The following is a 144,179-nucleotide window of genomic DNA, read 5'->3' on the forward strand; positions in this document are numbered from 1 at the left end:
CCTGTGGCATGAAAGAAATGCAATTTGAGTATAAAACTACAAATGTAGATTGTATGTGCTGTAACCACAATAAAGTGCCACATTATTGTTTCAAGGAGAATGAAATCCAAATATACTGTACAATGTTCATGTACATGTGAATTGGAGGGAATGCAGCAATATTAGCAATACTTAGCAGCAAAGTTTGAGGAAAATTGGACAATCTGTTCAAAGAGTTTTGAATCTTTAAAGTTTTGGTGCAGTCATCACTGGATGAGAAGACTATAACACTCCGTGACACCATGCATGGACAACAATATAACTTACATGTAAAGAAAATTCAACATATTTTTACTTTTCCAGCATTAGGACAGAACACTTGAATTACCTCTTTAAAAAAGAAGGGAGAATAATATTACCCTAACATATGCCAGTAATCAAGTCAAGGGAATGTGTACCTTTCATGGAAAACAACATTTTGTGAAATTCTCTTTTATATATTTTCTTTATACATTGATTTCCATATGTGGCATACGTTTATAACAGATCGAAGTGGTCTTGGCATCCAGTGATGGCTGTACCAAAACTCTAAAAAGTCAAACTTTTCAATGTATCATCCAATTTTCTTCAACCTCTGATGTTTTCTACAAATAGGCACAGCATTCACTTAAAGGCATAGTTTACCATTTGCAGATGAAACAAAAACCCAGCATTATTGCTTCAAAATAGTTCTAAAATGTGATTTAGGGGTAGAAACAACCACTGTAAAAATTTGAATCCGTATAATTGATGTCAAGTGTTGTTAAATACACAAAATGTGAATAATAGTTATAATAAAAATGTTTATAGATTAAACCGTCTACAGTTACGGTTTATTGAGAAAAACACTGATTTCTCCTTATATTTTAGGCTTTATTGCAAAAATTTTATATGGTAGGATGTTTTATGATACAACAGACCTACACATATGCATCAAATGTGATATCTTGAAAACTTTTGAAATCACTGCTCCCAAAGGTAAACTGGACCTTTAACTGATGTGTACACTTGGGTTTAATTCCCTTTTTTTTTATAACTCCTGCAAGATATTTGAATTACATGAATATGTATTGTTTGACTGAATAGATGCACAGAGCTCTGCAAACACCTCCATTGCCACTGAATTGTTATATTTCGGAAACTTGAACCAAAAATACATAAGGGCTGCATACTAAATATGCATTCACTGTAAACTAGTTGTTGAGCACACAATTGGAATGGAATCAGGCACTGCCAGAAAAATACTACAATAGTTGCAGATGGTAGCGCATAAAACCAGACAGACAAAGTGGCAATCAGAGTGATGCTTCAGCGTCTCGTTCTTCTGGTATATAATACATGGATGGTGTATGACGTGATGGCAACAATAGTTTGTACTGATCACAGGATGAGTTCCCCTAAGCTTCAACCATTTCCCTCTTGATCATGTTTTGATTATTGCCACCCTAATGTATGTGTTTTGCTGTGTTTTGCTGATCATAAACTATATTGTATAATGACAATGCATACTCGGTGCACACAAAACATCCATTGAAGTCTACCTCTTGATCCCCATTCATACACCCATATCACATACATTATATGTGCAAACTTGGAGACTGTTCATTCTGAATACAATTACGGGTATACAGTGGGCCTGAACAAATACAAATCCTCACAGCAAACACAGAACCAAGCACTGGTTCTTCCCTGCTCAAGTCCTAATACAAACAAAGCTTTATAAGCTCATTTCTAATTCTCTGTCCTAAACAGCCTACAAATTTTTCTGGTTCCAGTCATGGTTTGGGGAGCATCATATCCATGCTTTATCATTTGCTGACTGCAGTGAAATTCAGCAACTAGGATATAATTATTTTGTTTTCCTGTTCCAGGTTGGCAATGTTATCTTTCTTACTCAAATTCTGTTTCCAGTATTACCTTGGGCATATCTAGTTCTCTAGTACCCCTTTTATACTGGGAGTTAGCTCACTTCAGGTGCGGACCTGAAGCAAGCTATTAACTCTCAGTATAAAAGGTCAAAAAATAGTTAGTCCGAGCTAAAGTTAGTCCCCTCTAGGGGGGTGGATCAGGTCAGCTTCAGAAGCAAGCTTACTTCAGTATAAAAGGTTTGCGAGTTTAGCCACAGCTAAATTCACTGACCCGTGACCGGAGAGTGTGTACGGTCCTTCCGGGTTGCCAATATGTACGTTTACTGCTCTACTGTTGCCACCGGTGCACTGTGTATTACGCAGCGCATAGGTGTGTTCGCTATTGGGTATAACTCTCAATGCAATGAACTCTTTGAACTAGCAAACGACATGTTTAAATCGTAAGGAAAAACAAAATAGACCAGCTCAGTACGTATGATACACTATACACACACACACACACACACATATATATATAATATATATATATATATATATATATATATATATATATAGACGATGAAGACAAACAAGTTGACATAATATGCATTAGAATCCAACTTCATTTATTTGTAAACCAAATTTTCAACCCTTGCACGGATCTTCCTCAGGGTAACAGTGATATTTGTATTTGAAGCTCAGCACAGAAAAATAATAATAATAACAAAGAAATGCGCCTGGTTGTCAGCTTAGAGTTTGAGCTAGCAACCAACACGCACGGTTGTTAGCTCAAAATTTGCGTCGTAATTGAGTGTAAGGATTTTGCACTCATGAAGATAGCGCAAATTTTGAGCTAACAACCGTGCGTGTTGGTATGTATTTTGCACGGCTGATAAACGATCAGTTTGACTTGAAAATGTCTATGTCTTACTTCTTATGCATTTTATAAAACATTGTTACATCATAATTGAATTTAAGGATTTTGCGCTCATGAAGATAGCACAAATTTTGAGCTAACAACTCTGCGTGTTGGTTGCTAGCTCAAACTCTAAGCTGACAACCAGGCGCGTTTCTTTGTTATTATTATTATTTTTCTGTGCTGAGCTTCAAATACAAATATCACTGTTACCCTGAGGAAGATCCGTGCAAGGGTCAAAAATTTGGTTTACAAATAAATGAAGTTGGATTCTAATGCATTATGTCAACTTGTTTGTCTTCATCGTCTTCATGCTCTTATTCCAACACGCAGATAATAATACCATTATATGTATATATTATATGCCAATGACTGGTTGAATTTCGTGAGTAACGTACCGTATAACAACGGAACTGAATTCGTACTCGTAAGCAAGCATAAAAACTGTCACCGAATTTTCGCGCTCGTTGGAAGGACAGCAGGATAATGGGGGGGGGGGGGGTGATAGGTCTGATCTCGCATGTAACCTTGGGTGGTCGAGAATGGCAGTATAAAACGACTTGGTCCGAGCTAAAGTTAGCTCGCTTCTGAAGCGAGCTAAAAGTCGTGCCCAGTATAAAAGGGGTATAGGTGACATAGATTGCCAGATATATGCAGCTGTAGGTTGATATTTTGCACAAAAAAAAACAAACAGTAAAGTAACAAGTACTGTAAAAGTGGACATTTTTAAGCAACTAATTTTTTCGTGCTCAGCCAGGTAAGAAGAGTTTCACATGTTTTTAATTAGGTGTAATCAAGACATCAACTACTGGAACATATAGCAAGCAAAAATGTTCGCATGCTTTTAATTTTGGGCTAGTTTCTCACAGCGCGAAATGCGTGAAAATTTCAACGACGCAAAAATTTCCACTTTTACTGTACAAATAGTAGTTCACTGCCTCAGCTGTATTAAAATGATATTGTGCTGTACTTAGAGAATGCTTTTGCATAGCCGTTATATTTTCCTTCATTGTGATAAGATACATTTCTTGATGATCACACATGAACCCATACTGTACATTGTAATTGCAGAAGTTCCGCATGCATGCAATACATCAGGGGCCCCATTTCATAAAACTTGTCATCAGTGACAAGTTGTCATAGATGTGACAAGCTAGTGAAATCCTTGCATCTGATTGGCTGAGAGCAAATTTGTTATAGAAATGTGGCAGTTGTCACTGATAACAAGTTTTATGAAACGGGCCCCTGCATGGACGTGTGATTGCAACCAATACTACTGATCTTTACAAATTATACATTGCTTTTAAATCCCACAAATTTGTACATAAAAGTATTGAAAATTAATGTTTCATGTCATTATTTTATAACAAAATGATCTCTCCTTAAGGATCACCATTGTAGATGTGTGTTTCAACTTACCTAACTTATCTATACTCTACATAGGCCTACTGTATGTACCTTGCTACAGTGTGTACAAGTACGTGTAAGTCAGGTAAATAAGTTCGTTTTATTTCATTTGAGGAATGAAAAAAAGCATGTGCATCTGTGCGGGTCATTGGGAGCTTTGAGTGGTACTCAAGTACCTGTAATGGTATCACCACATAGAAAATGCAGATTTTCACCTTAATAGTACCGGTACACACACAAACACACACACACGTACACCAAACTTATCAAAAGCTGACCAGCTAGTTCATTCAATAATTGTTATGTTTCACTCCATCATCCATACATCTCATGACCTGTACACAGTGTACTCCACTTTGTAGGGACATGCCTCTCCTCTTTGATGAATGACATTCACTTGTATTCATGACTTCATCAACACTTTGGTTGATTTTCCTCCCCCCCCCCCCTTTTTTTTCAACTATAATCAAACATAGACATAGTGAGATTATTTCTTTATTGTTCATTTATCTCAAATGTAACGGATTTCGAATACAGCTCAGGTGGCATCCAATCCAAGGACCAAGCCCAAGGTGCACAACGAACATTATAACCCTAAACCAAACACTTTCATCATCTAGTTTTGCCTTGTCTTGTGTGCAGTACATTGTACATTCATGTGGCTACCCTGCTGTCTGGCACTCTGCTCCGCTCTGCTCTACCACAGCCAGCGGACGTGGCCCGTGGGTGGGCTTGCGCAAGTTGATGAAAAGAAGCACTATCAATTTGTACGTGTGTTCTTTGATTACTCAGGGAGGTGATTACTCACCTATTGAACAATGTATGTACGCGAGTTGTATGCCCCGCATCATCACAACGACGGCAAACTCTCAATATTTCTCCTCCAAGACGATAAACGGTACGCTGAAATCGACCTCGACCTCAAGCTCTTGTCGATGGGATCACGTGAATGACTCTAATAGTGAAATTGGGAAGGAAGCACACCGTCAAAATATCGGTAAACGTTGCCCAGCAGTTCCTTCCATGAACGACTTTTCACTTGATGCATCGCCCGCACTCACCCGTACCGTACCCGTGTGTTGTTGGCAGCTAGCTCAGCGCGCAGGCAAGGCATGCATGCATGCAGCGCAGGCGTGTGGTCGTACAACGTGTGCACATACCGCACGGTTTTTTCGCTTGCCACATCAACAAGCCAAAACGAAGTCCGGTCAGTGCCTAGGCTTAAAAACTAGCGCAGATGTGCACTGGTTACCCGAGTCTTTCAATTTTATACACGGACTATGTGAAATAATGGCCCGTAACAATTAAGACAATATATGTAATTATGACTCACTGTAAGACTTCCCTCTAACCATTTATCTAACACATCTACTGAAACTTTACTCGACCCCATATTCATAATGTGTCTGAGAAATAAAGACTATACAAAGATCAATTTGAATGAAAGTTTGTATTTGTCGGCCCCACCCTTATGAAAGAGTAAACCCTGAAGGGATTTATACTAGCTTCGTACTCTATTAACTACAGTAAACACTCTAATATAAGCTCTTATAAGTGCATCCTTGACATCACTACAAAAACCAATTATCAGTGTCATGTCGTGTACACAAACGGCAATGAGCTCAAAATAAAAGAATGGGGGAAATGAAGCGAAACATTCAGTGAGGTTCATTGGCCATCTGTCCATCAGTTTAGTGCATCGAACAATTTGAGTTACAAATTTACACTGTATTAGAAAATTGTGTAAATTGTGTAAATTCTGTAAAGGGGAGGCGCATTTGCAAAATTGAAGGGGGCGCAAGTACCTTTTTTTTTTTTTCTTTTTATTTATTTTGTTTTAATTTTTTAAAAAAGAGGGGGCGCGCGCCCGGCACGCCCCCTCTGGATCCGCCACTGCAGCAGTAAACCGTGTCGCGTAAACCGGTGGGCCCCTTATATACTTCCCAGGATTAATGGAATTCATTTTGCTGATTAATTATGTGACTGGAAGCACGCTGGGTGATTGCAAAAACAGGTGAAAGGCCATTTTCAAACAGAAGTCCACAATCTCAGACAGAGCACCAACATTTCCAGTGATGCCTCACTTACTGGTTGGATATTCTTGAGGTTACGATTGAAATTATCCTACGTTTTTATCATTATAATTATTTCTCTCTTTTTTTTATAGAAATAATCGCAAATATCTAAAATAAACATGGGATTTAACTCTTCATACTATATAGACCACGTTGACATCTGACTCCTGAAGAGCTTTTTTTTTTTTCTTTTCTTTTCTTGTTTTTTAACCCATGCATCATGTCCCTGTTGACCCAGAGTGCATGAATGCAATGGGTATAGGCCTATATCTGGGAATGCTGCTATTGGGGAGAATGGTGATCCCCCCCCCCCCCCCCCCCCCGCTAGGATGATGCTAATGGCAGGGGTCCTCTAAAGAGCAGTGCTAAGACCGAAGAGACTTTATACCTGAGTATATACAATTATCATTACTGTTATTAGTAGTTGTATATATAGGATCATTATAATTACTACGAAGACTCAACAAAGAGGGGGGGGGGGGGGGGGATTATCTCCAGAGGGGACACTTCACTAAATTGCTCAAAAGCCAATTACGGAGAGTGTGTTGAATGGCGTTAGTTGGTGATCACTATAATACACTAATTACAATTTCTGACTGAATGGTATCGAGGAGCAACATGAAAATCATTAATCAAAAGCACAAAGTGGCTAAGTGGGATAAGCTTCTCACGTTTTCTTGAATTAGAAAGGTACACAATCACATGAAAAATCAGGATGGGGGATAATGACGCTATATCCTCATACATGTCTCCCATTTAGTGCAAATACACAAATAATTTACTTAACATAATATTATTATTCAGAATTCATTCAAAGAGAAAACAAAATATATTCTTCATAATTATATATCCAATAGGGTCCTCTAATTTAACAATATATACGGGATTCGTTAAAGAGATGGCCATACATGCTTTTGAAGAAAAAAAAAAGCAAAACAGTAAAATCTAACCAGCTCCTATACTAGTATTTGTACTACATGCAGATAATGTGCGCTCGAATATGATGCAAGTTTTATGGCAGTTAACTTTAAATTGTAGCAGAGCTTTTAGTAGCCTATACCTCCTTTTAAATGGGTGGATATGCAATAATAATTATACATCCCCTGATACAGTGACAATGAAGAAACAACAAACAAACAACAACCAGCTTAGAGAGAACTTTTTTTTTGAAATAACAAAAAGATTCGCACCTCTCACATCATACCGTTGTAGAGAGCGAAGCTAAGAATATTAAAGTAATAAAGTAATAATAATAAGGTCTTATTTACCCAGGGTAGCCTCTTCAGTGTTGCCACTGCTCTACCAGGGCCCTACCCTAGCGTTGCCAGGTACCCATTTATACACCTGGGTCGAGAGGGACACAGTGGGTAAAAACATCTTGTCCAAGGACGTAAGCACTGGGCGGGATTCGAACTCGGGTCCTCCGATCGGGTAGAATGCACGACACAAAAGTCCTGTGGGAAATTGTACTTTTCATTTTGATTAAAACGCTGTGCCCGTTCAAAACTTGAACATCAAAGAGGAATTGATAGTTTTAAAAAAAAAAATACCATAAATTTGCAAGTACAATGAGGATTTGACGAAAATCGCATAAAATTCGGGAAGTTATGAAATTGAGAAGTTTCGCTAAATTTTACGAAACAATTCTTGAATATTTTAGTCAATATGATTCTTCAAAATAGGAACCTATAGTGAGTTGATGATGTCATCACCTCATAACTTGTCATTTATTTGTACATGAAATCTTGAAATTTCTAGGGTTTCTTTGTTTGTTTTTTCAAACGCAATATGCCCCAGTCTCAAATGATATTCTATCTGACTAATCATAACTCAAGTTATTCAGCCAGGAATAACATTGCATTTTACAGTTTTTACAGGGGAAGAATTGATTTTTTTTTTTTTTGTGTACACCATTAATGGAAAATACTTGTGAGGTGACGGCACATCAGCTCAATCATTCGCAGATTCATATTTTATTCTTCGAGAACTGTTTGCAAAAATTAGCAAGTCAAGTTAAACTTTCCTAATTATACCGGTATCTTACTTGTTTTTATTTTGACCAAACTTTCACTTATGTCCTGGCAAATTGTTGGTCTTTCTTGTAGGCACAAGTCTTATTATTGAAAGCAGTTTGCCACCTAAAAACATACTTGAGAGAATATAAAACAATGTCTTCTAACATTACCTAATTCATTGTACAAACAGTGCGATTATGTAATGCAACGAGATACGTTAGTTACGTCAATGCTAACGACAATACGTGTGGAAAGTGATGGGGAAAGTCATTCAAAACGTATACTGGATATCTTTTTTTTTTTTTTAATATACTGGATATCTTCATGTAGCCTATTTGTGTCTGTATAAGAAGGAAGAGTTGAAGCAAAGCGTGATTAGGAGGGCAAAGTCGCTGTGAGTTAATAAGCAACGGAAACCGCCCATTACGTGTCAGGTGTTGAGCAGAGATTCGCTGTCATAAAAATAATGATTCTACAGCAAAGTGGATGGAAGTTAAATAACGCTGCCAAAAGTTCAGACACGGATCTTATCGAGAGGTAACTTCCGCTCCTTTCTGAATAGAAATGCTTGATGATGTGTGCTGCCCCGCGTGCCCTCGGTTTTTTCAATCCATGTTTCAGAGGAATGTACAAAAACACAGGATGCAGAGCTTGTACTTTCGACTTTCAGCTTTACAAAACGTGTCGAGATATTACTTCGTTTTAAGAAGAATTTTAAGAAGAGATTAGGAATCCTTGAAATCCGTGACGAATTCTGCAGTAGTTTGCTATAAAAGAATGGACACACTCTCATTCATCCCTTTGCGGATCAACAGATTAAAGGAAACCCAACCCAAAGAGCAATGTGGATTGAGTGAAAGCAGCAACATTAGATATCAGTGAAAGTTTGGAGGAAGATCGGACAATCGATGCAAAAGTTATGAATTTTTAGAGTTTTGGTGTTGAAACCACTGGATGAGAAGACTACTAGAGGTTATGATGTTGTGTGGACAACAATATTATAAAGAAAATATAAAGGGAATTTCACAAAACTTCACTTTTCTAGCATAACGAAAGAACACTTGACTAATCGCTTTCAGAAAGCAGGGGGAATAATTGCTCTTAACATTATGTCAGTATCAAGTTGATGGAACGTGTAAATTTCATAAAAAAGGAATTTTTGAGGAATTCCCTATATATTTTCTTTATATTGTTGTCCACACATACGTCATAACCTCTAGTAGTCTCCTCATCCACCGGTTCCAACACCAAAACTTTAACAATTTATAACTTTTGCATCGATTGTCCGATTTTCCTCAAACTTTCGCTGATGTGTTCTAATGTTGCCTGTTGCTGCTTTCACTCAATCCACATTGTTATGATTTTCTCTTCGCATCATAGGGTACAGTGGGCGAGAGGGAGTGGCTAGCTCTACCAGGCCTCGGGAAAAAGAAAAAAGAAAAAAGAGAGAGCTCCATCAATGCAAGACAGATGAATGGATTCAAAAGATTGTTGTACTCAGACGCGTGAATGGATGTATTTCGATTTCTTTTGTCATAATATAGTACTGTGTATGTTGTGTTCAATTAGAAGCCACCTGCGGGCGCGGAGTGCAGTGATTGGGATTCAGCTAGTGCTTCAATTCTATTCTGTCTTTATTGATGAAGCCCCTCTCCTCTCAAAGTTTCCGGTCGGATTTAAATCCCCGCTCCCGTTAGAAACTCTCTGACATGCAATCATTCATTCTTATCTGTTCCATCGGCAAAATGTTCATCGATATTCATGCAAATTACAATTAAATATCACTTTCGAATATCGCAGTTTCGATCTTATATCGTATGCTTGATGTTGGTCTTTCCGATTCTATTCTTACAGCATTTTTTTTTTAAACCCATCATGCAGCCTATGTTTCACTATTGATGTTTTCATGCAGATCAAGATCAACATTGCAAACATTATTACAGTTTATGACGTCTTAATTTGCGCGATGCAATATTGATGTACGACTTTACGCATCAAGAACTTACTTTATATACACCATTCGTTTGCCGTAGTTTAACTATACACACAGCCTTGTCGTTGCACGGCGTCTGGTCGGACTGCCACTGTTGTGGCCTAATTAATATGTGACACAACAATGGAAGTAAATTGCGTGGTTGAAGACTTACCCCGGTCGAAGAACTGAATCTCACAAGTCACAAGCTCTACATCTGGATAGAAAACAAAAACAAACAAACAAAATGTCCTCAAGTACTCCAATCTTTTATTAAACTTTTACCAAATCCCTGGAGACACGCAAAAGAAGAGGTTACATTTGCGCACAAATTTCTAGAATGTGTGAAATTTTAACTTCATGGGGAAAAATGTTATAATCAACATAATGATGATCATAATAGTGATGAACTGGTCTTTTCTGTTCAGAGTAACCACGTTACCTCTTCATTGTCAGCACTGCTCTTTCCGAAGGTTCGTTAATCCAAAAAATGATATAATGTTAGTTATTCCAAAGGTTCGTTAATCCAAAAATGAAATGAAGTTTGTTATTCCACAGGTACGTTCATCCAAAAATGAAAATAGGTTCGTCATTCCCAAGGCTCGGTAATCCAAAAACGAAATAAGGTTCGTAATTCCGAAGGTTCGCGCAGTTAAAGGGGATGGCTAGTAACTGATCAGTGGGAATTAGTGGGAATGCTGGGGATGATTGTTTCAATCCTTGTAGGATAGTAAGTTCATTTAAGAGTACATTATATATCTATTGTTGTGTGAAAATTATTTGCTTCAGAATGGTCTCATATTCAAGTAATGTGCAGTTTAATGTTTCCAAGGTTAGCATGCCTGTATACAGTGACGGGGCGATCGTTAACGGCCCGTTAACGATCGCCCCGTCACTGTACCATTCTGAAGCAAATAATTTTCGCACAACAATAGATATATAATGTACTCTTAAATGAATCCCACAAGGATTGGAACAATCATCCCCCAGCATTCCCACTGATACCCACTGATCAGTTACTAGCCATCCCCTTTAATACGCACCTTCTTTCCATTTTCGGATTAACGAGCTTTCGCGGAATAACGAACCTCATAGACTAGTTTCATCTTCGTATAAACGAACCTTTGGAGTACCGAACCTATTTCATTTTCTGATAAACGAACCTTCGAAATAACGAACCTTCGGAATAACGAACCTGCGAAATAACGAACCTTCGAAATGACGAACCTTCGGAATAACGCCACAAATTAATGTTCGGACTAACGAACCCTATTTCATTTCAGGATTAACGAAAACATCTGTGTATAGATAATTTGTGTTTCGGAACGACGAACCTTTGGGATAACGAAGGACATCACCCTTGTTTATACCTCAGCACTGTCAGGTATCAATTCTACATTTTGGTCGAAAGGAATATGATGCCTAAAAACACCCGTCCTGGTACATAAGCATATGATCGGTAGGATTCGAACCCGAGACCTCCGTTCAAATATCAAGAACATCATATCCACTAAACCACTATACCATAGTGCGCTCAAGTGATTTAAGCTCATACACACAACTGAGACTAATTTTGTCGCTAACTCGCAGGGTGGCATATTTCACATAATAGGGCCTATCGATAGATTGACAATGACTCTGCAGTTTGATCTTTGTATTATAGCTTATTATCATTCGCTAGGATCAGTTCTGTGAAGCGACGTGATCCAATCTTGGATGCAATGAAAGATTTACACATCTGAATCAAGTCCAAGGACTCGGCAGTAAAATTGTTTGTATTTTGCATTTGTATCAAATTTGAGTTCGTCGTTGATTCCTACTCAGCTATCCCCGTTTTTCATGACAAACTTTCATATCCACATAGGCCATGCCCTGGGACTTTGCCCGTTAAAGTGGTCATTGGTGTTGTTGTTGTTGTTGTTGTTGATGATGATGATGATGATGATGATGATGATGATGATGATGATGATGATGTTGATAAAAGTATTCTAATTAGAGTTGTTTGGTCACTTTGGCTCTCAGCTATTCCCAATCTCTGGCTCCAATGTACAGGGGCCATCCAATGATTGACTAATTAATACATTACTTTCCATCCCTTGTGATGCGGGACTTTGTACAGTAATGGTGTTATCCATGCAAACCTCCTGATAATCGCACAACAGCTAAAATGTCACTACTGATTGAAAACATTAGAAAAATCTAAAATTCCCTTATTTTGGTGCCTGATTTGATGAAACTTTAGCCATCAAGCTCCTCAGATATCACATCACAGTTAATGCTGCCCAAGTTTAACCCAAAGGAAAAAGAGAAAATTCTTCGGCTTATGTGGATTTTAATTTACATAACATGATTATGTTCATATCCATCTGCCTTTCACCTTGTGCAAGACTAGGTAAAATTAGCTGTATTAATTTATCAAAACCCGACTTGAACTTGCTCATTAACCAGGCTTATGATTCAATCATCATCACACTGACACAAAACAGACATATACAAACAGAATCATTGAAAGATTTATTCATTTATTGTACTGTTTCCAGGTTCAATAGAACAAACATTGATAAAAACTGTTACCACTCCCGTGCATACATCCAAAATATTTTGTTTTACTCCTCCTGTCTAAACCTGAATACCGTGTGAAACACTACTTAACCCCTTTGAGTGCTTGGAGTGCCGAATGGCACATGAAGCGCCATAGCATTGTACAAACTGTCCACTGTCCCTGGTACAGTGTACAGAAAGAGTTAGGTTTCTTTCTGTCCCAGATATGACACATCAAAATATTGACTTCGTTGTTTCATCTATGAATTTCATATACAAGCATGGTGTAGATTCTTTGTTTTCTCTCTGCAGAAATGTGTGCACACTGGTGCAGATGGCATGATGGACACACTGGTGCAGATGGCATGATGGAAACACTGATCTAACCCTTTCTGCACGAGACTGCCTCTGTACAATGAATTTTTCAAGAGTTTCCATGGTAAAGTCCATAATGCTCTCCAGATATAATTACATCCGTGCATTAGATGCACTAACAAAAGATATCACAAGGTAACACACTCGATTAAAGGCAATGTACAGGTACGTGTAGTCTTTCCTCGCAGACAGCAGTAGTGTAATGCATATAAAATCTGGGACAAAGACAAGAAGCAGTTTCTTCATCGTAATACAGATGGCAAGCACAAGGTCTGAAAAGCACAATGTAACAAAGACTACTGACAGGCTACATGATAACAAAATACATTGTACTTAAAATGTGCACATAATTGATTACAATTTCTACATATGACAGGATCAGAAGTTAAGGTGGTCACTGGTTAGGTTTGTATGTATGATCATGTGTACACACACCACATTGATTACATGAGACATTAAAAAGGATGTTTGCTACAAAATGGTTGCTACGTGGAACCTTTTCAAAACAGTGATTTCCTGTCTATAAATTAATCATTGTAAGTATGTCATACTTCTATTTAGCAGGCTTTGTAGACAGGTTTGACTGTATAAGAGTCGAGTACTTTAGTCTGGGAGCCACACACACCAGCGCAGCGTGCATAAATGATGTCCTTTGCATAATTTACCAATTCAGTGTGCAAGACTCGCCTTGATGGCACCTCTCACACTACCATACTTACAGGCTTCCCCATTCCTGAATGCTGCCATACACTGATACATCATCATCTGTGATGCTGACTGAAGAAACTCATAATCCTTATAACACAGCATATGCTGAACAGTTCCAAATTGCACACAGTGATATGTTCACCCAAACAAACAAAAGTAAAGTTTTAGGGACTGTATTTTCTATAAACAATCACATTTTCATTATTCAGTGAATATGAATACAGAATATACACACAATCTATAATTTATTAGGGCTCTAACATCTACAGTGTTTTAGAAATAAGATTTGCAAAATTGTAGAATAGAAAGAAAAATGATTCCTTTTCACATCACCTGGAACTTACAGCAACTGTCAGCACTACATAGTACAAGCACTATGAAAGAGTGAAATCAAACTGTGCATAGAATCATGAGCACAACATGAATGTAGTATCTCTCATTTATTCTGGGCACACTCAGACGACATCAGATGACAATAGAACCCCCCAAGTGAAACACACACACACACACAAAAAAAAGAAAGAAAGAAGATAAGCAGGAGCTGCTTAGCACCTCTATTTGGCCAGCAATTGTTTAAAAAACAAAAAAGCAGCACAGACCTCTACACCCCACAAACATAAATATACATATAGATACTCTACTCATTCCAACAGCTTCTGTAAGGCGTTTAAGTTCACAGGTGAAAACTTGTTGTGTTGGTAGATGGGTCAGATTTTTCATTCCACTGGATACATATGATATCGTGAAATTATTCAAAACCCTCATATAATGCATCTATGGTAGTCAAGAATTGAGAATACAATCCATTGGGTCAAGAATCTACTGTGCTTTCCTATATTTGCCACGAAGGCAAGTACAATGTAATTTGAAATTTGAAGCATCGATTTCTGTGTAGTTAGATGGCTAATTGTAGATATAATGATATATGTCTATATATCATTAGTGAACTATGCACGGGAGTTCTAAAAACACTAAAATTGATCTCGCCTATCAAGTCAACCTTGCACAAGTTGAAAAATTGGCTAAGTTAACGTGAAATTCTGCCCCTGATTGATGTAGACAAGTGTTAATTCTATTGTGTATGTCAAAATCCACCTGAGTGAAAAAGATATTTTTCTGTCTCTTTGGAGTCAACAAGGTTGCCTTCTTTGTAGAAAAAAAAAAGCTGCTGGAAACTGTTCAGCCAATGGTAGTGAGCCAGGGGAGTAAAATGGAGTCAAAAGGGGACTGAGCTGCTGCCCCTCTTGACCGTTTCATTCTTTCTCAGTTAAGTTCCACTAAGTATAATCAGTACTTTACAAGACCTCATGCACCGTGTGCTGATTTACTTCTCTTTAAAAATCAAATTTCGCGTCAATCCATGCAATGAATAAAACAAGATATACAACACACATGTTGTCAAGTCAGACCACTTATTTGTTCTTCAAACTGTGCACATGTCAACGATAACAATTTGTACTAGTAAGTGACAAGTGGTAAGTGCACCAATGATATGAAAATTGCTCAAACTAGCCGTTCAACTCATGTGACACTTAATAAGGAATATTAAAGTGCCTTTGATGTGAAAGTGTTTGTTTTTCTGCAGTCATTGTGCAAATGGTCAGAAGCCTTTCCCAGCCTCTTTGCAGTAATTCTAGAATGCAGAGAAAAAAAAAAATCTCGGTGCCTCGATGCCACTAACTAAAAAACAAAACTCTTGACAACACAATTAAACAATACTTGTTAAACAAAAAACAAATTCAAAATATACATATCCACTTCTCGTCTACACACTTTTCCTAATCTTCCAATATGTTAACCGAGCATCAACATGTCATAAGCTATGAACAACATATACTGTAAATTCCACATTGCACCAAACATATGTACACATTTCAATGTTGATGGTTTAAATTATGTGCATTGAAAACATAAACACATCTTATCATGTGTACAAATTGAGCACGTTGTGAATCGAAGCTACACTGATCCTGAAAGTGTCCAAAAAATATTTATTCTACTGTATTGGTTTCACACAAGGGCATTTTACTGATTGAGCAAGATAATTAAAGGTGAATCTACACCACAGCGAACACTTATTTGTAGCCAAATTTGAGCAAAACCAGACATTATGGGAAGGAAAAGGCTATCTAAATGTTGGTAAATCATTGAATTAGTACTTTACTCCTGATAGTACCGTCTTCTGACATAAAATGCACACACTTATGATGAACTCCTTGATTTCCACCTTCATACTGCATTATTGCCGGCACGTCATGTGCATCTAATTCTACATCCTGTAGAATTGTATCTACATCAAGTAAGAACTACACAACAATTTGCATACTACTTGTAAAATAAGTGCTTTGTCCCCATGGCAACAGATATGAATAAAGTTAGTTCTAAACTAGAGGATTCCTCTCACAATCTGATATTGATTAATATTGTATGGGTTTTTGTTCAGTTTGTTAGCTTTATTTTTGAACTCCACTTAACAACAACAGGGAGAATGACACAAGTTTCCAGTATATGCGACATAACAATGCCCATGTTCAGACATTTATGATATCTAAAAAAATGGTACTTCTGTGAAATATACAGAAAAGAAGATTAATCTATCCCTTGGTTATCTCTTCTGCTGGTGATCATAAGCAAAACAAACTGCTTGGGATGTCACAGTCAAGAATGTCTGCTGTAGTTAGGCATTCAAACTGATCTATCACATAGCCAGTCTGAAGAAGTGATTTTGTAAAACTTTCATATAAAGAAGCCTTATGTACATACATATATTACATTGTGACTGTCTGAGAAATATAGTGATAATATAAAATACCTCTTATATATCTGGCAATGTCAGTCATTGTCACCTATCTTGGTTCCCTCTTAAGTGTACACACACCAGTACTTAATGACTTCAGCATTATAGATAAACTTACATCAGATCAAAGGGGAATGTACAGAATGTGCTATAGACTACAATATTTGAAACAAATTATCATTGAGAAGATGTAAAAGATCTTGGTTTGTTGTACCCAAACACACCATACCCACGGTGTTGCAGTGTAAAGAGTACACATTACCTAAAGTTCTGGCCAAACTATGATTTATAACCAGAATGAATAGTGACATAAATCTTTAGAAATGAGACAGAAGTCTTGACAACATTGACCACAGTCACACATAATTATACCCATCGCAACAGTGCAGTTAGACCTGACTGTAAGGTCAAATCAAAGGTCTGTCCTTGAATTACCGATACACAGACCAAAATGAGACAAATATGTTATGAAAGCTTCCAGTATGCATTCAGTGGGAAGGCAGGTAATTGCACAGACTTAAGCACATCTACAGGACCAATTGCCATTGCATCATCTGTCTATTTCTTTCTACCTCCTGGGTTTTTGGGGTTTTTTGGTGTTTTTTTTTTTAGGGGGGGTGGTGGGTATTGCCATAAAGATTTATATTCAACGCTTTTACACTGATAAAACTCAATAGAGTACCAAAGTGTGATGTCATAGCCATTCATTGCCATGGAAACTGGTTCTAAACAACCTAACCTGGCCCAAATATCTGTGAACACTATTGCTGCTAACCATGCTTGCACCTGGCTCCAATTCAAGCTACAACAAAAGACTGTGACATCATCACTTTAGTACTCTATTGCCTTGACCCCTTTCAATCATTTCCCTTGATCTCCCCCAATGTGAAAGATACCTGTACATGTTCCCCTAGGAGTAATTATTCCCACAGAGTTGCTTTTCTCCTGGAGAGTCAGAAGCATTGAACTTTACCTACTGTACTGGACTAAAAAAGGGGGCGGTGAAGCTTTGACATTCGGATTTCATTCCGTCTTCTGGTGCCCCGAGGGATTCGTCTCACCGACCTCCTCGATCATCTTCCCATCCTTGTCGGCATCATTGGGGTCGTCGTCCTCTTCGTCCTCGCTGTCCCTGATGTCGGCGTCCTCGTCGATGGGCTCCGCTGTGCAGATGCTGTAGCAGATGAAGGAGATGAGGATCGTCGGCAGGGCGATGAGAAGGGTCATCAGGATGGGCTGGCCCAGCCACATCATCTGGGGAGGAGAGATGGGGAAACAAGAGTGGAAGTAACACCTGGTCAGCACCTTTAAAAAAAAAAAAAAAAAAAAAATCTTAGATTAAACACACACCTCCCAGACAAACGTGGCAGCAGCATCTGGCAGCATGTTGAAAGAAATTCTTGAATTAAACACACACCTCCTAGACATCCTGCACTGGGACACTATGCAATTTGGTACACTTCCCCAATCCCATTCCACAGCATTCCTCTATCTGCTCAGAAGCAACAACTTTTTGATTGGTCCGTTGATGAGTGATTTACCCTAGTCAAGTAGTCTGTAGAAATATTACGCTTGGCTATCAATGCCTGAAACAAATAAGTGCTGAGGAATTAAAACCTGCATAATGTGACTGTGTTTCTTAGGTGATCACACAAATTGTGCATGTTTTAACCAAATTGAAGTGAGCTGAGCTTAGAAAATTGTTGCTTGTGCAGCGTGCTGGACACCACGAGACCAATACATGCAGAGTGAGTACACACCTGGCATGTCTTGGTCTCGTTTGTCCCTGCAGAGGGCGCTCTCTACCTCCCGTCCTCTCTCCTATGCCATCGTATCTCACACAGCGTGCAACTTGAGCCTAGGTCTACCCCTCCTGCGCCCCCTCCTCTGGGATTGGGCACAGTCGTAGCAGCAGAGGGCAACAAGCCCCAGGGGGAAGCACAGCGCTATGCAAGCCACTAGTGGCAATGTTTGCCATAGTAGCTACAAGAATGAAATTGTGGAGAAAAAGGAAGAGTGGATCGACATCATCACTACAATTATACATACTATTGTGCACCACATGCATCTATAGAAATTAAAACCCCATCATAATGAGCTCGGTTACAATGAGGTGAATTCCACACTCCTAATTTTGCATCACTGTATTTAGCTGGTCTGTTCTTTAAGTATGTCTACATTAAGGTCCTGGGTATAATGAGGTAAAGTCTGAAGTCCTAGGGACCTCATTATGATAGGGGTTTGCTCGTATCTCTTTATCAAAATTACGCTCATACAAAGACCATGCTACACTGACAAAGAAACAAGTGACACTGAGTGATGGTACCTGGTTTTATTCATTCAGATTGAGCCACAATTATTCAAATTCATGAAATTCTTCCGTCGAGATGTTTTCATTGCAACTGATTGACAAATTGCCCTACATCGACGTAAATAAGCACTAAATTGTTTATCATGGCTACTACTAAAGCACTGATCAATTCAGTGCTTATTTACGTCGATGTAGGGCAATTTGTCAATCAGTTGCAATGAGCCACAATTGTTAGTTTGTTACATCCAAATCTTAGCTTGAAATTCACTATGCACGCAAAAATCTGGAGTGTGATGTATTAGGCATGCTGAAATATGGACTGTGATGTATTGGTTTGGTCAAGCAGTAGATGACAGAAACATCTGCAGTACAGCTATCAGTGTTGATATCAGGTAACTATTTTGAATTTAAATTCTCATGACTTAATATTTCTATTGGTATCAAACTCTTTATGTTACATCATTTTTAGGTGATCCGAGTATCCTCTCGGATCACCTTCTGTATCTGTACGGATTCTTTGTTCTTCTTCTTTATTTCTGGACAAAAGTTGTGTATCTACGTACTCAGAAAGTACTCAGAGTATCAACTTCAAACTCATACCATATATGTATCATGTCCCAAAGACGACAAATTTTATAAAATCATAGTGATCAGTCGACCGTGACGTCACTATGACGTCATTATATGAAAACACATTTTCACTCCTATCTCATTAATGGAATGGAATTTTTCAATGAAATTTACGTCACATATAGTTCAAGTCAAGCGCATTCTATTCATATAATCAAAATTCATATTTTCTCTTAAAACGTGCGCGTACGCGCGCGTTGAAATATTTGTATGCTCAAATCGAGCTCAAATTTTTTTTGCACACGTTTCAGACCAATCGGAGCATTTTTTGAAAAATTGAAAAAATTGGACGGACGCGTACGCGCGCGCACATATACGCACGCACAGCTCTTATGCAATAGAAATTTCCCATTTTTTCACAATTATCGGATGCCTGAAATGTCAAGGAATATTTCTACCAAGTTTCAAGTCAATCCGACTCAATATGACGTCACACGGGCCCGTCAAAGTTGAAGTTCCGTGCGCGCGTCAATGGCGATATACAGTGCAACAATGCAAAAAAACCGCCAATTTTGAATCCGATTTTACTCGTCAGGATGGACGGTGACCCCCCAATTTTTTTACATATTCTGAAAGCTGATGACTTGTACATGTCATTTCATGGGTTGGCGATGCTGGAAAAATGATGAAAAGATATCAAATTTCTTAATAAAGTAAAAAAAGTAAATTTTCAAAATGACGTCATCAAATTTTAAGTTCACTCAAGCATATCTCACTTATTCTTTTGTTGATTTTCATCCAAATTTCAATATGTTGTAGCTTATTAAATGGTCTTTCAGTCATATAATAACAACATTTTGATTGGATGACGGCATCACCTCGTAAAAAGGGATTAAAAGTAACATTGTCAAATTTGACCACTTTACGTGTTATCTCTATGGGAGTGCAGTTTTTCTGGAAATGAAAACTGACATGACTGTCTTTATCGAGCACTAGCTCACTTATGCTTCGGTGAATTTCTCCCAAATTTTAGTATGTTGTAGCTGAGACTTTGGGCTATCGTGAATGTACCCTTCGTTTTTTCATACGGAGTCGGCATCACGTCCAAAAACTTGGTTGAAATTAAAGCTTATCTTCAATGTATTGAAATATGTCTTTGTTTCTGCAACTTTCTTTGCAATAACTCAAGAGAAACATACCCTATCACCACCATATTTTGCACATGTTTAGTTCATGTCACGTACATTATTTCACAAAATAACAACTACTTGATCAGACACCATCTTGGCTATGTAAATTAGGGTCAAAGGTCATAAATGTTTTATCCTGTATCTTACTGAATACATGTCCTATCTTTACCATATTTTGCACACGTAAAGACCATGTTACAAGGATCATTTCACAAAATAACAACTTTTTGCTCAGATGCCATCTTGTCTGTGCAAAGTGGGGTCAAAGGTCATATGTACTTCTTCCTGTATCTTCGTTATGACGTGTTATCTCTATGGGAGGGAATTTTTCTAGATGTGAAAATTGACATGATTGTCTTTATCGACGACTAGCTCACTTACCCTTCGGTGAATTTCTTCCAGATTTTAGTATGTTGTAGCCAATTTAATACTCTTTAAGTTTTGTTCATCAAAGATTTAATCGGATGATGTCTTCACCTCGTGAAAATGGATATAATGTAACCTTGTCAAATTTAACCAGTTTACGTGTTATCTCTATGGGAGGGAATTTTTCTGGAAACAAAAATTGACATGACGGTCTTTATCGAGCACTAGCTCACTTACTCTTCGGTGAATTTCTCCCAGATTTTAATATGTTGTAGCTGAGACTTTGGGCTATCGTTTATAATGCTCCATCTTTTCATTCGACGCCGAGATCACGTCAAAAAACTTGGTTGAAATCAAACTTATCTTCGATGTATTGAGATATTTCTTTCTTTCTGCAACTTTCTCTGCAATAACTCAGGAAAAACAGCCCCTATCATCCCCATATTTTGCACATGTTTAGTTCATATCACGTACATTATTTCATAAAATAACAACTACTTAATCAGACACCATCTTGGGTATGTAAATTAGGGTCAAAGGTCATAAATGTTTCAACCTGTATCTTGGTGAATACATGTCCTATCTTTCCCATATTTCGCACACGCAAAGACCATGTTACAAGAATCATTTCACAAAATAACCACTTTTTGCTCAGATGCCATCTTGGCTGTGCAAAGTTGGGTCAATGGTCAAATATTCTTCATTCTGTATCTTCATTATAGTGTATACCAAATTTGGTACCAAAGATGGCAGACCTGACTCTCTTTTCTAAATGAGAATCCAAATATCACACGGCCAATGTCTCTAAACAAGGATGAAACCTATATGGTCACGCCTATTGCGATCAGGACTCGAATCATTGATTAAAAAAAAAAAATCGGATCACCTAATTTGTCAGTCTATTGACAAATTCCGAGTCTAGTTCCATCTTGAATTGATCACAACAACAAGCATTTCAAGTTTCACAAATTGTAATTAATTCAGGATTCATATGGTAACTGGACATTTGCTTCTAGTTACATTACAATTGTGGATGACATGCCATGTTCAGTCGCTTAAAGACTATGTACCTGACTGGAAATAATCTACTGTTGAACTAGAACACAGGTGCATAAGCATACACAAGCATCATGAAACTCCAAAGACTTCTATAAACTTGTTGTCAAGTCCCAGATATGACATGCCCATTGTTTGGTGCTGTATTCTGTTATAATTTTAATCATAAACATTTAATATAAATGTGAGTGCTAGTATTTCATAAGGTAGCATTAAAAAGAGAAAGTGTGGTCATCTTTAGATTGAGTTCTATTCTGGTCATTTCCGATTGTTTAATTTGGTTATAGAATTATCAAAAGCCTCTAAATTGCAACGTCTATAACCTATCCTAAAACTGGCAACACAATTCTCTCAAACTGGCAAATGTTTCTATTTTTGGGGTATGCAAATTCAATGATCTCCGCTAGTCCCACAACAGCCTTTCCCCAATATCATTTAAATGAGGACAAGACAATACTCTTTTTTTTTCTTCTTCTTCTTCTTTTTTTCTTTTTTTTTTTCCTCCAAACTTGATGGGTTATTTAGCTGAATGGATGGTGGATCTGGTGGAATGTCTTAGAATGCGCAATACTGCATCAAGTGTAAGAGCCTCTTGTTTGACTCACCACAATACTCTTGACGATTTCATAGAATACACGGTAGATCTTTCTCAGGAAACTGTTGCCTCCCTTGGCCTGGTAAAACAAAAACAGGTGAGAGTCATGTGCATTTGAGTACCTGATCGGCAATTTCATGACATCAGTACTTTAATGAAATGCACAAAAAAAACAAAACAACACTCACACAAAAATAAAAGTTATCTCTGATAGCAGGGCTACTAAGGGTAGAATATTTAGAGAAATATCTACTTACAGCACACTTACTATGGGATGAGGGGGTTATTGATGAAATATGATTAGATAATGAAGTCTTGCATCTGTTTGTCCATGAGAAGAAACAGTTCTTATGCAAACTATTTGGTGCAGGATCTTGTCTATGCATTTATTTTTCTGCAGTTCATAGACTATGTGAGTACAAAATGAACATGGAATGCATTGAATGGAAATCCAGTTGAATTAAAGTCCACCTTACTCTAATGTGCTTGAGTTAAAAAAAAAGAAATAACAAACAACAGATTAACATTTCTAGAGTCAAGGAATCATTGGTATGTTCAGGATGATTGGCTGCGATAAAGAAACTAGTAACTCTACATAATGGGTTTTCTTTTGATAAAATAAATTGATATCCAACATTTGTTCAACTTGCTTAGCAATGTTTGCTGTCATTGACTACTAAATTCTAATTTGAAAATCAACCAGAGTTTGTGATGGCTGGTCAATTACACAGCTCTTTATCGGTCAAACACACTCGTATTCCAAACAGGATGCATGCACACTGCCTTTTGCTAAGATTTCTACAATGTGCCAATTAACCCTTTTTTTTATCCTTTCCTGTATCCCTTTCACTCAATCTCTTTTTAGAAATGTGCAACTCATGTCATCCATGCATGTTTTCATGTACACCCTTCTTCGTGTGACATATGACATGCCATAATGATAATAACAATAATAGTGGCCTCCTATAAAGTGCTGAAGTGCGTAAAAAATGATGCTCAGTAAGGGCCTACGTGCTTCTAGGCAAATGTGACAGAAGTTTGGCTTTGTGAAACCAAGCTCACATGTCACTACTTTCCTTTCTTTTTTTTATACTATTTTTGCAGGATAAATGATAACCATTATTATAATATATGAACTAAAAACAGGCAGCACTGCAAAAACTTGCATAGGATGGGGTTATTTGAGTTTCTGGTCTGCAAAACGAAAAAGGAGAGGAGGAAGCGTGTCATACCTCAGCAGTGCCGTCAATGATGGAGTTGATAAAGCTGACGAGAGATTCCTCAGTCTGTTCCAGCGGGTTCTCCAGCTCGTAGTAGAGGTAGGTGACGGGATCGATGACAAAGATTCCTGGAACCTCCACCGATCTGAGAAGGTTGAGGCAGAGAAGAGACACACCTAATAGGGGACGTGGTACTTAAGGGGGTGGACAGTTTGCCTGCAGCAACCAAGGTTCTGAGTTCAATGACCTGATGATGACAACTATGCCATCTTCTCTTTTTTTTGGTTTCATCTTTTTTACAGGATTCTACCAAAACATACAGTACATGTGAATGCAGAGAATGCACGCATATTAGAACAGATCAGAGAAGTTTAAGGAGATGGGACAATCCTTTCAAAAGAAATTAATTTCGAACATTTTGGCTAAATCCATCTGCAGTCATCACTCAAAAAGAAGGCTACAATGATTCATCATATCATGGTAATGGAACAATACGAAGAAAATATAAAGAGAATTCCATAAAATGCAATTTTTTTAATGAAAACTACACAATCCCTCTAATTGTTACTGAGAATTGTTTAAGCACATAATTGGCAGAAGACAGGTGGTATCAATACTGATGTAAATTTTACACTGGGACGCTTCCGCTGCTGTGGATCTCATGACTTTCGAGAGAATATTGGAAAATGGTAACAAAACCGTAGACAAGTCATGCATGTACGACATATTGATGCACATGTTTAGCGACAAACTTTGTTGCACAGTAGACATTGCAAACCGTTTTAAATACTTCTCAATTACTCATGTGTCATAAGTGTGCATGGCATAACTCATGTTTTTACCTTGACAAAGACTTGACCACAATGGAACTTGAACTGGATATTATTGTATCTCTTTCTGTAAGAACTTTGTTTTTTGTAAATTTTCAAGACCTTCCTCTGATTGCTCACCTTAATATGATATCACTCAGAAGGTTGCTGTCTTCAATGTATCCAAACTGGACTCTCCTGGAGAAGGAAAATGGACAAATGAGATAGTTTTAATTTACCCTAAATACTGAGACTCGTGCAATGTGATTGGTCAAGGGCCAGTCACATGACCCAAGATATATTTCCACATGATCTAATTTTAGATACTCTGGAACTGCCTGTAATATTGTTACCACAGGATTGTTACTTTTGGCATGGAATGGGGGAGGGGCATTTCATAATATGAAGTGCTTTGTCAGATATTTCTTTGACAAACTGTTATAACCTTCTGAAATCCTTGCATCTGATTGGCTGAGAGCAAATTTGTCAGAGAAAATATCTGACAAACTGCTTCATTAAATGCCCCCTTGTTCTGCAGATGCAGCTCAAAAGTCTCGTGGGCCCAACAGATGCTTCTGGCATGAGAGTAGGTAATTCTTCCCATGAGGCAGCCTTTTAAATCATTCCCAGTTCGCTTTTGACCGACAGAAATTGATATATCCCTTTGCATCCTGAATATTTCTAAAATCAGCAACAGTGTTGGTCTTGTACAGCTGCTTGCCTTGACTGGATCTGAATCTAGGCTGTATAATAAAATATAAACATGCTGACAACAAAAACACTCACATACACACATCACAACCAAAATCCCCCAAAAGGAGAAACATAAGTTTATAATACATGCAGTCCTTTAAAGGGAAGATTTTTTTTTTCATCTTCTGATCAACAGACTAGTCATTGCAGCATAAACTTACTCCAAAAAATGTTCCTACGATACTTCAAGAAATGAGAAGATAAATTCTTACTTCTGAAATGTGTCTCTGTAGTCGATGGCTACATCCCTAATTTTGTCCAGCATGATGCTGTGAGGATGACTCTTGTATACGTTGGCACTTGGGTAGACCAGGCCCACGGCAATTAACTTTTCTGTCATGGGGAAGAAATCAGTGCAAAATTTTCAGATTTTCAAATTTTCAAAATTATTTGGACTTGGGTGCACAATGCATATTTAGATTTTGTTGCACCACTTTTCAAGGACACACTTGCAAATAGATCCGTAGTTGATGTGCCACTTTAAAACAAAAGTACTCCATAGCAAACCAAAAAACTTGTCTGAATCCAACTTGACAAAGTAACAATGAGTCGGTGAATGTAAACTGGATTCCAAGTAGTGCATAGCAGTGATTATGTGCAGCTAATGTGACAGCTTGTTAAGAGGTCCTTACAGGAATAATGACCATAAATTTGAATACCTTACTAAACTGGCCTATTCATATAATGCATTTTGGTGTAGTTTCCCAGAAAAAAAGCAAAGTTTTCTTTGGTTAGCATCTGTCGACTTCTATTCATCTCTTCTCTTTTATGTGAATGCCAATAATGTTGTGAACCTATAGTCAGGACACAGACATCAGCTAGAACAACAACTCCAAAAAGCAGAACTTTCTTGTGCCAGGTGAATCATAGTTTTTTTGATGCTCTGTGTAAATGGTGTATACAAGGTATCATTAACAATAAAATCAGAGAGGACAAACAACAGTAGAACTTCAACATATCATTGTTGGGGTGACAAAGACTTTTAATCTCAAATACTTCAAATGCTCAGGAGAGCAATAAAAAAAAAATCCCCCCAAAAAACATAGCAGCCAAAGCACTATCATATGACAACTGGGATTGCCTTTCCTTTGATATGCCATGGTAGCTTCATTCTTGGGGTTGGGCAGCTAGGATTTGGACAGGACATCACTTGACTAGTCTATCTGACGAATAATCCCAAAAAGTGATTTTCAACAAAAAGTGGCATACAAGCTTTCGTCAACCCACTGACAATATTCAGTGTGTGCATAAAGGCCAATACACTGGACATGAACTGGACTAATGGAAAAGATTATGCCGCTGGACACAACTCTAGTCCGAGGGTCATTGTTGCTCTCACCTGTCCTTCCAATTGGGTTGATGTTATCATTGCCAATCCTGAGAAATGCGGGGAACATCTCATTTCCAATCCAGTTTGACAGATCAGATTCTGACACACCTCCTGCTGGAACTGAAACACACATGTCAGATAAGACAAACATATACTGGAACTCACTTTGAAAATTGTTTGGCACAGAAAATAAAAGAAAGAAATAGAGGCCTTTACACATTACAAAATTACCATCACCATCAACACCACCAATGTGGCTTTTATTCCATAATAATGATAAAATGTTATCATTTGACACATATAAGCACAAGCACAACTTCTAGCATTTCCTATATCAAATCATTTGCTGTGATTTGAAAGGAACATTTAAGCCCAAGACTCTATTACCAGAAACTGAAACATCTCCAGGACCCCTGATGCAAAGGCATGGGGGAGAAGAGATGCTGTTGGAACCAAGGCACAGAATAATGTGTTGTATCTCATATGGCTCATTTTCCAGTAATTTGCTACAGTTAATTTGAATGAAAAATAAATTAGTATTCTGCAAACTCTGATGAAATGTAAAAATAGAGAACTACAGAACTGTAAAAGGCATCAAAAAGTAACTAAACATAACATACTCACAGATAGACAAGCAATTCTCACGTAGGCAGAATTTTAATACATGCAACATAAAGCAGCTATTAAATATACCTTCGTAAGTGACCTCTGTAGGATGATATATTCAGTACGATGGTCTGTATGAAAAGCCTTTTCAATAAAAATCATACCCTATCCAGAGACGAACAGATCGCCCAAATAAAGGCAGATATTCATCATCATATATACATACATTAGCATAAAGCCTCGATTTTATCCTACGATCCTATGGCTTTAAAAGCTTGACTTACAAGAGTGAGACAACAACACTTATGCCTGGGGTTGCAATATCAGTATATCATGACAACATGCCCCCAGCAGTATCAATTAGTGTCAGCAGGGAAGATATTATACGATGACGACTGAACGCCCATCAAGACAGAGAAGAGGGCAGGCTTACCCGAATACTGGTAAAATTTGTCATCTTTGAAGACAAGGAGAGCCGGTGTTTCCTCAGGCCTGAGCTTGTCAGGTAATACGTTGGGCTGTATGTGGTAGTAAAAGGCGTCTAGAATCCTTTTGTCAGCTACTTCTGAAAAAGTTTTCTTCAGAAAGGTAGGAAAGAAAAAAAAAAACACAACATAAAAGTGTGTCTCCATTATATTACTGCTGTCATAAAATGAATCAGACAGGGAAAGAGGGTTATAGAAAACATGACAAAAAGGAGAACTACATTTAATGAATGAGTGAACTTATAAGAACTATATGAATATCCAATTGTAATTATCTGTTCTTTCCTATATTAAAGGTTTCATGACCATGTCAAGCCTCCACTTTGCATCAAAATGTGATTTCCTGCAGCAAAATGTGACCAATAATAACTCCAATAAAACCTCTAAACTGTGTCTTCCCATCATTAAAAAAACAACAACAAATGACAGAGATATTTCAGGTGTGAAGCGAAAGATATGTTATCTTGCATATGGTCAATTATTCATGCATACTATACTTCTATGTCTAGCCCCCCCCCCCCACCCCCCCCCCCCCCCACTGTTTGCTTGTATCATTAACAATATATGAATTTATACAATGATGGACTGATTCTTCAACTGAGAGCTTTACACCTAAGCAACAGAGTCATTCGACTATCTTGAACAGATACTAGTCATTCTTCAGTTGCTCTTGCCTCAATCCACCTTACCTGTCGGCCTTTGTTCCACACACTGACTAGAAACATTCAATGAATTTTCAAAAAAATGTAATAACCTCACAAAGTGATTACATGTTTTACCTTATCCAGTGCATCCTCTATGCATAAAGATATTGCAAATTTTCTCTCCCCCCCCCCACATCCCCAGCTTTGCTTCATAAATATATCAGTGAGCAATAAGACTTCATAAAGCGTACTTACAGCGAATTCACTTGACATATCTTCCGCAATGAATGCAAAGAAGACATCCTTTTTGGCCCTAAACTGTTCCAGACTGCTGGCACTTGTTAGCTGCTTTACTGCTGGTCTGTGGGAGGAAATCAAAGTATAGCGGACTCACTATAATGACTCACTATAATCAATGTATAATATATGCACACGGTGAAGATCAAACCAAGGCGTAATCATGATCATGCAGTTCAACATCTGAACTAAAGTTTCCAGAAGAAACACTGCTTCTCGAGAAAACTCACAATTTCACTGGATTTCTGTATATTCACATTTAAATGGTGAAAGACATCTCATCATTTCCACACATATGATATGACCAGACTTCCCTTTTGACTGACAGTATCTTAAAGGTACTAGCCCACATTTGCAAACCCACGAAAATCAAAACTGCATAAAACAGGTCCAATATGACTTCAAGTACAGGATATAACAGTAACATACCTCACCTGTCGCTCTTTGTCTATACCATTCGATAAAAGAGAGAAAATCATCGTTTTAAAATCGATTTTCAAACCGGGTCAACCCGACCCAAAATCCAATTACGAGCACGGGCTATAGCTACGTACATTGTACATGTAACACGTACGTGGACCGGAGCTAGCGAGCGTTATACGCATGCATACGGATTACGGTGCATTTTCATTCATTTTTATGAAAGTAATGGACTAATTGGAACGAAATTTTGCACAGGTGTTACTGCAATCATACCCAAACTCCATGCTAACTATGAGACCAATTGCTGCAGGTTTACAAATGTGGGCTAATACCTTTAAGCGAGAAGAGCAGTAGAATCTAGATTTTATAATATCAAGATATTATTATGGCATAGAAGAGGAGGGTACTACCTCAGTATTCTGTCCGAGTTTAAAAAATGAAAGTAGCTATATACGTTTAATGCGGCAAGACTACGAACCGTGGAAGCATCCATCTCCTATATCCATTTGTCTTACCCGGTACTTTAGTTGTTGTTTTCCTACATTGACTAAGCCACCGATTCATAATTCATAACAAAATAAAATGCCTCCGCCAACGAAGTGGCCGGAGGCATAAAAACAACGTCTAAAGCAAGACAAGTGAATATAGGCAGTGGATGCTTTGCATGCATCTACTGTTCTTAGTCTCACCGCATCAGATGTGTAGCGCGACAGTAAAGACCATAGCTGCATCCTCTGCCTGGTTTATAGGCTTTCTACAGGTCAATACACTCTGAAAAACTACTTCACTGTTTCCATCTCATCTTGGCTGTCTCTGTTCTTTCAAGTTTATGGTCACTTTCATCATATGGAGTGGTTCTTCGACTTACCCTTGTGCTTTGAGTGCAAAATCGATGATATCTTGACTCGTCCTCCCGCCATTGTGTGTGAAGACTTTGTCACCCTCAATACTGTGGTGGAGGAAAAATGAGAGCTTGTAATGGAGGCTGACACTTATTGTTCTAATCTAAATTCTCACTTGGCCATAGCACTGAATTTTTTTGTTGAGATCGCAGCAATATCTTGAGTTCATTGACTTTAGGGACATGTGTATATGAGCAATGCATAAACCTGGGATATCCTGAACACCATTATTATCTTGGTTTCTATTTCACTAGACAATAGTCAAAATATAGACATAGTTCACACTCACCTTTTTGACATGTCCGCTTGTTTTACACATTATAGTGTGGCATATTACAAGCAAAAAAAAAATTTTTTTTAATAGAAGCTTTTATTTTCATGCCACTTTCTGGTAACATGAAAATGTCCACTTTTACAGTGTATAAGAAATAGACCTTTTACTGGTAATCTGAGAAGACTTACTATTTGATGGATGGGAAACCTCTGACATCATAAGCATCCATTACCCCTGTTGGCAAAGAAGTAATAGAAAAAAAAAGTGAATGTAAGTATATTGCAGCTGTTACTTGTAGTCCACACATTACCCATGGAAATCAAGGATCCATGGCACTAGTCGACATGAAACATCTTAAAATTGTTGCATTTTTGTATTTTCTCATGTTAATCAAGTAAGAATTTCCATTTTGCTTCTAGTGCTTAGAATGAGTCTGAAGCTAGTTTTAAAAAGTTTACTTTAGCCACAAAGCATTTGAAAAAACAAACAAACAAACAAACACAAATACTTTTCGAGAATGTCTTAGACTAGTTATACAGACAAAAATGTGGTACACACATATTTGATGGACATATATTTTCAAAGTGGCATATCCACAAACATACAAGAAAACAAATCTAAAACCTTAAATGCTCTTCAAATAAGATTACCCCCCACGAAAAAAAAAGAAAAAAAAAATCATGAAGAAATCAGGGGGCCAGATAACCCATGCGAGGAATTGATAATAGATGGTTTTTGAATTTTTCTTTTCTATATCATATCTCTCTCTCTTAAAGGGCAAATCCCTAGTTCTGCAGTCCATGAACTAAACATCCATTTCTAGTACTCAGCAAATCAGACCAGCGGTGTGCTTATTGGTTGTGCTACTCACTGGAGAACCGTGTGCCATCCAGCCTTGCTACATGAAGCCTTGGGTGTGTCTTCATGAGCTGCAGCCCAACATCAGCCCACACTGGCTTCAGCTTCTGGCAATGCCCGCACCATGGGGCATAGAACTGTTGACACAATTAATAACAGAGGTGGTTGTGTTCAGACTACGATTTGACTCTTAGCATTTCTCTTCATAAAAAAAGTTACTTCCAATTAGTGAGAAATGCATCTTTAAGCACAATTACTTTACCCCAATGAATTAAAAGTTACAAATGATGGCAAGTCATAATTAGATGGAATTTGTGTAATGTAAAAGTGGAAATGTTGGTGCCATTCATCTGTTGGCTCAGCCAGGTATGATGAAATTTGCATGTTCTAATTTTGCGAATGGTCATGACATTTGAACATGCACTTTTAGACAGTTCGTTGCTGAGTTCATAGAAGTGAAGGGCTTGGGAAGCAAACGATGGTAAGAGGTAACTGGTCTGCATTATGTCAGCACATTCACAGTTCTTGCAAACAAGACAAAAACTACAGGTGATGAATTATTAGCAAAACGGTAAGCAAAAAATTTTGACACATTTTCATTTCTGTGCTAACTTCATGTTGCATAAAATGTGCAAAAATTTCAACTACACACAAATTTCCATGTATACAGTGTCTATATCACCTAATCAGAATCTTGCATTTAAAAGAGCTACAAACATGATTGATGTTCAGGCCAGTGATCAATCTTCATCATATAAACATGAAACATAAAATACAACACAGAGTACAAAACTGTCATCTCCTTTAAAATTGAGATCCCTAATCAGATGCCTTGGTTATTGTGAGATGTTACCTTCTGTACCATGTGAAAGCGTGAAGTAACTAGCATTATCAAATGTGTTCAAAAGCATGAGGGTAAATGTTGCATCCACTGCTTGTGAGTCTGATCAGCTTGATTCTAATTTAGTAATATCAAATGTGCATATTTCAGAAGATTAAACTTATGTATCAATTGATATATTTTCTTATATCTTATAGCTTGTAATCAGCATTCTTTCCTTTCATTCAAATATAAATTCACATTCATGTCATTGTACATGATCTGTCTAGCTACTGTAAACCAAGATATTTTCGCCGCATGATAATTTGCAAATTGGAGCCAACGGCCTTTTACACGGCATTAAAGTTTTGAGAATCGCCTCTGGCATTCAATGCATATTGTGGTGATGAGAACTTTCATGTGCATTTTAATTTTGTGAATCTTGGCTCTCACAAAATTTGCAAATTAAAAAGCATATGTGAACATTCCTTGTTTTACAGAATACAAACATTGATGATGTGACTCACCTCTACCAGCCATTTCCCCTGGTTCTTTATATCCAGGAATCTGAAAGAAAAATTGCAGTGATATTCATCTTTCACTCCATACATGCATTTTAATAGAACTCTTTTATCCAATGCTGAGATATGAAATTACATCAAATTACATCAGCAGATTGTTAACATAAAAGTGATAGAACAGCCACAAACACAGTTCAAACAGTCAGAATATATTGGCCACTCAATTTGCTAGAAGACCGAAAGAAAAAACAAGTGCACAAAACTAAGATCTTTTACTATCTTTTTACAGAAGTTTTTAACTTTGAATGACCTGAAGAATCAACAAAATAATTTTGCCCACATGTCCTCATCATGACAGTATATTTGCTGTACAAGCAATTTTAACTTTTATCTTGATACAAAATATCCCTAACAAAATTTAATGTTGCTGAGGTTCACTTATAGTGCTCACAAAATTCTTTTCAAAATTCTCAAAATCAATGGCCGAGTCTCTATAATGCAAATGCAATGACTATATGAGGCCTGTATTGCAATTGTCGTAATGTACACTGTAAGCAATAATTTCACCAAGACAGCCCTTTATGGTAACTGACCCACTCAGTTTTAATAGCCAATACCACTGCAAAAAATACTACATGTGTACTTTTGTATTAAATTCTGTAAAGTATGCAAGACTTGATCATCTGCACATAGGCCACATCCACAAACAAAAATGACAAAAAAAAAAAAAAAAATGTCCCTGGAACAGTGAGTGCCAACATTAGTCTACACTGTGACTTGGCAATGTGTGTGCCTTCAACAAATGTGTACATGACTTCATACGCAGTTAATTGTACATAGCATTTGTTACTGCCCATGGTCACTGAAATCTGGCAATAATGCACTACTCAAACAAAACATTCACCATAAAGCAGGTTGATAAACCAACAATGCTAATGCAATGAAACAGATTTAGAGTACTCTGGAAGGATGTGGAAGATTTTTCAAAAGATAAATTTGCTCTCTGCTTCCTGGTTGCTCAAGATTATTTCCTGGAAGTAAGTTTGGGCAAACTCATTTCCTGGTTTGCTGGAGGTCCACGTGCCATCCCCATGTGGTGCATTTTATAATGCCGGTAACACATGTATAATTAGGTTACAGTCTAACCTACAAATACTATATTCTTAACGCACAGCTATCAGCTATACAGCCTTCATTTCCAAGTGAATACATGCAAATGTCATTATCAATAGTTTAGCTCCCTCTCAACAAAAGTGTACTGGATACACCATATTCATGAAATTTTCCTGATAGCAATAACCCCAGTACTTAAAAATGTAATTGAGTCTTTGGTCTATTTTGTACATGATTTATACATGAAAAACTTTAAATTTACAGTACATTTATTATAGACTCAATGAAAAAAAGAAAGAAAGGAAAATCCAATATTTGGTATTTGACAATTTACATTGATCACTTGATTCATCTCTATTTGATGTATCTAAGATCTCTCTTTCCCTCCCTCCTCCCCCCCCCCCCCCCCCCAATCATGAAAAGAGCCCAAAAGCAAGTTCATCCAATATTATGTAGTTGTCCTCTATTTAGACTTACCGGTAGATAGCGAGCATGGTGCATACATACAAAGTAGCTATATCCACATGGCCACTAATAGTCAGAGCTTAGTATTCTCTCAAGGAGACAACATAAAACTAACATTATTTGCCTGATTGGGCAACTGCTACCTTTCCTGCCTTCATATCACATCATCAGTAGCGTACTGCCAGGACTTGATACATATATATTCAAGTATTAAAATAATTAAGTTTTACTTACCTATCATCTAATTCAATTACATTCCCCCTCACAAAGTCAACAGGCACCAGGAATACTGATAAGGAAATAAATGAGAGTAATTCAATCAACATATGAGAATCATGTCAATTTACACACTCATTTTTCAATGTGATGCTGATTGAAGTCAACCAAATTGATTTTAACTCCTACCGGCATACATCCATTTCATCAATCTGCAAAACTGTTTTTGGTTTACAGATTTATAGTATACAGTATGTCACATGAGCCAACATGAGAATACATAGTGGGTAAAGATCTGGGTCTTTACTTGGATTTATATGATGGATTTTGTCAATACGTAACATTCACTATACCACAATGAAATTAAAGGTGTATTTAAATTGCTGCAGTGTGAACAACCAAAATTGTGTGTCTTTACCATCCAGCTACACTTGTGTGGTTGTCTCCATGGCTTTAGATTTGTAGTAGTAGCGAGTACACAGGGATACAAGCTTATTGTACAGCCCCATTTAATATGCAACTGCACACATCACATGCATCACATTATATATCGGATATCAGACACCACAATCACCAACAAAATAATGTTATTTTCTTTGATACATTCTAAAATCTAACAATTTGGTTTCCACTTCATTCTCACTGTCTTATAACATTCCCTGTCCTTTCTTGTCTTGTCAAGATTAAACATTTGTCTGTTCAAAATTATTGAGTTAGCAACACAGCTCTCACACAGCATCATTCATGTGAGGGCTTGTTGTCTGTGCTGTGATGGGACTCATTTCTGCATCTTTACAACCCAAATAGTTAGATATCGAAACGTCGGACTCTGAACATGATTATAGCTTGTTAGAAATGAATAAACCAACTAATGCAAAAACATGAGAAAACAAAAAGACATGGTTGGGCTTGTGTTGAAAGTTGTAGAATCTAGTTTGAACAGTAATCATCATACAGTTGTATTTTGTAAAACAGTAGACCTATTTCTCATATAAAATCATACCAAATGTTTGTGAGAAAAAAATGTACATCACAATAAACACATGACTCGACCTGCTTTGGTAGTAGTAAGTGTCAAAACCATATCATATGATTCGAAAACTTCTTGACCTCGATTCTAGATAATTTTGCACACTTCCCGTGACTGCAGAACACATTTCTCACTTCCGACAATACGCAATATCCATGAAATATTTTGTATTTATACAGAAGACCACCATTCACCAAAGAAATCATTTGCATCCACTCTCTGATCATATCCATGCATTTAATAATACCATAGTGATCCACTCGTTCTAGAAAACAATGCCCTATGTGGCCTTCACTATTATAACATGTATAACTTTGGCCTACATACTAGGCTCCAGTACAAGATGCTCTACATTCCAATTACCATATCGTCATTGATTTGTAGATTAAATGTCTATCGCCAGCGGGTAAAAATCACACTACAGACACACACGCAGACAAGACTTCACAAGTCCAGCCAAGCCAATTGTAAATTTACAGGTGAGCTAAGCGACACAAATTTTATCGAAAATTATATTGGAAATCAAACATCGTCGCTAAAGTAATACTTACAACCTATAACCGCTAAAACTTGAGATAACATCATGTTTTTCTGTCCAGCACTTGACAAGGCACCACCGCTTCCTCTAGACTGCAATGCAATGCTTTCTATTCAGTTTTACACGAGTAACTGTAGGCCTAGATCCAGTTTTTACACTTGCACCCACACCGAGGTTCCGGGATCCGCTTCGATACATAATACCATACACGCACGAAAGAGCAGCTGCTGCTACTGGCTCATCATGCAACTACAACTGGTAGTGCGCCATCTACTGGCGTAACCAAGCAAGGTCTTGAGCCACACAGGCGCGGTGCGGTGTGTTTGCCCTGTCACAGTGTACACACTGTGGTACCACACTATGACATCCATGCTGGTAATAAGAATATACCATTGAGATTTGTGCATTGGTATTGAGTTGTGCATCCTAGTGAGTGTGAAACTCGTGAAATAAACGCCGCACGAAAACACACTTGAAGATAGAAAATGGCACTGTCAATGAAAAAGGCACCTGGTGGGGTAAGCTTTCTATCGTATGTTCTCATGACATTTCTGTGCAGCTGTGTAGGTCCTAGGTGAAAAATAGGTTAAAAATGACGGTAAACGACGTGCCCAGCACTCTTCTCTCGGCCTCAGGAGTCCGGCCTAGGGAGGTGGCCATTTAACCATGTTAACTGTTTAACGTTTCCTACCTGACAAGGGGGTGTTTCACGAAGTCGAACTTAATTTAAGATTGAATAAAAATTTTGGTATGCCACAACACAAGTTTCCCTGCCCTGTTCAATTTCATTAGCCTAATCACCACTGCACTGCCACTTATTATTGTCATTGTTATCTATTTTTTAATGGCTAACGTTACATGAAAAAAGTCTCCAAAATCTTCATATGGGCAATTCCACGGTAACTAGGACACAGGTGCCAAAAATTCAAAATGATATTTGTTTCAAACACCATACATTTTCAGACAGTACTTGAGTTGAAGTTTTAAGAATCATTATGTTTTTCAATAAAAGCGGCCATTTTGATTTTCAAAATGGCTGCCAAAAGATGCCTATATCTCAATTGTGAAAAGAGTGTATTGTCGCATAACTTACTCTCTGTATATCCACTTTATTAGTACTCTAAACAACAATCTTTCATATGTATGCAGTTACCAGAGAAGTCTTTTACCACACAATAGAAAAAAAAGCTGGTAGCTTTAAAGAATTTGATAAAAACTGTTAATTACTTTGATAATGATGGATGTAACGTCAGTTACCAAAAACAAGGAATTTTTAAGTTTATTCATCAAAGGAAGGGAGCTGTATGATGTAACTTGGGATTTCTAATGTATGCCCATATGCCTTTATTTTAATACCAGAAATAAGGATACTTGGCATACTGGAGAGTCAAAATGAACACTACAAAATGTGTAACGTCAGTTACCGAAACATCATACACGAGTATGTAACGTCAGTTACCATGACAGTAATTAAAACTGAGGCAATTTTTTTGACTTTTGGCCATTTAAATACATCTGGGAAATCAACTTACAACAAAGAGCAGCAATCCCTTTCATAGGAAATGATGTCATTACCATGGTTTGTCCATGGATATTTTTTTTATTTTATTTTATTTCTAAATTCATTTATTCATTCATTTACCATGATTATCTTTTTTTTTTGGGGGGGGGGGGGCTTGAGCTTTCGATTTTTGATTCAGCACAAGTTTAAGGTTCAATCATCTGGAAGTTTAGTTTGCCACATGCAGTATATGCACTCAAAGTAGTACATTCCCAGTCCTGCGGGATGATAAAGCTACCAAAGTTTGTAGGCCTAATCAGTGACATGATTGCATGTTAACCACATTTTCTATAAAAAAAAAAAAAAACCAAACAAACTTCTGCACAGCTGTATACCAACAGTTTAACAATCTTCACCAATGTTTGCTTTTGCTGGCATTTTTCTTTTTTTTTTCAGGAAGCTTAGTCAAGTTTCTACCTCAAGGCAAATGCAAAAACAGATATTTCTTCTCTTGCACTTAAATGTGTGGTGTAGTTAACATGGCTCATCTTGTATTATGGTACGTAAGGCATGTACTCATCATTGTTTGAAACTTAGCACTGATGTTGCTCAAAGTGAGAGAGGATTCTATAGAGTTTAAAAAAAAATTGTTCATACAGTGTGTATTTGTTGACTACTTTATTCTATTCTTAATGCAGGGACATTTTGTAATACAACACATGATAATTATAAACAGGAAGAGCTTTTTATATTGATTTTAGTATTTCGTTGCAAAGTCCGATTTCTTGGTATCTCGAATGTATTTGCAAGCCATGATATATCAGTGAAAAGGAAAAGAAACAAATTACTTCAAGCTAGGAATAAAACAATAATGCTCTTTTGACCAAAAAAGCATTTATTTTTCTTCTTCACAGAGAAATATTAAAAGTGCGACACTTTTCATTTAAATCAATTGATGATGAAGATCATCAGGAGTAAAATAAAGAAAAGAAGGAGAAATATATCACAATAGATTTCATACATATATATGCATATTTATGAGTTGATACATGTTTTTTTTCCCCATGACCTGGAAGATATTTTGATATTTTTTTCAAGCACAAAAATATCCATGTTTTTTGTAGTACTACAAGGTATTATGGGTGGAGCACTCTATGTAGATAAAAACTTTCCTGTTCATTAAAAAAACAAACAAACAAACAAAAAAGCCCTTAGTCATGTCAATATACAGCTGTATTTATACTTGGAACTGCTTAATCTATTTTTGGCTCTGTGTAATCATAAATGTTGAATAAAAATTAAATCTTCAGACAAATGTCAAGAAATATCCTCTTGTGCATTTACATTATTTTTGCCCAACTGTGCTATGGCATGGGGGGGGGGGGTGCCCCCTGAGGGCCCACCCAATATTATTTGCGTCTTTAGATTTTGTTTTAATTCGTTGTTGTAGTTGCCTGGGATTGTCACTGGTACATTGCAGCAGTATAATAACCTGTTAAATAAATTAGTTCTCTGTAAACCCCACGGCAAAGTATGTGTAACGTCAGTTACGTAACGTCAGTTACTGACATGTTTACCTTTAAGTTTTCATAGAACACAAAGAAAATGGACTACTGTTTCATTTCATTGTGTATTTATAACTGATGAACCAAGGTATGACTCCATATCAACCAAATCATTCTGAATGGTCAGAATTATGAAATATCACATAGCTATTATCAATCATGATTTTGCATGTGTAAACCCTATGGCAAATGTAAGCGTAACGTCAGTTACGTAACGTCAGTTACCGTCATGCCTTCACTAAAATTGGCATGGTGGTAAAAGGAGACAACTAAAGTGCACATTATTTTGCACACCTGTTCCTAAGAACCTAGGTGTATTGCCATATTAAACACATAAAGGCTAAAAGTCAGGGACATGAGATATTTCCATTTACATCTACACCATAATTTCCCATGTCCTTTTTCCGTAACGTCAGTTACCGACACATTTTCACTTGCTATGTGATAAGAAATGCAGTTTGAGAGAAAAACTTTCCATATATTTCTTCACTCTCATGAACTTATTCATCAATGCTAATTACAAGCCCAAGGTGCTTTCATTCACAAAACTACAAGGTAAACAATTTAATGAAAATCCTTACGTGTAACGTCAGTTACCGTGGAATTGCCCATATGGTAAAGGCCGATAAGGGTACCCTAGTTACCATTACCACCTGTCGGCAGCAGGGTACGGTACCTTGACGTCGGCTCCCTGCGTATCATGGCTGTTTGCGTATGGTACGCGTGGGATTAAGTGCCATTAGCTATAAAAACGATAACGAAGAAATGAAAATCAAACTCATAAACAAACTAACAAAACAAACTGAACACGTTTCCATTACACATCCGCTTGGTAACGATGCATGACTGTGAAATTCATGTGTATTACCTATGGAGGGAGGGGGTGCCGATCGTGAGGTACCCTTTTAAGCCGCACGAAGAAAATGCATTGCATGCACTTAAATTGTGTTATTTTACATGTACAACGGAGATTCAGAATCAACAGGACGGTCACGAGATTCAAAACTGCAGTATTCACGGCGTAGGCCTATATGAAGAAAAACTTGGGCCAATTTGTTTTATACTTTTGGAATAAACGAGCTGCAAATCCTGAGGGTGCCGATAGGTGGTACCCTCAATCTACCATAATTTTTAGCGTAGGCCCTACAGGTGTACGAATGTCCACACCATATGATGAAATAATCATCATATGGTGATGATGAACTTTGAAGTCATCTTTTTTTTGTTTGTTTGTCTTGTGTTTGATCATTCATTTGTCTTGCTTTGCAAATGTCGAGTGAATGATATTAATAATGATAATCTGAAGTCCCTTGTGAAACAGCAACCCCTCCCCCTTCCAGTGCTCTTTCAGTCTTCATATTTGCTGTGCGGACTGGTAGGAATGACTTCCATCTTTCCCTTTAATCTTGCCATACCACTCTACACTACATACACTACCCTTGCCCTAATCCTGGGGCGCTCCTTGTACACAGTAACCCTTCGCGTTGGGGCTGGTCGCAGTTACCCTTGCCCTTACAATGTGCACACACACATTTGGCAAGTGGTGGGTTATATGGGGGGGGGGGGGGCATACAGAAGTCTTACCCAAATTTACCCTCTTTCTGTGTATACTGCAGGATGATGATGTTAATGTCACATTCGAAGATCAGCAAAAGATCAACAAGTTTGCGCGCAAGAGCAACAAGATGGCAGAACTACAGGAAGAAATCAATAAGAAAAAGGTGGGAAAATAACTTTTGTGATGAAGTTTCTTCTTCTTTTCTTTTCTTTTTTTGTTTGTTTAAAAGTGTCATTAGAAGTGTAGTTTGCTCTATATGTAAGTCTCAATGTCTTTTGCTTTTCATGTGATGCAATTATAACATAGCATGATAATTGATGTCAGGGACGTGGTTACTATAGGCACACCAACTTCCAGAGTGTAGCATAGAGGAAGCATCTAATCTGGTAAGATCAGCAATGTATATATTTTGCTTGTGGTGATGGACACCATGTTTGCCAGGTACACCTACTTCTGTAAAGACTGTAATGAAGCCTTACAACAACAACAACAACAGCGACTCTTATCTGCAAAGATTATCTGATTTCCTCTGAAAACCTTGCAATATTAATTTAAATTTACTACAATTATGTGCATTTCATGTTTGAATATTTGGAATGCAAGTAAACCTTCAAGATATGTTCTATCTACAAGACATGTATGTTCTTTTATACCTCAATAGCAATGTCTTGTCAAATCATTTATTGAGTTTTTCTCTCTTTCTTTCTTTCTTTCTCACAGAAAGACCTTCAAAACCTGGAGGATGCTAGTGAAGAGTTGATTCTTGCTGATGATGATGCTCTCATACCATATCCTTGCTAACCTTTGAAGTTCATGACAAGGTTTATTTAGAGCTTTTTGAAAACAAATACTGGTGTATTTTTTTGCAGCTGCCATGAAGTATCACTGGAGGCATTATTTTTTTTGCCTTTGTTCAGTCTGTTACTTCACAATGTACATGTTCGTGTAGTTTACACAAATTTATAGATCCTTGGATTTAATTCTGTCTAAAAACATGATGCTTACTCTATCAATTTAACATCATGTACTACGTAAATCGATGGTGCCATACGTATGTATAGAATTATGGAATTCATTGTGGTAAAGCGAATAATAGTGCACAGTCACATAAAAACAATAGTGCCATCTCCTACATGTATGTGCTATTACAGATTTGTAGCTCACCTGAGCTATTGCAATCATTCACCGTCTGGTACGTGCTCTTTGCACATCATGCGATAACATTTTGCATTTCAGTTTCTTCTTGAAAACCCTGTGACAGATTTTTGTCAAACTTGCAGGTAGCATCTTTGCAGTGATAGGATCTCGGTTAGCCCCAAAACTGAGGAATTTGTCAAGATCTTCTTGCCTTGACACCAGAAGTGATAGAGCTAAGTTAATGCTAAGGGTAAGTAGATTGGGGACTGTAGTTAGTTTCAAATTTGTTCATGGTAGATCTGGGGGTGTCCCCATTAGGGCCCTCTGGGGTGTGTACCAAATTATAGGGCCTAGTTTTCACATTTTCATCTTCTTCTTGAAAATACATGCAGATTCTTCACCAAACTTGGCAGGCATTATCTTACCGATGATAGAATACAAATTAATGCAACTAGTCACCATGCCCTTTCTCACCCTGTTTTGCTTCTTCTTCTTAGTTAATACTTTGCAAGAATGAGTGGAAGGTGAACTTGTGATACTCAGTCGAATGCTACACCTCTGGGTCTCTTGCTTTTTGCTAGGTATTGGTTTAGAGGGGAAGCAGTAATATCTCCTTAACTCCAGTCCCATCACGTATCAGATAGGAGAGGTTTTCTTCAATCAGACCCTGGAGGATGCGCAGCAGTCGGTGGAGGACGCCAAGCAGAGGATGGAGGAGGAGATCGCCGCCATCGACAGGCAGAGTGACGCCCTCAAGGATGAGCTGGGAGAGCTCAAGGCGCAGCTCTATGCAAAGTTTGGCAAGAACATCAACCTGGAGATGGATGACGATTGATGACGGCTTTCGTGGTCAAAGAAATTGGATGTCTGAGAGACTGCAAAACAGACTTTGCTTTTGAGTCATCATTTGAGAACTGGAAGAGAGTTATTGCAGTACAACTTCCTTCTGGATCATGACGGACAGAATGTTGTTGTTTTTTTCAGCTTTATATGTTACTGTATTTATATCATTGCATCTACTTGTTTTGTGAACTGATAGAACATGAGAGCGTTGCAGTTTGTTGACAAGGTTGCAGCCTCATCATACCATTAAGAGGTGGTATGTGTGTCAATCAGAAGTCACACGATGCAGAAGAGGGATTAATGCAGAGATTACTTGTAGTTTGTTCTCCTTTTCATAATAACATTCATCTCTCCCCGTATGGATGCAGCAGGCTACGGTTTTGTAGAAGCTGATGATCTTGTAGCAGTGTGTCACCCACCAGTCCCTATTTTTTTTTCATTTTTCATGTCTCCGCCCGAAGGGTGCCGGAGGCATTATGTTTTCGGGTTGTCGTCTGTCCTTCCGTCCGTACATCTGTACATATGTCCATATGTCCGTACGTCCGTCCCCATTTGTTTACGTGATAACTTGAGTAATATTGAGTGGAATTTTACCAAACTTCGTCCAAGTCCAAGTATGATGGGGCAATTACTTGGATTATATTTTGGGTGAAATCGACCAGATGCCAAAGGTCAAAGGTCAAGGTCAAATCATGAAATTCATCTGTTTATGCTATAACTCAAGACTGGATGAAGCAACTTTGACTGAACTCTATGTAAGGTATGTAAGGATGACATATGATGGGGCAATTACTTCATCAGTTTTTTAGTGAAATCTGCCAGAGGTCAATGGTCAAAGATCAAGGTCAAATCCTAAAATTTATCTGTTTATGCGATAACTCAAGACTGGATGAAGCAACTTTCACCAAACTTAGTCCAAGGATGATGTATGATGGGGTAATTAAGCAAGTAGTTTTTGAGTGAAATTGGCAATAGGTCAAAGGTCAAAAGTTCAAGGTCAAATGCTGAAAATTTTGCTACTTCCCCCAGATCTATGCAATGCCTGAAGGTATTTTCTTGAAACTTATTCTGTAATGCTTCTTACTGTCAAATGTAATAGAATGGATGTATGTTCAATTACAGTCACCTGTCCTACAATTCTCTGTATGTTGTGCAAGCACAGCGCAACACGCATACAGTTGTGTGTCTCATTGACATTCTGAGTAAACAGCAGTTTGATTTAGTCATCAGGAGTAATATACTTGAGGAATACAGGAAATTATTAAAACTGTAATTCTTTCATCTTTGATATGCTTGGATAGTTACAATAGGCCAAAGACTACAAATATACGGTACTTGTCATCCTTCTGAATTAACATGCCCTATTTGGAAATCAATGCAAGTGTATGATTTCTTTCATTTTCACTAGTCCAGTGATATCAGCGTTGATGCCACACCGATTTCACCTTTTTACAAATGATTGCAAGAATTCAGTGGCTGTTCTGTGCTCCTATTGCATATGTTGAAACCAAATGGGGCCGGCATGGTATGTGCGAAGTTAAAAAGCCCTTTGTGATCCCCATCATTGGATTGCTTGTACTCCATGGATATCACACAAGAAAGCAGTCTTGAAGTGGTGATATTATGACATACATGTGTGTACTAGTGTGTGTTTGATTTGTTCCAGAGGGGAAAATTAATCGCACAGTTGTAGATTGTTGTACAGTGTGGTGCCAGAAAAGCACAGAAGGTGAAAAACAGGGGGAGAAAAATACATGGTAGTACTGTATACGCCGAATATTTCGTGAATTTTGCGAATCAGGTGCTATTTGCAAAATTAAAGACACGCGAAAATATTGACTCTGATCCCGATGTGAATGTGACGTGCGCATGTGCGTTTCTCTGTTGCATGCAGGACTCCACGATCGCGAATTTAACCACTCACGACGAAATCATTGGGAATTCCAAATTCGCAAAAATTTAGACTCGCGAAATATATGGCGTATAGAGTAACCCGTCTTCAAATGGATGTACGTGTATTTTACAGCCAGGTGCTTATAACAAGCCTGTAGCCTACAGACATCCAAGCAAACTTCCTTCATTTGATATGCACATACATGTACCAATTCAGGCACCATACTCGGTAGTTGGTGTTTGCCATTACATTGCATTTTAATATGTAACACATTTGCTGATTTCACTTCCGACAAACTTGAGTCTGGTGTGATTGTCTTTGCATCCTGTATTAAAACCAGAGAGAGGAGGGGGGAAAATAAAATGTGTATAATAGCTTGAATGTGCAGAAAAAAAAACAAACAAATATGCTTGAAATTGTACTGTATCCATTTCTGAATGTATTTTGTTGTTATTATGCATATGTTTGTGTGTGTTTGTGTACATGTGATGTCTAAGAATGTCATGAGAATGTTCTGCATGACTAAGCCAAGGAATTATACAACATACATGTAGTTAACTAGCAGAATATGGCTTAGGATGGGAATGTAAATGGCGCATGTTTATAATCACCTTCCAATGTGTTTAGAATTAAAGTTGGCAAAACTCAATATCACGAGCAAAGACATTGAGAAATACTGAATTTGCATAAAACCTTTATTCCTTGTCGACATCAAACAAACCATACTAAACATTAAAAAAAAAAAGATCAATGAACTGCAACACTCCACTTGTACACTTGAATTGCATTAAAAAGTATGTACAAATGTACATTCGCATATAACCAGTGATCAACAAAGCATGTGCATTTCATAAAGCAGATAGTTCACAGTTCAATATTGGGAATTGTGCAGAGACAAATTGTGATACATCATATGACAACTAGAAGTGATTTTTCACACAGATAAAACCACCGATGAGAAAATGGATGATGGGTGTACATGTACTTGTACAAAAGCTTGTAAGTCAAGCACATGGCATGTTCTGTGTAGTGTATTCATAGCTTCTTACAATGGTTTTAACACACAAACTATGAAAGCATAGATAAGGTATGAAACATGTAGTGCTTTATAATCTGGTTAACAAGAAAACAAAGGAGTAGAAAAACCAAACTACATGTGAAAAAGATCTTGAAAATAACTAACATTTAACTAATTTCCCTCACAATTAAAAGTATGTGAAAAACAGATTATTTTGCAGACTTTTTAAGGATACCTTTGGTCTATTGGGACAGTAACCCCCCCCCCCCCACACACACACACACACACATACAAAAACCAACAACAAACAAACAGGAATTGTGTGTGTGTGTATGTGCTTGAGTGTTTGTGTGTTGCACTGCAGTGGAAATTGAAATGGAATATTCTGTAGTCTCTCCGTTGCATAACAATCACTACAGTGTATTAAGCAGGGATGCTTAAGAGGCTGCCTGTTTTTTTTTTTTTATTTGTTTAATGAAATATACCAGCATTCAGATTAAAAAGTATTTGACTTGAATAATTTAAAATTCCTGTTTTAAAACACGTATGTATATTTACACTGTACAACAATGAATTGCACTCATCCACTCTAATCAGAATATTGAACAATGAATCACTTATGTTCTAAAAATCTTTCCATATGAATTGACACTGAAATATTATGATACTTGCATTCCAAAAAGTGACACTTTGCTGAAGGGACTGACAGCTTAAGGTTTTTTTTTTCTTTCCATTTATGGAGTCACATTATACTGTATGAGCTGATTTTTTTTTTTTTTTTTCAAATTGTTACTTGTTGGACATTTTCGCTTGTAGTTAATTTTGCTGATGCGATGGCGTAGTAATCGTTACTTCACCTTTCACAATACACTGTACTGACTGTTTCCACTTGGTGATTCCCTGTACATAAAAACATAGCGTGTTCTGCATTCGAAGTACGTGATGTTATGCCTCAGATCTCACTATGTCATGGCTCAGACCTACAGTGGCTACTAGTTGAGCATGATCCCGTGCTGGCATGGCTTTTTTTTTTTATTTTTTTTTTCTAAGAAATACATTTTTTGCGTGTTGTCAGTTTACGCATTTCTCTATTTGTGGTCCAAAGGCGAGTTGCAACATTAGCGAAAATGAACCCACTTAAAGTATAGTACATGTACTATACTTCAGGTTTAAAATCTTTGTCTTGAAAATGGTGTAGAAAATGTAAATTCCTTCTGTATTTGAATCATTTAATATCCAAAACACAAACAATTGTGCACAACATGGTATAAAACTAGAAATGTTTTATCTCCCCACCTTGTGCTTTCTCAAAAAATGTCCCGAGGAAAACACACAGCATACCTGGTATATACAGACAGTGTATATCTTATCTCTGATAATGAAAGTTATCACATATTCCATATCTGTCACAATGGGTGAGAAAGTTGGCTGATGGTAATGGAAGTTAATCCTTCAGGTGTTGGAATTCATTGTTGGTACATTGTATCATCAAATAATCACTCATATCAACATACCACCTGTCTGTGGATGCCAATTAGCACAGCAATACATGTACCAGGACAACTTAAAATCTAAAACCCAAGCTTAGCTCCTCTGTCATTCTTATGTGAATTCTAGACACAAAGATGATTAATTGGTAATAACAGCATTCTCACAAGTTCAGAGAGAATCAGAAGTACTCAAACTACTTAAACCATGGGGACAGTCCTACATTACTGTACAAGTAATTCCAGAACTAATACACTCCTTTCAAGAATGAGGACAGGCTACTTTGGAAATTCATTTTAAATGTACATGTACTGTATAAACCATGCTTTCCAGTTAAACCATTTCTGTTGTCAGGAAGTTTGCATGTTGTTGGATATGTCCAAGACTTTAAACAACACTAAAAAATATGGCCTCCTTCAAGTGAATGCCATGTAAAGTATATCATCTCTAAGATGAAAACTGGTTGCTTCTTCAATTGGTATAACATTCTTCATTCTTTCCTTTCAGTGGCAATGACAACGGTGATTTGCTCACTCATTAAAGGCATTATTCACCATTTGCAGATGAAACAAAAACCCAGCTTTAGTGCTTCAAAATAGTTGTGAAATGTGAGTTAGAGATAGAAACAAGCAATGTTGAAATGCTAAGCAGTATTATCAATGTTAAGTATTCTTAAATATACAAAATGTTGAAAATAGTTTGAATGAAATTGTTTCCAGACTAAACCATCTACAGTTATGGTTTGAGAAAAATAGTGGTATCTCCTTATATTTTATTTAGCCTTTATTGCAAAACTTTTATATGGTAGGATGTTTTGTGATACAACTGACCTACACATATGCATCAAATGTGATAACTCACACATTTCTTTTTTAATCACTGCTGCCAATGTTAACATACATTATCTTTTGATTGTCTCAGTAGTTCCAATATACAATTTTTTTCTTTGCACACACAGAAAGATAACACTACATGGTATATTCTGTAAATCATTGGGAAAAACTACAATTAAAAAGTCTTCATAGGAATAGCAAAACCTTATATTACCCATTTTTTTTTTAATACATGTATATACAATGCTGCAAGATTTTCCAATATTTTTTTTTTGCACCCCATACTGATGAAAGCACTACATGCTTCTAATTTTCACAAACATGGCCTGCACAAGAAAAAGTTTTTAAAAGTCTGAAGGCTGCCCTCTTAAAAATGGTGCTTTGAGCAAACCTGACCTTGCTCTACCACGACGATACAGGGCCTACAAGCAGTTTCAGCCCAGATGCCGAGTTCTTCAAAAGCCCTTTCAAATTTGACTCTTGCTAAAATGTCACAATGCATTCTGTAAGAACTATACATACTGCACAGAGCATTTCAGTAATATGGCTCCTAGCTTTGCATGTGTATGCCAAGTTGGCCTAGCAGATATGTTTGGTGACATACCGTACAAATCTGGAGTCACCTTTTACGGTGAAAAAATGGATAGTCTGATCAGTAATTTCGGAGAATTTTCGCTCAGGATATGTCAGTGATGGACACGGATGAGACCTTGTCAGATTGGACTGCTATCGTAAGCACTGGACACCTGCTGAAGCTGACAATGACATCATTCTTGATAAGCTCAGTGGAAGGCCTGCATACCTCCTTAGGCTGTGGGGCTATCTTTACACCTCCCCAAGTTAAGTTATAAATGGTACAGAGCAGCATGATGAGTCAAGGATGCACTTACCGCCTAGAGAACAACATCCACGCAGCAAAACTACTGCAGTATCTTAAAAGCACACCTGTACCATAACCCAAGGTATGTACATGTACAACGTACAACATGTAAATATCTGTGTGATGAAGAAACACTGTAGCATGCTTGCGATCGAGACTTTAGTACTCAATGGAAAAACATGACAGTTGCTGCACACAGAAAATCAAGCTTTGGGCATCTCTTCTCCTTGTTACCATCGACTCTGAGGCATAAACGCTTCTTGCACTGTGAAGAGTTCAGCTGTGCATTCAACCAGCAGATCATTTGTTCCTTTAACAACAGCAAACGGGCTGCACATCCATCGATACTGAAATCTCATCTGGTTGTTATAGAGGGTCTTGTTAGCATGTGTTCACACAAGAATAGCAGGATACTTGTGTATCAAATCATGGAACACTCAGTACCACAGCAAACTTGTAGTATTTATACATTATCACTCTGTCTCGACATTCCAAGAAGCATAGAAGTAAATCTGCATATCATATACCTGCACAGATAGGCATCACACATGGTTACATACAAACAACACATAAAGACACGTTATGGCTGCAAGGAAACTTAGCAAAAGTAAAAAGTAACAAAAACAAGTCACAGTACAAAACTTTACAAAGAACTAAATGTACAAAAGTGCAGAACATAGTCGCTACATACTTGAACAGCCAAACAAATAACCTGTTATAAACATATTTACAGAACATCAAAAGTTTTTACATGCATAAGAATATTAAAATAAATAAATCTCTATATTCATAACTTGGACTGCAGGTTAATCTAAGTCAGGATAATGTGACAAAATCTTGTATGGAAAAAGTATTCTGCTTATCAAACATCGTAGTTGCCAGTTAAGTCCTATGTCATACAGGTGGCCTCGGTGGCATGCTCAGCACACTTCTTTCTTTTTATCCTGAACAATGACGTGGTGAATGAATACCCTACGTCATACAGGGGTGGCCTCGGTGGCATGCTCAGCACACTTCTTTCTTTTTATCGTGAACAATGTCGTGGTGCATGAATACCCTACAGTACATGTCTGATTTCTATTAAATCAATCTATACTCTGGAATGAATACTAATTATCATAATACATAATCCACGCTGAGAGAGAGAGAGAGAGATTTAAAGGAAGTATGCCACCATCGCAGGATCAGATCGACGTGACTTCAGCCTCAGTCTAGTAAACTGTCATCCCCCTGTAGAGTGAAAGATTCATAAAAATAGGAAGAAAATAAGAGTACGTATTAGACAAACTGTAGCTACTCATCAAATACTCGTCTATTCATCCAACATAAACAGTAACAAAAAAAGTCCTCTCTCTTTATTTCCTTGTCGAGTGTCAAATGAAACAGAAAGGCAATTACTGAGAGAGGAAACAAGATATAAGAAATATAAAGTGCTGTATGCTGTGGGAATATGTTTGCATATACTCCAGACTAACACAACACATGCTTATTTTAACATCCTCTTCAAGCTTCCTGCTTCAAGCATGTGTTATGATAGTTATTTCAGTTCACAAAAACATCTGTAGTAAAAGAGCAAAAATATGAGCATGAATAACTCCCTGAGCACAGAAAGAGTACCAGCATTAATGACAGTTACGAAGAAAGTCCTCCCCCCCCCCCCCCCGAAACACAAACACACACACACACACACAAATCACCATACTACCAAAAAAAAAAAAGAAAAAAAAGACATGTCCACAAATATCCCTTCCTAAAGAGCAATTATACTAATGTACCTAGACAAGAAATGGTTTCTTCCTGGTTAATGTGAAAAAGAAAAAGATATTTCTATTACTGAGTCATTTTCATTTAAGAGCTTGATTTGGGCACTGTTCCAATCATGTTACACATAATGAAAGTGTTTTTCATATCTTATGTGAATGATACTCCAGGAAATGTATTACTGTACATGTGCAATGTTCATGATAAGCCATGTCACTACAGTTCCAAATCACTGCCACAGCAAGCATGCGCAGCTTCTATTTGGCTGAATCACTATCACAAGTTGGGAGAGAGAAGGTTTCTAATACAGTCATATTGGTCACATGAGTGCTGCCTTGACCATTGGGTGTCGAAGTTCTGCGCTTGCTACTGTGATATTTTGCATTTGCCTTTCACTGTATACATATACAAGTGTAGTACCGATAATCTGAGGATAAGTCTGTATAACAGACAACAGGGTCAAATGCTGGGGTCTTGGAAGGACACAGATTTTGTTGATTTGATATAAAGGAGAGAAGGTTCAAAAACTATGTTTGAAAATCTAGGCGAAGTTTTGGACTTCAACCCTCACATGAGATACAACATTTAGTGAATTGGCATACAAAGTACATTTTTATCACATATTTCTGCAAAGTTCCCAATTTTAATAGTTGTGACCCAATTAAAAATTCTATTTAAAATGACCCATAGTCATATGACCTGGTTAGCACAGGTGACTTATACCCACAGTGTACTGCCCAAATTGCCATTTGGAAATCCCACCAAGTAAAAAGCTGACCTATAAATCCAGCTTAATAGTAGCCAGTCAGAGACACCCCCCCCCCCCCCCCCCCCAACTGCCTTGCCTAGGGGAACAGCTGTACATGTAACGGGTTACCGCTTCAGGGTATTATCTTTGACCCCCAATCCCCTCTGAACTCTCACACACAGGAGGCATGCACTAAACCCAATTTGCCAGGTGGAAAGGACAAGTTGTGAGCTGGTGTTAATGATCAGACCAAGTCAGGAAGTCCTTCATCTAGACGGCAGGCTACAGGCCACAGCTATTACCTAAATATAGACTGCCCTGCATGGCTTCATGTGGCTAAAAGCCTGTGCCACACATGCCATGTCTGTCACAATCACATGACATGGATAATTTAACTGACTGGACTAAGCATATGTGTAGAGAGATGTACAAAGTGTACATGTACAGTACATGGCAAGACATTATCTCAATATGTTGTAATCTCCCACTCTACAGCAGGAAGATCTCATTGTGCTGGTCACACATCAGTGAATACAACATTGTAGTAATCTGGCTATCAGTAGAACAGACAAATGATAGATGAATACATGGATGACATGGCAAATTTCATACACTTAAAATTGGCACTACTGATTCTCAACACGAATCAAATTCACTATGGGCTGACAGACTGTTAACCCCTTCTCTGATGCCCTGGCCACAATGTACACAATAGACCTACAGTCACGTACATGGCACTGACAACATCATAGTGCATGAAATATATCTTCCATTTTCACCAAATCACAGTTGTGAATGCAGTCTGAAGTTCCAGGTACATTGTGGCCAATTCTTTGTGACATATATGTATTACTATTACTCTTTACAGTGCAGAAGACACATTCAAATACATTCATATGTCTGCAGATTCTTACCTGCCACCATACACGCCGTCATCCTGGTGGAAGTAATCAACGTCTTGCTGGTCATCATCGTCATCAGCGTCCATCATGAGATCATCCTCCATGTTCATGGAAAGGTCTTGGCCGAGACCCGAATCCTGGCAAGCATCCCTCCTTCATCATCAAAGAAAAACCATGGAGGTGTTAACACATCGTCATCAATAGCATCTATGAAGGCAAACTTTGCAAACTGCAAGTGTGATTTTCACTGATGTGCAACTTCACTGTCTATTTCATAAATTCAGCATAGAAATGCAGATATTTGGTCAACAAAAATTAAGATGTGAACTGGACCACAGTTGTATATTATTATACCTCTCACAGTTGAAGTAAATCCTGCAGCATTACAGTAAAAATGTACAATTAAGTCTAGAGCACAACACATTTCTCTGAAGTACATTGTATCACTCCCACACACATCACCATCTCAATAGCTATAAACAATACGTCAAAGCAGATCACGTTCTATTTATAGGAACTGTTTTGTATAGAACTAGTGAAATTTCACAAGTTCATTAATTCCTTACGATAATTTTGTTTTTAAAAAATGTTGAGCTTAAGAAATGTACTCTTGTATATCCCCTTTAAGAGAGTTTTAACTTGGCTCCCATTTATGTAAATATGTTGCTGTGTCTGCGTGTGTATGTGTTTTACTTGATTACCATCAATACAGGCTAACCATGGCCATTCCTGATTCTAATGAATGAGTGCTGTCTATCTAATTTTGTGTGCATGATCACGCAAATTCAGTTTAAACACATTATATGGTGGGTTGGCAGTGACATAAAAGCGCAAATTAGAGCATTACCAGAACTTGATATGCACAGTTCCTTGTCAAACATCACACTATTGGCAAAAGCATTAACACTTGTATGTGTCTGTGCATACATGTTTTTGCAGGATTAAAATGCCATGACATTCTTTGCATGCATGTATAATGCACCTTGTTGCTCTGCATGTGAAGAATAGAATCCTTTTCAGTTTCTTGTTGTAGAAGAAGTAGTTGAAGGACCACAGCACCCCTTCCTCACCAAATGGGTCGGAAGACAGGTCCGGGTTGTAGCTGTAAATGCAATGGAGAAAAAAACATAAACAATGCATAACTGTCACATACACCGTGACTGTATAATGTACTGTACAGTGTACAATGTATACGCCGAATATTTCGCGAGGTTTTTATTTTCGCGAATTTCGCGAGTCAGGTGCTACAGTATTCGCAAAATTAAAGACACACAAAAATATTGACTCTGATCCCGATGTGAATGTGACATGCCTGTGTACATTTCTCTGTTCGGAACAGACTCCACGATCGCGAATTTAACCACTCGCGAAATCACCGGGAATTCCCGATTCGCGAAAATTTAGACTCACGAAATATATGGCGTATACAGTACATGAACACAGCAGATCCATATGATTCATACTGTACACAGTATATAGTACTGTACATGTACTGTACATTATATGGGCCCGATTCATACTAACTGTACTTTCAGTTCTCACAATTCTAAATCCTCGCTCAAATTCTTAAGAACTTAACGCTTTATGCTGCCTTCTGTGTGGAGCAGTTTTGCATCATGTGCATATCCACTCAATGTTCCTGTTGACTTTTAAGGGAATTAAACCCAAATACCGGTATATAGAATACCAATATGTGGATTGAGTAAATGCATTCGAATAATAGCAGAACACATCAGTGAAGTTCAAAAGTTATGAATTGTTAAAGCATGGGTACAGTCATATGTACGTTGGATATGTTACATATGGACAGTGATGTAACAGAAACAATGTAAAGAGATATCAACATATTTTCATTTTACACGTACACTGTACCTCTTACCAGAAGGCACGGAGAATAATATTAACCCCAACAATACAATACAATGTACAGTGTATGCATCAGTACCAAGGGGAAGGAATGTGTACATTTTATACAAAAATAATACTTTGTGGAATTTTCTTTATATTTTCTTTCTATTGTTGTCCTGGTTGTACAATGTAGTCTCCTTTTCCAGTGTTTGCTGTACCAAAACTTTAAAAATTCATAACTTTTGAACAGATTTTCTTATTTTCATCAAACTAAATTGATGTGTTCGTACATTTATTTCTGCACTCACTTTCATCCACATCGTATGATTATAATGTTGGATGTACACTGTATATAATGGGTAAGAATTTCAGTCCCCTTTGAACAAAATCTGGTTGAATTTAAAAAAGCAAAATCAATATAAACAGAAGAGTGAACGTGTCATAATTATATTCATTGGGTATGTGCCCGTCGGGAATATAGTTTGTTGAGGATTGATGAAAAGTGCCTGATGCTGTAAAGTCAGTCTGCCTGAAGATCACCACAGTGTGAAACCGCCGGTAGCGGACAAGACGCCATTGAAGCACAGGTACGCCAATACATGTACAGCTGTATATCAAATTGACTTTTGTTCCAAAAACAGTGCTATCAGTAGCAGTCATGGAGAGGCATACAAGTTACAAGAGGTGATGCCAAGGCTGACCTTGGGCATGTAAAAACATTGGACAATGGAGAAAGCATAACTTCTCTATGTGATGATTGTCTTCTCGACAAAAGTAAGGCTAAGGGTCTTAATATCTTAAATTGTGGAATGTTAACTTTGACACTTAATGTCTGACCTACACAATAGATCTATGGCCAAGGTTGTATTGCATTGTAGAGATGCAGAAACCTAGATGAGTTGAGATCTACAGAACCAAATTCTGAAAATTTATACTTTCATAGGGAAAAATATATTTGAATACACAGTGACACACACACACTCAAAAGGTTTATGGTTATCGCTCTACTTTGCACATGTATAATGCCTGTCACATCAAATCTGAGCTACAGCAGTCACACATGCATTCTCTCACGATACAGAATGAAATATAACTGTAGTGTACTTTTGTTTGTTGGGTAACTACATGCAGCGGATATCATACAACAGGCAGGACAATCACAATCAGCACTGCAGATTATTACCTGTATAAAATGTACATCCATTTATCTACATGTACCCATTATCCATCACCCACATTGTCCATAATGATATCAGGGTTTCAATGATGAAATATTAAAACAAACCAAGTACAGTAGTGTACAATGTAGATTGTAATTTAATGCCAATGTACCATTAGGAAGAAAATATAATTTGACTCCCAAATTGCCACTCAATCTATTTTTGTTGTGGTTTGATGTATGTTTATACACTGTATTACTTCCTTGTGTAGCATGTTTGTCATTGTGTTGAGCATCAGAACCTCACATGCACAGTCTTCATTTACCGGTAACCTTACAAGATTATGAAATCCTCACAGACCTTTTACAGGACATGTTTTGTTTCTCTGGGCAATGGATTAACTCAATTCTTGGTGGGAGTGCTATGCTCATGTACTTTTGGGCATCTACATGGTAGGGTCACTGAAATTGCTACATGTACAAATTGTGTATACAACTGTACAATGTAGGTGAATGGTGAATGAGCAGCTTATCACAGTTTACTTTTTTTTTTTTTTAAAGTACTCGGGCCGATTAAAAACCAGGATGTACATTTTTTTTTTTTGTTATCCCTTAAAGTGTCAATGCATTGAACTATAACAAATTTTACCCACTAAATCTGTTTGACACACAATCAATTTATTTATTTGTTTTATTATTTCTTTTTTAAATAGCCATCATAAAAGTTGCTTGAATTCACTCAGAGGTATGTGTGTGTGTGTGGGGGGGGGGGGTGGTAACACATTCAACAGTCTAGAGAAGGCTACTGTGACACTAAGCAGTAGGATTATTAGTACCGTACATAATCCCTATTCACTGAAAGCTACATGTACATGTACTTTGAAGACATCTGCAAGGACGGTTAAAAAGCATGCCAACAGACATAATCGACACTGGGACGAACCTGCGTCTACATACAGTGTAGGTACATAATATGTACCACGTACATCATAAATTAAGGAAACACTAATGGGAATCTACAATGTGCACCCAGATACAAGCTTCACCATTCCAGGGTTGAAAGATCGCTTTGCAAGTTTCTTAAAAGAAAAAAGGGGAACTCCAGACCAGTCAAAAGTTAGTTTGAAAACAAAAGGTAAAATTTTACAAGCACAACAGTGAAAATTTAATCAAAATTGTATAAAAATTAGGAGTCATGAAATTGTGGAGTTTGCTTTAAAAAAAAACCCCAACAACAACCCTGAACAATCAATACATTGTATTAATATGCAAATAGTGAGTTGATGATGTCATTGCCTCACAATTTGCCACTGTATAGTTTGTACAGGTACATAAAATCTTGAAATGTTCTTTTTTGTTGTTGTTCAACCATGATTAGGCCAGTCTCAAATCCAAATACTGTATCTGAACATCATTTTGAAGATATTAAACCAGGAAAAACATAATATATTATACTGTTATGGCAGAAAAAATTAATTCTCATCATTTCTTGGTACATGATTAATGGAAAATTGAGAGGTGATGACATCACTCATTTGCAGATTCATATCAACTGTTCCGAGAAATGCTTTGCAAAAATTATTGAATTGTTAAAATTTTGTTAATTCCTTACTTTTTCTCTGATTTTGACCAAATTTTCACTGTTGTGGTTGTAACATTTTACTCTTCTTCTCAGTCTAAGTTGTAACTAACCTGGAATTTCTCTTTAAATAATGACCTACAATGAACTCCTTTCATTCCTGCAAATCGAAAGCACCAAACGTCCCTGTCAACTTTTGCCTGCACAACTGATCCCACATCCGAGCATATCACACACACACACCCGAAAGAAATAATAGACAGGCTCGCTGCACACTCACCTGTAGACTTCACATTCATTTGCAGCAATTTCATCGTTGATTGCAGCCCAGAGTTTGGGCCTGATCTGGGTGGTGTAAGTTTCTCCACCTCCGGAGAGAAGAATGCTGTCGACCGCATTGACAGTCCAGTCCAGGCTGGGCTCACGGCTGAACTCGTCACTCTTGGCGTCACTACAGCAAATGAAAACAAGTTAAGAGTTTGACAAAAAGGAAGCAAAGACAACAGTCACGGACAGTACAGTAGCAACATGTATGTACATGTATCTTACACTGACCTGCTCCAATTGGTCCTTTCTACTCCAGTAAGACCATAGGGATGACAGGAACCATCATGAGTCATCCCCCCCCCCCCCCCCCATATATTTGACTTATTGTTTTGTAGACCACAGCCTTCTGGCTGTAACATTTTCAATTGACATAAGGAAAAAAAAAATCACCAAACAAAATTTTCCTTAATTCTTACAAATATTCTCTTACAAGTCATATTTTGAATAGCAAATAGCTATAAAGAATTGTATAACAAGCAGAGATAGAAATAAATATATTGATCACCAAAAAATTCCTAAGAATTAGTCAAATGACTGACATAAAACAAAATTGATAAACAATATCCCCATAAACATTGTATACACAGCTTGTAAAATAATGGCCTTTTATAGTATAACAGTCTTGTTTCACAATCCGAATGATTAATTCATGAATCACAACGTTCTCTAGTTTTGTGGAATACCAAGGTACAATGTACTGTACCTGAAGTCATAGTCTGGATGAAATGCAGCATTTAGTGTTGAGATGAGGTAGAAGATCATCTTTCTGCTACATGTGTGGCACAGTGGACCGCCCGCCTCGTCCCCACTGCTCCTGCTCACAACATTAGGGTGCTGGATGGTGAGGGTGCTCTGTGGAGGGGACAGAGCCTGCAGCTCACTGGGTGAGTGTCCGTTCTCCTGGCTCAGAAGCTTGAACAGGCGCTTGTCCTGGCCTGCCATCTTACAGGAGTAGCTCTCGACTCTGCAACATGAAACAAGTCATGGTGTACATTATACTCGGTGCTTCAGTATCAGATTAGTGACCACAATGGCAATGATGAAATGTAATTTGATGCTTCAGCATCCAATTATGGACCAAATGATGAACTTTCTATTTATGGTGATAATAATGTATACCAATACTTTTCCCTGGATTAGAGTGTTTTTTTTTTTTTCTTGATTGGCATATTGTACATGTGTAGTTGTGGACTTTTGTGAATGGCACTTGTCCATCATGTTGTGCTCTAACTACTGCATGCTACAATATATACATCAACTACATGTACGTACAATGTACAGTGTACATGTACTGTACATCTCCTATACACTGGAAGATATCCTATCCCAGGGAATAATTTTCCTGGTATCGCATTGCAATTTGCTATGCACCACTGCTACACAAACTATCTTTTGTGTAGCAGTTTTCTTCCATAGAAATGTACAGGATACCATGTGAAATATTGTTCATCAGCTGCTAATCAAATTTGAGTTGGAAAATTATTCCCTGTATCCTACAGAATGTAGCTACAGTATATTCAAATGAACATACACAAATAGGTGTACTGTACATACCAAGGTAAAAGGGAAATGCCTCATTAGTGAGTGTTTTCTTTTTCCACTGTTTTCACAGGACAGTTCAGAACAATACGGATGGTAATGCATACGGATGTGTACAGTTGTACACATACTGTATATGCAGGTGAATACATGTTATACGTGTGAGGTGAAATATCACTGGAAAGTCCCTAAAGCTACACTGTTGGTTTAAAAAGCCAAGTTTATACACCATATCTGATCACTTTTGATACCAAATCATATTTGCTAACCTTTCACACCCTAAGAGACGTTCACTTCAAACTTAACCTGTCAAATAATATCAAGTATATAACTAACAAAATTGCATACAGTGAATGATTTGATGATCCCTACATACAGTACTAGAGATTTTTGTTTAATATTTCACAACAGAGAGTGCAAGTATACAAGTGTAGAAACATATGCAGAAACATAGAAAGTTCTAAAATTGTTAAGGTTTATGTCTGAAAATTGTTTTGTGGTATATATGATAAATACTAGTATCAAATAATATCAACTTTGTTTTAATACCACATACACTTTGTACTTAGATGTGACACGAAGTTGTATCTCTACTTATCCTGTACTTTAGTATCTACATGAGATGTTCCAACAATGTACTGGGACTACAATATAACTTTACACTACTGTACATTCTCTCATAATGTTAGATAAACATTATATTCCTGTACATTCACTTTACAACAAACCCCCCCCCCCCCCAAAAAAAAAAAACAAAACTTACAGACTGTACATCTTTAGTTGCAAAGCAATGGATGAATTACGACAAGATAATGGACTCTTGAGCTCACATGATAATTACTGTACATATACTTTACATGTACATGACTTGACAAGCAAATGGGCTTCACCAAACTTTAGTGATGCTTATCAGTTACATTACTAGCAAAATGTATTCTAAAGTAATATTTGGGCTGCTTACTGACACCTGTACACATACATATACAAATGTATAATGTTTAGTAACACGTATGAAACCAGTTTTTCTCAGTGCTACAATTTCACACCCACTCAGTAAATTGATCTCAAATTACAGTCTCTTTTGATGCCTGATACGCAAAGTTATAGAAACTGGAAAAGCATTGTACTTGCAAAGGATTTAATGCCTCTTCTGAAGTTGAAGGAGTGGGGGCACTGCGCTGTGAGCAGATTTGGTTATTTTTTAGAGCCATGGATGATATACCAATATTTTATACAATTCACAAAACCTGGACACATACAGTTGGACACGATGTGGTGATGTACATGGCATGTACTGTAGCCATTGTTAGCGCAACTAGAATTCAAAGTTTAAAGGTACAATTGTACATGTTCGCATTACATCGGTCTTGTGAACTTAACCCGAACACGAAGCATTCAGGCTGATCACAGTTATTGATAGCTGCCGTAAACGTCAATATTTTTTGTGCGACTACTTTTTCGCATGGAGTGGCTCCCAGAAGTAGCAAGAAACGTGAAAATCAATGTACTGCGAGAATTTTTGCATTTACAGTATACAAGGTACTGTACATGGATATGTTTACACTTTACATGTACTAGTAGCTCTATTCTTATCATTTATACAATGTGTGTACATTGTACATGTACAGAATATCTGCACATATTAAAATCATCACAATCCCGTTCTCTATTTTTAGTCTCTACTTTAATAACATACGTAAATATAAAAAAAAAAAAGACTTCCATATTTGTATCCTCCACTAATAATAAGATTGGTAATGGGGGGATTTTTAAATTGTCCAGAGCCGGGCTATTAAAGCAAAGGGTAGGAGGGTACAGTTCATCCGAAGGAAGCATGGCCCAAAACTGTGCAATTAAAATACATTTTTGGTAATCATGTAGAAATGCACACCATGCACACCTACCATTTCCTTCCTTAATTTGTCGATGAAAACTTCTTGTGGCTATCAGAAATGTCAAGATGGACCATATCTGACGGTTTCATGAAATTTCATAGTCAATTACAGAAGAAAAGTAGCTAATTTTGACTCGAAAGTACACCGATCGACGACTGTCTCAGCGTGGCATGATGGATGATCGACTATGTGGAAGAGCGATATAACGAGAATAATCGATCGTTGTAGTCTGTAATACAGCCGCTTGTTTGGTGTTTAACCACAATAATTGCGTCGGCTCGACAGTATAATGTGGAAAAAAGAAAGTGATCTTGATGCGTCTGTTTTTTATCGTTTTAGTTCATTTTCTCCTGCATGTGACTGTATATCTGTCAACATTTTTCGCTGACTAAATGATGGACGGATAATATGTGTACAAAACAGTAAAAGATATATGAAAAAATGGGAATTATCCATCATGAATATTGCACAATAAAATGGATTTTTACTAACATGTTAGGGTATTTACCTACAAAACAAAAGCAAATACTGGGTTGCTGTTTTTGTATACATAATAAAAAAATGAAATGGAAAAATAAATACTATCATAAAAACAATTACTTTCTACTGTAAGTTGAACTTATCAATCGAAAACATATTACCATTTCAATTTCAATATTCTGTTTCTTTTTTAGGTAAAATGAGCACTTTATGAGAAGTCCAGAATATTATTACATGATTGTATAACATACACTTTTTGTAATACTATTCTCATTAATTTATTAAATTAGGCCTATGAATTATGAAAATTACTAGAAACAAATCCCTTTTGAATTCAACTTCCTTCTCATCTTCTTTTCTCTCTCCCTAATAGCCCAAACTTTTTCTTCCACTTTTCCTTCAACCACATTTTATTCCCTTCAATACTATTCGAATTGAATAATCTAATCTAAATTATAATCAACTTTTTTCATGATAAAATCAATACTTGCCACAATTTTTAAAGAAAGGATCGATGTCTTAATCCTGGTATGAATAACCGTATCAATAATTTGAATAGTGGTAATCATGATAGTGGCAATGAAAACAAAGAACTATCACAATAGCTCACTTGAGCCTTCGACCAGGGAGGTGGTCCCACGCCTCCCTGCTTCGACTCGGGTGAGGTAACAATAAGAAAAAAAAAAAAAATACGAAAAAGAAAGTAGGGCCTGGTATGGGGCTACACGTATTGCACGAGTCGAGTTCGATATTGTTAGTAAGCGGCTAATTAGAGACTACCAGAATCGATTATAATCGTTGACATCGTTCTCTGCGAAATCGGTGCACTAGTTACGTCGGAGACTATGTTCGCGACCGACGTACTTTTCAACTCCGATTTCTCATTTTTCTTACCTTTTCGGCTTTCTAATTCCATGAAAACTCTCTGATATGGTTCAATTTAGCATCTCCAATAGCTGCACAAAATTTGATTGACAAACAGCGAAGCGAACGGTAGGTGTGCATTTCTACATGATTACCACATTTTTTTGGTAACTCTGGGTCTGGAGTCCACATTACCATACTATAAACTATTTCATTTGCAAGATGCAGTCAAATTTTCATTTAATTTTGAGCCTACTGCACTTGGTCTGAAACACAAATATACAAGTGTAGGTCTGGTATTAGAATGATTACAACTGTAGCATGCTCAATTCACACTCATTGACTCAATTCAAGTTTTTCTTAACTTGACGTGCAGTTGTAATACAATTCTTGTGCTTAAATGTGCTACATTTTGAAGGACATACTTTCCGAGTATTCTGCATTCTCCAGTTTCCATGGTCAGTGCTTCACTGATTGCTTCCAGTTTGGGGTTTTCCAAGAGCTTCATGATTATAGTGGTGGTCAAACTTTGTTGCACAAATATCAGACGATTCGAATGTGGTGACTAATTATTATTCTTTTTACAGTCGACTTTCTACAAATATCAGCATTAAATAAAATACAATATTCCAACTTTCAAGTTCAATCTTCAGGAAACTGCCTTAACCAAGAGTCGAAGACTGCTTCTCCAATTTCTTCTGTTGGCAGGTGGCTAAACTTTTTGATATCCTGTTGTTAAAATTGCTTATTCTTCAGATGGATTCCTCTCGCGTGTGTGGAAATTGAGACGATACTCCAAAAACTCCCCTGTTAGTAAGCCGTTGTGGAAGGTGATAACATTTCCATTCAATGCTGATGTCTTTACTGGAGCAGGCACAAACTCACACATGAAAAACTCGGACTAAACGGGTAAATGTTAAATTTGCAGTGCTTTTCACAATGATGAAGCGGCAATTGATGACTGAGTCGGAAATCAACGGCGGAGAGATCGGCAGAAGATGAAGCCAGTAAAACACGGTCTTCCCAACAACAAGCCATTGGAGTGGGATTGCGGAAGAAACACGAAGTTAGGAGGAAAATAAACGCAACCACTGCGGCGGTGAGCAAACTGATGAAAATACCTTCGCAAAGACGTGCAAATATACAAATTATAAAATAGAATTGACAGTTTCTTGTCTCCGTCAGTAATGTACAGCAATCAACTTATCCAAGTGTGGCGAAATCCGTGGAATTATCCTTCATTCCGTTAATCTACTACAGAATAGATATTCAGGAATTATCCGGGATAGAGACTGTTTACTACTGTTTCGTAGCGCGTAGCCGAGTTGTGTGAAAAATCATTGATCGACGTCCCTGTTGTGTGGTGAGATTGATACGTACAGTGTACGTACCTACACTCACAATACGCACACACACGATACACACTGGTCGCTGGCTGTGGTACGAGTACGTCGTTTACGCATTTCATTGTAGTTTACAGCTGATGCGATATTGGGGGTTTGACATTTCCCATAATCCCTTGCAACATTTCGATGATACACAATCCATCGTACAAAACAAGGCATACACGTAACACCATGCATGGGGGGGGGGGGGGAGAGAAACCTTCCCCCCCTAGTCTGCCCCTCCCTCGTTACTAGATTGTAAACATGATCTAAAGCACGATCAAACTGAAAACAAACTAACAAATACAATGATGGCTAAATGTTTATTTGCATTGAGTCTCTCTGTATCGGGATCGGGCCTAGTTAGGCGCCATTTTCAACCGACGTGAGCAAAGTATACCGCATGACGTCATTCGTTTGCGATCACCTACGCACAAAGGTTACGGGTATCGCATGCGCAAAAAAAAAAAAAGAAAGAAAGAAAGAAAAAAAAAGAAAGAAAGAAAGAAAAAGAAAAGAAAAGAAGCAAAGACATCATATCGGCCTGTGAGTCGGTTTCTGCCCGCTATGCTCTGACCAGGGAAGTGGAAGTTCCACCTCCCTGCTCAGACTGGATAAACGTCAGATTCTACTATGTCTCTACACCAAGTTCAAATTCTATTGACCCGGGGGGGGGGGGGGCGTAGGGACAGCTGTACCCTATGGAAATATTGGGGCAATCATATTAAGTTGAACCCCCCCCCCCTCATAATTCCTGAGTAGGCCTATGTGGAAATGTTCCTTGCTTGGGTTTTATCGAAACTTGTCCAAAATTCTGAGAATGCAAAATCTCATCGCGAGTAGAAAGGGGATACCATCCTCCCTATAGTATGCCATAGATTTAGTATATGATTTTGTGATAGACAAAATCCCAAATGTATCCTCTATAAAAGTGTGCACTCGGATTCCATTTCAGTTCCAAAAATTTTAAGTTCCCTCATATAGAGGGGGATATCAAATTCCAGTCACCCCCTCTCTCCCTTTCATAGATGTAGGCCTGAATATATAGGCCTATCTATATAATACACTATCTTCAGTGATTGACAATTATTATTTCCCAAATATTCCATCAAAACTGTCTAGGGCCTATCACATCATTTCATTTCAATTCTAAAAATGCAAAAGCTTCCTCGTATCATGGGAGGGGTTGGGGATATCTCCTCTCACATGCCCCCATGAAAATGGGGAGGGGACACATTTTGCCCCCTCCCACTATTTCTTGAGATGTGGGAAATTTTCTTGCTTTTCTGATTTTCAAATTTTCCACATAAATTTCATCCAAATTGCACAAGATCGCTGAATTTCGATTTCGAACATGTAAAATCTCCCCCACACCCTCCCCCGCTCGGTTCCATAAATTTGGGAGGTGTTTTAGGGGACCATGGCTACACTTAAGGGATTGACAATTTTCTAAACATTTTACCAGAAGTGTACGGATCGTTGAATTGCAATCATCAAAATGCATTTTAAAGCTCCTTTATGTGGGAGGGAGATACCTCCTCCCACATCCTTTGGGGCCTTCCCCAGCTTGGTCTTCCTGAACAGACTTCTCTGATTGACAAATTTCCAGATATCCCACCAAAACTGTGCGCCAGATCGTTGAATTTCAATTTAAAAAAAAAATACAAAAGTTCCCTCGAATGGGAGGGGGATCCCACCCCGTCCCTCCGATTGCTTGCCACCTCCAATGACTTGATTTTTGGGCATTTACAAGTTTCTGAATATTCCACAAAAAGTGCATGTGCATCAGATCGTTTTATTCAAAATATAAAAGATGCAACAGCTCTTATAATAATATGTTGTGTGGAAGGGGTATATCCCCCTTCCACATCCTCCCCTCCTCCATTATTCGATACTTAACAGTGATGAAGCACATGGGGAACAGGAACTGAGATGTACCATTTCTCTGAATATTTATTTTTCTTTATTTTTTTATAGAAAAAATTCAAATATTTCACTAAGAGTTGTGCACCATATCGTTGAATTTCAGGTCTGACCCTCTTACCCATGCGATTGGAGGGGGATTGTATTATACCCCCTTCCAAAAGTCGCTCCGCTGGAACCACGCACGGATCTTTCAAGTTTTGCCACCCCAGCCCCCCCCCCCCCCCCCCCCTCCCCCACCATCATGAAAACGGATTGTCGCCCCTGCTGTAAATCAAGAAAAAAAGAGCTGTTAAAAAACATGTGAAACATTAAACTTAAGCTTATAAAACATTATGCAATGTTACCGACAAAATGGGGCAAAGAGCATAACATATAATACATGCATGCAAAATATGATTCGAGATAATTATATTTTGTACGAATTAGCAAATGGAAGCGACTTGAGGTGATTTCCGTCTCTTCTATAATCCAGAGTTATTCTACGTCTAATTTGTTGATACTTTATTTTGGTATGAATATAGTTTTTCTACGTGCATCCTCGGGCTGTATTTAATATTGTCATTGTGGAATTGCGCTTTCATCAGCATACTTATTATTATGATTAAATTCTTAAAGATGCGTATGATAGAAATGGGAATTCTTCTTTTTCATTAAGTCGTCGGCGTTTTCACGAACTGACGCTATTTCGATTTTGGTCAAAATTTTCAAAATCGAGATATTGGTACCAAATGAAAGTGCTTTCAAAACTCTACCGAATCCCAAAATTTTAGATCACAAAATTAATTATTCTTAATTTTATCAAAGAAAGAAAAAAACGACGGTACTCGAAATATCGAGAAATTGAGAAAAAGGAGTTTCACGAACCGACGCACGAAAGATACGCCGGTTCGTAAAACCCGAATTGCTACGGTGAAGAGCAATGCGGGTTTCACGAACTGTCGCAGTTGCGTTACTTTGAGCTTTGTTCAACTTACTGGCCTAGAATTAGGTTTTGGCCCTAATCCAGATCTCAGAGTGAGAACCAAACCTTCTGAAAGATGAATGACGGCCTAAGCCAGCCCACTGTCCACGAGTGAAGTGAATGGTAAGCTATAATCCTATTAAAATCATGCTCAAAATAACAGTTTCAGTTGGACTACCATAACCATTAATTGCGGTAGTGTGTAGTCCCATGTATTCAATCGCGTGATGCTTATGAAGCCTAGTCTGTAAACGCCATACAATTTCAAATTAGATCCCAAATCATATTATTTATTGTTTCTTTTCAACTTATGTCGTTACTTCTGAGACTACTGAGTACTGTAGTCGTAACGTCTGTGTGCAAGACATGCAGATTGCAAGATTTCAAAGTCTCGAAGACACTATTTAAAGCCTTGACTTTTGAGTTGAAAATGAAATCATGAGATTGACAAAGTAGGCGTACTAAAAAAAAAAAAAAAAAGTCTAACAGTAAAACTCAAAGGAAGAGTAAAGAATAAAGTTAGACATGTTAGACTTTTACTTTCAAGTCTAACTATTAAGTCTATAAGTTAAGACTTTACTTGTAATACCGGTACCAGTTACTAAAACTAAGATCAGCTGAAGTCTAAGACCAAGTCAAATTAACACAGTTCAGAGCCATACCGGTACACGGTAGTCTAGCTCTAGATCTACATCTAGACTAGCAGAGACTCCAACCCATAGCACCTTCTGATCTGGAGATTCTCCCGCCTGAAACCCCTAGCAAACGGGAGACTCCAAGTTGATGTGTGCGAAGCGCGAAATTTCTAGGGTTCTAGATGCCCTCTGGTGTTATCTAAGGCTTATTTTTTCAACATACAATAGCAATAAGTAAGAAATCCTTTCCAACGGGAGACACAGAGCCAGGGCGGGAGAAATTAAATCTCAAACGGGAGAACGGGAGATTTTGCAAAAATGGGTTTTCGGCGGGAGATCTCCCGTCGAAAACGGGAGAGTTGGAGTCTCTGGACTAGTGGTAATAGTAGGTAGAGTCCACCCATTTTTTCCCCCAATCTTTACTGGTCCATTCCTGAAAAAGTTACTGGTCAGTGTCCAACAGTGATTTTTCCTGGTCAGGGACCGTCAGACCAGTGCCAGTGTGCAGCGTTGGTGTAGATGTCATCTATGACAGTATGTGGTCTAGTGATACTACCTAAACACTACGAGTACTCTACAGGTTAGGTGGCTTTCCTGTACAGTGCAGTGTTAAAGTATACTTGTGAATTCAGCCCTAGTACCGTACTGTGTGTAGTGTACAGTATGTCTAACGTTAGTTCGAGTGGAGTACCTAAGCACAGCGGTGGGGCTTTTTTCCCCTAAAACTTGTGAATGTGGCCCAACCAAATGGCGTTTATATATTTACGCTTGATTGATAGTGATACAGTGGCGCTGTCGATTTCCACAGCAGCCATACATAATCTTTTGTCCTTTCTTCTTTCCTTATTTCCCTTTGTTCTTTCACACTTTTTATTCTTGGAATCGAAGGACTTCTAAGAAATGTCCCTCGACTGATTTAACCAGGACTCTTGAGTTCTGGTAAACCTAACCTAACCGAGTAACCGTTAACATTTGTTAGGCCTAACATAACAGTAACACTGACTTAGCCCTGTATTGACTTTGTCTTTGGCCGACTTACTGAGATGGCGAGTCTAACTCTTTAACGTTAGTCTATACGTAGTCGTTCGATCTGTCAGTGTCAGTGTCACCGGCTTTTGTATATGGTGCCATCTCTAACGTACGTTAACAAGTTGATGTTAGTTATCTATGTCAACTTACTGAGTCAGTAATAGTGGTACTGTCATCCTGTTGGATATCGCCGCAATATCATCCGTGACGTGTTAATTTCGTGTCACAAAGACAAAAGTTGCCAAGATCTAATAGTATTAGATGTCTAGATCTAGATGTAGTCTAGATCTATAATATAAATTTTGTGAACCACTGGTAACTTAAAAGTGAAAGGTCTAGACTTCACTTAGTCTATAATTAGACCAGACATTCATGAGGCAAAGGCCTATTTAGTAGATCTATTCTTATTCTATTTTAACGTCAATTCCTACTAACTCGCCACATGTTATTTCTAAGGCCAAGGACTTCCAGGTTAGTGATTTTTTTTTTCATAAATACCAAACAGCAGACGTGTTTCATTTGCATTCTTGTGCAGACTTCATGAAAATATGTGCAGTATCAAAGAAATATGATGCACATGACAATGCCAGTGTTTTATAGGTGAATGGTTAATACCTTTAAAAGCTGAATGATAATGTAGAGTCTAGGTCTAATTAAGATGTTACAGTCTCTGATAAGAAACAGGTTTGATTGTCATAGACTGTTTCCCAAATGCAGGTACATGTAGTAATATTCAGCTATTTCAATGCAATGCCTTGTTTACAAATACATGTAGATTTATATTCATGTGAATGATGATTCAATTTCTACATGAGACATACCAAGTGCTAAACATAATATCTTGCATCAGTAAAATGTGTAAATGAAGAGACAATTTGAATATGCATCAAATACGAACAGCAGCATTTTTTGACATTCTTTGATCCTGCATAGGCCTACCATTTTGTTTTATGTTTAATATAAATAGAGCAAAATAATTTCAACTTCAGTTTTGTTGGCTGATTTTTGTTTCTTCTCAAAATTAAAGTTGTATCTTGTGCCATGATGTTTGATTTTAATCAAAAGTTCTTAATTTCTTTCTTTTCTTTCAGATGACTGGTGCCATGTAGTAGCGAAGAACTGGACTGTCTCAGAAAAGAAAAGGAAAAGTACAGGGTCGTGTATATCACCAACGGATGTGAATACAATGGTAATGTAGAGTCTAGGTCTTATTAAGATGTTAAAGTCTCTGATAATAAACAAGTTTGATTGTCGTAGACTCTTTCCCAGATGCAATTAGTAATATTCAGCTTTTTCAAAGCAATGCCTTGTTTACAAGGACATGCAGATTTATTCATGTGAATAATAATTTAAATTCTACATGAGACTTACTAAGTGCTAGACATAAGATCTTGCATCATTAAAATATGTAAAAGGCGAGACAATTTGAATATGCATCAAAAACAGCAGTATTTTTTTGACATTCTTTGATCCTGTATACCGTTTTGTTTTATGTTTAAATAAATAGAGCAAAATAATTTCAACTACAGTTTAGTTGGCTGATTTCTTTTTCTCAAAATGAAAGTTGTATCTTGTATCATGATGTTTGATTTTAATCGAAAGTTCTTAATTTCTGTCTTTTCTTTCAGATGACTGATGCCATGCAGTAGCGAAGAGCTGGACTGTTTCAGAGAAGAAGAAAAAAGTACAGCATCGTGCTGATCATCAAGGAATGTGAATACAATGGCTTAGGAAAGAAGACAATCTACAGATAGGATAGAAGGGAGAAATTGGGATGAAGGGCGACAACATAAGGACGGTATATCTACAGTGAAATGTGATTGTAAAGTGGAAACATGAAAGGAGATCCTAAGATTGAAGGTGAAAACAATGCATTCCATTCTGTGATGTCATAATTACAATTTTGCTACACTTTAATAACACTACAGAGAGACATTTATATCAAGGAAAGCTTCATGTGGATGTGGAACGTTAGATTTTTTTAAGTGTTCATTGGTATGTATTTCATGATAATAAATCTTGAAGGTTTTGTGTGGTAATCATAACCTTGTGATAAATCTTGATAGATTTCTAAGTGCACATTGGCAATATTTAGATGATGCTGTAATCAGATTAAGTTCTATTCTCCTTTATTCTTTTATTTATTATTTTGTTGTCTTCAACCCACTTTGAATGTGTCACGTATGATTCTTATAAACATGGGAACATGCACTCCATGTAAATGATAGGACTTTTCACAAATTGACATAATTATTCAACCATCACTAGACTGTTCTGTTATAAGATGTTCTTTATCTAACTAAAATTGTAAATTATGATACGTGTATGTTCCCATGCAAACTCACAACAAAATACAGAAATTTGAGTTCTTTTAATAAAAATTCATTATGTCTCTAAATTCACGATTAAAGAAAGTGATTGCAATAAGGATGTCAAACATCGTATATTAAAATAATAGATTATTCATTTGTCTCCATCCGTAGTAACGCACACAACTGCAGTGTGCAGTTTGTAGGCTGCTGTGAAAAAAAAATCACAGGCAGCCCAAGCAGGATTCGAACCCACGACCTCTGGATTACTAGACCAGCGTCATAACCACTAGACCACCAGAGTGCCCTGGCGCTACCTTTACACATGAATAATTAAGTATAGAAGGGCTTGGGGGCGCTTCGAAGTTTACTGCTCGTATTAAATATGTACATGTCATTTGCAACTCAACTAAAGATGATTAAACACACTGAAATTCTTACTTTAAATGATATTCATAATCTGTTTTTTTTTTCTTTAATAGCTTGGGATGTACACTTTATACACTGTATCGGTCTACATTTCGCCTACAATATGGAATTCTTTACTTCGAGACGTTTGTTTTTAACAAACAAAAAATTAAGAGTCCTTGAAAGGTGCTGTAAAACAGTGGTGTTTGTTTGTTTGTTTGTTTTTTGGTGGGGGGGGGGGAGGGGAGTCAAATTAGCCTTGGCCCCTCTCCGCCGTCTTTTTTTTTTTCCTTTAGCTGCATATTTTTTAGTCATCACATGAAAATTCGTCTGCATCCACCCCGTAGTTTTGCTGATGACCTTTCTTTTTAATTATTTTAGCCACACACAATTTTGGCTGAATTTCCCCAACCCTCTTGTGAATTTGCTAGTACATGTACTAAAACACATTCTCAGAATGTGTTTATAGTACTGGTGGATTAAGGATTCACAGGGAGGGGGGGGGGGGGTCGGCCAAAATTTCTCTTTTCTCATAATACAAGCCTTCGGGGCGAAAGGCTGATATTATGGGCTTTCTACACACATTTTTAGATGCTAATTATTGGTTAACATGAGCATGATCATTTATGTTGTGATTAATTTGTTTCCTTATATATGTATGACTTCTATTAGAGACTTAATTGGCTTGGCACTCCTTACATCGACCTATTTTAGACACCCATTTCCCTCTCTCGTGCTTTTTCTCTACTGTCCTGTGAATAGTGTAACTACATGTACATGCAGTACCTCTTCTCTTTTGTATGATATACATCAAGTTTTTATCTGAGCATATGGGTGTTGCAGCACTCTCAAGCTTCATGCATATGCAGCAACATCTTTGAGTGGTCATATACATACATGTAGTTATGCTTGATATATTAATTTGAGGATGTTATTCTTTCTCTTGTATATGTTCCGTCCGCACTCTATAGATGTAAATGTACGATGTAAGATTTGGTGTGCATGTTCGAACTGTGTTCCTCTTGTTGTGAACACACAAGAACTGATATAATAATGAACTTGAATTACACATATTCTTGAATCTTGATTCCATCTCCATTTGCCATTGGATATGTATTGATTTATGGAGCTCTTCCACAATTGTTATCCTTCCCATTGTCATTACTCATCTCTGAATAATTCAAATTTGATATTCTATTGAGGACCTATGTTTCTTCGATTACATAATGTACCTCTTCAATATATTGCTGCAAAAGGCATAATAAAACATGACCATTATTATATATTTAAAATGAAGCTTGAAATTCTGATAGTGTTGATATTCATGTATTTTTAGGAGTTTATCAGTTTCGAAGAGTGCATGCAGGATGAGTTTATGTCTTTATATGATCAGGTGCAGCTATCATAGAATCTGTTGAGCAGGAAAGAGAAAGATGGAAAATGAGGAATTATGAGTGAATTCGCATGCGAGCCAAATGACAATAATGACACTGATAAAAATTGTGACAAAGTAAATGTCACAAATATGTGGAATAATAAGAAATAAAGAAATTAATATATTATTTCAGAGAAAGAAATAACAGAGTGCATGCATGAGTATGAAAGATGAGTAAATACAAGTAATTATTACTGACTGGCACGTCTTTTTCCCAAGATTTAGCGGTATCCTTCATCTTAGAACAAACATTCATAATTACAGTGTATTATGAAAGAAGTGAACCGAATTTGAATTAAAAATAATGTGAAAAAATGAAAAAGTAAGTTAATTAAGTAAAAAAAAACGGTAAAAAGTAAAAAAAATATGAAACACAGTATACCGAATACATGTATTACCATAGATGTCCAAATGCAAAAGTGTTAAATAATAATATATCCACAAAAAAAGGGGGGGGGGCAAAGAAATCTTTGGAACGATCAACCACAGCTATAATAACAATACATGCGTGTACTAAATGAAGATGAAAACAATGACAACACTCTTTTTAGAACAATTAAGAGAAACTGGCTTGTATTATCATCTTAATTATCACTAAATGTATTGTAATCATCACAACAATCATTACATGACAATTAATTTCAATTAATAAGGTTATTGTTGATAAGCAGGTATAGCCCTAATAGTATTTGTATGTAAACACATACGAAAATGAAATAGCGACGGTTCGTAGATACACGCGTATTGCACGTTACCTATTGTACAGGTCCTACAGCGCGGGTCTCACGAACCGGCGTAATACAACTTACGTCGGTTCGTGGGACCCGCGCTTAAGTACATAACCTATGGTGCGCGCAAGAAACGATGGATTTACGAACCGACGCAGTGAGTTTGAAGACAGAAATATCGTAAATTTTTTTGAATTCACACTAAAATTACACTATGGATAGGAAGAATAACTTCCACTCTCATCACCCTGTCAAAATTTTCACACACAAGACAGGAAAAGTCATTGAAAACGTTGTCTAAAACTTGTGAGATCTTTAAACGCGATTTTCTCAGAACTGCATTTTCGCTCAAAAACGAAATAGCGTCGGTTCGTGGTAATGCCGACGAAGTATATAGTCTTTTAGTAGTGCTGTACGCATGCAGCTTTTATATACCATACAGAATTGACAATAAATCATGTCAATCAAAATAAGGATGTTCTGTTTGCGTGTGTGTGGAAGTGTTGGTCAGTAGTGTATTTATAGGGGGGGGCAAGGGGGACACGTGCCCCGGACGCCACTCCTTGGGGGCGCCAAAAACGAAAAAAAAAAAACGGGGGGGGAACGAAGAAGAAGAAGAAAAAAAAAAAAAGAAAAGAAGAAGAAGAAGAAGAAGAAGAAGAAGAAGAAGAAGAAGAAAAAGAAAAAACCTCGCCCGGACCGGGGGAGGGGGGAGGGAGAATGGGGGGGGGCAGAAAATCAAAACAAACAAGATAAAAACAAAACTTGATGATGATGCAGACAAAATGACAATGTTTAATGTGTTCACACAAGAATTTCATGTTTTGTAAGCTGAAATACAAAAATTTTCGGCTAGCTCGCTGCGCTCGCTCGCCAAAATTTATATCAAAAAAAAGAAGATAAGAACAAAACGTGATGATGACGCGGACAAAATTACAATGTCTATTGTGTTCACACTTGTCATTTCATATTTAGCAGGCAAAATGGTTCACGGAGCAGCGGCTGCAATTTCATTCGTTCTGAAGCGAGCGCCGATTGGATCAAAAGAGGGCGCAAGCGGTTTCGGAACACGTGGGGGGGGGGGGGTGCGCAAAAAACCCAAATCAAACAAGATAAGAACAAAAGGTGATGATGACGCGGAAATATACAAATTTCGGCTCACTCGCTCGTACTAACCAAGAGTATTTTTTCAAGTCCTCAGTTTGTTGGTATATATCTATAGGCCGTCACTACAGTATATCTTGATTAGAATTGTAATGACAATTCCATGCCTATTTGTAAGCTGAAATACAAAAATTTTCGGTTCGCTCGCTGCACTCGCTCGCCAAAATTTATATGAAAAAAGAAGATAAGAACAAAACGTGATGATGACGCGTATATACGAAATGACAACGTCTATTGCGTTCACACATGTCAGTTTATATTTAGCAGGCAAAATGTTACACGGAGCATATGCGGCTGCAATTTCTTTCGTTCTGAAGCGATCGCCGATTGGATCAAAAGAGGGCGCCAACGGTTTCGAACATGGGGGGGGGGGCGCAAAAGACCAAATCAAACAAGATAAGAACAAAACGTTGATGATGACGCGGAAATATACAAATTTCGGCTCACTCGCTCGTACTAACTGAGAGTATTTTTTCAAGTCCTCAATTTGTTGGTATAAAATCGTTATCTATAAAAGGCCGTCACTAGGCCTATATCTTGATTAATAACCAAAAAATGACAAGAATTCCATGCATGTTTTTTAAGCTGAAATACAAAAATTTTTGGCTCACTCGCTGCGCTCGCTCGCCAAAATTTATCAAAATTTATTACATTAAATTTTAAATCACCCTCAAAAAGACCCATTTTAAGTGCTTGAAAGAGCATATCATGTGGACTTTAAAAAAAAAGGGGGTGTGTACAGTTCTGGTCAAGGTGAAGATGTAGCTTTTAATGTTTTGCGCGATATTCAGAAACCACTTTATGGGATGTCAAAGAGTATGCAATTCTAAGGGGTATCAAAAGTTTATTCGATGAAAATCAGTTTTGAAATGGCTGAGATATCCAAAAACAAGGTGAAACAAAGAGATCCTAATAAAAGGCGTGGCCTGTCGCCTTTTATCATTATCACTTTTTTGCAGCCATCTGAAAACCAATTTTCATCAAATAAACGTTGAATCCTTCTTCATGCTCTTTCATATTTCATAAGAGGTTTCTCATTATCTCATTTAGGAATGTTCAAAACATGAATTCCCACCTCAGCCAGTACTGTACAGTCCCTTTAAAGTCCATACCGGGATGGGGTTGGGGTTGAACACTAATTTTTCAGAAATTAGGGGCGCAATTATTTTCCCCCTTTTAATTGCCCCGGGCGCCGTTTTCCCTAGATACGCCACTGGATGGTGTTGGTTCTGTTGGAAGTTGCTTTGAACAGCTCAGTTTCCTGTCATTGACGAACTCTTCCGTGTCAGCTATTTCGCCCCGTGGTTATTACATTCTGTCCCCGAAATGTCTTCTTCCTCCCGTGCCTCCGGACCAACACACAAACAAACAAGAAACAATAACTAAAGAACAAAATGGATGGACCTATACTCCTGGCACATGTAGCTTCAGGATATCAAACAATGACAAACATTTTGGTTTATTTATTGGTAAACTTTAGATTCAGTTAATTATTTGTTTCAAAAAGGTATAATAAAGATTAGATGATTATTTTTTTTTAAAGACTGATATTATGCGTCAATTGTATTAGGCCTCCTGTTTTTAATCTATATAATCATGCATGTATATGTACGCATGTAATATATTGTGAGTTGATCTGGCAAGACTGTCGTGAGGTTTACTATAACACGTTCCTCTCTTTCTTACTATTTCTGTCTCTCTTTTCATTATCCCTGTTTTCCACGAGCATCATGATGGACACCCTTCTTTCATTGCATTAACGTAGGCCTATTGTATTATATCATCAGTTGCCAAAGGATTAAGCTTATAACTTTACATTAGCAACCGTTCTGTATGGTAATTTTATGCCACATATACATGTCATGTCACAGATGCATGTATTATGTGTAATGAAAATTGTTGAAATTTGAGAAACTAGCTAAAGTGAGTATCATATATGTATATGTTATGTTTGATTATATTGCTAAAAAAAATAATTGTAAATGATGCCATATATATATATATATATATATATATATATATATATATATATATATATATATCCCTAGTTGGCACCTTAGGGAGACATACTGGGGGGAAGTGTCTTCATTAGGGAGACAACTGGTCATTAAGGAGACAATTTTCGTGTCTCCATTGCGTAAACTGCCATTGAACATGTAATAATAAATTTGCATATAAAACAAATGGAAATGTCTTCCAAATGACCCATCTAGGAGTATATATATATATATATATATATATATATATATATATATATAATATACAGAGAATAAATCAAATCAAATCAAATCAAATAAATCACATGCAGTGCCGAGTCTACATTATAATTATTTCGTACTGATCTCCTCTTTTGACGACTTTCAAATACTGTAGGCCCCCTATTCCATCTTGGTCAGTGGCGGAACTATTACAGTCGAGAAGAAACAATTGATATAGGCCTAACATTTTTTTTTTCTTTTTCTCGTTGAAATTCTCGTTGAAATTTTCTCGTTGAAATTCTCGTTGAAATTTTCTCGTTGAAATTCCACGCTATGCCCGAGCTCGAGTATAGCGTTACGTCATGCACTGTCACTCAAAATAGCACGCGGGGAAGTCCCATTTTGTCCTGCAAGCGCTCCTTCTTTGTACGACTGAAGATTTGTCTAAATTGCATCATTGGAAAATCACTTTTTCGAGAATAGTATTGAAGATACACAATCTACCCATTCGGTACGTTCAATACAAGTTCTTATTCCACCATATTTTATTAGTTGTATAGATATTGAATACTGTATCGTTGCATCACCGCCTGATATTGACGTGGGCGATTGCCCAATGGCAGTAATGCTAATGCAATGAATGGTACAGCTAGCTAGAGTACAGACCACAGACTCACAGTAGGACCTACGTACACTACTGCACTGTAGAGTGAGTGTAGCCAGCTGTAGAAACCCTATGTAGTTTACAAAGTTAGTGTAGACATCTCTTATATAGTCTAATAAATGACAGTGATAGATAGGCTGACGCTACATGCAGCAAAGGCTATGTATTTTACTCCACTTCTCTCTCCAGCCAATTCCAACGCTTTTGCCTTTACTAATTCCAAGCTGAACTGTAAAGTGTGGCCGTGGCCTAGCTGTGCAGTGGGTGAACATCCGTCACTTTGTCTTTGACTTTGGGCTAGACATTACTAATTAGTACTCATAGTAGACATCTAAGTAGTAGGTTGCCTATTGAGTAATAATAGTATGGATACTTTATGGATGATTCTGAATGCAGGCTTTTTAAGCCTCACATTCCTTCAAATCTGGATTTGGTCCTTCTTAAAGTATTAAATTAAGCTGGGTCATGGCTATGGGTAGCCCGACCAGACGCTGTTAATACGCTACGCGAATACAGCGTCTGACCAGCGAGCGGGCACCTTCAAAGTGGGGAACCACAACACAACTACAAAACTTATGAAAATTTATACGTTCTTTATAAACAATGTACATGTTACCAAACGTTACTCACCTTAAGTGCATGCTTGTATTACAGAAGGTTCGTAAGTCCATTGAGAGCCCTCGTGATAAGTCCGTGGAACCAAAAAATGATACGTTCTGGCGGATTCCCTAACACCGTCGCGGTTCATCGTTGCAGAATTCAAAATGGCGCCTTGATCTCTGCGGAAATCTTTTGCATGCGTGCGATGCGCTGCTTGAGTGTTGGTGTAGCAGCACGGTCGACAGTGCGACCTTTTGAAAGGGCATTCAGATCATGTGACCTCCCGAATATTGGAAATGGCCTGGCGTGAAAGACGATGTACCGTTCGTGAACCGTTCACACATGCTGCATATAACCATCAATTTAGGTAAGTTATTGAATCTAAATTTCAATACTCATAGCATAGATATGAAGTCTCATTATCATTTTGTTCGTCAGATGAGTTTGAAGTGGCAAAAAAATGATCTAAAGTATCAAAATTCAATCCGATCGCATTCGATCGTTGGACCCTCTTCGTGTTTGGAGCTTTGTTGGTACAGCCCTGTCGCGCTACGTATGTACAGCGGCGACTGGGCTGTGTATAGTTAGGCTATGGGTTGACCGAAAGATCGGTCTGTATCTGGTCGTCGGGGAAATGTTCCACGGAGACTGCGTCTGGCTTCATGGATCCCCTCCTTATAATGTCTACGGAGGAGAGCGATAACGTCAAAAAAATAAAAGACTCCTCCGGACAGACGGATCTTTCTGTCTAGGTCATGGCCATGGCCAGGTGGGGTGGTGTCAATCATCATCATGATTATCTTCTTTTTCTTTGACTTCCTCCGGTCCTGGAGAACTGCAGTTGATTCACCGAAAAAAAGAAATGCAAACAGAGGGAAACTGTGACCAGAAATGAATTGTACCTCCGCCGAGGAAGGAGGTTACAGTAAGTGATCATCGGCATTGGTTTGTCTGTTTGCAAAATAACTCAAAAAGTTGTGTACTTATACTATTATAGATTAAAATGAAACTGACCTAAAAAGTTGATATTGACACAAAGAACACCTCATTCAGTTTTGGTAATGATCTAGGAATTTTTATGGATTTTTGAAGGATTTTTCATCTTTTGGCATCAACGAACTTGGGGTTCATGCTGCGCGTACTGGAGGTTTACTAAAAGCGCGCGCTCTGCTTGGGCAGCAAGGCGCCATGCAATGACGTAAACAAAAGGCTTTGGGAAATTGCATACGTGTATTAAGGGTAGAAATGAGTTGGCTTGGCGGAGGTCTGTGCTCTCCGAGTGATTTTCTAGTTTAATTTAGGCCCTACTAGTGGAAAAATGAGCAAAGAAAATGAGATTCCATAGGGATTTGAACCAGAGGCCTCAGGATTACTAGCCTGGTGCTTTACCAACTGAGATATAGAAAGCCCTAGTTTAGTACAGTGTTCCTCCCAGAAACCCTTAATTCTCAATGCTTGTGTGGTCAGAAGCTATAGCAGTGTGTGTGTGCATACACATGTGTGTGTGTGTGTGTGTGTGTGTGTGTGACACACACACACACTGACTGTTAAAAAACATGATATATTTACAGCATGACCAGAAATTATAGTGGGAAAATGAGCAAAGAAAATGGGATTCCATCACTTACTACCTGTAGTAGTGTATAACATTTGAAGAAACTCTGGCACATTTCAAAGTGGCCTACGGTAATCATGCAATGGTACTACCTTTTTTTACTAATATCTCTCCACTGCATATTTGATAAGTGTATAGAGATCGGGATATCACCTAGCTATCACCATGCTGGCCCAACCAGATGCCATGCAAAAGCAAGGCGTCCCACTGTGCAGCATCATGACTTCTGTACAGCAACACTCCAACAGGGCTGTGTATAGTTATCACCACACATGCTGCATTCACTGACAAAATGAACCAAAGTGAATTGAGTGGTGACGTACAAATTGTAAACCACAACAGTAACTTCAAAATCATTTACCTTCCAAATTGGATCAACTGCAGAACACTAGTTCCTCCACTATAATCATATCTGTTTAAAGGACAAGTTCACCTTCATAAACATAAGGATTGAGAGAATGCAGTGCAGTAGAACACATTAGTGAAAGTTTGAGGAAAATTGGACAGTCGATGCAAAAGTTATGAATTTTTAAAATTTTTGTGTTGGAACCGCTGGATGAGGAGACTACTAAGGCTCATGATGTCATATGAGTACAACAGTATAAAGAAAATGTAAAGAAAATTCAACATATTTTCACTTTTTTCGCATAATAAAAGAGCACTTGACTTGCCTCTTTCTAAAGGCAATGGGAATAATATTACCCATAACATATGTCAGTAAAGAGTCAAGGGAATGTGTACTTTTTTCAAAAGATGAAATTTTGTGAAATTCTCTTTATATTTTCCTTATATTGTACGTTGTACGCATGTGACATCATACACTGCAGTAGTCATCTCATCCATCGGTGACTGCACAAAAACTTCAAAAATTCATAACTTTTGAACGGATTGTCCGATTTTCCTCAAACTTTCAATGATGTGTTCTACTAATATTGCTACATTCTCTTAATCATTATGTTAATGAAGGTGAACTTTTCCTTTAAGTGCATCCTACACTACAGTCTCTATACCCAAGACCCACATTATTTTAGTACATACAGTGTACATAAAGGGGAAAATGTAATATGTACTCTTTTTGTTATACAGTATGATAGTCAGTATGAAGTCTGCAGTTGTCCATTATTACTGTATCAACTTGAATCAAAAGTGAAAAACTGAGGATACAGAAAGGTAAAAGGTAACTCGACAACAGTGATGGGAACCCTAAGCCTGAGGCTGGGTTCACATTAGAAATATACGGTATTCGCTATTCGCTATTTGCTGTTCGCTATACGGGCGTGGCAGGTCACATAAGGTAGCATGCATGTCCTACTTAAATACTCTTTTGGTGCCTATCTGAAGTTAATTTCTGTAAAAAAAAAAAAGAAAAGGAAACATTTTTTCAACATAACTTACTGATATTCAAAAATAAACTTGTTTTGGACTAACTCAAAGCAGAGAAATCACCTCTGCAAATTATTTGAACTTCTTAATACAACTTTTAATGATTTTTTAAAAATGGGGTTAGTTCAGCCAGTTGATCGAGATGGGGTTATTTGAGCCATATGATTTTACAAACTAAAAACTTTTTTTTGGGGGGGGGGGGAAGGGGGAATGTGATTGGAAATACTGTAGTTATGTTTTCAAATATTTATTTTAACATTTCAAACTTGTATCACCCTAATTGATTCTATCGGTTATTCCTATTTTTTGCTTTGATGACGTCATTTTTTTTTATGGTGGGGTAGCTTAATTCTACTGCCCCATCCCAGGTCTGCGAACTTATAGCAAAAGTGAAATAATAAAGAAATCATTTTATAAACAATATTTTCTTGAATTAAATCTATTTCCACATTATTTTCAACTTATTATAAGAATAATTAAGTAATTAATTAAATCCTATAATTTGTAACTTACCTTATTCAATCAAAGCACACATTCAGGACACCAGCTGCCACACCCGAACAGGATGGTATACGCTGCACGAAAATCGAACAAGCACGATTCCCACTATACTACATGTATACTATACGCAGTTATACAGCATTTTCGAATAGTGCCCTCTTATGTGACCCGGTATTAGGAAATCCTGTTGTTCGATTCAAGCTATTCGCGTGCCCTTGAAAACGTGCACCGTATACCCGAATAGTGTACTCCTTTGTGAACCCAGCCTAATGGTTCAGTGAGTCTTTACACTCCTGTCAATTAATCAGACTCCATGATTCAGGACATAGTTTGTTCACTGTTCAACCTGCTCTTTGCTGATTTGAGTGTACTTAGCACAATTTCTGCATATTTACAGACTCCTCTCAGTTTCACAAAGAATTTTTTTTTTTCAAATTCACACACTAATTCTTAGGCTCGCACCTGTTAAAGTAACCAGTTTGTAGTAATAATGTGATGTATTTTGATAAAACTAGGAACATGTATATTAACTTTTATTATGAAAGGAGTATCACAGTTGCAACAGACAGTTTCAATGACACAATCTTGATTTTTTTTTTTTATATTTCCAATCTTTACCCTGGGGTCAAATGTCAAAAGTTGTTACTGTACACAATTGTAGATCACTTAAGAAGGACTTGACTATTAATGAGAAAGAACTAGGCACAGTTGATAGATGGCAGGATAATTTACCTAGATGTAGTACTTGTGTGGTCTTATGGAAGTTTGGAGCTAGAGGCTTGCTGTCTCAGAGATCAGGGGGTTGTTTCATGAAGATGCACAAAAGTTAAAGTTTGCATTTAATTGATTGAAATTTAAATAGAATGCACTTCATAATATGCAAGGATGGCCATCACTGCCCATATCAAATTGGAAAATTCCCCTTGTTTATACAAATGGTACCATTTGCTAGGCACAGGCCAAACAAAGGGACATGAATGTCTGGCCACCCATATACCAAGTTAACTTTAGGTCAAACTTAATAGTCTTTGCAAAATACCCCTTGGATAGTTGAGCTGAAATAATCACCAAGTTGAGCTGAAATAATCACCAAAATTTCAGTGGTTACATACAACCTTTGCAGATGACTTCGATTGCAAGTTGGTCATATAAGTCAATCAGTTTTGATCGCTCTTAAAGGAAATGAGCAAAGGAGTGTCTGTTGACATATCATTATGTGTGAGTTCTTGTTCACATCTGATACAAAACGTCCCATAATTTTGATATTTAACCCATATCATTTATTTGTCTTTTCATAGTTCTTTTCAGATTTTGACCACGGTGACTACAACTTCCTTGTGCTGACTGTGCGTATTCAACAGAAATAGAGCTTGGTGTCCATCTACCGATTTCCACAAGACATTGATTGAAGCTGCACGGGCTGCAGTTCTGGTGGGCATAAGTTGGATTGTTTCATGCCAGAAACTCGTATGATGCAAGCAAGTCTGTCACGAGGCTACGTATCAGGAGTAACTGTTATCTTTTCTGCAAGAGGTTTCTTGAGCTCCCTGCATTCGGGACCCAGTGGCGGTCACCATGTTGGTTCTGAAGCCACTGGAGCTCCAGTGCCAGCGAAGCTTCAGTTGTTGAATCACAAGCACAGTGGCTACACAATCAAAGTAATTTCCAACAATAATACAGTAAGTACAGTTTCACTTCCTCTCTTACTATTACAGTGGACTTCCGTTACGACGAAGTCCTCCGGACCAGCAGTTTCCTTTCGTTATCTATATCAAAATTTTGTTATAACCGAACAAATAATAAAAATACATGAGCAGGTAATGTTGTTGCCTGAATTTGATTTACTTCGTTGTAACCGGAATTTCGTTATAACTGTGTTCGTTGTAACGGGATGCACTGCATCAATGAATCATATCATGCTCTCGGTATAACGAGCATGACCCCTGGCATTCTTAAATACGGATACCTAGAAACAGATATGAATGGGCTACATTCAAATAGAATACCATTAGTGGCTTTGACAAATCGGATTTGAAAGAAACAAAATAATCTTGTTCTGCCAGCAACTTGATCACATGATTCATGATGAAGAAAGTAGAGCAACATTCTCTTCTCTCGCTCAGACCAGTCTCATTTTTTTTTTTCACAGAAATTGTGATGAGAACTTGGACTTCACTATGTTATCGATGCTCATGACACCATAGATACTAGTTTCATATTGTGGCCATCATGATATTGTATGAGTTTTGCTATTTTTATAGTTCACGTTGCACTAACTCCACATGACCTTGTGAACATGGGGACATGATAAAAAAATCCTGCTAATATTCATCTATAGTTTCTGTGTCCTATTTTCAACCCAGAAAATTAGATTCCTTTCATAGGCTGGTATATAATAGAGGTAGGTAAATCAAGCCTTTTCTTTTAATGATATAATGAAACTGGGAACTTCTTTAAGATGGAGGGGATTTTCTATAATAAAAGAAAGTGTATTCTTGAGTGACATAGGTTTTTTTTTTTTTTTCATTTCTTGAAAAAAAAACAACACTGAGGAGTATATATCACCAGAATTTGTATACAATGTTTGGAGGCATAATTCTTCAACCACGCAAAAATGTGTGATGTTTGCAAAAGTTATCTATGACCTTTAAAGTGAGATGGTTTTAATGAATTGTGCACTTCTTTGAGGCTGTCATTCATTAATTTTGCAATGGGACCCATGTGGACTACATGTATGCGCTTCACTGTTGTATAAAGCTCAAAGCATAGGACCTCGTTGGTATATTTCTGTGTAACTGATTGACAAATTGCCCTACATCAACATATTTTTTTGTTTGTTTTTTTTTTCAGTGTTTTCGGCATCTCTGTGAATGATTGGTAAACTTAATCTTTGCTGAGGCAATGCCAAAGCTGACTTGTATGATCTCATTCTGCAGCTTTTTCACAATACCCTGTGCCAATGTACTGAGTATTTGCTGTCAGGATATTGTGCAATCAAGCTATCATAAACCAAGAGCATAACCATTATTACATCACCATTTTGGGATAATCTGTAATGTTGGACAAAATGACAGGTTTCACAACCAGCCGTGGTTTACTGTTGTGACTCTGATTCTGACTTAAGTCCAGCAACTTAGCAAACCAATGCAGTCATCTTTCTGGGTTTCACAGCAACAAATTATTGAGAAAGACAGCAAATTCATTATGCAGCATCAACTTTTATCGCATCATCTACAGATATTTTGAAACATTTACTAACAAATGTTTAACTTGCAATATGTTTTTGACAATTTCTCTCATTCAGTGGTGAGATGCTTAAAATGGTAAAACACCCTGCTGCTTTGGTCAATGGTTGCTACTATTGTAATAACAGTGCTTAGATCAAGACAGGCAACTTTTTTTTTCTGTGCTCTGATAATCCTTAGATAGATTCATTCAAGCTCACATTGGCATATCCAGGAGATTTTTGTAATATGATATGTGTGAAGTGGGATGCCCATTTCATCTTCCAAAATCATACCTGTACGTCTGGCATGCTGTATACTTTATGTACTGAGAAACTGCATAGGTACCTAATTTGGAAGTCATCTTCACTATAGCAAGGTGGAGTGATCTCAAAAGAGGATTAATTTATGCCACCATAGAGGAGACAAAATTTTAAATGTATTTATAGAATTAAAACTTTTGACATACAATAGCTAACAAAGTTGCTGTTTTAGAGATCAGAGTTGTATAGAATTTGGTGATTATTCTTTGTTTGTTTGTGTGTTTTTCCTTCCTGTGTTCATCTTACCACTTTTTGTATGAAGCCCCAGCTTCCACCATTGATTGATGCTGATTTAAGTGGAATATCAGTTCTGAGTCACACAGCCGAGGAGTTCACATTCGTGCTTGACGAAGATGGCAGCCAAAATACCATGACATTCAGCAACATTGCTGATGGAAAACAGTTCAAGGCAATATTTGCAGCTGTCAATGTCCAGAAACTTCCCAAAATGACAAGTGAGTTTCGTGTGTACATACACCATGATACTAATACTTTGGGTTGACAGTGAGAGTTGTTGTGGTTGTGACAGGGATTGGTCTGCAAAATATTTCACAAACTACTCTTTCTTTCAGAAAAGATATCAACAGCTGTAACCAAGGCTACAGTTCTTGACCGGTTCTCTCTCCAGATTTGGCTGAAGGGGGGTATTTAGATCAGATTCATATTTATCAGATACTCTCCATAAAAAAGGTGTAACTAGAACACCACACAATATCAAAATGATACCATACAATGACAAAACAAAAAAGTGAGAAAGTAGGGGAAGGTACACAAGACAAGGTTTTTTATATGGTGGCCTATTCCCTTAGCAAAAACAACGCTATTCCAATGCCAATACAATTTACAACACGTGTCAGCACCAAAAATAAAATACTGCCTGACTTTTTCAAGATTCAATGATGGACTCACTAGATTTAGCATCATGTGAGGCATGATATGCACCAATTGCAAGCCCTTGGAAAAAAAAAAGAAAAAAAGATTACAAATATTTCAGAGATGTTGATCTAGTTTTGGGAGCCTGACAGGTATACCATGATGTTCTAGTGTCATAGGCAGTTCTTTTAATATTTTTTTGCAGTCCTTTGATAAAGATGTGAAGACCATGTAATGATATGCATTTTTGTTTTGTAGGCAAGCGCAACACAACTGCAATGGCTGCAAGGTTTCCAGCCATGGATCTAGGCAGTGGTATGGGAGGGGCAGTCAAGAAGAATCCGCAACAAGTGGCAGTAAATGGCACCGAATCCGATTTGGATGTCCGTGAGTCAGAAGTTCTTCTGTGTGTTTGTCTCATCTCGTATGAAGTGACAATAGAAAAACAGATATTTGTTTTCCAGGGTAACACTGCGTCCATTTTCCATCAATTGTTGGTTAGCCTAGTAAGTTGTCAGCGTAGAATTTGCGAAGAAGAAAAATACTTAACAAAATGACTGATGTATATAAAATGATTCTTACTGTTCAAAATTATGTTCTTGAAAGAAATTAATTCATTGGGCAATAAAGTAACACTGCTGTTATATCGCATGTTGTTTCTGGTTAATGATTCTCACGTAGACTTATTACGGTGTTTGACACACTTAGAAATGCACTTCAGAAACGTGATTACTAAACGAGTACAAAACGAGTATGTTTTCTCCAAATGACAGACACCTTAGTGGACCTCCTGAAGTCGTCCATTTCAGATGGAGATGTGCAGAATGCCAAGCTGTATGCTGGTCAACTGGCCATGCTCAACCCAAAACTCAGCATCATCGTGGAAAACACCGGACCTCTTCAGTCCCAGACCGACAACATCTCGTGAGCTCATTTCTCTTTCGTTTTCTTTCTCTGTGAAAATATGAGCAATTCCTGCAATTCACAAATTGTAAGTATACCTTTGACATTTAAAGGGATGGTACAGTATTGGTGGAGATGAGAATTGGGCTTATAACTTTTTGCGAGATACCAAGAAAACACTTTATGAAATAGTACCGAGCATACCATTTTAAGAGGAATTCAAAGTTTATTTGATGAAAATCGGGTTTGGAATGACTGAAACATCAAAATACAAAGTAAAACAAAGCGATAGTAACAAAGTGTGGGTCCCACACTTGTTAGAATCGCTCTGTTTTGGATATCTCAGCCATTTCAAAACCAATTTTCATCAAATAAACATTGAATTCCTCATGAAATTACATGCTCTTTCATATTTCATAAGAGGTTTCTCATTATCTCACCAAAAATGTTAGAAACCTGAAATTAGGTCTCAACCAAAACTATACGATCCCTTTAAGAGCAAATGCCTCATATTGTTGGCTTCACACATTGACAGTTCATCAAATAGCTCTTTTGTTTTTCAACATCATAGTATTCCTCTTTTCCAGGAGAGTTTATCCATCCGTATTTGAATATTATATCCCACTGCAGACTTGTGTGTGGATAGCCATCTTGCATGTAAGCATCATCTTAAAGGGAACAGGTAAACCCAAAGAGCAATGTGGATTGAGTGAAAGCAGCAACATTAGTAGAACACATCAGTGAAAGTTTGAGAAAAATCGGACAATTGATGCAAAAGTTATGAATTTTTAAAATGTTGGTGTTGGAACCGCTGGATGAGGAGACTACTAGAGGATATGACGTATGAGAGGACAACAATACAAAGAAAATATAAAGGATATTCAACAAAAATTCACTTTTCTAGAATTATGAAAGAGCAGTGGACCAACCGCTTTCAGAAAGCAGGGGGAATAATTGCTACCCTTAAAATATGTCAATATCAAGTTGATGGAATTTGTAATTTTCATGAAAAATGGATTTTTGTAGTATTTTCTTTATATTTTCTTGATATTGTAGTCCACTCATACGTCATAACCTCTAGTAGTCTCCTCATCCAGCGGTTCCAACATCAAAACTTTAAAAATTCATAACTTTTGCATCGATTGTCCGATTTTCTTCAAACTTTCACTGATTTGTTCTACTAATGTTGCTGCTTTCACTCAATCCACATTGTTTTTGGGGTTTATCTTCCCTTTAAGAATAGATGTCTGCTGCATTTAGTTACAATGCTGATGCCTAAAAAAAAACAAATGTGAGATTTGCCTTTATGTTACGCAAGGGAAACACACACTAAAAAAAAAAAAGATATACAAACAAACTCCAAATCATCATTAAGTGATGAGAAGTTGGTTGGATATGTCCGAAGGATCCCATGCTATTGAACTGTAAACTGAAATCAATTGTTGCGCTATATCATGACTCCTTCACTAGCAAAATCTTTGTCAATAGGGCATGTGTGGCTCATCAACTTCTGCTTGACATCACAGTGATACGTTTGAAATCCAATTTTGATGTTATTTATTCAGTGAGATGTCATAATGTTTATGAATAAGATCCTACCACAGATTCCATGACGTAATACTGTGTTTTATACAAATATATTGACATGAACCTCCTTTCTTTTCCAAACCAAGGTTAGGATAGTCATAGTGTTTTGACTGTGGTATTTAGAGATTCTGAAAACTTTCTTAACCTATTTATGGAACAGATGAATTTTTGCAAATCATGTATGCATTTTACACTTTTTTCTCATGTTTTCGATAGTCCACTTTGTGAGTAGTGCATATACATGTGCATTTCAGGGACCACATCTCTAGTAGGTTGCTGCAAGTATTTTATTTATCAACTTAACACTAATAGTAAAATTATGGCTGTATGCATGATTGTTTGTTTCTTGACAGCATCCAAATTCAAGTCGAAGACAAGCATTCACCCAAAATGAAGCTGCGGATGTCCGTCTCACCAAATATTACTATAGCTGGTTTGAAGAAAGAGGTAGGCTGCTTATAATAAATCCAGAGCCAGTTAAACATCTTTTTACACCAACAAAATCATCTTTCTTACTTTTAATATACATCACTCTGTAGTTGCACTCTCTCATTTTTTTTTTCAATCATATCTTCTTTTTCTTTTCTTTTTTTTGTGTAGATATCTTTATTCTTTTTTGGATAAAATGTTTCAGATGTGAGCCTTGTTTTTGTATGTTAATGACATGAGGTCCAACATCATCTCTTCTTTGTTCAGTATTTGAAAGTCATATGAAAAAGCAATTACATATTTGCAAATCAACAGCAACTAGAAGAAGTTGTTATGTGTATATTGTACTAGTTCAGCATTTTCATTAATGGCATGTGGCATTAAAGCATTCTCTCCTGTTTTAAATCGGCAGATACTGCTGAAGTACGATGTCCCAACCAAAGTCCAGAACTGGATAGTCGGAAAGAAGCTCGTGAAGGATTCCGACACCTTGGCATCCCTCAACGTCACCACGTCGGGGGCGACGCTGTACCTCTACCTGACGTCCGCCGACAGGGCGAATATCACGAGGGAAGACACGGAGATAGAGAAGCATGCTTTGATTGATCAGAGGGCCAGTCAGAAGCAAAAGCCACCAAATGGTACTCATCTTCGCTTAACCTTTTTCTTTGTCTATCTGCGGTACGAAATATGTAGACCTCTAGTGAATTTGAAGAAAGGCATGCAAAATCACTGGAGAAATACACATATTTGACACAATGTACCGTATTTCTCCCCCCCCCCCCCCCAAAAAAAAAAAAGATGAATGAATGAATGAATGAATGAATGAATGAATGAATGAATGAATGAATGAATGAATGAATGAATGAATGAATGAATGAATGAATGAATGAATGAATGAATGAATGAATGAATGAATGAATGAATGAATGAATGAATGAATTAATTAATTAATTAATTAATTAATTAATTAATTAATTAATTGCAGTGGTCCCCTCTACAATGATTACTTTAAAAGTAGTGAATCAATCCAGATACAATTTCAGGGAATGAAACTTATAACTCATTACCCACATCTTACAGAAAGCCCTATCTGATTTGCTTCAGTGGTCAAAGAGAAATGAGGATTTTTGTATGGCATGTCAGGAATCCCTTCCCTCCAAGTTCTGTCCATTGTGTTCACACATTATATGCAATTCCAAGAGCATCCAAGCACTAAACTTGGAAGAATCAGACCCATGACATGCTTTACAACTATCCACATTTTCTCTGTGACCACTTAACCAAGTTGAATGGGGTTTTCTGGAAAATATAGGTAAGACGTTTATGTTTAGACCCTGAAATAGCATTCAGACATTTTTATCATATTGGAAGTTACCACTGTGAAAATTGGATTGTAATTTTTTTTTTTTTTTTTTTTTTTGGGGGGGGGGGGGACATACTGTACATGATACTCTAAAAGCAGAGATTTTTGCATGCATGAAACTTTTGCAAATTTCTTGAGGAGCTTCGTGATTCGTGAAAGTGAAATGCATGTGCAAGTGTTTGTTTACACAATGCTTTGAATGGTAGTGGTGATTTCATGGGGGAAAACAGCTTTCAACTCCAATTTGCGAAAATTTCATGCCACGAATATTTCTGGTTTTACAGTAGCTTTTTCTTTGTGTCTGTGGTACAAAATGTGTAGTGAGTTTTTAGAACTTAGGTATGTCAACGTACACAAGAATTACAGACACTACATGACATACATGATACTCAGTAGTGTACAGAAAGTTCAGTGTTTTCCTATAGGCAGTGAATTGTAAGGGAAAACAGAAAGAACAGTTAGCCATAGAATGTTTGTCCCAATGTGCCTTGTACGGCAAAACTATTGATTGGATGAGTTAACAGCGTATTATACCCACACATCTGGATTGTGCTGTTGTCTGTTGTCCCAACTAAGCATCGGCAACTGTGTTCCTGACAAAGTGTGAATGGTTTGAAAAATCATGTGTTAAGGATTTTGACTGTGATTACATTGATTTTGTGTTTGTAACTTTAATTTATTTTTTTATTGTATTTGCTCTTCTTCTTTTTTTTTTTTGTAATCTAGACAGGAGGACGCAATTGTCAAGAGACAGGGTTTTGCCCCCATCTCCAACGGGGACCATGCAGGCTGTGAGACCCAAACAGCCAGTGCTCACCTCCAACTCGCCAAGGAGGAGCCGAGAAAGGATCAGTGAACCATCAGCTCTCGTAGTGGAGCCCCTCAGGAGGTCGTCTCCAGAGACTCGGGGAGAGAGGAGGCGTGAGAATGTACTCCCGGACGCCTTGGATGTGAGTCAGATTAGTCTACAAAGAGTCACCGCCAAGAATGACAGATGAAATTGTTTCCTTCAGTAAAAACAAACAAACAAGCAAACAAACAAAGAAACATCTGACCAATACCATTCCTCTCAATAATTTTTTTCAAAGCATCATCAAATCTTTGGTATGTTTATATACATTGTGTATATGTTTCAATAAATACAGAAAGAGAAAAAAGGTTTTGACCAGTGTTCTCATCATTGTATATATGTCATTTGAAAGAAAAAAAAAGGATGTCTGTCTATTAATAGTAAATACCACAATAAAGGTGTGAGGGCATGTTACCCCAAGCATCAGACTGCCGATGAAGAGGTGTAATAGGTCTCCAGACTGAGCAGTTGAAACAGATAACCTCTCTCATGCCACTGATAATTATCATTTTTGAAAGTCACAGTTTTTTAACTTAGTGGTAGAAGTTTTATTATGATTGTGAAATAATGAAGTTATCAAATTGTCAAGTTTTTACACATTTATGAAACTAATGATATTGGTTGCAACCTCACATATCGTCAGCTGAGAACAAGAAGGGTGCTATCGCGTTCTGAGATTTGAGCATAAATAAAAACAAAACAATCGATTTTCATGAAATATATAAGTTCATTTAATCAAAAGTGGGTATAGATTTATAAGCATTGTTCCACATATAAGGCAGAAGTGGTTGTGATTTTTATCATTTGACTAAAAATGAAAATGATTTAGAATTGACACCATTATGTAGAGGAGATTGAGCTATACAACATGACACCAATAACTCAATACCCCCCCACCCCCTAAAAAAAAGATAAATAAATTCAAAATAAATAAATCGATAAAACCCTTTTGGTTCTCAGCAGACGATATGCAAATTGAAAGAGGCAATGATGTCACCACCTAATAACTCACCCATTGATTTGTACATACAATCATTGCCAGTATTAAAATCATATTTTCGGTCCTTGCTTGAGCACCTGCAACCTCATTCACCATAAAAGTCAGTGTAGCAAGGTTATTACAAGGATATCTTCATTTGATGGTGTGAAGGATCACCTTGTTGATTTCATATGAGAAAAGGGAATTTAGTGATGATTTGAGTTTGTTTGTTTTTTTAGATCCAGTTTTGATGAAAATTCTACCATTCGCTTGTTTGATTTTACTCTCTGTATGAAAGCCAACTTTTAACATGATGGGGAATTGCACTATTTGCTCATGTGAGTTTTAACATCATGCTGACACTGTAAAAGCAACTTGTATTGTACACATATGCTCCTGTTTGAAAATCATCCGTGCCCTCTTGTTTCTATGGCAACAGGTGGGATGGGCATGTCCCATGTGCACCCTGGTGAATCCTCCGTTGATTCCTGGTTGTCAGGCGTGCAGTGAGAGCAGGCCAGCCTCGTACTCCCCTCCAAGTCAGGTCACCTACAGATTGCATCCAACAGAGTCCATTTATCTTGAAAATTTGAAGAGAGATGAGGAGGCGCATAGTAAGGTAGGCAGAAATGTCCCTGGTAGAAATTTGTTAGTGTCTGTAGTGGTGCTATACAGGAAGATATTAGATAATCTGTGTTTCCATTAATTAAAAATGCTGTGTAATAGTTTGCAGTGGCTTAATTTCAGAAATTGTGGACCTTATGGACCAATGTAGAGAAGATTGGGGGGGGGGGGGGAGTTTGGGAAGTTTTCCTAGTGTTAGTGTAAAGATTCATGAGAAGTTTTCGGCAGGCTTACGTTTAGACTTGAAATTCAACATTCCATGACTTTCATAGAGCTTGAACTGTCAGAAGATTTGCCAGTATGACCGTCGTAGCAACTGTTTTCGGAGATCCTATTGAAATTCGACATTCCAAGACTTTCATATGTTGTTATCAAGTTTAAGAAGAAAAACAAACAAACAAACAAACAAACAAACAAACAAACAAACAAACAAAACTTTTACTGTTCTGTGGTGATTTGGGTTTGTTTGTGTCATTGTGTCTTACTTTAAACATCTACAATGACATGGATGTGGAGAGAAGTATTTCTTTTTAACCCTTTGTGTCTCTTGGCACAGATATCTATAAACTGATTGAAACGGAATAGAGATAACATAATCCTCCTAATCCCTGTTTGTCATCATCTGCCAGTTGGACCCAACCATTGTGCTATACGACAATGGGCTTGCAAACTTCTCAACCTGGTTAAAGGGGCATTCCGGACGATTTTCATAATTTCACATCATGTAGTACATAAATCAACAGCTTCATGTATAGATTTGTAGAATTTATTGTGGTACTTGAGCAGAGAAACAATACTTTCAAAAACCTTAAACAAATTACACTGAACAAAGATGATGACATAGGAGCCTCACATATCTCAGAAATGTAGCAGTGTCATTCCATTACAATACCGCATGCTTGCAAGCTCACCTGTGTGTAATCTATGCATGCCTTCTTCTTTTGTGCTGCTTCCTTGAGCCACATCTCATGCATTCTTATGGTGAGGCTGCCATGTCATCATCCTTGTTCATTGCAATTTGTTATAAACTTCGAAAACATTCTTAGTTTTCATCCCAGTCATTATAAATCCTGAAACTCTGTACCCTGTATAACTAATTTATATATGTTCAAATGTAAAAATTTGAAAATCATCCGGAGGTCTCCTTTAAGTTTAGATGGAGTACATAATGCTGATGGAAAAAAAAAAGAAAAGAAAAATACTTGCCACGTCTAGCTAAGTGCCTCAGCGCATAAAGGGCAGAGACTCCAACTCTCCCGCTTTCGACGGGAGATCTCCCGCCGAAAGCCCATTTTGGCAGAATCTCCCGTTCTCCCGCTTGAGATTTGATTTCTCCCGCTTGAAATGATTTCTTACTTAATTTCATTATATGTTGAAAAATAAGCCTTAGATAGTGCGAGAGAGCATCTAAAACCTTAGACCGCAAGGGACTTCGCGCTCGTGATGTGCGCTTCACGCACATCAAGTTGGAGTCTCCCGTTTGCTAGGGGTTTCAGGCGGGAGAATCTCCAGATCATAAGGTGCTCGGGGTTGGAGTCTCTGAAAGGGTTTAGTTTCTACCAGTAATGTATGCATGATGAAAATGGATATTCATCTTGATGAATTTGGTACTGATCATAAATAATGACAAAAAGTAGGTAAGGTAGAGAAAGTGAAAAAAATGATTCACTGGAGGTCTATCTTTGATCTGTCCGTCTCAGCTGGAGGAGCAAAAGTTATTGAACTACCAGGAACACCTGAACGTGGAAGGAAAGGACCTCGTTCCAAACAGAGAGCCCTTTGAATGCCTCATCTGCTGTGTAGATGTCGCGGAAGGAGATGGAGTCGTCCTCAGAGAGTGCGTCCACACATTCTGCAAGTAAGGAGCCAATAAGTATTGCTCAAATTTACCCAAGTCATGCATGCATTTTTTTTTTTTTTTGTTATTTCACTGATATTCCTCCTCTGTGCAGTATTTAAAATGAAAACATAGTTCTCACATGCCTGCAGAACCGTCACTTTTGCTCTAAAATGTGCACATATGCATAGGAAATGTGTGAAATAACATTGTGATTACACAATTTCAGTTGGGTAATGATGGAAATGTGAAGTATTAGCCAAAAAGGTTTACTGTAAGTACAACAATCTAATCGCATACATGATCTTGATTGCTATGTATTTTTAAAAAAAAATCTATTATTGCTAATTGACAAATTGGACGACAGCAGCACTCACCGATCTTCCTTTTTGGAGTGAATCGCATGGAGCTTACTGGAAAATGTGATTGCTAGGGCACATTTGATCATAGCATAATGTTCTACCTACCCTCAATGCTGAACGGGAGGGCCCCTCTGGAATGAAAGTTGTGTGCTACGATCCAAATTACTGTATACTTTTGATCTCAAAATACTCCAAAACAACTGATCACCCTTGCAAATCGCCAGAGCCAGGTAAGCACCATGGTAGAAGACCCTCTTTTGATGTATTGCAAGCAAATTCCGTATGGTGGAAGATGAATTTTAAGCCCTTCTGAGAACTATGTTTCAGCCACAAAGATGAGTAATACCCAAGCCATTTTTCTTTGTCCGCCACCAACAGGGATTGTCTTCGGGAACACATTCGACAGTTCAATGATCCCTTAGTGATCTGTCCCTGGACTGACGGCAGTTCGCCCTGTGATGCACCCATCACGGAAAGAGAAGTTAAGGCAGTGAGTATTGCTGGACATGATATGTTCTTGCATTAAAGGGACTATGCAATGCAAATGCATATTGACTTCTATTGAGTTATAATACCGTGATCATGACTTATGTGGCCAAATGAATGTCTAAATTTGCGCCATATATTTTATGGTATTTTTTTTAACTATTTTTCATGAGATTACATGGATATGCTCACAAAAAGCTTCCAAACCAAGATTCTGCCAGTGACATCGTCTGTCAATCATTTGCTAAAATTCCACCAGCGATGTGATTAGCAAGAGACACTGGAATGCACCTTCCCCCTGGACCAAGCATAATTTCCATATTTCCCTGCAATGTCTATTGTTAATCATATTAAGTAGATGTCAATTATATAATAACTATATCAGTAAAATGCAGACATAATGGACATAGTTGTGATGATAGCGAAGAAATAGTTACAGTTGTATTAGTAGAAGTATCAGCAGTGCTGCTAGAACTTACCACTAGTAATGATAGAAGTATTAACAGTAGCAGTTGTGGTAATCGGGGTGTTAGAGCAGGTGTTAAGTGAAGGCTGTGATGTCTGACAGTACAATGCCGATAGTATGTGTCTTATTTTCACCTCATTATCAAAGACGTGGTATTGTTATCATTTCTGTGTCCTGTGGGATTCTGGGCATGTTGCTCTTGCCTCTATCACAGTTAGGGAATCTTGTGTCCCCATCAGTAATTGGGGAAGTCTCACATAGGATTGATTTAGACTCAGCACATGTAGGAACTCTTGAAAAGGTGATTTATTGACAAGATTTTATTCAGACAAGATTGAGATGAAGATATGATATTTCGTGGCTGATTGGATAAGTCAAGAATTATCATATGGCATTTGATGTGATTTGTTCAAGACACACATTGAGATTTGATATCATGATGAAACACTGAGAAATGTGAGCTGGACTTTGGCTTTGGGAAAAAAAGAAATAATGTTATTCTCACTGGAATTGTACTATTCATTTCAATCATCTCCAGCTATTAAGTAAGGAAGATTTTGAGAAGTTTCTGGAACGAGGATTGCGCAGAGCCGAGTCCACTGCGGACAATAGTTTCCACTGCAAGACTGCCGACTGTATGGGTTTCTGCTTCTATGAGGACAACAACAACTTTTTCAGCTGCGCCCTGTGCAAGAGGGTGAACTGTCTGACTTGTAAGGCCATTCACGAAGGGATCAACTGCAAGCAGTATCAGGAGGACCTCAAGATTCGGGCGCAGAACGACGTAACGGCCAAGCAAACCCAAGACGCTTTGCAGGTAGGATGCCATTATACACCATGCTCACCACAGAAAGGTGTTTAGACTAGGTTTGGGTGTGCATGCAAAACATTGATGCCTGACAAAAGTTGTACGGTGTAATTCATTTCCAGAAAGGAACCTTTATTATATAAAGTGTATGATTCGTATATAATGCATATACTAGACAGGTGGTCAGTGTTACAATACATATACCCAACAGGTGCTAAGTGTAATACATAAACCTCACAGGTGTTAGGCATGATACATAGACCTGACAGGTGTGCAGTGTAATACAGAAACTAGACTGGTGTTAAGTGTAATGCAGTTTACAACACTGAACAGAGTAAAAGCTCTATCATAGAACTGATTGAATGGGTGATAGCATTCAAGTACACTGCCAGTGTTATAAATATTAGATAGATGTTGATGGCACCATATGAACTGTGCATTTTTACAATAAAGAGAACCGAACTACATCATCAGCAAATGCTTGTGATGCGGCATAGAGAGGCAAATCAATATACAGTGTTACAATTTGTAGCACCTCTACAATAATGCCTTATTACAAGAGTACAGTACTTGAAACACCAGTCAGAGTCATATTAGTGATAAGCTATACCACTTAGAGAACACCCTCTCACTGAGGCCATGTGCCATATTGAATTATAGTTAATGTCAAGTAGAAATATCAAGTGTAATTATACTTTAAACCAACCATGCCCTAGAAAATGATGTCAGACATTCCTTGCTATGCAGCAGTGTGCTTGTAAAATGCATAATTATGACCCACCCCCCCCCCAAAAGAAAAAGAAACAACAACAAACAAACAAACCAAAAACAGCAACAACAACAGGAAAGGCTGCAGTGCACATGTTGCAGTTGCACCCTACAGAAAATTTCATAGAAGATCTACAATACACCACGCTGTGACTGTTAGAACACTATGCTACCTGTGCAGTTCCCACAGCAAAACACAGAATGCCTAACAATCCCTCTTATTGGTTCCCCACAGGAGCTGGTCAGGACTGGAGAGGCGATGCACTGCCCTCGCTGCAGCGTCATTGTCCAGAAGAAGGGTGGCTGCGACTGGCTGCGCTGCTCCATGTGCCAGTTGGAAATCTGCTGGGTGACCAAACAAGCGAGATGGGGTCCAGGGGTGAGAAGTCGAGCACAGTGAAGTCTGCCATTAAAGGGAACCAATACTTTCAGATAAAGTTTCTCTTATTCAAATGCTTGACATATTTGATGTATTCATTGCAAATTTGAGCTAAATCGGACAAGGAATGAGGACGCTACTGCTCTTTAAATTAATGAACCATAGATGGTGACAAAATAACTCAGGATGGAACTTGTGGGCAACTCTCCATTCATTTTCTAGTACACAAAATCTCAGTACAGTCTGTATTTTAAAGTTTTCTCTTGATTCACATCTATAAACATGGTTCAACTTCAAAATATGCGCATGAAAAGTGCATTCCTTCATGCCACATTTGGATTTCAGAGGAGTTACGCTCATTGTTGAGAAAAGTTGAAAAATGTGACATTTTTTTAGTTTTAAGCCTTGGAGACATGTCCACAAATACGTCGCTAGCTGTCTGCTGTCCTCTACTGACTGTTAAACTTTGCAAAGACTTTTCTTATTCCTTGCCCTATTTGGCTCAAACTTGCAGTGATTAATTTGAATATGTCAAACTTATGAATGAGAATATTAAAGTTCACGTGATGGAAATTGGTTCCCTTTAAAATCAGATCTCTGCTCTACTCTGGCAGCGTTAACACACAAGATAGATTTCAGCTTGACAGTCGCCTTATTTCAAGTGAAATGTGCTTCCTCAAAAATATCACACACACAACAGAATACTTCTGTTTAAAAAAAAAAAAAAATGAATTATTTCTGTTAATCTGCTCTACTCTTGCTATGGACAAGACTATGGACTCACATCAGCCATATTTTTGAGGCTGTAATCAGTCAAGAATTTAGCTGGTGCTGAACAGACTAATAGGAGTAGAGTATTTGTTTCAATGGAGAATGGCAAAAGTGTGTTCAAGACACCATTTCAGTACTTTTCATTGGAATGAAATGAAGAAGAACGTCCGCATATGCCAAATTGTAACGTGCCATCAGCGTACTGTACACTGCAATTTATATTTCACATAAAGTGAGTGTGCATCATTTTAGTCATCAAATTAATATCTCTTGTGTCAAAGTATGTCTATTGTTAGGCACAAGATGAACTTTGACCTCACAGCCATATTCAACATTTTGGAAGACATCAGTGCTTCCTTGTTTGAACAGACCCATTATATTGACAGAGTTCAAAGCCCAAATATGGTAGGTTTTTTTCTTTTTTTAGTTGCCAGGACAATCCTATTAAAACACTTTTATTCTGTTTCTTGGGTAAAAGAACATTTGCTGAGCAAATAAGGTACTGTATGCAGATATACATTAAATATTATAATACAAATATAGACTGCATTGAGAGGCACGGTGATCACTATTTGCCCAGAGGTCTATTCTCAACAGTGCTATACCCCTTGATTTCTTCTTGGGACGTAGCAATGTTAATATATTTTGATGGTTTATGTCCACAATCATAGATACATGGGAATCTGAGGGATCTCAAATATTTAACGAAATATTCACATACTGTCATGATAACTATGATTTGATTTTAGTCATGGGTGTCCTCTTTAGCATGTACTTGTTATATTTTCATATTTCATGTGTAGGAAGCATTCACATCAAATTCTTTGAGTCTGTACTGTAAAACGAGGAATGTTCGTGTGCATTTTAATTTCCCAAATTTTGCGAGAGCCGAGATTTGCGAAATTAAAATGCACATGGAAGTTCTTGTCAACACTATATGCATTGAATGTTAGAGGCAACTGGCAAAAATTTCATGCCGCGAAAATATTATATCGTGTTTTTCAGTATTCAGCTGCCCCTGGGGCTAGCTCCTGAAAATGAACTTCCATCTCCATGGTGACCTGGTTCAGTTCAGTTCAGTCCAGTTTGATTTTATTTCTGCTTTTTTCACGGAAATCGTACAAGAAAATGACAATGCGTGTATCTGACAACAAAATATTTTTACAAAATTACATTCACAGTAAAATAATCAAAAAAAAATCTTTTGTATTTGGGCATGATGCTATGAGATCAATATCAAATCCGCCAGCTAGTAAATTCAACAGATTACAAAGAAAAAAGCAAAGACTAATTGATATACTCCTTTACATCTTTCTTCTGCTCATCTTCCACAGGGAAGTGGGGACCTAAGCGGTGGATGCGGTTGCCGTGTCAACAATCAGAAGTGTCACCCTAATTGCCATAATTGCCACTGAACTGCTGTTGACATTATGAGAAGACTCTTCCATTGGTTCGCTCTAATCAGGGTGATGCAGATGATGTCATGACCTCATCAGCAAAAAGGGGGGACGGGAAGTTGACCCTGCCCTTTCAAAGCGGGACGGATCGATGAAATCCAATCTTTTCAGAAATTCAAAGTCTCTACATAGTGCTCTCAGCTTACTTCAGTTAGAATGCATCACATTGTTGTATGCAGTTTTGAGGCATGCTAAATGTGTGAAAGACCGAAATGAATGCTAGGTTGCTGGAATGTGATCCCACCTAGATAGCACTCAACTTATACACTGGTGTACTGCTCAGAAGAGGGAGGACATGCATAGAGATGCTGTACAGGTACACTGATTTTTACTTTCAATTCTTTTTCTTTCTATTCCTTGTGCGAAAAAACAGAGTCTTTTGTGCAACACCAAAAATTTCGGTAATAGTATGCAACAACAGATGATGCACACATGTAGGTGTGTGTTCATGAGGAGGAATTGTACGCATAAGGTAAGTAAGGAATTATTAAACCCACGAGGTACAGCCTCATGAGTTTAGACTAGATTCCAGAGTTACGACATGCACACTATTCTTACTGGTGCATGTAAAGGCTTATGCATTATCTGTTTTATAGAATGGAGGACAAATTTTGCTCCAATCACGTCTCTGGTAATTATAGACAAGTAGCTAGCAGCGCATCCATTACTTACTGGACACATGGCAGATTTGCACAGTGCATGGCTAGTCATCTCGTGTTAAGTGGGTAAATGCTTGCTTAGTGCGCAAACTCTTGCTACAAGTTAGCGCTAGCATGCTTACAGTTGCTATCATCAGCGATCATAGTGATTATTGAATATCAAACGTGCAGCTTATTAAAGTCAACGCACGCCTCTCAGCCAAAGAGACTGCAGATATTTTCTGTACCTGTTCTATGAAACACTGCAATCAGTGTAGCAAATGCATTTGAATTAGCCATAATGCTGTGTAATGATTTTGGTCTCACATCACATTTCCACACCATGTTATTATTTATTTTGTACATCAATTTCCATCACTTGTTGTGTAGCAATCAAAAGCTGCTTACACATGTAGGTTGAAATAGAATGCAATGACCTACATGGTTACTTTTTACACAAGTTTTTTTTTCCCCTTAAACCATTGTGTTAGGGAGAAAAGGGCAAAGTCTATGTTTTAGTAAATTTCCACATACTTTTGGTCAAATACACACTGGTGTTCAGACTTAAGATGGCAAAACAGCGTATGTCAGTAATTAATGAAAATTAACTTAGTCACATATTTCAGTATGTTTTAGTGTAATCTAACATGTGACCAAATCTTGAAATCACAATGCAGTTCGTTACTGAGATATGATGCCCCCTGCCTGTGGGAATTGTTATAATTTTGTTGGCAAAACAAGGTAAGCGGTGATACGCTTGCCCCTTCTCAACATGGCATTGGTCATGAATTTGACAAAACAGCATACCTGTAGCTACATGCAATACATTGTTTTGCCATATACAAGTTAACTCAGTAATAGGCTGCGCACCATGCACGGACCACAGAAATGCGTGCAGAATGACATTGTGTTACATGTACGTGTACCATTGATTGAGATTTACACTGTTTTGCCGTAGCGATAGCTTGGTTTAGGTTGATGGGGTAAAACAACATATGTTTTTATGTATGCAAATTGTTCTAAAAATGAGGGGTCTAGTGAAATCAATTTGCATTCAATATATTTTTGATACTGTTTGGTCCTTTTAGGGTAAGATCTGAAGTATCAAAGAAAAACAGAAAAAGAGCTGTACATTTGCAAAACCTTAAACTCCATTTACTGGAAAAAAGGCTGCATGTTGATACATTGTTTTGCCATCTCAAGGCTGTAATGGTATATAAAAGGAGACTGTAAAAAATCAACAAATTTACTAAAAGGCATAGAGATGTGCTTGACTGTTTGTACTATTTTACATGTAGATATGTATCGACGGTCATTTCAAATGTCTGAAAGGGCTTTCCATATTGGAACCTGTCCACACATGAGGATGGTATTGTGTGTATGATTGCAAAAGAAGCTGAATTTGTATTGAGCTGTCACTAAATGATGTTGTAACATGTAGAAATTACACTGGGGCTATGATGTGGAAACATTTTATGTTTTTGACAAAGACTTTGATATGATCAATGAATACCCCAGAAAATTACAATGCATTATGAAAAATTTTCCACTTGTTACAATTTACTGTAGGGCAGATACAGGGAACAATGACACAATAGTGATTCCATTGTGCAGTTTGAGTGAAGAAAGAAAACTAATGACTTCACGTGAATGAAGCCACTTACATAGCAGAACATAATCTCATATAGGCAAGTGATGTCTAGTCTTTTCATTTGAATGAACAGATTGAATTGATGTAACCTGCATTTGAATTTAAATTGATACAACATATCCTATTTTTCTTACATTCAGCAAATGTGTAACCAAGATAATTTGTAATTTCCTTGTTTTTATGTCCCGTTGCAAGGAAAAAGTAACAATAGGTCAAATTTATTTCTTTTTAAGCAATAATCATGAACCAGTCATGTCATGGCATTAGATCCTGTACTATACTAACTATTAGAGCGCTGATATACTGCCGATCAGTGAATTCATTATTAAAGTCATATACCCTGAGCCAAAGTAATTTCCTCAAATATTTTTCAGTCTTTTAGTTTATTTTATGTAGCCTCTATCAAGATTTTTTTTTTACATAAGTTGTAGTCTCTCACCTGATCAAGATTGACCTGCTATTTTGCCACAACTTTCAAGATCGAGACACAACCACTTGACTGTCCCAGACACAAAGGCTTTTGTAGCCTTTAGCCAACGTGGTCTGGACTTGTGTACCCTTTGTGTGTGAATTAAGACTAATTGCGATAAAACAGCAATCACATCCAGAGGCCCAGACTGTCCACTAGTTGGCGCCATAGATCACTGTTGCAAACGCCATCTCAAGTGGGCATGCTTAGTTTTCATTCAAGGTAGCAGAGGCCTTTATCCAAAGACTAGGTTTTTTGCTGATTGAACAAGTGAATCCATTTGCAATTGCAATTCTGCAACAACAAATCAATTTTCTGGATATTTTCTGTTCTCCGAGGTACCTGAAAACAGTACATGACAACCAATCTGTTTTTGACTGATCGCATGTAAAATATATCAGCATCAAAGAATGCTGCAATATAAGACATGTTCAGATTGAAAAGACAAAGTTTCTCATTGTCTTGCAGTCAGGTGTAAATAATTATACATGTACAATAAAACTTTTATTTTGTTATTTGTGTATCATTATCACTTCAAATTGTACTGTATATTATTTATGTTTTTGAAATATTCACATAAGTTTTGTACTGCATTCCATGACATGTACTTGTCATATTTGTTTATCCATATACACTTGTAGCTCTTTTCTTTTCCTTCTATTTAAATTGTTTAAAACTAGAATTGTCTTCTTTGTCAAGTGCCACATACCTGGCATCCTAAAACATAATATTGCTTAATATTCTCTTCATGATATATCATGCAGAGAACATATCGTCATATATTTTTTACGTTATCCAATGTGAGGAATGCTTGATTTCAAAGACGTAGTTAAATATGTGCACAACAGATGCCTAACAAGCCCAAGTGCATTTTTATTAACCAATGCCAAAGGTCAAGGACCAGAGGGATTTCTTAACTTCTAAACAGCATTTGGAGCACATACAGTACAGAATTATACCCAAAAGATTATGCATTGTTGGTTAGAAAACTTAATCAAGTGTATCTATAACATTGATTCCCAATGCCAGAATTCATGTTCAATGTGCATGACTAAGCGCTATATTGAAAATGTCGCATTATGTGATTTCAACCAATGACAACTCATGTATACATTATTTGCATTTTACAGATATCATAGTGCATTAAGGGGATGGTGGAGATAGGGAATTCAAATTACACTTGTATTAACTTTTGGCGAGATAATTAGAAACCACTTATATAATGTTAAAGACCACATAATTCTAAGAGGAATTAATAGTTTATTTGATAAAAATCAGATTTGAAATGGCTGAGATATCCAAAAACAAAGTAGAACAAAGCAATCCTAATATTAGGTGGGTCCCACCTTTTGTTAGGATCACTTTGGTTTGGATATCTCAACCATTTCAGAACCAAATTCCATCAAATAAAGCATTGAATTCCTCTTAGAATTAGCTATGCTCTTTCATATTTCACAAGAGTTTCTTATCTCACAAAAAAGGTTGGAATCCTGAAGCCCTGTCTCAGCTTAGACCCCGTTTACAGTGCAAGGCTCGGCCATGGCCGAGCCGCAGCCGAGCCCAGCCGCGCTTCAGTGTAAACGCGCAAAAGGCCAAATGCGAGGCCAAAATCCTGGCATTTGGCCTCGCTCTGGACGTGGAAAACTAGTATAGTTTAAGGTGGTTTTGTCCACCAAAGGATTTTTCCTTCGGCAAAGGCCTTTGCCCGAACGGCGACTTTGTCGCCACGGAATCCAGTTGGCAAAGGGTCTGAAAACCAGGCTATACCAAATTGCGTTTGGTATAGCCTGGTTGCCAAAGACATTATGTTTTGGGGCTGTCCTATCCTTTAGTCAATTTTGTGGACAATGTAACTTAAAAACTGTTTAACCCTATTCTAACTGGGCTATTTGAGACCAAGTTTTTACTGAGGGGGGGTCAATTTGACCCCCCCCCCTCCCTTCAGATCTCGGCCGCCGATCGCGCGATCGCCGCGAAATTTTGCCTGAAGATAGAGCTGGATGTCAACTACAAGATTTCATCGTCATACAATAGAAAAATATTGCCTTTCTATTTTTAATGAATTAATTATGCAAATTTGTGCATGAAATCATATTTTCACCTATAACTCCATTAAAAAGACTGGAGGATTGCTAAATTTTTGTGTCAGAATTCCTCAAGACACATCAAACAATTTTTGTGTAAAAAGATAGCTCAATTGAAATTAATTTCTTTTGTTTTTTATTGTTTTATTAATTTCTTATGTATTTTAGTGTTTTTCAACCTTTTTTTCCATTGTTTTTTTTGCCAAAACTTGTTACAGGCACTTTTTCAGGCTTATCTACACTAGAATTGATTAATTTCAATGGTTAAAAGTTGAAATAATCTAATTTATATCAATTTAACCAAAAAACACAATTTGCATTGGATTTGCACACGATATCATGAATTTGAGCTGTTTTTTGGTTGACATGCATATGCAAAACATTACGTAACTTCAGAACGGTGTAGCCGGACGTCGCAAATTTGATCTCAAAATATGCGGGAGACTTCAATGAAAAAAGTCCTGAAACGACGCGGCAAAAGCTTTGCGCGTTGAGAAATCATGGCGCGAAACGTCGAGGGAGGGGTCAATTTGACCCCCCCAGTTAGAATAGGGTTAAGGTATCCAGTTGAAACTTGGCATATGTATTTAAGAGTGGGTAAAGCTGTGCCCTTCAACTTGCGGGTGCACACACTCAATGTTAAAGGTCATAGGTCAAGGTCCATACTAAAATTTCACTATATCACCCATCTATGTTAAAGGTCATAGGTCAAGGTCCATACTAAAATTTCACTATATCACCCATCTATGTGCAATGCCTGAAGGTATTTTCATGAAACTTAGTGTATACACTGTAAATGTATTACCAGATAAAAATTCTAGTGGTAAAATTTAAGCAGTTGGGACAAAGGTCAAGTGAAAATGCTAAAATTGTACTGCTTTTTTTTTCATATTTTGAAAGTAGCTGAAAGTATCCTCATCAAAAATTGGTGTGGTTTTACCAGACAATGACTTTTCATATGATTCGGCACGCCGTACACCGGGGTACCGTTGTAACCCGGGGTACCGCGTTGTATAGCGCCATCTCATGCCCATTATTTACAATGCGTATCCGAATTCAGATACGCCGATTCTGAATTCGGATACGGCAAAGTCGTCGCAATGAACTAGCACCATAGGAGTTTTTCGAAGTACACTTGCATGCATTAATTGATGCATAATCACAAATAAGAAAACATTTTTGTGCATAATAATACTAAAAAATATTTTGACACATTTTTTGGTAAGCCAGGGTACAGCGCTGAAAAAAAAAATAATTAATTCAACAAAATGGCGAATTTTCATTTGGTACCCCAGGGTACCAAATATTGCATCATATGTAGAATGTAGCTCAAAGTATTAGCTTTAAAATTTGGTGTGATTTTACCAGACAGTTAATACTTGCTGATCATGTGAAACTGGTATCTCACATTGGCAAGCTGTACCATGGACGTATTGTGAGAATGCTGGAATATAGCGGGGGCATACCAGTTACCATAGCAACATTTCTATTTTTTTTTTTCTTCTCTTGCTGGATTGACATTAAGTTGTCTTCCACTAGGGATATCTCTTGGTAACTTTGATATATTTTAAAAGGGTTGATCCCTTTGACCTGGTTTCTATTTGTGTAGGTATATGCCTATGTTTTTGACCAAAAGAAGTATATTTCTTAGTTTTCTTCTTCTTCTTCGTCATCATCAATCTCATCCTACGCCCATGTGCATGAAATGCACCTTGATGATGCCTTCACAGTGTAGATGATATCCAAAAATTTGCATACTGCATACGCCATATATTTCGCGAGTCTAAATTTTCGCGAATTGGGACTTCCCGACAATTTCGCGAGTGGTTAAATTCGCGATCGTGGAGGCCTGTATTGAACGGAGAAGTGTACACGCGTACATCACATTAACATCAGGATCAGAGTCAGTATTTTCGTGTGTCTTTAATTTCGCAAATAGCATAAAAACCTCGCAAAATATTTGGCGTATACAGTAATTTCTGTCAATATGATCTGAAGCGCATCACTAATGATATTGATGATTATGTTTGTAATTAATATTCACAACTGTCAAAACTTGCAGTTTTTCTCACTTTCTGCAGAAATTATAGAGATTTTTTTTTCTCACAATAAAGTACAGAATTACAAACATGTCAAAACCTAGTTTTTGTCATTTGCTTATCTTATTTTTAATATAAATTATGTTTTACTTCAAATTTGTAATTTTTTAAGTATTGCTTCAATAGCCATTCATGGTTACTTCTGATTACATGTAATTCAGAATTCAGGTTTTGGAGGGCATTCATTTTAGACTTTCATATATATATATATATATATATATATAAAGATATATATACACATACACACATATATAAACATATACATATATATATATATATATATCAAGATATATATACACATACACCATATATAAACATATATATATATATATATATATATATATATATACATACATGTAGATATATAGATATAAAGGTGAAAAGAAGAGTCAATGTATTATGTAGCATCCAAAAGCTTTTAATAATTTCACCAAATTTTCAATACATGGCGTGTCTTCTTCAGAGTTTCAGACACGATTTTACAGTAACATGATGACTATTGGTGTTTACAATAGTTACATGAATATCATATACATACAAGAGAGAGAGAGAGAGAGAAGTGTAATTGTATTTGTTACTTGTCGTTGATTTGAAATGATTTGATTTCTGCAACAAACATGAAATATATAATGAAACAACAGTGATACAAAGTATACTCCTTTATAATTATAACAATATGGATCAATGTATATGTAAAACACATCTCAGAAATTCAAACTAAGAGATTTGTTTTGGATATGCTGGCGACGCTGGCGAGCAGGGTCCACTTAATGAACCAAATTATGGTATTACTTTTTAAAGTCACGCAACAATTAAAGAATTTAGTTTGATTTTTATCCTTTGTTTCAATTTGGATAGATAAACTTACGTGTCACCCACCCCCCTCCAAAAAAAAAAAAAAAAATATATATATATATATATATATATATATATATATACAATTCAATTCAATTCAATTCAAAATTTATTTCATTTTTCGAAAAGAACATAAACATTTCACTTTCATTGGTAACAGAGAATAAGGTTACATAATCAAAACAAAGTAAAATTGAAAAGAGAACATAATTGTGGAACTTTGGGGTAACAAATAATGTTGTAATGAAAATTGATTGAAGTGATATAGACGATATAACATTACACAAAATATCGAAAAATGGAGGGACCCACTAAAAAGGCAATGCTTGTAGAATGTGGGCCCCTCAGGTACAGAATGTCAATAGAAAATGAACTGATGCAAAAAGGGAAAAAAAGATCGGGAATAAAGTCAGTTTAAAAAAAAAGGTCTGGAAGCCCAATAAGAAGACAGAGTAACGGACAGACACACATACACAGGCGAATGAACATTAAACGAGACTGAGACGACAAAATTTATGAAAGGGGACTTCAATACAAGACAGAACGAGACAAGGTTGACATAATAGGAAGACAATACAGCGGACAGAAAGGAAAAACAGATCCAGCGATCCTCGACAGAACTATGTCGAAAAAATATTGGGATGCGAGGAAGGGATACATAAATATGGAAAAATAGAGAGAAATAGATGCGGAGGTACTACAAGTAGAATTGAATCTACTCAGTAAGAGTCTCAGTAAGAGTCTAATGTACATATACAAAGTATACATCCAGATCTTTGAACTTCAGTTTTGATACAAAAGCCCCATCATGTGGGAGGGGGACACCACCCTCCACTTACCCAGTCGCTACGCCTGTATAGATTTTCAAATAATTTGAGAAGTAAATGGGAAAAATAGTTTTTTTGGTTTCTTTTTGCAATTCTTATGAAAAATCCACGTACATTGTCTCATATTTTTGGTTGATAAGTGTCCGCACCAGATCCTTGAATTTATATTCTAAAAATGGAGAAGCTTTCCCATGTAGGAGGGGGATATCCACCATCCACACCCTCCCCCATTATCGATCGCTACGCTCCCTTCTCTATGCGCTGAGCCCTTTGCGTACGGCTAATGCCCCTCCAAGACCCTATACCCCAATTGGTGGCTTCACTCCCCCAGAAAGGTCCACTATTTCCGAATTTTATCCCCCATTGAAATCCTAGTGAGATACGGGCTTGAATTGCGACAATGAAAGTTTTTGATACATCCCTTTGCAAACCCGATATCCTGCCTTCTGATCGAGGTCAGTCAGGTGCTCTTTCGTCATGCTAGAAAATGAATGTACAGGGATTTCTCCATAGATTTTCTTCACTCGGGTAGCCTCATTAATCCAGCGTTAACGGCACATGTATGTAGAAATGTATTGTATAGGAATTAAGTTTCGTGCACGTATTATTATATGTGTTATGTGTATTATTTCAGCAATGTAATTGCATTGTGTTATATGGTTGTATGTGATTTTTTAATTCACGGACTGGCCGAAAAACAGCCGTCTGGCTGAGCCCAAATGGCATGGCTGAAATGAAATGAAATGAAATGAAATGAAATGAAATGAAATGAAATGAAATGAAATGAAATGAAATGAAATGAAATGAAATGAAATGAAATGAAATGAAATGAAATGAAATGAAATGAAATGAAATGAAATGAAATGAAATGAAATGAAATGAAATGAATCATACCTTTTGGAAGGGTGGTCTGATTTGCTTAAGTTTCGATGGTGTGTATCTACTTATTAGCTCACCTGAGCCAAAGGCTCAAGTGAGCTATTGCGATCGCCCTTCGTCCGGCGTCCGTCGTGCGTCGTGCGTCGTGCGTCGTGCGTCGTCCGTCGTGCGTAAACTTTTTACATTTTCATCTTCTTCTTGAAATCCCCAAGACCGATTTTCATCAAACCTGGCAGGTAGCATCCCTGGGTGGTTAGGAACTCAATTTGTTAAAATGGGCACCATGCCCCACCCAGGGGGCCCCCAGGGGGGGGGGGGGCCCAAACACCCGAAAATTAAGGAATCTGTAAAAATCTTCTTCTCTAGAACCAGAAGTGATAGAGCTAAGTTAATACTATGAGTTAGTACATTGATGATTGTAGTTTCAGTTTGTTCATGGCATAATCAGGGGTGCCCCCCCCCCCCCCTTGGGACCCAGGGGAGGGGGTGGGGAGGGGTCCTAATGGGGCCTAAATTGTACATTTTCATCTTCTTTTTGAGAACCCCATGACCCATTTTCACCAAACTTGGCAGGTAGCATCCCTAGGGGGTTAGGATCTCAATCTGTTAAAATGGGCACCATGCTCCACCCAGGGGGACCCAGGGGGGCCCCAAACCCCCAAAATGAAGGAATCTTTAAAAATCTTCTCTAGAATCAGAAGTTATAGGGCTAAGATAATACAGTGCTACATTAATAGTACATTAATGACCGTAGTTTCAAGTTTGTTCATAGCAGTACATGTAGCAGATGCAGGGGTGCCCCTCTTGGGGGCGGGGGGGGGGGGGGGGGGGGTTGGGAAGGTCCGAATGGGGGCCTGAATTGTACATTTTCATCTTCCTGAAAACCTCATGGTGGATTTTCGTCAAACTTGGTAGGTAGCATCCCTAGGGGGGTCAGGATCTCAATTTATCAAAATGGGCACCATGCCCCACCCAGAGGGCCCCAGGGGGCTCCAATCCCCCCAAATTAAGGAATCTTTAAAAATTTGGGCCCTTATTGTACATTTTCATCTTCTACTTGAAAATGACTGGTCAAATTTTAGTAGAGCTGTGAATAATTTAGATTAGTGACAGCATGAAAGGTGAACTTGCGATACTCAGGTGAGCGCTAGACCCACGGGTCTCTTGTATTTCTGTATTCACCGAATCCACATTGTATTCAGTGTCTCAATACCCTTGTATGTAAAGGAAGGGACATTGGGTGCTTCTCATTGATTAACGAAAAATTGTATGTGACTTTACATCATTTCATCGAGACTAAAGATAAATTAGGGAAGGGTATGGATTGACTATGTTCCTTTCATTCTGGATAGTCATGCACTTGCCCTTACGTAGTGTGCTTCCTTGCAAGTCACTGACAAGACCAAAGTTAAAAGGATGGTACAGTTTCGGTTGAGGGGGGTTTTCAGGTTTCCACCTTTTTTTTATGATAATGATTTAAAAAAAAAAGATAATGAGATACCTCCTATAAAGTATGAAAAAGCCTAATAATATTCTGAGAAGAATTCAACGTCTTTTTGATGAAAATTGGTTCTGAAATGGCTGAGATATCCAAAACAAAGCAATCTTAATAAAAGGTGGGACTCACCTTTTTTCAAGATCGCTTTGTTTTACCTTGTTTTTGGATATCTCAGCCAGTTTAAAGTCGATTTTCATCAAATAAAATCAGAATTCTCCTTAGAATTTGATGGGATTTTTTTTTTTTTACATTTAATGAAGTGATTTCTAAGTATGTCACGAAGTTTAAAGCTGAATCCTCACCTCAACCAATACAATATCATCCCTTTAAACACAAAACTGACTCAGTTAGAGACGTTTACAAGGCAAAGGCTTTCTACTTCATTTTGTCACGTGGTCTGCATGGCTTGGAGTTTAAAATCATTTTTCAGTTTATTTTATGTATTCACGTATTTTCTTTTTAAGTCTGCTTTAACCTTGATAGGTGTTTGTTCTTTTTTGTTGTTGTAAGTTTTGTCTTTGGTTTTGTCATATCAGCTGACATGTTTGATTAAAAAGACCATGTGATTAGCTTGCGAAGAAATGGATTGGTTGTTATCATTAATTGGGAGACAATAACTACGAGAGAACAAACACGTCATCAGAATTTGCTGGAGAACTTGGGGAATAAAACAAAAATATAGCAACACGTACGCACTTAATTTCTCATAATTTTATCAGAAAGAAAGAAAACAAAACTGTCCTGCTCTTATGGCAACCCACTGACCCACATGCAGGGAGTCTTCACTTTTTTTTTTCTTCTTTTTTAGGGTTAATTGTCCGTTGGTATCATCCGATCATCTCCTATGCTGATGAACATAGTTATGTACTTGCAGCCAACAACGCATATCAGTTAAAAGTGAAAAATAAAAACAAAAATGTCATTATTGAGCATTCTACTAGCCTAATACTTGCTCGTTTGTTGGATTCAACTTGAACATAGTTTGGAATCTGCACTTTATGTTATAAGCCCAGCAATCGTCGCGTAAATCTCGTCCAGTAGTCTTCACGCCTTCCTTGTTCGGCACCTACACCACGTTGGCTTCGCCGTCGCTATGGCGACTCGTGTAAACATTAGCCGAAGGTCTTGAAAGAGCTTCGCAGTTCTCTCTTCTTTATGCCTCATCGGTTTTCGTCTGTCTTCACGCAGCATGAGCAGGGATCTTCCCGTCCGGTGAAAAGGGGTGGACCAGCGCTTGTGAGACGGATACAAATGACATCGCTTTAGAAAGCTTTCTCTGACTGCTAAAGCCGATATTTGTCTTGTAGCCCGGGGCTATTATTTTGAGCGTCCCATGAACACGGCCGATCGTTTCTCGTCCTACAACTGGGTCGACAACTTTACAGACAAGGTCTTTCATATTTTGATTTGTTTCAACCTCGTTGTCGAAACAAAGGCGTGAAATTGACCTGTGACTGTGGAGTTATTCGACTGTTTTTCGGGAGTGATGGAATTGCAAATTACGAGAACTTGTGTGCAGAGAAATAGGATTTTTTTTTAAAAAGTGAAAATGATACAAATGCTTACATGACGAGTCTTAAAAAAAAAAAAAAAAAAAAAAAAATCTTTTATTACCCGTCATCAAATCTCGAGAAATCTTGAGGAGTAGAAATAGCATAAAAGTATATCAGAGTAGAATGCGTAAAGATTGTTTTACGGATCATTTTAATTCTTTTCCGCTGACCAGGAAGCCGAAATGAAGATCATATGGGAATGCCACCACCATCTGGAGGAATACATACCAACTTTCTTGTTGTGGAAAATTAGGTCGATTGCAGTAACAAATGCAGCAAAAGAACATTTGACATCGAACCAGGATTACAGTCCAATCACTTGCATGGGGACATGATCTGTATCATGTATAGATAAAATAGAGTGTATACCAATGAAAGTACAATACGCCAATTAACGTCACATTGCATTATGGTAAAATGTTTTGCATCGGATCACGTGGCAGGCCCGGTGTGTCTGTGGATTGTTCAGAAAAAAAAAAAAGAAACAATAAGCCAATTGCAGAAAGTTTACCAAAGGTTTCACGTGCGAATCTTGTAATATCTGTCGATCAGATCCCCCTCTCTGTCTCTCTCCCTTTCTTTATCTATCTATTTGCCTATTTTCCATGTCTCTCCCCATTCCCCCACCCCGGTCGGATTCTTCTCTGTTTTCTCACAGACTTGGTCTAAGTGGGACTTATACTTACACTTCAAGGACTGCGATGATCTCCGAAGCTTGTCAAATAGGAATGTATGCCACTACTACGGATTCCCACCAATAAGAGACGTGCGTCATCAACTAGTGTCTGACGAAGATTCCTACAGTGAAATCAACCTTACTCATTGGTTCCTCAAGGACTTCACTCAAACAAACACTAGAAATTTACTTTTCTATATTTCATCATATTCAACTCACTTTGATATACAATTCAATTACTTCATTTCCATCGAACAAAAGGCGAAACAAAATATAAAGCATGCAAGCAAAGTGTAGCAGTAGTTCGTATCCTATAAAGCTGTATAAGTTATAACCATAGCAACAACTTGTTGTCATCAGGACTTCGAATGTGTCGGTGATTAAAAAAAAAGAAAATGTGAGCTTCTTTGTATAATGTTACACGTGTTTTCTGCCAGTCGTGTCTAAACAGTAGTGTTCTATTTCCTTGAGGACTCCAAAACGTCGCTGATTTTTCTTTGAATAATCATAATCTATTTTGCAAGTGACTTCTCATTGTTTTTTAGTGCATACATTCACTTATGAATTTGTAAACAAAATTTCAGTTGCATTCTTTTTTTTTTCAATATCAAAATGTGCAAAATAGGGGGAGATTATGGATTGATTGTAAGAATGCATGATTGTGCAAGACGGTTGCTGCATAATATTGCATCCTCTTGGGTTAGGTATCGCTCCAAGTCATTTTCCCCGCTGAGAATAGTTAGTCTGCACACTACCTTGACCAGAAATGCAAGAACTATTATCCAACAAAAGTCGTCAGATTTCGTACAATTGTATTTCGATCACTACTTTTTTTTTCTGTGCAATGCATTGAAACATGCATGAGATGTATACCCCTAATCCCCTCCTACAAAAAGAAAAAAAAAAGTTTTTTCCATTTCGTTGTTGCAGTTTGGAGGTGTTACAACAGGCATGATAATGTTTGGAACAGAAAGCAACAGAAGACACAAGGTAACATAGAAGATTCTTAGACACCACCTATCGTACACCTTTTCATATAAGCAATAAGTTATTGATTGTTCATATATGCGATTCCTTGTCTATCCTTCTTACTTCAAAGGCTTCGAAGAAAGTTAATATTTCAATGAGAAAAAAGTTAATGCAGATATACATGTCGGAAAGTTTTAATCAATAATTAATAAACACGCTCGAATGATACCCCTAAAAAGTTAATCAAAGAGAAACGTTATTCCGGGTTAACTGTAACTTCTGCACTTCTGCAACAAGATTGGTGGGGTTGGAAATTGGCTCGCCTTAAAAAGAAAGACTGGAAAAAAAAAGGTTAAATGTCGCGCACCCTTCGTAAGACTGCACGAGTAAGCCTCACTTCTTGAATTTTTGTAGTCCTTCTTCTATTTCTTCTTCTTCTTCTTCTTCTTCTTCTTCTTCTTCTTCTTCTTCTTCTTCTTCGTTCGGCCCTCTTCTGTTCTTTGTGGTCAGATCATTCGGGAAAAGGAGCCCATCGTAATCAGCGGTTGTTTTTATCCGTAGCCTCCCCTTAAAATCCAGCAGATTTAAGTCAGTAAAGTGTTTAAATACAGAACTTAACTGTTTTTCACATTGTGTCTTCTCCGAGGAAGTTTTAAAAAGACGGGAGAAAGAAAATAGGGGCGTCAATACATCAATCGATACATGGCTGTATAGATGATGCCACTAACCGCTAATACGAATTATACAGTACAACCACTCGGGGGATACAGACGCTTCTCAATGGGCATATCATAACTGATGGGGGCTGTGTTTTTCATCTTCTGGCGAAACCTCAATGATTTATGTTAGACTGTAGACCAGCGCTTGGACCAAATGCGTTATTTTAAAGTGATTCATCGTTCTAGTGCCTTTTCTTTGTCGTACATCCTCTCGGCGGAACTTGTACTTGGATTGTTTTGATTAGACTTGAGGCCAGAAGAGGAGCTAGAGAGGCTACGGTGAAGAACTCGGACAAAGAGAGCGATGTACTGGACAAGGTTTCATTGATCGCTCTTACCCCCATGACAACCGCGACGAAACGAGACCTGCTATAGTGGACAGTTGCAGAGCGTGCGAAGAGCGGAGTATACAATGCACGAACCATTACTGTCGCAAATAAGTTTGGAAAGACAAATGTCTGTGTGTGTGATAGGACGCTGAAGGTTGGACACTCTCATCTCTTGTCTTGAAATTACGGGATTTATATGTCTGTGAAGCTGTCGTAAGGTGAGTTTCCTGAAAACTGTTTGATATAATGGTCTACCCATAAGTTGTTTGTGTGGAAATGCAGTAATTTATCTTGTAATAACAATCAAATTTCTTTATACTCGAATGCTTCAAGTTGTATGTGTCTCTTTATCAACATGTTCTTAACGCATGTGATAAAGATCCCGCGTAACTGAAAAGAATGAAGTAGGAGTACTCCCTACATTTTTGATAACTCTTCCGATTTTATAAGTTTATATACTCTTGCCATTTGTTGGGAATTCCTAATATCCTTACATAGCAGTTTATAATCCACCATATTGGTACCAACTTTGAGCACTAGTATCGGATAGGGCCTATGTCCGAAAATCTTCCCGTTTAACTTGGGATATAATCTTCTCTTCACATTCACATCGTTGTAGGATGCGTACCACATTTCCATAACCCATATGATTAAATTGTATAAAAGTAAATGAAACGTTAATTACATTAGTCATTTGTGGTCTGAATGACAAAATATGGAATGAAATCGAACGTTTTTAGTTTGAAAATATGGGAAGACGCCATAGTCGTTTTCAGCAATTAAAGGAATTCTTTCATTCATTATAGGGCAGTAGCTGTGTCAAACTGGTTGATAGAATCCTAAGTAAAATGAATTAGTGTAACTTTAGTTTAATTTCTTATAACAGCGTAAGATCTTTCAGCTGAACAATAACATCAACGGTCTTATAAAGGAGAAAAACATGACCTAAGACAATAATGTGTAAGAACGTAATAATTTCATGGGCACGTTGAGAGGTTATGACACATAAATTCTGGCTACATATTCAATTCGTCCACAAGTCGTCCACGAACAACATTCTGTTGATTTCCTTTCCATTTCATAAACTTTAAATTAGAATGAATATTTTTACCAGTCAAACCCCTCGGTTTAAGATCGTGGGTTAATCATGTGTATAAAATTCACTGATATCTTGGCGTGATTATTATCTGTAACAGAGTAGCGTAGACATGCGCGGAGAGTTAAAACAGTGATTATAATTGCCCTGACAAACATGAAAAATGGAATTCATTATTTAGGCCTGTATAAGTTCCTGTACACACACACACACACATACACACACACACACACACACACACACACACACACACATATATATATATATATATATATATATATATATATATATATATATATATTCTTGTTCCATATTCCACATTTCATACAAGTTTATATTCCGTTTGATTTCAGACAAAAAAAAAATGTTTAACACAACAGTCAATTTGAAACTAAATTGCCCAAATAATGTATAAGGACGTATAGGTAATGTGTAACATGAGGAACCTACTAAAAAGCAAAGCTTGTAGGATGTAGGTTCCAAAGAAATAATATAAGCATTTAGTAGAATATGTCAATGACGAAAAATGACAAAACATGCAAGAATACAATATGTCGAGAATATAGTTTACGTGAGTATATATACACGCACATCGTGTATTTTTATAATCATCCATAATCAAAGCCTACATGACAAATTTTAATCACTCGTATTATAATATATTTTTGAGTAGTAGGAGTATGTTGTTTCAGTTTTATTTATGAATGAATTAATCAATTCATTTATTTATTCAATCTTCCTCAAAAGCAGGGTAGCCCTTTCAGTTTGATAAGAGTTCTGCCAAGGGGCCCTGCGTACAACCACAGAGCATGTAGCATTACAAAGATAAAACACACAGAAATTTAAAAAAAATGCTTAAAATGGAGAATAAAGATATATAATAAAAAACAAATAAATGATAAGTTTCCGTGAGTAAAATGAAACATTGTGTGGATCATTCATCATGTAAACACTGGAAACATAAAAGGTAAACATGATACGCATAAAATTTACAGGTGAAGAAGTTAAAAGCCAATGAAATTATTTGAGTTATGGGGGACTATCGAAAATTGCACTTAAAGTTTTAAAAATCTTAACCAATACCCGACATACTTCATTCTGTAACAAGATCTAAAAAACTGAGGGACTTCCTGACTTACAACATATTGCAGTATCGTCCGCAAATTAGTCCACTTTGGTGTGAAAATTAAAATACAATTTCAAAAAGATAGAATAATGAGGAAAGAAGCGGTCCCAGTAAGGAACCTATACAAACTAGCCGATAATAAATTATAATCAGGGATGGTGACGAATGTTTTAACACGCTGTTTTCTGTTTGTTTGTTCTGTTTTGTTTTGTTTTTTTCAAATCAGCATAATGTGGTGACACCAAATCCGCATTCCGACAATTAATTCTTGAAGAAGCAAGCCATGTGAAACAGAACCAAGTGAGCCTTTGAAATGGGGGTGGTGTTGTGGCCCAGTGGTCATGACCGTGGGTTATCAGTCACGAGGTCTCTGATTCGAATCCTTCGGCGGCAGTGGTTTTGCCCCCAGACACGGCACTTTATCCTCATTGCCTATTGGGAGGGGGAGGAGGTCCTGCGGTAACTTGCTTACGAACATAATTACATGTGGGCTATACTGTAAAGCAAGGTATTTTCGCGGCATGAAACTTTCGAGAATTATCACTGGCATTCAATGCGTACAGTGTACACAAGAACTTTTGCCTGCATTTTAATTTTGCAAATCTTGCCTCTCGCGAAATTGAAATGTACGCGAGCATTCCTTGTTCTACAGTAACGCTTCCTTAGCGGCCACGTAAATCAAATCCTGATTCAAATAAATTTAAATAAAAGTCATTAAATCAGCTTTAAAAGGACATTATAAAATATAGGTCTACCATAACGTTATTTTCTAAGATTCATCAGAGTAGAAAACGATGACTGAATTATTCGACAATCATAAGGGGGACTCAATAACAAACTGTGTAGACCTACAGCAGCTTACAGCTAATAGACAAATTGAATCAAACTTGAGTTTTAGCATCACTGAATTTTAAAAGAGATTCTATGTGTAAATATGTTCTTTTTTTCGAAAACTTCATAAGTCTTGTAGAAAGGCAAAGTGTTGCTGTACGAAAGGTGCAAAACTTTGGAAAGATTTTACATCTGAAGTGCGTGAGGAAAAATCTAGCTTTCAGTAGTGATAGCCTGATAGGGATTAGGCTTTGTGGACACTCCTACAACCTGAAAGTAACAAACAGCAACCCGGTAAATGAAAGAAAGAAATAAAGAAAGAAAGAAGAAGAGGAGGAGGAGGAGGAGGAGGAGGAAGAAGAAGAAGAAGAAGAAGAAGAAGAAGAAGCATTACACAATGAGTTATGAAGTGTGTGCAGAAAATTTGCCGTGAGCAATGCTTTATTTGCTATCTTTTTCGAGATGATGTGTGAGAAGATGGAGTGAAAGTTTGCACTCGGCAAATATCCTTTAAACTTAGTCTCAAACACACGCAAGAGACGTAGAGCATGGATAGTGTGTATCGCGGGCATGTCAAGTGGGCCTTAACCTACAGGAGCAATTAGGTAACTGATATTCTCACGGCACACTGTACAAGATTTACAGAAAGAAGAAGACGAAAAAAAGCCTTTGTGCATGGGCCGTCCGGAGTAAAGGAGGCTTTACGTTTGCACAATAGAAAACCTTAATGTAAGGTTGCAAATAAAAATTGACACGTCTAGGCTAATATACACGTGTGGACTGGTAACTATGTAAGGAGATTACAGTTCAGTTGGGATCAGGTTGGGGTTAAAGACTAAACTGAAGGTACAAGTGAACAAATAATTGTCTCGTCAATTTTGACGGCTTGATCAAAATATTTCATATTCTTAGATATCTAACGGAACGGGTTTGAAAGTTTGGGTGGCACATTTTCCCCCGAAATCAACACAGCGACGACAAAAATTCATAGAGTCGGAAAAGAAAAGGTTGTACTCAATGCAAGAACAATGATAGAGAAACAACAAGATATAAATAGAAGTAATAATCAACAGAAACTATTTTAGGAAACGCAATCTGCGATTAGCGCTCGTTTATACATGCGTTACTTTTGTTTTACACCATAGATGCGATGACGGACCGTGAATGTTCGCTCCCGTGATGTCCTGCCTTGGTAACTGAGCGGAGAGCTGCAGCCGACCACACCCAAACTTGACCCGAAGTGATGACTACTGCCGAACAATGCAAAGCCTACCATGTCACCTCAGAGTGCCATCATAGCTCGACTCACACCTCTTCGTGACAAAGAGCGGCACATCGCGCAGACGACTGCCAGAAGACCAAGCCGGTTCTCCCCATCGCTCCTCGTAGCCAAGACGGCCGGCAGATTCCTCTTCATTCGTCTCATACTGGCATTCGTCTTTCCTTTACTAGCGCAGACGAGCAATGCAGTCGCAACAGGTGAGCCGGCGACGCGCTTGGTCATACTATATAAGTAATATCTAAGTAGGCCTTCATGTACGAGATATATGATTGCCAGCTTACTACTGACACTACTAGCCTCGTTGACTATACCACTGTTACACATCACTAACCATGAATGCCTTAATAGCACAACGCCTGCGAATATTACTACGTCCACATTTTATCATTTTTCTTTTCCACTGCTACCTACTCTTATTCTCTTTGTTACTATTATACTGAAGCTACCACTATTTCTATTCTATTACCATATATACCATACTATATTACTATACTTTTGCATTGATATTAATATGACCATTATTATTACTTCAATCTATATCATTATAACTTTTTCTTCTGCTATAGAGAGTGCAAAAATTATTGGCTTCTGAATATCAGCCTCTCAAAAATTGGATGAAAAATTAGCAAAAAAAAAAAAAAAAAAGGAAAGAAAGAAATGGAAATCCATCAGGATCCCGACGGGGATCCCGTTTTCTTTGCTCATGTCTTTTTATTGTAACATATTTTTGGTCGGTTTTCTATATTAACCCTAAAAGGGCCGGTGGGCGGAATCCGCCCCCCCCCCCGCGGAATCCGCCCCCCCCCCCTCGACGTTTCGCGCTATAATTCTGTAACGCGAGAAGGCCTCATCGCGAGGCTTCTTGACTTTCTTCGTTCAAGTCTCGCGCAACTTTTGAGACCAAATTTGCAACGTCCGCGCATACTTTTGCGAAGCCACGCCCATTTTTGTAACGGAATGTCGCTCCAAAACGGGCACAATTTTGTGATTTTGTGTACATTTCCTATGGAAAACAGTGCTCTGTCATGAAAGGCATAAAAACCTGATTATTTTTACAATTAATCACTTTCATTGATTAATTTTGTGCTAATTATGGTAGAAAAGTAGTCAGTGACAATTTCCAATGAAAAAACAAAGAAAAAACAAAAGTTGAAAAACAGAGAAATACATAAGAAATTCTGAAAACAATAAAATACATAAGAATTGAAATGAGTTTTGGAAGTTTTTGTGATGTAAAATTGTTGAATATGCTAAAACAGATTTACAGATCAAAAATCAGACTCTTAATGCTTTTAATTAAGCTAAAATATCACCTTGAGCTTAATTTGCATAATTAATTAATTAAAATTAGAAATTGATTGTTTCAAAAACTCTTATAACACAATCTTGTAGATTATGACGCGGGTCTCACGCATGCAAAATTTCATCGCGATCGCACCACCGATGGCCGAGATCTCAGGGGGGAGGGGGGGGGGGGGGCGGAATCCGCCCCCCCCCCCCCCCCCCGGTCTGAGCATAGCCAAAAAAAGCCCGGCCCCTTTAGGGTTAACATGTTTGCATTCATCCTCTCCAATTGTTAGAAATGTCTGTTGGATCATGCACTCAAGTCCATTAACTTCTTTCTGAATCTTATCTGTTGTAGCAACAACCCTGGCTCCTCCGGCCGCCAATGAGTCTACAGACCTCTCAGTTTCCAACGACAACGAGGGCGTGCCCAAAGTCGCTTCAAGTCTCTTCATCATACTGGGGGTGTTCTTCCTCAGTGTTGGGGTCTCTTGGTTCGTGCGCTACTACTTCCTCAATCCCGACGCGCCGCACCGCTGCAAGGCGGGGTCGAGCGTTGCTGTCTCCCCGGAGAAGGATGGCCTCAAAGAAGAGAGGAAGACGGACAACGCCCACAACATCAAGTCCGGCCTGTACGCCAACATCTTTGCCAGAAGCTACGATTCAGACGAGGAGGAACTCCGAGAGCTGGAACTCGAGGCACAGATGCTGGCACTGGCGGAGGAGGAAGGTATTGCAATCAAGCAGGGGACTAGACCATCGAGAGCCGCAGTCTTAAAGGCACTGGAAACTGCCACCAAATATCCCAAGCTAAAAGTGAATACGAAAAGGACGTCAAAAAATCGTTGGAAAAATGTCATTACTGACCTCATTATGGACAGACGAAACGACAAGGACGTTACCGTCGATTTGGAATCGTCGCGAGGAAGCGAGCATTGTAACAATATCCACTCGGAATTGGTTGCTCCGGAACGCAGCAGCGAGAAAATGAACGGTAATGTCGACTCGAATCAGAATCTCACCACGGTTGTGATTCACCGGAGTGCAAGTCCATTGCCACCTCCTTCTATTCAAATTGTCAGCAACTATGCCGCCGATGATCACACTTCTCAGACGGGAGACGGACCTATCTCCGATACGCCGCGGACAATACCCTCGTCACGCGAGAGCAGAACATCTGAAAGATTTTCTGCATCAGAGGACATTGATGTTCATCATCTAACAGGGCGACGTGGCCAGAGAGATATAGATGGATACTCCACGGATTTCGAGTCCATAAGTCTTCATTCAGAGCTATCTGTCACGACAGATCTGCATGAGAGCTCTGACAAAAGACACGTGAAAGGGAGGAGGGATACAGTTGTCATGGAAACCGAGGTTGGGGAACATTCGCACGCACGGTCAGTGCAGGATTCCATTCGCACTAAAAGTGAAGGTAAGGAGACAAATCAAAGTCCTGCAGAAAATACAAAGATGTCACCCACAGCAGATGATGTTATTTCCAGTACAGAACACTGCCAACATGCTCCGAGCTCAACTTCTCGTACAAAATCGAATGAGACTGAGAAAATATCGCCAAAATGCGTCGACGTTAATGGGACAAAGGAGATTACCGTCTCGCCAGCCCCATCAAGCACCAAGCATGCACAATCCATTCAACACAACGAAGAAATTGATACACAAAACGAGCCTGAAACAGAAACGCAGAATTGGGCTACTAGTGTTTCACGAACCACTAGTAAACTGCCAGGTAGTGCCAAAACCGCCAAAGAGCCGGTGACGAGAAACGATGCTGAACAGACGCCATCTCCGCAACCAATCAAACATGCCTTCGAATCGACGATCCCTCCAGAACGGCCGGACGTTTCTCGGGGTAATGATACGCGCGTCGACGTGTACGCTAAATACGCGAGTAACTCCAACCTGCCAAATAAACACATAAAGAAGGAGCCCAATACAACGGAAGAGGATGAACCTCCCCCGGACACTTCTCCGGGGAAACCCCAGACGGGATCGTCGAAACCAACGAGCAAGCTGCGATCACTATCTGCCGCTCCGACTAGACCCAGCGGCGGAAAGCAGACGGCGGGAAAACCGAACAGAACTAGCGCACAAAATGGGGTTAGAAGACCTCGAACCAGCAAAGATGTGGCACCGTCGAGAGACAGCGTCAAGAGGAAGAACAGTGCCTGGAGTAGACCCAAGACATCAACTACAAGGTGACGAAGGCCAAATCGTGTCCCCGAGATCAGCCGGGGACTTCAAACAATGCAAGGAGAAAAATACAAACTAGTAAAGGTCTCCTTGTGATGAAACTGCTTTATTCAATAAGTACGTTTCTACCTTTTTTGTCATTTGCACATCTCTGTCAATGAGTATTTTATTAAATAAACTTGTGGATAGAGAGAAAAGAATGTATCTGGAACGTCCAAATCGTCTTTTGGAACAGTCGGTATGGTTAAGGATTGCTAACTTACATTATCACTATTTAACTTATGGTTGGAATACATGGTTTCAGTGTTTTGATTACAGCCGCGTTTATATGTTTCGCAATAGATTTGTTCCGTAACCACAATTAACGCAGGGCGTCGATGACGCGACAACGCTAACTGGGCACAGAAAAATCATCCATGTGTAATGTGACGAATCGATGAGCAGGTGAGACAGTTGCTTTTGCCATTATGAAGATCTGCTGTAATTTTCATTGAAAATATAGAATAACAAGGATTTAAATGTCGTATATATGTCCCTTTTACGAACGTCATGAAACGTTAATGGTTGAAGAATGCTGTCTCCCAACAGCATGACATCTTACGTATACCTCAGAGTTTCAAAAAAAAAAGTGAAAAGTTAATCCCATGACACTCGAGGATATGCTCCCCCTCTTTTTTTATTATTTTTTTTAACCTAGAATAATGGTTTCAGTTTTCGGATGTTTATCATTGTTTCATCCATAAAGAATTTTGAAATTCTGAGGAAATGTCTGAATTACCTACCACTACAATATACGAGCTTATGAAAGAAATTTGATTTGCAAAAGGGACACACGAGTTATAAAATTCAAAGGGTGATGTTATGTGACACAGTGGAAAAAATATTCAGAAGTCAAAAATACTGTGTTTCCATCGAGCTCTTGCCTTGTTCCTGTTTTGCAAGGCTCTTGTGAGATGCTTGAAGTTTTACAGAGTGCTCTGTTCATATCCCACATTTTGTCGATGTGTATTATAGACTAATGTATAGATATGATGTAATGTTTTAACGATTATTTTGCAAATATGCCAATTTTTGCCGATCTTTTGTCATCAAATGTCTCTGTAAAACGCGCTGTACAGAATTCTCGGCGGGCATACTGTGGAAAGGGAAACGAGAGGGAGGGAGTAAGAGAGAGATAGATAGTGTGAGAGAGGGAGAGAGAGAGAGTGACGTAGTATCCTTTCTAATTTATATTTCTTCAAGAGTTTGATCAAAATGCAAATTGGTTTATCTGTCCATGTTGAAGCTATAAAGTATGAATAAAATGTCACAAAAATAAAGCTTATAGTGCGGTTTTATTTTCAACGAGAAAGGAATCATTGAAACGACAAAGCTGTATACTGTGCTAAAGCGGAGTTTTGCCATTTTGTACATAACCAAAGTATCACCGTTGTCAGTGAAATTCTGGATGTACACCTATTTTGGTAAAAATGTGGTATACCTTTTCTTTTTATTAAAGAAAATGCATAACATACAAACAAAAACACAACACAAGCATTATAATTTTGCTACAATCGAGCAAAACATTACACATTAAACGTAAACTTTTTAAATGCCAAGATTAAAAAATATTTAAAAGCAATGTCATACTATTTTTTTTTAAATCTATAAAAGACAGCAGTGAAGGGAAGAAAGATTGGGCATTTTGAAATTTACAGCGTTGTGTAAAAAAGAAAAAAGTAGAAAAAAAAAACACACACACACACATAAGAAGAGTGAGGTTGACATTGGATTACTTCAAAGAGTTTGTCAAAACTTGACAAATTCAAAGTCTCTTTCAGATTGGAGCTTGAATATCTCTCTGAACCGGACCAGGGTACCCATTTCATCGATAGTGGCTATGATGGCAACTCTACTTGCTGGAATGGCAATTGTCATGGTAACGACAAGAATCCAGCTTCCTGGTTGCTTGTTGCCGCAGGAAGTTGCTATTCTAGTAAGAGTTGCTATCCTAACATATTTTGTGAAATGGGGCCTAGATGGGGGAAACGCTTTCACCAAAATATTAAATAACGCTACATAAATACTGCTGCTGCTGCTGATGATGATGATGATGATGCTAATAATAATAATAATAATAATAATAATAATAATGATAATAATAATAATAATAATAATAATAATTACAATAATAATGATAATAATAATCATCATAATCATAATGATGATATATGAATAAAGTATCGCATAAACTGGTGGTATATTGTTGCCATGGTTACTATGTAGATTTCATATACCTTGGCTTTGGTGACGTTATATGTTACCCGAAAAAGAATTATCTCGCCTTCTCAGTGGCGCATACATGCTTCCGTACTTGTGGATAGTATGAATCAGAAGAAAGCTTATTATTAACAAGAGACCCGCGGGTCTAGCGCTCACCCGAGTATCGCAAGTTCACCTTTCACGCAGTCACTAATCTAAATTATTCACAGCTCTACTAAAATTTGACCAGGCATTCTCAAGTAGAAGATGAAAATGTACAATAAGGGCCCAAATTTTTTAAGATTCCTTAATTTGGGGAGATTGGGGCCCCCTGGGGCCCTCTGGGTGGGGCATGGTGCCCATTTTGATAAATTGAGATCCTGACCCCCTAGGGATGCTACCTGCCAAGTTTGACGAAAATCCATCATTATGAGGTTTTCAGAAAAAGATGAAAATGTACAATTCAGGCCCCCATATGGACCTTCCCAACGCCCCCCGCCCCCAAGAGGGGCACCCCTGGATCTGCTATGAACAAACTTGAAACTACAGTCATTAATGTACTCACTCATAATATTATCTTAGCTCTATAACTTCTGATTCTAGAGATTTTTAAAGATTCCTTCATTTTGGGGGGTTTGGGCCTCCTGGGGCCCCCTGGGTGGGGCATGGTGCCCATTTTAACAAATTGAGATCCTAACCCCCTAGGGATGCTACCTGCCAAGTTTGGTGAAAATGGGTCTTGGGGTTTTCAAGAAGAAGATGAAAATGTAAAAAGTTTACGCACGGCGGACGACGCACGACGGACGCCGGACGAAGGGCGATCGCAATAGCTCACTTGAGCCTTTGGCTCAGGTGAGCTAAAAACGAGTAAAACATTCACCCACACTCTCCCTCCCCCTCTCTCACTCTCTTTTCTCACTCGCAAGCCCAAACTTATTATCACTAATCAATATTCTTACTTTGAAATGATACAGTCGTCGGACGGTTATCGCTATAAGTTTACAAGTACATGTAATTCACTTTGCAAAATAGTCATCCAAATTTGTTCAAATTCTCAATCATTTGTTGGTGATGATATTATGTTGGTGCTTTTACCAAAAGTGATGTTAAATAGTCGCAAAATATTCTCCTCATCAAACTGTGATAAAAACGAAACAAACTAGAGCAAACAAAAAACTTCACATACCATGCTTCAATAAATACCATACGTGGATCATGCAATACTCCCATTAAAAAAAAAGAAAAAAAAAAGAAGAAACACAAACACACAAACACACACACACACACACACACACACACACACACACACACACACACACACAGAGTCCATGGGCGGATCCAGGAATTTCGTAAAGGGGAGGTGCCTTTGCAAAATTAAAGGAGGCGCACACCCCCCCCCCCATTTTTTTTTCTTTTCATTTCTTTTCTTTTAACCAAAAATAAAGAGGGAGCACGCGCCCGATGGGCTCCCCTCTGGGTCCGCCACTGCGATACACACACACACACACACACACACACACACACACACACACACACACACACACACGCACACACACACACACACACAAACACACAACACTGTATAGCAAAGAAATACAATTTTTTCCACTTATGGGAAGAAGGTTTCTCATTCACATCATTTAATTAAAAAAATGGTATAACAAATTCATCTAATCTAAATAAAGTCTGACTATGAGTGCTCAGTTGATTTCATTCACATTAGCTCACCACCATGTCCAGTTCTGCTACATTGTATCACAAACACACCTGCATTGAGTTGAGAGAAGAGTGTTTTAATCCTTTGTGCTCTGAGTGCCGACCGTCACAGAAAACCCCATAACAGTGTACACACTGTCCAAAGTTACTGGCATATAAAGTGTCAATGCATACATTCTCCTAGATCGCGCCAATGGTGACAGCACGCAACTTCTTTTCACAGCAGAAATTTGCTCAGTTAGATAAAGCAATTCATAATCAATACCATTCGTACATTACCAGCAGCAACCAATAATGCGGAATTCTTGAATTAAGTTAGTACCGTATATGTATGCTCTACCCATTCACTGTAAGAAAATATAGCATTTTGATACAGGAAGAACAAATACACATCACGAACACTTTACTAGCAAAGTGATTCCACGATCATCGCTTGAAGCCTTGTAAACCCTGTATACCACCATTAAGATTTCCCCGCACTGTTCAAAACTCACTGTCAATCGTCCAATCATGATATAGTATATATATGACAATGTGTCATTAAAGAATTGATGATAATAATAATAATAATAATGATAATAATAATAAAAATAATAATAATAATAATAATAATAATAATAATAATAATAATAATAATAATAATAATAATAATAATAATAATAACAATAATAATAATAATAATAATAATAATAATAATGTAAATGACGTATTTATATCATTAATATCAGCATTATCATTACCACATTATATGATAATAACATAAATGATAAGAAAAGGATGAAAAACAGTCGTTTTGACAACTAAATAAGATACCTATGCAGTTTAAGATTTTGAGTTTGCAAGAAGGCTCTAGCTTTGGTTGAAGGATGGTTAAACACCATACACACAATATAATGTGAAATGTCCCACCATTTCATGGAGTTCAGAAGTCGATTAACTCTTTCCACTTAAACAGCAAGTTACATGTACATGGCCACGCAAAACTGTGCTGATAATAAATATCTGCAACAGAGGCATAGAAATTACAGCACAGAGATGACATTTTTCAACATTTCTAAACATTCCATACCCGTATCCTGCATAAAGGGCTTTGAGTGTAACTCCTTAATGCTCAAATTCATCCACTATTCATGGGGGGAGAAAAATAATAATCTGCTCATAAGCACTGTCAAATACACAAGAGTTAACATCACTTGACATATACACAGTGAGTAGAACAACTTTGCCACCGCCATTACTAGTACATACATTGTTTTTGCCACTGCCATTACTAGTACATACATTGCATTCACTAATCTGACCAGCTGTCGCACACTTAAGTATTTGCATTGGTCTTCCTCATATGGGATGAAAAATAGAAAATGTTACACGAATGTATGGTGATTTCACTAAAACCTTGTCAAAAACAGATTCAGATGCAATGTATGACAATTCTAGCAGACTTTATTTATCAGTGTGCAGTTGTCATCACAGCAAACTGTAGTACCTTAGTGACTAGCAAAGAAAGAAACCGAAACAAAACAAAGAAGAAATAAAGAGTATCAACTTGAATTTCATTCCAAAGCAACAACAATTTTACACTCACATGCTAATCTCTCTTGCTAAAGCTGGGATATTTCAATGTTACTGTGATGCATATGTATGCAAGTAAATGTATATGATGTCTGTATATTGTATGTATGTGTGTATGTATGTATGACTGTATGTATGTATGTATGTATGTATGTGTGTATGTATGTATGCAAGTCACATATATACATACATACATACACACATACATGTGGAAAAATTTGATTTTTTTTTCTTTCTTTTTCCAGGAAGAATTTGGAGTCGTCGCAATTTGGTACTTTCGTGGTGATCACTAATTTGAAGACATTTTTCATTTGTCTGTCCTAAACAACAAAGATTAACACATAATTTATCTGGATTTTATCCAACATCGACACATGGTATGCACCAAAGTAATGGAAGCCCAGTAAATTGTGTCTGGATTACACATGAGGAGAATGCAGAATATATATACAACTGGTCTAGATATCACAATTGCACAGGTTATTTCAAACAGCTGAAAATATGCAGGTGCTTTTTTTTCTGAATTCAAGACACATCTTCACTAGCAGGTGATCCACAACGGAGACAGAAGCTTGTAGTGCATCCCCATTTTCTGATCAAAATACCCATATATTCCTGAAAAGTACTCATTCAATCACAAGAGGAGTCATTTGTTTTAGCCTATAGATGGATTTACCTCGAAAAATATACTCGTTCTTAAATACATATATGATACCAACTTTTTTTTCCTTTGGCAGGTAATCAAATTTTACCAGTACATGTATATCTATTCTAGCATTTCTCTTTGCATAAAAATCAACATAGGAAGTCATGACCAGAGCACTGGCAGATGGTAAACTGAATATGTTTTCCAATTTTCATGTGATGATTCTCAATAGGTAAAAAACACATTCCAAACAAACCTAGTACCTTCACTTGCAGGCCAGTACCCTATATTCATGAATGGTGTCTTTCGATATTTTTATCATTTGTTTTTTAAATGCACTTAATGCACAAATTTGGCAAAGTATTCATCTTCTAGAACACTGGAGAAACAACAGGAAACATCAAAATCATTAGATATTCATTTGATTACCATATGTTACAAGAACGTAGGAGTCAATTTTTGCTTTGTTCAAAGTCGGGTCACTTTACCAACACTGACTTATATCAGCACGTCCTCACCACTATCATTCTGTGACACTGTGAAATAACAGATATTGCACATGTGGTATACACGATACATCTTACACAAGTATGTAATTACATAACATCTTCAGCATACAAAAAAAAAAAAAAAAGTCCCTCAAAGGAGATCCATGGAAGGTATATCCCTCGTAATCAAGATATGATTAATAATCATATCTTTTTTTCCAGCAGTGTGACCATGCAAACACTTTCCATGAATGCAAATCCTAATTGAGATCATAACATAGGATTATGCAGGTTTCATCTAAACAAGGCATATTACAATTCAGATACTGAATTTTTTATCAGAAATTAAATAAGGTTCGTCATTCCGGAGGTTTATTAATCCGAATATGAAATAAATGTCCGTACTGATGAACCTTCTAAATAACAACCTTATCTTGTTTTCAGAATAACTTTTTCATTTTCAGATCAGGAAACCTTAAGAAAAACCAACCTTTCAAATAACTAATTGTAATTATCACGTTCGCATTGTAGGTTTGAGCCTGTGTCACTGCCATAGTCAGTTCAAAAATTTGGACAACTCCTAACCTTCCACATGTCTGCTAAATCTCAGTATAAGAAACTTGTAAAAAGATATTCGATGAAGAATTTATTTTGTTAATGTACATTTCTTCTCTTTTCCAAGCAATTTAAAATCTAACTTTGACTATTGATGGTCTGTCCCTGGAACCAGATTTAGGACCAACCTGGACCAACCTGGACCATCCTGGAACCACTCTCCCTCATCACCTGCTAAGGCACTGTATTACTACACAGACATAGGATCTTCTTGAGATTCCTGACTTCTGATTTTAGAAGGGAGAAATTTTGAAGTTCATAATGACCTTTTTCAACATTGCCACCCCAATTGTGTGTTTCTGAATGCCACTGTATTTTTCTGAACATTTACAACCCCTGCCCACTTCAGGAAGTATTTCTGCTTAGTTTGGAGAGTATTGTTGGTGCATTTTGTAGAATTCTTTGAGGGTGTTTCACAGGAATATACAACCCCTACCTCTCTCCACTTTTTTTTGTAGTTGTTAAAATAGCTTTTTCCCTAGATAGAATTGATCTGTGCTGTTTTGCCACAAGAAGCAACATACGTTGTACTGCAGATGGTGCTGGATCAATTTCAGCTGAATGACCTGTGGCTGAATATGCCTAGTAAGAAGATTACAATATGAAATTTAAAAAGAAAAAAAAAGGAGAAGAGACAAATTTCTCTGCACTTTTGTGTGACGCAATGTCATATTCATAGTAGTCATGTCTTGCTCAGTCACAAATGAGTGATTGTACTGAAGACTTTATAACAGCAAAGGGCATTTCATCATCACAGAACACATAAAATAAGGAGCATGACTCAAAATTTGAAACCTGTGATAATGGCACTGCGTAGAATTTGATGCGATAACAATAATAACAAAAATGAATACTTGTGTAGCTGACTGGATAGAAATGTAACCTACAGTGCACTGCCAAAAGTTACGCATATTTGGATCCGAAATATGAGCTCATATAAGTACATTTTGCAAGGTTTCGTCATTTGACTTAAAGGAACATCAGAGGGCATGCTCCCCTTACTTGTTTTGACTCAATTTTCCTGTTATTTCTCTTCCCTGCCCATGTGCTTCATTGCTAACAAACGCTGATCCTCAGAATATACAGTTGTAACTGAGTACCTCTTAAGATGCCCAATTTTCATTGACTCTGATTGTACCTACAACAAATCATGCCAACTTAATCAACACCACCACCACCACAATAACCTCATTTTGGGTATAATATTCCAATTAACTGAATTGCACAGATATTGATATTTCTGTAGTAATAAGAATTAAAAAAAATCATAAAAATAACATACCATTCTTATAATATATCGCATATTACAAAAAATAAATTAACATATCAAATTTTCGAACTTTACTAGAAAAACAGTCACCATTTTTCTTTCGTTCCACAGTGAGGTCCAACTGTAGTAACCATAAAAGTATTCTTTTCACTAGGAGACAAAAGCCAAGTCAAATCTCTGCACCACATTGGCAGCTCTCTTCTCTGCTCTGTTTCTGTTTTTCCCAACAAATCCATGATGAAGCCATCAGCAAACTGCTGCCTCCTCACTGGAGAACAAGAAAAGCATTGTGAACAGAATCAACCTCACATGACACCAACGCCCTTTTACGTCTCAAACATGGATGTCTTCTGGAGTGAGGGAGTCAGGGTGGGGCCTGCACCTCACTTGTAGATCGGTATCCTGCGACTGGCAGCCGGTCTCTCGGTGGAGGCTCTCTGAGACATACGCAGACACTTGGGGCATTCTTCTGACCTCTTGTAGTAGCAATCTCTGTCGGGAGAAATTCATCAGAACCTTGTTATAGTTAGGTAGAATATAGTGAGATACCTGGGTACCATTTCATGAAAGTTGTCAGCCCTGACAAGTTGTCAGTCTCGGCAAGTTGTCAGTCTCTGACAATTTCAGTAAAGTCCTTAGTTTGATCGGCTGAAAAGTTCTGGTCACTGACCGTTACTATGGTGGCTGTCAGAGACCAACAAGTTGTCAGGGCTGACAACTTTCATAAAACTGTGCCCTGATATAAGGAAGTAAGTTTGCAGGTCCCATTCCTTTTATGTTCTTTTGTTTTTATTCGTAACATAACAAGATACCTGATAAACGAGGAAATCCCAGAGGTCCTCTTAAAGCAGCTTGTTTTAACGAGGCTGCCCAGTAAACCATTTCATGTTACCATAAATCACTTTTCATCACATAGATTTGCAGCAAAAGGAATAATTACTCAAATCATTTGATAGCATTTACATCAACAATTCAGTTACATATTACTCTTCTCTATTACAGAGTAAGCATGAGATCAAGATTACCAGGTAATTAGTATTTCTTTGCATTTGCTTTATAGTCTGAGAATTCCTCTTCACTGCATTACTAAAAGGTCACATGAATTGAGAAGAAATATTATGATTACATAAAATTCTAGTTCAATACAAGGAAGAATAAGTACAGTTGGCATAATCACAACATAAACGGTCACAATGTACACATGGATGTCTACATGGTGAGAGGTGCAAGGAAGTGTTGAAACACTGAAAGGAGTTACAACCAACGCACCTGTGGTAGACAGCAGAACAGCTAGCACACACAGTGGCAATCATGTCAAATGGATATAGTATCTCATCGCGGTTGCACAATTCGCAGATAAAGCCCTTGGCCTGGCAGAGCTGGTCGAGAAAAGCACAGAAAGATATCAAACATTTCATCACACTTTCTGCTAAACCACAGATAATAAGCAATGGTTCATACATTGCTTGCCTGTCTCTGCAGCTCCCCACGTTTAAAGTGAAAACAAAGTTCTGGTAAGGGCTTGAGAACCCATCTGGCACCATTTCATATTTGCTTGCAATATATCGAAAGAGTCTACAAAGAAACTTACCTGGCTGACGCGGGTTTGCCGGAATGATGAGTCGTTTTGGAGTATTTTGAGAAAAATAATAAAAGTCGGTAGACCGACTTTTATTCCAGAAGGCTCCAGACTAACTCGGTCTCAGGGAAAACTCGACCCTATTTCAGACAATTTACACACAGTTCGTGATCGCCATGTTCATCAGTACTCTATAATACTACGGGTACCAAACGAGGCCTTACTGAGCAGACAGGAAAGTGCGTGCTAATCCTGTACAAAACAAATGGACAATGCGCGGTCCTCAAGCCTACTAGTATACGCACATCACCTCAGTTGCTGAGACGCGCGGTCTTTGAAGTTTTTGTTGTTGTTTATCAAGCGTCTTTGATTGTTTTTAGAGGTGCTTGAATGGGCACACTAATTTTGCAAGCGCGCCAAAGAGGTTTTTGATGCGCGCGTTGTAACAACTCGGACCATTACTGCGAGTAGCCAGAACGCTACAATGTAGTTTATACAGGCCGCTCCCATATGCATAATACACTACACTGTACAATCCAGAGGGACCGCAACCAATACAACTCATCCCGCCGTCAAGCAAAGCGAGGCCGAGTTATCCCCAAGTCCGAGTCTAGCCTGACCCCATTCGGGTAAGTTCTGAGACTGAACGTTTTTGGTTAATATTTCCCATTTTCGTCGTTACCCATCGAATATCTTGTTATTACAGCGTAATTCCGCACATTTCCTAGGCATACGTTCACATTTTGGAGCAAAATTTGACAACTTTTGCAGGCGTACCAGAACTTTGTTTGGGGTTTAAGCACTCTACAACTAGTGTAATATAACACCCAGATAGATCTTTGTCATTTGATTGGTTGTTTGCTATTGATCATTCGTCCCATTTTACTATTACATCATCATTTGTGCAACAGTGGCTTCATTTACCGTACAATCTTGGATCAGTACAATTTGCTCCATTGCATGCATGTCGAGAGCTCGGCACACTGCGCATGTAAAACGCTTGCGTTCAGTGTACATGTGTATGAGACAGTGTGCCAACGACAGCGCTCAGTGAGCACTCTCTCGATCTCAGATGCCGCACGTTCTCTCTTGTTTCTAAATTCATTACACATCAAATGACAAGGATCTATTTTAGGTGTTATATAAAACAAATAATAAATGTTTTCCATTCATGCAATGGACAGAATATTTCATCCAGTGAAAGATGAAATCATTGATCCATTGCATTCATAACCATTCATTATTTGTATAATATACAATGCTGGCATTTTCTTTCTGAGACATCCAAATCCCATGTAGAGAAAGACAACATAATATCTCATTTTAACTCTTTTACTCATTTCAAATTATCTCTACCACAAGGACAGCTCAGGTAGATCTCAGCATACACATTTATATACCCAGTAACTGTGGTGAATATACAGATATTTGACCAGGGTACTGTCACATCAAATTATCGAAATTCATTGCAATAGAACAAATTCAAGGCAAATCTAGCCATGCTTGGTTCTTATTCAAAGTTCTTATGCAGCCGGACCATTTTCTACAAGTCAACAGTAACCTTCCCAAGTAATAGAGGGCAGCAAACACATCTCAATGGGGATAGACAGGAAGGATGAAGGCGTTTGGAGTCTTACCTGGCACTCAATGCGTATGTGGACGGCGTAGTCGCCATGGATGGTGGCCAGCTCAGAGAGAAGGCTTCCCTCCTCGGCATCGAGGAGGTCCTGGAGGGAGTAGGTGTCACTGTTCTCCACAAAGTGGGGGCGGTTCTGAAGCTATGATTTTAGAAAGACAATAGCAGGCGAACAGACGTAATGGGAGATGAAGCAAGATAAACATGGTAATGAAGATGATGACAGTGAAGATAATGAGGAGTAAAAGAAGATTTGGAAGGAAGCTTGCACCACTGGTCGCTACAAAGTGGGGGTGGTTCTACAGCTGTAAATCAAACAAATGACAATAGAAGACAGATACAAAGTTAGACGTAGCAATGATAATTGTGATGATGATGATGATTATGATGATGATGATTCCAGTGGAGTGTGGTTTGGTGTTGACAGTGTTTTTTGGAAATCATATTCAGGCATATCGTATAACAGAATGACCTCAAAAGTACTCTGAAGGTGGCCACATTTCGAAGTACTGTATAAGCTGTTATTTTCGTGAAGGTTTAATTTTCGCGAATTTTGGGAATCACCGTTGGACCATGAATATTGAACAACATACAAAAATGTCACCGTGCACTGGTTTAATAGTGCATTTATGACAGCTTCTGTGTCAATTTGCATAAGCAACATTTCATGAATATGTTTGTGAACTCCTCATTCTTGAAAATATCTGTACACAAAAATAACAACTTATACAGGATACCAAAACACCTATGATATCAGCCAAATATTTTCCCCTGAGTAATTCAAAATGTCTGGTGTGAATAGAGAGCTGGAATATACAACATAAAGGTATGTGCTATCTTAGACAACACTGGAATCTTCATAACAGCCTGTAACCAAAGTAGCATCTTACCCGTTTTAGCAACTTTTCCTCCATGGCATTTCGGCAAGACAAGAAGTAGACCTTCATGATTAGCACCTCCTCTCGTAGTCTCTGAAAGAGAAGCACAAAATATCATGGTGAGTTCTTAACACATAAGTCCAGACTGAATCAATGTGCTGGAGATGGCTTGAATAATTCAATATGTTATGATTATGATTACGATTACGATTACAATTATGATTACGGTTATGATTATGATTATGATTACAATTATGATTGAGATTACAAATAAGATTATGATTATGATTATGATTATAATCATCATCATCATCATCATTATTATCAATATATTCTTTTTGGGGGGAGGGAGGAGGGGAGAGTTTGAAAAGGCTGGGTAGGTATTATGTTGACATTATATACCTTTTGGCCATTTAACGTACTACTGAAATTGCACATTACATTTTCACAATCTTTGTTACAAGATGACATGAAACCTAACAGAGTACTATATATGTACTATCAACCCAAATCCAAACAAACAATACACTGGCAATTTGAGGTCCATGATAATCATCAATCTCAGCATCCAAACTGACCTTGATCTGACTGAGTTCCTCCACATAGCTGAAGAGCATCGGATTGAGGTCCTGTATTCTGAGGACAGCTCGGCTACTCATCAGCCGAAGCAGCTGCTTGGACTGCCGACACACCTGGACAGAACATATGCAAAAAATTAGTTACACAAGTCAGTTACGGAAGAAACATTTCTGTATCTCCACGGATTTAACTTTCATCCACACAGCGGTACACGTCTGGCACAGCAGCTTGTCATACTATGCAGTTGTGGACTTCACTGAAAAAGGTGTTACATCCGTCAGGAGCAGAGTGCATTTAAAACATCTGATGTTATGTACCTGAGACTCTGTCCCTGCTTTCCAGTTTGCCTTGTGGGATGCTATGGACCACCGATTAGGCCATGGTGATATCTATCATACTGCATTGCTGCCTAAGCTAGTTTTTGTCCTTTTTCATTCTTCCCTAGTCTATTGAACACATTCACATTTTTATAAAAAATAGTAAACAAACATATGACACATGCATTACAGAAATTATCAAATGCCTTGCCTGGTGAAAAGTCTAGACTAGCTATTCAGTTTAGAATCGCACATTTTATGAACTTTACCAATTACTCACTATCATCCTTGTCTGCATCTCTAACAACGGAAGTAACATGATCCATTTCATACCTCTAGACAGTTCTTCCAATGGAGGTGTCTGTGAAGTGTTTGTGTCACATATGCTGTACATTCCATACATACCTTTCTCGGTTCAAAATCCCAGTTATGGATGACCCTGGCTGGTATGACCTCCAGGTCGTTCCAGTGGCAAAGGTTGCAGTAGTAGAGCCCACTGTAGTCACACAGCCTAGGTTCTGGCTGCACTCCATCTGTAGATTACAAATGACATCTTGTGAAAGGGCCATTCATGTTTTTAGACTAGCTGATATCTTTTCTTAATGGTACTATAGAAACGATAACAAGAGAGAATCAATAATTATATAAATGGAAAATATTCAGTACATTTTGTGAAGTCTCACAGTTACCTTTTCAACTGACATGAAGCCATAACAAATCTCAAAATATCAACAATCCTATAACATCACCTGCATTAAATATCTCTCTATGTCCCACGTCTACAATTTCATCATAATTTGATGGTGTCAATGTTTCTCCCTTTTCATTTTTCCTGTCACAGGTCCTTGAATTGGCCCCATCCATATCATCATTCCTAGCATCAATCGGGACACATGGGATGGAAAGGAATGCCTGTCTCTGAGGATTAAGACTGGTATGTTAACCCACTGAGGATGAGCTGACTTTGTTATCACAGGCATTTCCCATAGACACCTTCCCCGAGTGTATTCAGGAATAGTCTTTCACGAGTTAAAGGAATCGTACAGTTTTGGTTGAGACCTAACTTCAGGTTTGTAACATTTTGGGGGGAGATAATGAAAATCTTCATAAAAAATATGAAAGAGCATTAATTCCAAGAAGAAGTCAATGTCTATTTGATGAAAATTGGTTTTGAAATGGCTGAGATACCCAAAACAGAGCAATTCTACCCACCTTTTATTATGATTGCTTTGTTTTACTTCATTTTTTGACGTCTCTGCCATTTCAAAAACTGATTTCATCAAATAAACTTTGAATTCCTCTTAGAATGGTATGCTCTGTACTACAAATTCATAAATGGTTTCTTGGTATCTTGCAAAAAGTTAAAAACCCAATCCTCACCTCAATCAATACTATACCATCCCTTTAATCCCAAGATTGATTGGCTACTTACTGAAGGTCAGAGGAGCTCTGCATTCTGCACATCGGTAATTCTGGGTGGACAGTCCTCTGTCTGGACAGATGTTCAGATCAAACCCTGAAATCTGTGGAGAGATAAAAATGGACATGAATAATCATGTTTCTTGCAGGATGCCAGCCACAGACCCAAATACTCAAATGTCTGGTAATGTCCAACATGCATGTCTGTGTGCAAACTAGTACCCATCATTCACATGGGGTAAGATGACTTGTTATATACTGTAGCAACGAGGACATTCTAGACTGCTACAAGCTAATACTTAATAGCCATCCACACTGGATGTACACTCTGCATGACAAAATATCCTTTTCAAAATATGACAGCAACAAATTAACACACAGAAATTTCAACATGAAGCTCTTTTACTAGACTGATAGTTGAAGGAAATGTCAAACTCTGATTTTAAAACTAAGAAAGAAAAGGGGACTTGAACATTTCTCATGATATCTCTTCAACAAGTGATCTTTGGAGGGTTTAAATTTTTTTTTTGTTTTTTTTTTAAATTTACACAGCATATTTTTGTTTGTTTGTATATTTGTTACATTTCTTAGGTGGCATTTCACTTCTCACACATGCAGCCAAATCATATATTCCATGAAATTTTATAATTACAATCAATATCACTAAAGTTATCCTTATTTTCTTCTTGGATGTTAAAGGCAATTAAAAGCACAAGTTGACACACTGTCACTGATCAGCACATTTCATCAATCTTCTCCTTTGACTGATACATCTGCAAGATGATGTTTTAAAGGTGCACAGTCCCGGTAGTGTAGAGGGCGCTGTTGATGATACTGCCGATCACTGTTAGCGTTGATACGAAGATAGCCGAAGTTGAGCTGTCATCAAGAGTAAAAAGCGCGTAGGTGTTGCTAAGTAACGTTGCCTTTGCTGTCTTCTCTGCGCATCATGCAGTCTGTAGTAATGCAAGGGTGTGTGTGCATGTGTGTTTCTTATTATGACATCACAAAAGAAGTTTGCTACACCTGTCATCCCCTCAGCCGAATCATGAGCCGAACTGTGATTGGACCACTGGCTACAGTGGATCAGATTTCTTCAGACTCAGGGAAGTGGGCCACAGTGTAAGCGCTATAAAAGAGGAGTCGATAGCGTAGGTCTCTATAGGAAACTTGCGCGGTGCGCCCGCGTACGCATTTGACTAAACCACCGGGACCATGTACCTTTAAACTGCAGGTGATACTTACTTTTGTGCTGACACACTGTCTTCTCAAAGAATTAAGGCACTTTCCATGACAACTGAAGCCACACTCTGTGAAGGAGAAGATTCAGGTGGCACAACGTGAGTGTGGAATATTTCAGTGCAGTTTACTTTTTACCATTTCATACAATGTGAGACTTTCTGGCGTCAACACCTACACATGCATAAAATCGTAGCAATTCCTGAACTTTGAGAATAATCTACGAGTGCTTGTGGTACTGTTAAATCTGCCAAAGGATTAATATTATTCATAAGAAATATATTTTGCCATACATGCCGTCTCTGCCTATGGAATATAAGCTGGTGTCTGCAGCTACAGTGGGACCACTTCTATCACGGACATCCTACAAAGTTCTGCAGCTGAGGGCATCAACATTTGGTTTTGGATTTACAAGCTAGTGCTGTGTGACAGGAAAATCCAGTAGACCACAGAACCCCAATGAGACCTTTCCATAGTCATAAAGGAAATGAAATATGGGGTGGTATGGACACCCAGAAGAACCTAAAAGAAAAAAAGAAAAAAAAAAGACCTACGAGAGAAGGTTAGAGGAAGCATTAAAAGGAAGTGAGAGGATAACATTCAAGAGAGGGATGAACTTGGCAGTCTCCCAAAGAGCTAGGAGGACAGGGTCAGATGGAGCAGAGAGACAGCGGTGGCGCATCTTCACTGGTGCCCCAGTGAAACCAAAGTCATGCGACGGGTGGTGGTACAGGTGACCAAGAAGTAGGTATGCCACTGCAGGGGGTAAAGGGGTAATCCTACCAATGTGGAAGAGGAAGAGGATGGAATCTCACCAAAACACTTGTACCAAGTCTGGAGCAGGGCCCAGATGACTGACAGGCACACCTCACACTGGTCGTTCAGACTCTTCCCTTTCATTCGATGGAACCGGTGGCCAAGGACGGTCTTCACGTCTTCACTCTCCTCCTCCTCTTCTCCCTCCTGCCAAGAAACATGTACTGGTAAGTATCGGTAAGAGTGTAACGTACAGATACTTATACATTTTCATCTAGTTTTATTTCATTCAAGCTATACACACACACAGCCTTCTTATACATTTTAGATAGGACTCTCATTCTCTTCATCTACTTTTTCACCTTTGGAAATATGATGATGTGAATTTATTCCTGTGTGTCTTTAATAAACCAAGTCAAAAGCGACCTGAGCTTCCGATCCAAGCAGATTTTTTGTTAGAGGTCAAATGACCTTGATCAGTTTGGTCACTTTTCATAAATATGATATAATCATACAGAGACAAGACACATTAGTGTGTACTACTTTGTATACAAACATCAAAGGAGCAAAATCTTCCTACATTCACTTCTTTTGAGCGCCCTCCCATCACAGAAGGAAACATATTTAGCCCATACTGTAAAAGTGGATGTTTTCGAGGTTTTTTTTTTTTTGTGTGTGTGTGTGTGTGCTCGGCCAGGTAAGATGAGTTTTGCTTGTTTCTTTATTTCCACGGAGTCAAGATACTAACTACGTGTACAGAAACAACATGGCATGTAAAAAATCTTTGCGTGCTTTCATTTTTGCACTAGGTTCTGGTTGCACGAAATGCCTGAAAATTTCCACTTTTACAACAAGGCAACCTGAAATACATATTACAAACATTAATCCTAAAAATTGCTTTCAATGATGCTAATCTACACATATCCATGTGGCTTCAGCAAGTGTTCATTTTTCACATGAATATGATAATATTGACCTTAGTCAATAACCTCGCAAGGCAAACTGCACATTGGTCCCACAGTGACAAACATGGCGGAGCTGACTGAATGAGGAAGGTCTCTGAGGTTACCTTGATCTGTAGAAGCTTGAGCCTGAGCTGGACAAGTTTGGCCACCAGTTTACGTCTCTGTTCAGAGTGTTCCTTGGTGGTCCTCACGGCATCCTTGCAGTTCTCAATAGCCATCTCAAGCTCTTCCACTTTAGAGAAGCCAAAGAAGCCCTGTAATAACATAAAGCATACACAACACACAATGGATTCAGTAAAAATCAGGGCATGAAACTTCTGCAAATTAAAGCTGACGACCTTTTTCGCAGCATGAAACTTTTGCAAATTACGACTGGCATTCGATATATTGTGTAGGAGGAAAAAAAAATTATGTGCATTTTACTTTCACGAATCTTGGTTCCTCGCAAAATTTGCACAAGTTTCATACATGCGAAAAAATTATGGTTTTACAGTATACCCTCGTGGTTACTACCCTAAATCCACCTGATAGCCACATACTAACTTCACCATCCCTCCTTTCATTCTCAAATGTAAATGGCTCTGATATGTCTGGCTGGATGATACACAATAGCAATTTTGTGTCAGCTGTAATGCTAAGTTCACACCCATGTTCTTGGCGGCCAAGGCAACCCCATTTGTCCAAAGCATAGTCTGCTATGGGTAGGAGAGATACTTTCCCTTTTCCCCTTCCACAGTCTATTCTTGTTTGTTCTAGTCCTCGCTCCGGTGAACATGCACCCATCAGATGCCATTCTTACAGCGTCTGGTCAAGCTAGACTACACAATATTTCCCGTCAAGTCCCAGTATGGAGAGCCTCTACGTTCTGTTACAGCATATTACCTACAGTAACATTTTGTTGTGTCCATCCCGTTTCATTACGGCCTACAAGGTTTCTCATTAGTACCAGGACTGCCAAAGTAAATTTTTTGACAGTTTAAAAATCTGACACTGTATCCACGGAAATGATAGCCTGTAACATTTGTCCATTCCATCCCCCAACACTGTCTCACATCCACCCCGTTTTGTTCATGAAGGCCTGAAATATGACTGCTGTGGCCGCCGGGAACATGGTGGAAATGCAGCATAACTTACAATGCCTACATGTTAACATTTGGCTCTGGCATAGCACAGGAAGTGCACACATTATCAAAGTCAATCATTGCATGGGTGTTAGGGATGTGGTCTATGGTGCTGTACCTCAGACCCATCTGAGGAGTCTCGTACAAACGTACAAACAAACAAACAAACAAACAAACAAAAACTTGCCAAGAATGCAGGAAAACAGTCCCCACATAATGATAAATTCCAAGGGTTTAATTTACTAAAACAATTTTACAATTTATTTTCAACTTATATGTCCTACTGTAACTTCCATGCTGATGTCATTGGAGCTAATTCTGCCTATCTTTGCATCCAGCACATAAAGTAATGCTACAACAGTGTCAATATTATCACAAAATGAGCCCATCCTTACATCATCCCCAGTGTCAGTTAATCAATAAGGGCTTTAGCTACCCACTACTCACAGCAGGCAATGTGGACAGTTCTGCCATTTACTGTCTGCTGAAATGTGAACTAGCAATCAGCATAACACCATATGGTAAGCACTCTTCATTTGCTGAGAGACATATGTAGCGCACATTGTAGTTTACGAAAAAAAAAAGAGAGTAAAACAAACGAATGACAAACACAAAGACATGTGCATCAATCTATGACATATTATTTCAGATCTGATGGCATGAATACTTCTGCAGACTACAGAAAATTTTCACCCAGATGTCTATAGTGACAAGTATAGCAATGGGGCAATAGCTTCATGTGGGTCAAAACAAAGGACAATTAGGCACTGTGACAAAGGAATTTACTGTATACAGTGTAGGTACAATACAATTGTATAAATAGGTAAACTTTTATTACTGAAAAAAAAAGTAAGCTCAGAAGGTTATTGTATCCTTCATGTATATCTGTGAGACAGCATTATGGTTGTAGATGGTCATTTTCAAACGTGAGTGACACGACAATCTGAGAGTTAGAAGGGCACATATCTTCCCACCTGGAGGTTATGAATGGATCATGACTACCATTTTAGGTTCAGTGTAGGACTGGCATGTACCATTACTAGTTGGATTTGAATTCTCCAATTAACAAGTAAATTATGATGAAAAAACGATGCGTGAGTGACACGACAAATTTCGGACATGGGTTTCTGACCATTAACGGTTACAGCTGGATTCGTGCCAAAGTAGTACTCCAAGAGAACCATGAGTACGAGTGCATGTACATCAATAGTGTACCTATCTAACATATACAGTCACAAGCAATCCCTCCATCTCTGTTGTAAATGGTTCACCCTTACGTGCCGTGAGTGACACGACATCCAAAACGTGAGTGACACGACAGGTGCAAAAATTCCACAATTATCTCAACAATGTAACTTTTTTTGGCATTATGTTCATGGTAACTCTGCACTAATAAACACTTTCTATTCTAATGAAAGCTAATGCACACATTGTAAGACTTCAACAAATGTTCAGTATGTAATTTTGCACTATGAAGGATTTGTTTTACTTTATTTCTTCTACACAATCCTTTCTAGGATGAGAAAAGTCTGTGTAGAAAAAATGGTTTGTTTGCTTCCACATCGGCTTGAAGCTACTAAAAGTGTTTAGTTGTTGTTTTTTCTTGTTGTTGGTTCATTGTGGGAGAAGGACTACTGCTGTGACTTCATTCTGTTCTAAAAATGGCTCTCCTTTGCTGCACTCGAAGCAATTTTGATGGATTCTTGTCTTTTCAGAAATTTCATACTCCTAGCACTAGCCTCTTAACAGATAACTTAGTAAAGTCTGACCACAGTAATCACTTTTCTGGATTGCTAAAAAAATCAAGACAATAGACTGCATGGCACATGAATGTCTTTGCTTGTTCAGTACAAAATGATTTCTAAAAGGACAAAACATTTGATTCTTTTGCAAAGTAATAGTAATTCAGGACGTAAATGTTGCTATGATACAACATTATATTTCTACAAACCAAATACAGTTGCTAGAAGGAACAAACTGTAGATTCTGAGGAAGGGGTATTTCCAGTCACATTCCTTTTCAATCCACATTATTTGAATGATGAAACATAAAATTATCATGTAAATAACTGGATTGAATAGTAAATTGATAATGTCTTTTGTATGCCCCAAACACATCTTGCATAGAGTGTCATGTTTGAGCACATCTCTCTTATCTGACAAAATGTGTCGAGACGGCTACCAGTCATGACATGGTCAGATATTCACAATCTGAGTTGGAATGTGTTTCACAGACAAGTCAGACAGCAACTGACCATAACAGGGATGTTTCTGTTTCTCTTCTCAAACAATGTTTCAACTCACAATCTTGCCAACAAAGTGTAATCGCTCAGCATGATATGCTGTTGCTGTTACATACAGAGTTGTAGGTTACAGCAATTGCCTGAGAGTTTCATGGTAAAAATATGTAGATCTACAAGCTTGTATAGAAGATCGTAATGGATGCAGAAGATTGGTCAAAACTTTGTTGAACGGTGCACTTATTGCTGATGAAATTTAGTCCCACATCAATGTTTAATAAATTATGCAAGGGCTCGGGCATTCATTATGACAGATATCAATATTGCAGTGTAGAATCCAAACTATTACTCTCAATCATAACTTTACCTTTAAATACTTTTTCTACGAATGTGTAATGTCTGCAGCATGGCGATGTAATGTCCATAGCACTTTTTTTTATTTGAATTATGCAGGTTTATAAAGAACTGTGTGGATGTGTTGTGTGATATCACATTTTAGCTTTGCATTT

At 37.8% G+C, this 144,179-nt stretch overlaps 6 protein-coding genes and 1 long non-coding RNA gene across 7 annotated transcripts in view; 4 read left to right on the forward strand and 3 right to left on the reverse strand.

Moving 5' to 3' along the window:
- Positions 1–17,290: 17,290 nt before the first annotated feature.
- Positions 17,291–36,201, reverse strand: LOC140233024 (protein disulfide-isomerase TMX3-like). The gene is made up of 14 exons (XM_072313133.1): positions 36,077–36,201; positions 34,514–34,568; positions 32,708–32,747; positions 31,374–31,497; positions 30,691–30,736; positions 30,195–30,275; positions 28,862–28,967; positions 27,911–28,055; positions 26,881–26,991; positions 25,754–25,874; positions 24,930–24,986; positions 23,992–24,124; positions 22,770–22,838; positions 17,291–17,925 (listed from the first exon to the last, which is right to left on the reverse strand). The coding sequence occupies exons 1-14, from the start codon at positions 36,108–36,110 to the stop codon at positions 17,695–17,697; spliced, it is 1,353 nt and encodes a 450-aa protein (XP_072169234.1). The 5' UTR covers positions 36,111–36,201; the 3' UTR covers positions 17,291–17,694.
- A 147-nt stretch (positions 36,202–36,348) lies between these two features.
- Positions 36,349–45,336, forward strand: LOC140233033 (prefoldin subunit 4-like). The gene is made up of 4 exons (XM_072313141.1): positions 36,349–36,581; positions 40,746–40,850; positions 41,408–41,474; positions 42,457–45,336. Exons 1-4 carry the CDS (start codon positions 36,549–36,551, stop codon positions 42,657–42,659), a joined length of 408 nt encoding a protein of 135 aa, XP_072169242.1. The 5' UTR covers positions 36,349–36,548; the 3' UTR covers positions 42,660–45,336.
- On the reverse strand, positions 45,239–63,160 carry LOC140233032 (repressor of RNA polymerase III transcription MAF1 homolog). The gene is made up of 6 exons (XM_072313140.1): positions 62,308–63,160; positions 57,808–58,068; positions 57,058–57,228; positions 53,174–53,293; positions 52,204–52,344; positions 45,239–50,010 (listed from the first exon to the last, which is right to left on the reverse strand). The coding sequence occupies exons 1-6, from the start codon at positions 62,388–62,390 to the stop codon at positions 49,992–49,994; spliced, it is 795 nt and encodes a 264-aa protein (XP_072169241.1). The 5' UTR covers positions 62,391–63,160; the 3' UTR covers positions 45,239–49,991.
- A 2,773-nt stretch (positions 63,161–65,933) lies between these two features.
- LOC140233187 (uncharacterized) lies at positions 65,934–70,372 on the forward strand. The gene is made up of 3 exons (XR_011901535.1): positions 65,934–66,277; positions 68,910–69,007; positions 69,447–70,372. It is a non-coding gene; the product is annotated as an uncharacterized lncRNA (long non-coding RNA).
- Positions 70,373–76,461: 6,089 nt separating this feature from the next.
- On the forward strand, positions 76,462–99,273 carry LOC140232876 (ranBP-type and C3HC4-type zinc finger-containing protein 1-like). The gene is made up of 14 exons (XM_072312989.1): positions 76,462–76,571; positions 82,122–82,502; positions 84,633–84,825; positions 85,502–85,630; positions 86,017–86,167; positions 88,087–88,180; positions 88,575–88,803; positions 90,255–90,478; positions 91,797–91,976; positions 93,682–93,839; positions 94,559–94,670; positions 95,671–95,949; positions 96,944–97,087; positions 99,193–99,273. The coding sequence occupies exons 2-14, from the start codon at positions 82,278–82,280 to the stop codon at positions 99,271–99,273; spliced, it is 2,199 nt and encodes a 732-aa protein (XP_072169090.1). The 5' UTR covers positions 76,462–76,571; positions 82,122–82,277.
- A 19,612-nt stretch (positions 99,274–118,885) lies between these two features.
- On the forward strand, positions 118,886–122,403 carry LOC140232878 (uncharacterized). The gene is made up of 2 exons (XM_072312992.1): positions 118,886–119,093; positions 120,539–122,403. The coding sequence occupies exons 1-2, from the start codon at positions 118,889–118,891 to the stop codon at positions 122,401–122,403; spliced, it is 2,070 nt and encodes a 689-aa protein (XP_072169093.1). The 5' UTR covers positions 118,886–118,888.
- Positions 122,404–130,962: 8,559 nt separating this feature from the next.
- The window catches only part of LOC140233524 (differentially expressed in FDCP 8-like), a 17,593-nt gene continuing 4,376 nt past the window's right edge, over positions 130,963–144,179 (reverse strand). The window contains exons 3-12 of the mRNA XM_072313643.1: positions 140,415–140,564; positions 139,405–139,552; positions 138,596–138,660; positions 137,364–137,454; positions 136,337–136,464; positions 135,614–135,727; positions 135,048–135,128; positions 134,159–134,299; positions 132,212–132,321; positions 130,963–131,434 (exon numbers count right to left, since the gene is read on the reverse strand). Of these exons, the coding sequence (XP_072169744.1) occupies positions 131,326–131,434; positions 132,212–132,321; positions 134,159–134,299; positions 135,048–135,128; positions 135,614–135,727; positions 136,337–136,464; positions 137,364–137,454; positions 138,596–138,660; positions 139,405–139,552; positions 140,415–140,564 (1,137 nt within the window). The 3' untranslated portion in view covers positions 130,963–131,325. The remainder of the gene's footprint in view (positions 131,435–132,211; positions 132,322–134,158; positions 134,300–135,047; positions 135,129–135,613; positions 135,728–136,336; positions 136,465–137,363; positions 137,455–138,595; positions 138,661–139,404; positions 139,553–140,414; positions 140,565–144,179) is intronic.

The sequence above is a fragment of the Diadema setosum genome, chromosome 9 (assembly GCF_964275005.1).
Source record: "Diadema setosum chromosome 9, eeDiaSeto1, whole genome shotgun sequence".
In the NCBI taxonomy this organism is placed as follows: Eukaryota; Metazoa; Echinodermata; class Echinoidea; order Diadematoida; family Diadematidae; genus Diadema; species Diadema setosum.

Coding starts and splice junctions, on each gene's coding strand:
- LOC140232878 (XM_072312992.1), top strand. CDS start 118,889: ATGTCACCTCAGAGTGCCATCATAGCTCGACTCACACCTCTTCGTGAC. Junction 119,094..120,538: donor GAGCAATGCAGTCGCAACAG/GTGAGCCGGCGA, acceptor TATCTGTTGTAG/CAACAACCCTGGCTCCTCCG.
- LOC140232876 (XM_072312989.1), top strand. CDS start 82,278: ATGCCAGAAACTCGTATGATGCAAGCAAGTCTGTCACGAGGCTACGTA. Junction 93,840..94,558: donor TGCGTCCACACATTCTGCAA/GTAAGGAGCCAA, acceptor CGCCACCAACAG/GGATTGTCTTCGGGAACACA. Junction 95,950..96,943: donor AAACCCAAGACGCTTTGCAG/GTAGGATGCCAT, acceptor GGTTCCCCACAG/GAGCTGGTCAGGACTGGAGA.
- LOC140233033 (XM_072313141.1), top strand. CDS start 36,549: ATGGCACTGTCAATGAAAAAGGCACCTGGTGGG. Junction 36,582..40,745: donor TGAAAAAGGCACCTGGTGGG/GTAAGCTTTCTA, acceptor TGTATACTGCAG/GATGATGATGTTAATGTCAC. Junction 41,475..42,456: donor TGATGATGATGCTCTCATAC/CATATCCTTGCT, acceptor CCAGTCCCATCA/CGTATCAGATAGGAGAGGTT.
- LOC140233024 (XM_072313133.1), bottom strand. CDS start 36,110: ATGATGTTATCTCAAGTTTTAGCGGTTATAGGTT. Junction 34,569..36,076: donor AGTTTTAGCGGTTATAGGTT/GTAAGTATTACT, acceptor TTTCCTTATCAG/TATTCCTGGTGCCTGTTGAC. Junction 28,056..28,861: donor ATATGTCAAGTGAATTCGCT/GTAAGTACGCTT, acceptor ACCTTTCTGAAG/AAAACTTTTTCAGAAGTAGC.
- LOC140233032 (XM_072313140.1), bottom strand. CDS start 62,390: ATGAAGCTCTTGGAAAACCCCAAACTGGAAGCAATCAGTGAAGCACTG. Junction 58,069..62,307: donor GAATGCAGAATACTCGGAAA/GTATGTCCTTCA, acceptor TTCATGTTGCAG/AGTCGAGAGCTACTCCTGTA. Junction 57,229..57,807: donor CATCCAGACTATGACTTCAG/GTACAGTACATT, acceptor CATTTGCTGTAG/TGACGCCAAGAGTGACGAGT.